A 144,179-nucleotide genomic window follows, 5' to 3' on the forward strand; every position below is an offset into this window, starting at 1 on the left:
AACAGCTGGGGTCCTAGGACCAATCCTTGTGGTACCCCACTAGTCACTGCCTGCCACTCGGAAAACGACCTGTTTATTCCAACTCTTTGCTTTCTGTCCGCCAACCAGTTCTCTATCCAAGTCAATACCTTGCCCCCAATCCCATGTGCCTTAATTTTGCACGCTAATCTCTTGTGTGGGACTTTATCGAAAGCCTTCTGAAAGTCCAAATACACCACATCCACTGGTTCTCCCTTATCTATTTTACCAGTTACATCCTCAAAAAATTCCAGTAGATTAGTCAAGCATGATTTACCTTTTGTAAATCCATGTTGACTTTGTCCGATCCTGTCACTGCTTTCCAAGTGCTCTGCTATTACATCTTTTACAATAGACTCTAGCATTTTCCCCACTACCGATGTCAGGCTTACCGGTCTATAATTCCCCGCTTTTTCTCTACCACCTTTTTTGAATAGTGGGGTAACATTAGCTACCCTCCAATCCATGGGTACCGTTCCAGAGTCTATCGAGTTCTGGAAGATGACCAGTAATGCATCTACTATCTCTAGGGCCACTTCCTTAAGTACCCTGGGATGTAGACCATCAGGCCCTGGGGATTTATCGGCCTTCAGTCCCATCAATTTTCCTAACACCATTTTCCTACAAATACTGATTTCTTTCAGTTCCTCTCTTTCATCAGACCCTATGTTCCCCGGCATCTCTGGGAGGTTATTTGTGTCCTCCTTTGTGAAGACAGAACCAAAGTATGAATTTAGTTGGTCTGCCATTTCTTTGTTCCCCATTATAAATTCCCCTGATTCTGACTGTAAGGGACCTACGCTTGACTTCACTAATCTTTTTCTCTTCACATATCTATAAAAGCTTTTACAGTCAGTTTTTATGTTACCTGCTAGCTTACTCTCATATTCTATTTCCCCTTTCTTAATTAATCCCTTTGTCCTCCTTTGTTGACTCCTAAACTGCTCCCAATCCTCAGGATTATTGCTTTTTCTAGCCAATTTATATGTCATCGGTGTGCGCAGCGCCCCATTCATGCCCCATTCGCGATATTTGGTAGCGAACGCCGCAGCTGCGCCGCTCGCTACCCGCGCCCGGTTCACGGGGCCTTACTGTGCCGGCAGCGGCGCAAGTTAAGGTGGAGGTGCGGGCGGCCGCTTTTTCGGCGGCCGCCTGCCAGCACCTCCGTCCCCGGCCTCCTAACCCCCCCCCCGCGGCATTGCCGGCTGTTTCCCGAGAGCCCGGCACTTCTCCTTGGTGCCGGGCTCATTTGCCGGCACTCGCGAGCGGGGATCGCGCTGTTGCAGGCACCTCCCCCTTAACAGTGGGAGGAAGGCCTGCAGTACCGCAGCGTGCCATGCCGCAGCATGTGGCGCTGCGGCACGTTGCGCTGCGATAATCAGTATCAGTGCCCTAAGAGGGAGGCAGAGCGCCTCGAGCCTCGCCCCGTCTCCCTCGAGGGGCACTGAAACTGAATTTCTGGCGATCGGTATCACACCGATCGCTGCGCTAAATCCTGCGCTCAGCCGACTTTTGCGCCACTTTGGCGCCCCAACCCAATTTCTAGGCCAGAGAGTCTGCAAAGGGCTATAGATCGGTTCAGTGAGTGGGCGAAAATTAGGCAGATGGAGTATAATGTGGGAAAATGTGAGGTTATCCACTTTGGTAGGAAGAATAGAAAAGCAAATATTATTTAAATGGAGATTCTACAGAATGCTGCAGTACAGAAGGATCTGGGTGTCCTCATACATGAAACACAAAAAGTTAGCATGCAGGCACAGCAAGTAATTAGAAAGGCAAATGGAATGTTGGCCTTTATTTCAAGGGGGATGGAGTATAAAAGTAGGGAAGTCTTGCTACAACTGTACAGGGCGTTGGTGAGACCACACCTGGAGTACTGCGTACAGTTTTGGTCTCCTTATTTAAGGAGGGATATACTTACATTGGAGGCAGTTCAGAGAAGGTTCACGAGGCTGATTCCTGGGATGAAAGGTTGACGTATGGCAAAAGGTTGAGCAGGTTGGGCCTATACTCATTGGAGTTTAGAAGAATGAGAGGTGATCTTATTGAAACATATAAGATTCTGAGGGGGGTTGACAGGGTGGATGCTGAGAGGATGTTTCCCCTCGTGGGGGTATCTAGAACGAGGGGGCATAGTTTCAGGATAAGGGGTCGCCCATTTAAGACGGAGATGAGGAGGAATTTCTTCTCTCTGAGGGTCGTGAATCTTTGGAATTCTCTACCCCGGAGAGCTGTGGAGGCGGAGTCAGTGAATATATTCAAGGTGGAGAGAGACAGATTTTTGAAAAACAGGGGAGTCGAGGGTTATGGGGAGCGGGCAGGGAAGTGGAGTTGAGGCCAAGATCAGATCTTATTGAATGGCGGAGCAGGCTCGAGGGGCCGAGTGGCGGAGCAGGCTCGAGGGGCCGAGTGGCGGAGCAGGCTCGAGGGGCCGAGCAGGCTCGAGGGGCCGAGTGGCGGAGCAGGCTCGAGGGGCCGAGTGGCGGAGCAGGCTCGAGGGGCCGAGCAGGCTCGAGGGGCCGAGTGGCGGAGCAGGCTCGAGGGGCCGAGTGGCGGAGCAGGCTCGAGGGCCCGAGTGGCGGAGCAGGCTCGAGGGGCCGAGTGGCGGAGCAGGCTCGAGGGGCCGAGTGGCGGAGCAGGCTCGAGGGGCCGAGTGGCGGAGCAGGCTCGAGGGGCCGAGTGGCGGAGCAGGCTCGAGGGGCCGAGTGGCGGAGCAGGCTCGAGGGGCCGAGTGGCGGAGCAGGCTCGAGGGGCCGAGTGGCGGAGCAGGCTCGAGGGGCCGAGTGGCGGAGCAGGCTCGAGGGGCCGAGTGGCGGAGCAGGCTCGAGGGGCCGAGTGGCGGAGCAGGCTCGAGGGGCCGAGTGGCGGAGCAGGCTCGAGGGGCCGAGTGGCGGAGCAGGCTCGAGGGGCCGAGTGGCGGAGCAGGCTCGAGGGGCCGAGTGGCGGAGCAGGCTCGAGGGGCCGAGTGGCGGAGCAGGCTCGAGGGGCCGAGTGGCGGAGCAGGCTCGAGGGGCCGAGTGGCGGAGCAGGCTCGAGGGGCCGAGTGGCGGAGCAGGCTCGAGGGGCCAAATGTCCCACTCCTGCTCCTATTCTTATGCATCAGCCTTGGAATGTTAATTTGTCATCTATTAAAGGTAAGCAGTTCTGACGAAGGCTCATCGACCTGAAAGATTAACCCAGTTTCTGTCTCCACAGATGCTGCCTGACCAGCTGAGTGTTTCCAGCATCTTCTGTTTTTATTTCAGTATTTTGCTTCTGTTTTAAATACATTACCTTTAGAGGAGGGGAGGGTGGGGTTTAGGGAGAGGGATCAGCATTATCCTCTTGCATGTTTCCTTGTGGGATTCTGTCTCTGTGATATCGCCCGTCTCCGCCCCTGCCTCAGCCCATCTGTTGCTGAGACCCTCACTGGTGCTTTTCTTACCCCTAGACTCTCCCGGCCAGCCTCCCATCTCCCACCGTCCGTAAACCTGAGCTCATCCAAAGCTCTGCTGCCCCGTGTCCTAACTCACACCGAGTCCCGTTCACCCATCACCCCCTGTGCTCACTGCCCCGTGTCCTAACTCACAGCCAGACCCGTCCACCCATCACCCCCTGTGCTCACTGCCCCGTGTCCTAACTCACACCCAGCCCCGTTAACCCATCACCCCCTGTGCTCACTGCCCCGTGTCCTAACTCACACCCAGTCCCGTTCACCCATCACCCGCTGTGCTCACTGCCCCGTGTCCTAACTCACACCCAGTCCCATTCACCCATCACCCCCTGTGCTCACTGCCCGTGTCCTAACTCTCACCCAGTCCCGTTCACCCATCACCCCCTGTGCTCACTGCCCCGTGTCCTAACTCACACCCAGTCCCGTTCACCCATCACCCCCTGTGCTCACAGCCCCGTGTCCTAACTCACACCCAGTCCCGTTCACCCATCACCCCCTGTGCTCACTGCCCCGTGTCCTAACTCACACCCGGTCCCGTTCACCCATCACCGCTGTGCTCGCTGCCCCGTGTCCTAACTCACACCCAGTCCCGTTCACCCATCACCCCCTGTGCTCACTGCCCCGTGTCCTAACTCACACCCAGTCCCGTTCACCCATCGCCCCCTGTGCTCACTGCCCCGTGTCCTAACTCACACCCAGTCCCGTTCACCCATCACCCGCTGTGCTCACTGCCCCGTGTCCTAACTCACACCCAGTCCCATTCACCCATCACCCCCTGTGCTCACTGCCCGTGTCCTAACTCACACCCAGTCCCGTTCACCCATCACCCCCTGTGCTCACTGCCCCGTGTCCAAACTCACACCCAGTCCCGTTCACCCATCACCCCCTGTGCTCACTGCTCCGTGTCCTAACTCGCATCAAGTCCCGTTTACCCATCACCCCCTGTGCTCACTGCCCCGTGTCCTAACTCACACCCAGTCCCGTTCACCCATCACCCCCTGTGCTCACTGCCCCGTGTCCTAACTCACACCCAGTCCCGTTCACCCATTACCCCCTGTGCTCACTGCCCCGTGTCCTAACTCACACCCAGTCCCGTTCTCCCATCACCCCCTGTGCTCACTGCCCCGTGTCCTAACTCACACCAAGTCCCGTTCACCCATCACCCACTGTGCTCACTGCCCCGTGTCCTAACTCACACCCAGTCCCGTTCACCCATCACCCCTTGTGCTCACTGCCCTATGTCCTAACTCGCACCCAGTCCCGTTCACCCATCACCCCCTGTGCTCACTGCCCCGTGTCCTAACTCACACCCAGTCCCGTTCACCCATCACCCCTTGTGCTCACTGCCCTATGTCCTAACTCACACCCAGTCCCGTTCACCCATCACCCCCGTGCTCACGGCCCCGTGTCCTAACTAACACCCAGTCCCGTTCACCCATCACCCCCTGTGCTCACTGCCCCGTGTCCTAACTCGCACCAAGTCCCGTTCACCCATCACCCCCTGTGCTCACTGCCCCGTGTCCGAACTCAGACCCAGTCCCGTTCACCCATCACCCCCTGTGCTCACTGCCCCGTGTCCTAACTCACACCCAGTCCCGTTCACCCATCACCCCCTGTGCTTACTGCCCCGTGTCCTAACTCACACCCAGTCCCGTTCACCCATCACCCCCTTTGCTCACTGCCCCGTGTCCTAACTCACACCCAGTCCCGTTCACCCATCACCCCCTGTGCTCACTGCCCCGTGTCCTAACTCACACCCAGTCCTGTTCACCCATCACCCCTGTGCTCACAGCCCCGTGTCCTAACTCGCACCCAGTCCCGTTCACCCATCACCCCCTGTGCTCACTGCCCCGTGTCCTAACTCACACCCAGTCCCGTTCACCCATCACCCCCTGTGCTTACTGCCCCGTGTCCTAACTCACACCCAGTCCCGTTCACCCATCACCCCCTGTGCTCACTGCCCCGTGTCCTAACTCACACCCAGTCCCGTTCACCCATCACCCCCTGTGCTCACTGCCCCGTGTCCTAACTCACACCCAGTCCCGTTCACCCATCACCCCCTGTGCTCACTGCCCCGTGTCCTAACTCACACCCAGTCCCGTTCACCCATCACCCCCTGTGCTCACTGCCCCGTGTCCTAACTCACACCCAGTCCCGTTCACCCCTCACCTCTGTGCTCACTGCCCCGTGTCCTAACTCGCACCCAGTCCCGTTCACCCATCACCCCTGTACTCACTGCCCCGTGTCCTAACTCACACCCAGTCCCGTTCACCCATCACCCCTGTGCTCACTGCCCCGTGTCCTAACTCACACCAAGTCCCGTTCACCCATCACCCCCTGTGCTCACTGCCCCGTGTCCTAACTCACACCCAGTCCCGGTCACCCATCACCCCCGGTGCTCACTGCCCCGTGTCCTAACTCGCACCCAGTCCCGTTCACCCATCACCCCCTGTGCTCACTGCCCCGTGTCCTAACTCACACCCAGTCCCGTTCACCCATCACCCCCTGTGCTCACTGCCCCGTGTCCTAACTCTCACCCAGTCCCGTTCACCCATCACCCCCTGTGCTCACTGCCCTGTGTCCTAACTCACACCCAGTCCCGTTCACCCATCACCCCCTGTGCTCACTGCCCCGTGTCCTAACTCGCACCAAGTCCCGTTCACCCATCACCCCCTGTGCTCACTGCCCCGTGTCCTAACTCACACCCAGTCCCGTTCACCCATCACCCCCTGTGCTCACTGCCCCGTGTCCTAACTCACACCCAGTCCCGTTCACCCATCACCCCCTGTGCTCACTGCCCCGTGTCCTAACTCACACCCAGTCCCGTTCACCCATCACCCCCTGTGCTCACTGCCCCGTGTCCTAACTCACACCCAGTCCCGTTCACCCATCACCCCCTGTGCTCACTGCCCGGTGTCCTAACTCGCACCTAGTCCTGTTCAACCATCACCCCTGTGCTCACTGCCCCGTGTCCTAACTCACACCCAGTCCCGTTCACCCATCACCCCCTGTGCTCACTGCCCCGTGTCCTAACTCACACCCAGTCCCGTTCACCCATCACCCCCTGTGCTCACTGCCCCGTGTCCTAACTCTCACCCAGTCCCGTTCACCCATCACCCCCTGTGCTCACTGCCCTGTGTCCTAACTCACACCCAGTCCCGTTCACCCATCACCCCCTGTGCTCACTGCCCCGTGTCCTAACTCGCACCAAGTCCCGTTCACCCATCACCCCGTGCTCACTGCCCCGTGTCCTAACTCACACCCAGTCCCGTTCACCCATCACCCCCTGTGCTCACTGCCCCGTGTCCTAACTCACACCCAGTCCCGTTCACCCATCACCCCCTGTGCTCACTGCCCCGTGTCCTAACTCACACCCAGTCCCGTTCATCCATCACCCCCTGTGCTCACTGCCCCGTGTCCTAACTCACACCCACTCCCGTTCACCCATCACCCCCTTTGCTCACTGCCCCGTTTCCTAACTCACACCCAGTCCCATTCACCCATCACCCCTGTGCTCACTGCCCCGTGTCCTAACTCACACCCAGTCCCGTTGACCCATCACCCCCTGTGCTCACTGCCCCGTGTCCTAACTCTCACCCAGTCCCGTTCACCCATCACCCCCGGTGCTCACTGCCCCGTGTCCTAACTCGCACCCAGTCCCGTTCATCCATCACCCCCTGTGCTCACTGCCCCGTGTCCTAACTCACACCCAGTCCCGTTCACCCATCACCCCCTGTGCTCACTGCCCCGTGTCCTAACTCACACCCAGTCCCGTTCACCCCTCACCTCTGTGCTCACTGCCCCGTGTCCTAACTCGCACCCAGTCCCGTTCACCCATCACCCCTGTACTCACTGCCCCGTGTCCTAACTCACACCAAGTCCCGTTCACCCATCACCCCCTGTGCTCACTGCCCCGTGTCCTAACTCACACCCAGTCCCGGTCACCCATCACCCCCTGTGCTCACTGCCCCGTGTCCTAACTCACACCAAGTCCCGTTCACCCATCACCCCCTGTGCTCCCTGCCCCGTATCCTAACTCACACCCAGTCCCGTTCACCCATCACCCCCCTGTGCTCACTGCCCCGTGTCCTAACTCTCACCCAGTCCCGTTCACCCATCACCCCCTGTGCTCACTGCCCCGTGTCCTAACTCACACCCAGTCCCGTTCACCCATCACCCCCTGTGCTCCCTGCCCCGTATCCTAACTCACACCCAGTCCCGTTCACCCATCACCCCCTGTGCTCGCTGCCCCGTGTCCTAACTCACACCCAGTCCCGTTCACCCATCACCCCCTGTGCTCACTGCCCCGTGTCCTAACTCACACCCAGTCCCGTTCACCCATCACCCCCTGTGCTCACTGCCCCGTGTCCTAACTCTCACCCAGTCCCGTTCACCCATCACCCCCTGTGCTCACTGCCCCGTGTCCTAACTCGCACCCAGTCCCGTTCACCCATCACCCCCTGTGCTCACTGCCCCGTGTCCTAACTTGCACCCGGTCCCGTTCACCCATCACCCCGTGCTCACTGCCCCGTGTCCTAACTCACACCCAGTCCCGTTCACCCATCACCCCCTGTGCTCACTGCCCCGTGTCCTAACTCACACCCAGTCCCGTTCACCCATCACCCCCTGTGCTCACTGCCCCGTGTCCTAACTCACACCCAGTCCCGTTCACCCATCGCCCCCTGTGCTCACTGCCCCATGTCCTAACTCACACCCAGTCCCATTCACCTATCACCCCCTGTGCTCACTGCCCCGTGTCCTAACTCACACCCAGTCCCGTTCACCCATCACCCCCTGTGCTCACTGCCCCGTGTCCTAACTCGCACCAAGTCCCGTTCACCCATCACCCCCTCTGCTCACTGCCCCGTGTCCTAACTCACACCCAGTCCCGTTCACCCATCACCCCCTGTGCTCACTGCCCCGTATCCTAACTCGCACCCAGTCCCGTTCACCCATCACCCACTGTGCTCACTGCCCCGTGTCCTAACTCACACCCAGTCCCGTTCACCCATCACCCCGTGCTCACTGCCCCGTGTCCTAATTCGCACCCAGTCCCGTTCACCCATCACCCCCTGTGCTCACTGCCCCGTGTCCTAACTCACACCCAGTCCTGTTCACCCATCACCCTGTGCTCACTGCCCCGTGTCCTAACTCGCACCAGTCCCGTTCACCCATCACCCTGTGCTCACTGCCCTATGTCCTAACTCACACCCAGTCCCGTTCACCCATCACCCCCTGTGCTCACTGCCCCGTGTCCTAACTCACACCCAGTCCCGGTCACCCATCACCCCCTGTGCTCACTGCCCCGTGTCCTAACTCACACCCAGTCCCGTTGACCCATCACCCCCTGTGCTCACTGCCCCGTGTCCTAACTCACACCCAGTCCCGTTCACCCATCACCCCCTGTGCTCACTGCCCCGTGTCCTAACTCACACCCAGTCCCGTTCACCCATCACCCCCTGTGCTCACTGCCCCGTGTCCTAACTCACACCCAGTCCCGTTCACCCATCACCCCCTGTGCTCACTGCCCCGTGTCCTAACTCACACCCATTCCCGTTCACCCATCACCCTCTGTGCTCACTGCCCCGTGTCCTAACTCACACCCAGTCCTGTTCACCCATCACCCCCTGTGCTCACTGCCCTGTGTCCTCACTCACACCAAGTCCCGTTCGCCCATCACCCCCTGTGCTCACTGCCCCGTGTCCTAACTCACACCCAGTCCCGTTCACCCATCACCCCTGTGCTCACTGCCCCGTGTCCTAACTCACACCCAGTCCCGTTCACCCATCACCCCCTGTGCTCACTGCCCCGTGTCCTAACTCACACCCAGTCCCGTTCACCCATCACCCCTGTGCTCACTGCCCCGTGTCCTAACTCACACCCAGTCCCGTTCACCCATCACCCCCTGTGCTCACTGCCCCATGTCCTAACTCGCACCCAGTCCCGTTCACCATCACCCCTGTGCTCACTGACCTACATTGGCTCCAGGTCTGGCAACACCCTGATTTTAAAATTCTCAACATTGTGTTCAAGTCTCTGCATGGCCTCGCCCCCTCCCTAGCTCTGTAACCTGCTTCAGCCCCACAACCTCCCCCCCTGCCCACCCGAGATCTCTGCGTTCCTCCAATTCTGGCCTGTTGCGTATCCCCGATTTCCTTCGCTCCACCATTGGCGGCCGTGCTTTTAGCTACCTGGTCCCTAAGCTCTGGAATTCCCTCCCTAATCCTCTCCGCCTCGCTACCTCTCTTTCCTCCTTTAAGATACCCCTTAAAACCCATCTTTTTGAGCAAGCTTTTGATCGCCTGCCCTAATATCTCCTTCTGTGGCTCGGTGGCAATGTCTTGTTTGATAATCGCTCCTGTGCAGCGCCTTGGGACGTTTTGCTACATTAAAGGCGCTATATCAATGAAACTTGGTGTTGCAGATTAGTTGGCGCTGATTTCCGCAGGCAGTTCTCCCGCTGGTTAGAAGAACACAAGGAATAGGAGCAGGAGTTGGCCACTCGGCTGTAACTTTACTGGAAGGGCTGCGGAAACCCCGGATAAACGGCAGAAGGGCGGGCAAACCCCCGTGAAATTCGCCGCCGTCAGGCCGCGCAGAGCCCACGGCCGTGTGAGTTGTAGGCAATGTTCCCTTTACGCTGTGCGGCCACACGGCGCTCTGCAGCTCCCGCGCAGCCGGCTCACAGGTAAGAAAAAACGAGTGTGCGCCGTATTTTGAATGGGCCGCGCACTGAAGGCAGCGTTGGTTGTAGGTGTCTATTTGGACGGGACAGTGAGGTGCATTCGACGGGAAAACAGTCCCTGGAGCGGGGAACTTGACCCACAACCTTCTGCCTCCGAGGCAAGAGCGCCACTCACTCAGCCCCGGCAGGCGGCTTCATCAGGACACGGCGGTCCTCAATCCTGGAGCGACGTGGTGAGCTGGGCGACCTTTAACAAGGGGGCTTAGGATTGGCAGCGGGGCAGTGGGCCTATTTAAAAAGTGAGAAACCTCAACTGATGGGCTACGATCTTCAGTGCCACGCAACAGCAAGATTGAAAAGGAAAGACAGAAACAAATCAGAAAGTCGAGATTAAAAGATGCTGCGCTCGAGCTTGACCTGCGGTTGTTGGAGGGAGGGGGGAGGGGGGGAGGGAGGAGGGGGGGAGGGAGGGGATAGGGGGAGGGAGGGATGGAGGGAGGGATGGAGGGAGGGAGGGATGGAGGGAGGGATTTAGGGAGGGAGGGAGGGATGGAGGGAGGGAGGGATGGAGGGAGGGATGGAGGGAGGGAGGGAGGGAGGGATGGAGGGATGGAGGGAGGGATAGAGGGAGTGATGGAGGGACAACCAGTAAACTAAGAAAAGTGTATATATAAATAATGCGAATGTATATTTATACACTCAGGGATATACCTGTTTATACACTGTATGAATAGAACTGCGTTTATGTGTTCAACCATAAATGTATTTTGATGCTTTGGCAACATAAGATGTACCTTATCATGCCAATAAAGCGATTTGAATTTGAATTTGAGAGAGGGATGGAGGGAGAGAGGGATGGAGGGAGGGAGAGAGGGATGGAGGGAGGGAGGGATGGAGGGAGGGAGAGAGGGATGGAGGGAGGGAGGGAGGGATGGAGGGATGGAGGGAGGGAGGGATGGAGGGAGGGATGGAGGGAGGGGGGAGGGATGGAGGGAGGGGGGAGGGATGGAGGGAGGGGGGTTGGGAGGGAGGGAAGGGGGAGGGATTTAGGGAGGGAGGGAGGGAAGGGGGAGGGATTTAGGGAGGGAGGGAGGGATGGAGGGAGGGATTTAGGGAGGGAGGGAGGGAGGGAGTGAGGGGGGGGGAGGGAGGGAAGGGGGAGGGAGTGAGGGAAGGGTGAGCGGAGCACAGACACCATCTGAAGGGCCTGGGATAAGGTAGTTGGATTAAGAAAGAAGACTCTCATTTCTCCAGCGCCTTTCACCACCTCAGGACGTCCCAAAGCGTTTTACAGCCAATGATGTACTTTTGAAGTGTAGTCACTGTTGTAATGTAGGAAACGTGGCAGCCAATTTGCGCACAGCAAGCTCTCACACACAGCAGTGTGAAAATGACCAGACAATCTGTTTTAGTGATGTTGGTTGAAGGATAAACATTAGCCCCAGGACACCGGGGAGAACTCCCCTGCTCTTCCAATAGTGCCATGGGATCTTTTACGTCCACCCGAGAGAGCAGACGGGGCCTCGGCTTACTTTTAAAAGGGAATTGGATAAATACTTGAAAAGGAAACATTCACAGGGCTGTGGGGAAAGAGCAGGGGGAGTGGGACTGATTGGAGAGCTCCTTCACAGAGCCGGCACAGGCACGCTGGGCCGAATGGCCTCCTGCTGTGCTGTGCGATTCGATACTGAATGAAAACAGTGCTTTGTGTAGCGATGCCCAGGTGTGGTCGCGATTCTTACCTTGATATCTTCGTACAGTGACACCGATCTGTGATCTTTAAGGTTGGAGTAGAACATTGGGACCATCAGCTGGGAGATTTCAGGTCTCATTCGGTGCTGGGAGGAAATGAAGAGAAATGAGTGCATGTTCTAACCGCTCATTTACGAGGTTTTCCAGTCAACATTCCAACCGGCACCAGGACGGAGATGAAGAGCTCGACACTATCCGGGGAAGAACAGACCGCCTGACTTGTGCCCCTGCCATAGGCTTTACAGCCAATGAAGTACTTTTGAGGTGTAGTCACTGTTGTAATGTGGGAAACACCGCAGCCAATTTGCGCACAGCGAGATCCCAAAAACAGGAATGAGATAATAACCAGATCATCTGTTTTTTTGTGATGTTAGTTGAGGGATAAATATTGGCCAGGACACCGGTGAGAACTCCCCCTGCTCTTCTTCGAAATAGGGTCCGTGGGATATTTTACATCCATCTGAGACGGCTGATGGGGCCTCAGTTTAACGTCTTATCCGAAATACGGCACCTCAGTACTGCCCCTCCGACAGTGCAGCGCTCCCTCAGTACTGCCCCTCCGACAGTGCAGCACTCCCTCAGTACTGACCCTCCGACAGTGCGGCGCTCCCTCAGTACTGCCCCTCCGACAGTGCAGCACTCCCTCGGAACTGCCCCTCCGACAGTGCAGCACTCCCTCAGTACTGCCCCTCCGACAGTGCAGCGCTCCCTCAGTACTGACCCTCCGACAGTGCGGCGCTCCCTCAGTACTGACCCTCCGACAGTGCAGGGCTCCCTCAGTACTGCCCCTCCGACAGTGTAGGGCTCCCTCAGTACTGACCCTCCGACAGTGCAGCTCTCCCTCAGTACTGCCCCTCCGACAGTAGAGCGCTCCCTCAGTACTGGCACCGGGAGAGTCAGCCTGGATTATATGGGTTAAATTTCTGCGGCTGTAACTTTGGCAGAAACAGTAAGGGACTCTCATCCCACCGCTGGAGTTGACCCCGGTCCTGGAAGTGGAAGGGCAAGGCCATTGCCTCACCCACTGATTCCCCGAGAACACAATGGGCCAAAATGGCCTCCTTCCGTGCTGTAACTGTCTATGATTCGAAGAACCTTTCCCGTCTGCAACCATGCTAGATCCGACAGATACCCTGGGAGTCTCCGTCTCCATCCAGGTCTCCGCCCCCCTCAGTCTCTGCCCACTCCCAGTCTCCGCCCCCCCCTCAGTCTCCGCCCACTCCCAGTCTCCGACCCCCTCAGTCTCCGCCCCTCCTCAGTCTCCGCCCCCCCCAGTCTCCGCCCCTCCCAGTCTCCGCCCACTCCGTCTCCGCCCCCTCAGTCTCTGCCCCTCTCAGTCTCCGCCCACTCCGTCTCCGCCCCCTCAGTCTCCGCCCCTCTCAGTCTCCGCCCACTCCCAGTCTCCGCCCCCTCAGTCTCCGCCCCTCCCAGTCTCCGCCCCTCTCAGTCTCCGCCCACTCCCAGTCTCCGCCCCCTCAGTCTCCGCCCCTCCCAGTCTCTGCCCCCTCAGTCTCCGCCCCTCCCAGTCTCCGCCCCCCCTCAGTCTCCGCCCATTCCCAGACTCCGCCCACTCCCAGTCTCCGCCCCCCTCAGTCTCCGCCCACTCCGTCTCCGCCCCCCCTCAGTCTCTGTCTCCGTCCCCCCTCAGTCTCCGTCCCCCTCCCGGTCTCCGCCCACCCCCAGGCTCGCTCTCCCCAAGTCTCCACCCGCCTACCTGATGAGTGAGCTGCACAAACGGGATCTTATTTGAAACCATCCGCTCAAACAGAGACACATCCAGGTGATACTTGGCCCCCATCTTATAATCTGCCGTCTTCGGCCTCAGCTGCAGGAAACAAGAAAACAACATGAGAGATACAGAGCGAGCTCAGTCCATGCACAGGATTACACCGGATTTCCATCTGTCTCTCTCTGTATTCTATCCCAGTATCTCTCTCTGTATTCTATCCCAGTATCTCTCTGTATTCTATCCCAGTATCTCTCTGTATTCTATCCCAGTATCTCTCTGTATTCTATCCCAGTATCTCTCTCTGTATTCTATCCCAGTATCTCTCTGTATTCTATCCCAGTATCTCTCTGTATTCTATCCCAGTATCTCTCTGTATTCTATCCCAGTATCTCTCTCTGTATTCTATCCCAGTATCTCTCTGTATTCTATCCCAGTATCTCTCTCCGTATTCTATCCCAGTATCTCTCTGTATTCTATCCCAGTATCTCTCTGTATTCTATCCCAGTATCTCTCTCTGTATTCTATCCCAGTATCTCTCTGTATTCTATCCCAGTATCTCTCTGTATTCTATCCCAGTATCTCTCTCTGTATTCTATCCCAGTATCTCTCTGTATTCTATCCCAGTATCTCTCTGTATTCTATCCCAGTATCTCTCTGTATTCTATCCCAGTATCTCTCTGTATTCTATCCCAGTATCTCTCTGTATTCTATCCCAGTATCTCTCTCTGTATTCTATCCCAGTATCTCTCTGTATTCTATCCCAGTATCTCTCTGTATTCTATCCCAGTATCTCTCTGTATTCTATCCCAGTATCTCTCTCTGTATTCTATCCCAGTATCTCTCTCTGTATTCTATCCCAGTATCTCTCTCTCTGTATTCTATCCCAGTATCTCTCTGTATTCTATCCCAGTATCTCTCTGTATTCTATCCCAGTATCTCTCTGTATTCTATCCCAGTATCTCTCTGTATTCTATCCCAGTATCTCTCTCTGTATTCTATCCCAGTATCTCTCTGTATTCTATCCCAGTATCTCTCTCTGTATTCTATCCCAGTATCTCTCTCTGTATTCTATCCCAGTATCTCTCTCTGTATTCTATCCCAGTATCTCTCTCTGTATTCTATCCCAGTATCTCTCTCTGTATTCTATCCCAGTATCTCTCTCTGTATTCTATCCCAGTATCTCTCTCTGTATTCTATCCCAGTATCTCTCTGTATTCTATCCCAGTATCTCTCTGTGTATTCTATCCCAGTATCTCTCTGTATTCTATCCCAGAATCTCTCTGTATTCTATCCCAGTATCTCTCTGTATTCCATCCCAGTATCTCTCTGTATTCTATCCCAGTATCTCTCTCTGTATTCTATCCCAGTATCTCTCTCTGTATTCTATCCCAGTATCTCTCTCTGTATTCTCATAGTCATAGAGTCATAGAGTCATACAGCACGGATAGAGGCCCTTTGGCCCATCGTGTCCGCGCCGGCCATCAAGCCCTGTCTAATCTAATCCCATATTCCAGCATTTGGTCCGTAGCTTTGTACGCTGTGGCATTTCAAGTGCTCATCCAAATGCTTCTTAAATGTTGTGAGGGTTCCTGCCTCCACAACCCTTTCAAGCAGTGAGTTCCAGACTCCAACCACCCTCTGGGTGAAAAAGTTCTTTCTCAAATCCCCTCTAAACCTCCCGCCCTTTACCTTGAATCTATGCCCCCTAGTTATTGACCCCTCTACTAAGGGAAAAAGCTCCTCAGCATCCATCCTATCTATGCCCCTCATAATTTTGTACACCTCAATCATGTCCCCCCTCAGCCTCCTCTGCTCCAAGGAAAACAAACCCAATCTGCCCAGTCTCTCTTCATAGCTGAAGCGCTCCAGCCCTGGTAACATCCTGGTGAACCTCCTCTGCACCCTCTCCAACGCGATCACATCCTTCCTGTAGTGTGGCGACCAGAACTGCACACAGTATTCCAGCTGTGGCCTAACCAGTGTTTTATACAGCTCCATCATAACCTCCTTGCTCTTATATTCAGTTCAGTTCAGTTCAGTTCAAATGCTTTATTGGCATGAAAGTTTACAGAGAACCATATTGCCAAAGCTTACATAGCAAAAAGGTACAGTTTTCCAACATTCTGTAGGTGTCAATCGATTTGACATTTGTTGGGTACATACAATATTACTTTTAAACAATATTAATTTTAAACAGTCTTTCTACTTCATTTGGTACGTTCAATATTAATTTTAAACAGTCTTACTTTTAAACAGTCCTCAGGTTGTGACATGTTGTTACATATTTAGCCCCAAGGTATGGTCTGTTTCCTTCTCCTAGGACTAATCTCAATTTTGACAGATCATCCAATTCCTTGAAATCTGGGGTTGTTTGGCTTAGCTTGTTGAATAATATGTTTCTTGATGTGTTGAATTTTTCGCATTTTAGGAGGAAATGCATTTCTGTTTCAACCTCGCCAGCCAGACATTGATCGCATATTCTATTCTCTCTAGGCTGCCAGGATTTCTTGTATCTGCCTTTTTCAATTTCCAGTTGGTGGTCGCTTAGTCTGTACCTGGTGAGGGTCTGTCTCTGTTTTGTGTCTCTGATGGTCGTGAGGTAGTCTGCCAGTTTATATTCTCTTTTTAGGGCCCGGTAACATTCTAATCTGCTTTGGCTTTCGGTTATTTTGTTCCAATGTTCCAGGTAGGTTTCTTTGCATTTTTTAATGATTTGGTTCACTCGGATTGGTGTTTGGACGGCTGTGTTGGTCTGGGGCTGGTCAGGGTCCGGCTGAGTACTTAGTTTCAGTAGCAGCTGACTCAGGGGACTCTTTTCTGGGTTTAGCTCTTGGGTCTGAAAGGCTTTGAAATGAAGGGTGTCTGGGGAGCTAGATTTGAGGTGATTTAGGAAGTTTAGTGCTCGTTTTTGGATGTTTATTATCAGTGGGTATCTGCCTAGTTCAGCTCTGCATGCATTTGTTGGCGTTTTTCTTTGGGTGCGAAGGATGCTTCGGCAGAATTCTGCATGTAGGGCTTCTATTGTGTGTTTTTCCCATTTAGTGTAGCTTTGGTGATTTAGCGGGCCCCATACTTCACTACCGTACAGTGCAATGGGCAGGATTATGCTGTCAAAAATTTTGAGCCAGATTTTGATTGGGATTTGGATGTTGTAGAATTTTCTTTTTATTGCATATAGGGCTCTTCGGGCTTTTTCTTTTAGTGCATTCACTGCTATGCTGAAGCTCCCTGATGCTGTAATAGTTAGACCAAGGTAGGTGTAGCTCATAGTGTGTCCTATAGTGGTATCACTGAGGGTAAACTGGTATTTGTTTTCCTGACATCTGGGTCTTTTCTGAAAAATCATGATGTTGGTTTTCTTTAGATTTACTGTTAGAGCCCAATTTTGGCAGTATTTGTCGAGTAGGTCTAGTTGTTGCTGTAATCCCTGTTCTGTGGGAGACAGCAGAACCAGGTCGTCCGCATAGAACAGGGACTTCACTTCTCCATCCAGGAGACGGAGACCTGGTGACTCGCTTTGCTCCAGCATGTCTGCTAATTCATTTATGTATATGTTGAACAGGGTCGGGCTCAAATTGCAGCCCTGCCGGACGCCTCTTCTCTGGGTGAAGAAATCGGTGCGTTTGTCTCCAATTTTGACCCCGCATTTGTTTTTCAGATACATTGATTTAATAAGGTCATAGACTTTGCCCCCTATTCCACACTGAAGAAGTTTATAATAGAGCCCTTCGTGCCATATAGAGTCAATGCCTCGGCTAATGAAGGCAAGTATCCCATATGCCTTTTTTACCACCTTATCCACCTGTTCTGCCGCCTTCAGGGATCTGTGTACTTGCATACCCAGATCCCTCTGACCCTCCGTCTTGCCTAGGGTCTTACCATTCATTGTGTATTCCCTTGCCTTGTTAGTCCCCCCAAAGTGCATCACCTCGCACTTTTCCGGGTTAAATTCCATTTGCCACTGTTCCGCCCATCTGACCAACCCATCTATATCGTCCTGCAGACTGAGGCTACCCTCCTCGCTATTTACCACCCTACCAATTTTTGTATCATCCGCGAACTTACTGATCATACCCTTTACATTCATATCCAAGTCATTAATGTAGGCCACAAACAGCAAGGGACCCAGCACCGATCCCTGTGGTACCCCACTGGCCACAGGCTTCCAGTCACAAAAACAAACTTCGACCATCACCCTCTGCCTTCTGCCACTAAGCCAGTTTTGTATCCAATGTGCCAAGGCACCCTGGATTCCATGGGCTCTTACCTTCTTGACCAGTCTCCTGTGCGGGACTTTATCGAAGGCCTTACTGAAATCCATGTATACCACATCCACTGCGTTACCCTCATCCACACACCTAGTCACCCCCTCAAAAAATTCAATCAAATTAGTCAGACATGATCTTCCCTTGACAAAGCCATGTTGACTATCCCTGATTAATCCTTGCCTCTCCAAGTGGAGACAAATTTTGTCCCTCAGAATTTTTTCCAATAATTTTCCTACCACTGATGTTAGGCTCACTGGCCTGTAGTTCCCCGGTTTTTCCCTACTTCCCTTCTTGAATAATGGTACTACATTAGCGGTTCTCCAGTCCTCTGGCACATCCCCTGTGGCCAGAGAGGTCCTGAATATATGTGTTAGAGCCACCGCAATCTCTTCCTTTGCCTCACACAGCAGCCTGGTGTAGTGTCCGTGTGTAGATAAAGACACTGAAGACAGGAGTTGGTTCATAGGTATTTACTAAGCAAGTCTGGGGGGGGGGTTTCTAAAGGATATACACAATACACAGGCTTATATAGCCTTGGAGAGGCTTTGGAGAGGGTGCAGAGAAGATTCACCAGGATGTTACCTGGGATGGAGCGCCTCAGCTATGAAGAGAGACTGGACAGGCTGGGGCTGTTTTCCTTGGAGCAAAGAAGGCTGAGGGGGGACCTGATTGAGGTGTACAAAATGATGAGGGGCATAGATAGGGTAGATAAAGAGGAACTTTTCCCCTTAGTAGGGGGGTCAATAACAAGGGGGCACAGATTCAGGGTAAGGGGCAGGAGATTTAGGGGGGATTTGAGGAGGAACTTTTTCACCCAGAGGGTGGTTGGAAGCTGGAACTCACTGCCTGAAAGGGTGGTAGAGGCAGGAACCCTCACAACATTCAAGAAGCATTTGGATGAGCACTTGAAATGCCATTGCATACAAGGCTATGGACCAAATGCTGGAAAATGGGATTAGACTGGACAGGGAGGGATGGGCAGCGCAGACACGATGGGCCGAAGGGCCTCTTTCTGTGCTGTAAAACTCTATGACTCTATGACTCTAAGTGGCAATTACCGGCATTACGCACACCTGGGGCTCTTAAAGGCACATACACCACACCTGGGATACATTTCATCCGGGCCTGGGGATTTATCCATTTTTAGGCCAGCTAAAACCGCCAATACCTCCTCCCTCTCAATGTTAATATGTTCGAGCATATCACAGTCCCCCCGCCCTATTTCTATGTCTACATCGTCCTTCTCCATAGTGAAAACAGATGCAAAAAATTCATTTAGAACCCCTCCTACATCTTCCGGCTCCACACGCAGATTGCCACTTTTGTCCCTAATGGGCCCTATTTTTTCCCTAGTTATCCTCTTACCCTTAATATACTTATAAAACATCTTAGGATTTTCCTTTATTTTGCTCGCCAGTGTTATTTCATGGCCCCTCCTTGATCTCCTAATTTCTTTTTTAAGTATCCCCCTGCACTTTTTGTACTCCTCTAGGGCTTCCTCCGTCTTTAACCTTTTGTATCTGCCAAAAGCCCTCCTTTTTTTCCTAATCCATTCTCGTATATCCCCTGACATCCAAGGTTCCCTGTGGTTTTTGGAACCACCCTTGACCTTTACGGGAACATGTTGCCATTGTATGATCTCAATCTCCCTTCTGAAAGCCTCCCATTGCTCCGATGCGGATTTTCCTACAAGTAGCTGATCCCAGTCCATTTTGGCCAGATCCTGCCTTATCCTATTAAAATCGGCCTTCCCCCAATTTAGAACCTTTATTTCCGGCCCATCCATGTCCTTTTCCATGACCACCTTAAATCTTACCAAATTATGGTCACTGTCACCAAAGTGCTCACCTACTAGCACTTTTATCACTTGGCCAGCCACATTCCCTAGAATTAGGTCCAGTACCGCCCCCTCTCTTGTAGGACTTTCTACATGCTGGCTCAAAAAGCTCTCCTGGATGCACTTTAAGAATTCTACACCCTCTGAGCCTTTCACACTTTGACTATCCCAGTTAATATTGGGGAAGTTGAAATCCCCCATTATTATTACCCTATTATTTGCACATTTCTCTGAGATTTGCCTACATATCTGTTCCTCTATCTCCCCCTGACTGTTTGGAGGCCTATAGTACACTCCCAGCAAAGTGCTTGCCCCCTTTTTGTTTTTAAGCTCCACCCATATGGCCTCATTAGAGGAACCTGCTAATATATCATCCCTCCTTACTGCAGTAATTGACTCCTTAAATAATATTGCGACACCCCCTCCTCTTATACCTCCCCCTCTGTCTCGTCTGAAGATTCTGTACCCCGGAATATTGAGCTGCCAGTCTTGCCCCTCCCTCAACCATGTCTCCGTGATAGCAACAATATCATACTCCCATGTGTTTATCAACACCTTCAGTTCATCCACCTTATTTGCAAGACTCCTTGCATTAAAATAGATGCCATCCAGCCTTGCCCTTATATGTTTGCCCTGTCTACCAAGCTGACTTGTTTTTTTCTCTATAATTGGTAGCACATCACCCACTATTTCAGCTCCCCTCTGTATCCCATCACCCTGCCAAGTTAGTTTAAACCCCCCCCCAACAGTGCTAGCAAACCTCCCCGCAAGGATATTTGTCCCGCTCTGGTTCAGGTGCAACCCATCCGACTTGTACAAGTCCCACCTTTCCCAGAAGCAGGCCCAGTGATCCAGGAAAGTAAAACCCTCCCCCCTACGCCAACTCCTTAGCCACGCATTCATCTGCTCTATCCTCCCATTCCTATACTCACTAGCACGTGGCACTGGGAGTAATCCAGAGATTACAACCTTTGAGGTCCTGCTCTTTAATCTGTTACCTAGCTCCCTAAATTCTTGATGCAGGACCTCATCTCCCTTCCTTCCTATGTCGTTGGTCCCAATGTGGACCACGACCTCTGCCTACTCACCCTCCCCCTTAAGAATGCCCTGCAGCCGCTCAGTGACATCCCTGACCCTGGCCCCAGGGAGGCAACAAACCATCCTGGAGTCACGTTTGCGGCCACAGAAACGCCTATCTGTTCCCCTTACGATAGAATCCCCTACCACTATTGCTCTCCCACTCTTTTTCCTCCCTTCCTGAGCACCAGTATCTCTCTCTGTATTCTATCCCAGTATCTCTCTGTATTCTATCCCAGTATCTCTCTCTGTATTCTATCCCTGTATCTCTCTCTGTATTCTATCCCAGTATCTCTCTCTGCATTCTATCCCAGTATCTCTCTGTATTCTATCCCAGTATCTCTCTCTGTATTCTATCCCAGTATCTCTCTGTATTCTATCCCAGTATCTCTCTGTATTCTATCCCAGTATCTCTCTCTGTATTCTATCCCAGTATCTCTCTGTATTCTATCCCAGTATCTCTCTCTGTATTCTATCCCAGTATCTCTCTGTATTCTATCCCAGTATCTCTCTGTATTCTATCCCAGTATCTCTCTCTGTATTCTATCCCAGTATCTCTCTCTGTATTCTATCCCAGTATCTCTCTCTGTATACTATCCCAGTATCTCTCTCTGTATTCTATCCCAGTATCTCTCTGTATTCTATCCCAGTATCTCTCTCTGTATTCTATCCCAGTATCTCTCTCTGTATTCTATCCCAGTATCTCTCTCTGTATTCTATCCCAGTATCTCTCTGTATTCTATCCCAGTATCTCTCTGTATTCTATCCCAGTATCTCTCTGTATTCTATCCCAGTATCTCTCTGTATTCTATCCCAGTATCTCTCTGTATTCTATCCCAGTATCTCTCTGTATTCTATCCCAGTATCTCTCTCTGTATTCTATCCCAGTATCTCTCTGTATTCTATCCCAGTATCTCTCTGTATTCTATCCCAGTATCTCTCTCTGTATTCTATCCCACTATCTCTCTGTATTCTATCCCAGTATCTCTCTCTGTATTCTATCCCAGTATCTCTCTGTATTCTATCCCAGTATCTCTCTCTGTATTCTATCCCAGTATCTCTCTCTGTATTCTATCCCAGTATCTCTCTGTATTCTATCCCAGTATCTCTCTGTATTCTATCCCAGTATCTCTCTCTGTATTCTATCCCAGTATCTCTCTGTATTCTATCCCAGTATCTCTCTCTGTATTCTATCCCAGTATCTCTCTGTATTCTATCCCAGTATCTCTCTGTATTCTATCCCAGTATCTCTCTCTGTATTCTATCCCAGTATCTCTCTGTATTCTATCCCAGTATCTCTCTCTGTATTCTATCCCAGTATCTCTCTGTATTCTATCCCAGTATCTCTCTCTGTATTCTATCCCAGTATCTCTCTGTATTCTATCCCAGTATCTCTCTGTATTCTATCCCAGTATCTCTCTCTGTATTCTATCCCAGTATCTCTCTGTATTCTATCCCAGTATCTCTCTGTATTCTATCCCAGTATCTCTCTCTGTATTCTATCCCAGTATCTCTCTCTGTATTCTATCCCAGTATCTCTCTGTATTCTATCCCAGTATCTCTGTGTATTCTATCCCAGTGTCTCTCTGTATTCTATCCCAGTATCTCTCTGTATTCTATCCCAGTATCTCTCTGTATTCTATCCCAGTAACTCTCTGTATTCTATCCCAGTATCTCTCTCTGTATTCTATCCCAGTATCACTCTCTGTATTCTATCCCAGTATCTCTCTCTGTATTCTATCCCAGTATCTCTCTCTGTATTCTATCCCAGTATCTCTCTGTATTCTATCCCAGTATCTCTCTCTGTATTCTATCCCAGTATCTCTCTCTGTATTCTATCCCAGTATCTCTGTATTCTATCCCAGTATCTCTCTCTGTATTCTATCCCAGTATCTCTCTGTATTCTATCCCAGTATCTCTCTGTATTCTATCCCAGTATCTCTCTCTCTATTCTATCCCAGTATCTCTCTCTGTATTCTATCCCAGTATCTCTCTCTGTATTCTATCCCAGTATCTCTCTCTGTATTCTATCCCAGTATCTCTCTCTGTATTCTATCCCAGTATCTCTCTCTGTATTCTATCCCAGTATCTCTCTGTATTCTATCCCAGTATCTCTCTCTGTATTCTATCCCAGTATCTCTCTGTATTCTATCCCAGTATCTCTCTGTATTCTATCCCAGTATCTCTCTGTATTCTATCCCAGTATCTCTCTCTGTATTCTATCCCAGTATCTCTCTGTATTCTATCCCAGTATCTCTCTGTATTCTATCCCAGTATCTCTCTCTGTATTCTATCCCAGTATCTCTCTGTATTCTATCCCAGTATCTCTCTCTGTATTCTATCCCAGTATCTCTCTGTATTCTATCCCAGTATCTCTCTGTATTCTATCCCAGTATCTCTCTGTATTCTATCCCAGTATCTCTCTCTGTATTCTATCCCAGTATCTCTCTGTATTCTACCCCAGTATCTCTCTGTATTCTATCCCAGTATCTCTCTCTGTATTCTATCCCAGTATCTCTCTGTATTCTATCCCAGTATCTCTCTCTGTATTCTATCCCAGTATCTCTCTGTATTCTATCCCATTATCTCTCTCTGTATTCTATCCCAGTATCTCTCTCTGTATTATATCCCAGTATCTCTCTGTATTCTATCCCAGTATCTCTCTGTATTCTATCCCAGTATCTCTCTCTGTATTCTATCCCAGTATCTCTCTCTGTATTCTATCCCAGTATCTCTCTCTCTGTATTCTATCCCAGTATCTCTCTGTATTCTATCCCAGTATCTCTCTGTATTCTATCCCAGTATCTCTCTGTATTCTATCCCAGTATCTCTCTCTGTATTCTATCCCAGTATCTCTCTGTATTCTATCCCAGTATCTCTCTGTATTCTATCCCAGTATCTCTCTCTGTATTCTATCCCAGTATCTCTCTCTGTATTCTATCCCAGTATCTCTCTCTCTGTATTCTATCCCAGTATCTCTCTGTATTCTATCCCAGTATCTCTCTGTATTCTATCCCAGTATCTCTCTGTATTCTATCCCAGTATCTCTCTCTGTATTCTATCCCAGTATCTCTCTGTATTCTATCCCAGTATCTCTCTGTATTCTATCCCAGTATCTCTCTCTGTATTCTATCCCAGTGTCTCTCTCTGTATTCTATCCCAGTATCTCTCTCTCTGTATTCTATCCCAGTATCTCTCTGTATTCTATCCCAGTATCTCTCTGTATTCTATCCCAGTATCTCTCTGTATTCTATCCCAGTATCTCTCTCTGTATTCTATCCCAGTATCTCTCTGTATTCTATCCCAGTATCTCTCTGTATTCTATCCCAGTATCTCTCTCTGTATTCTATCCCAGTATCTCTCTCTGTATTCTATCCCAGTATCTCTCTGTATTCTATCCCAGTATCTCTCTGTATTCTATCCCAGTATCTCTCTGTATTCTATCCCAGTATCTCTCTCTGTATTCTATCCCAGTATCTCTCTGTATTCTATCCCAGTATCTCTCTGTATTCTATCCCAGTATCTGTCTCTGTATTCTATCCCAGTATCTCTCTGTATTCTATCCCAGTATCTCTCTCTGTATTCTATCCCAGTATCTCTCTCTGTATTCTATCCCAGTATCTCTCTGTATTCTATCCCAGTATCGCTCTGTATTCTATCCCAGTATCTCTCTGTATTCTATCCCAGTATCTCTCTGTATTCTATCCCAGTATCTCTCTGTATTCTATCCCAGTATCTCTCTGTATTCTATCCCAGTATCTCTCTGTATTCTATCCCAGTATCTCTCTGTATTCTATCCCAGTATCTCTCTGTATTCTATCCCAGTATCTCTCTGTATTCTATCCCAGTATCTCTCTCTGTATTCTATCCCAGTATCTCTCTGTATTCTATCCCAGTATCTCTCTGTATTCTATCCCAGCATCTCTCTCTGTATTCTATCCCAGTATCTCTCTCTGTATTCTATCCCAGTATCTCTCTGTATTCTATCCCAGTATCTCTCTCTGTATTCTATCCCAGTATCTCTCTGTATTCTATCCCAGTATCTCTCTGTATTCTATCCCAGTATCTCTCTGTATTCTATCCCAGTATCTCTCTGTATTCTATCCCAGTAACTCTCTCTGTATTCTATCCCAGTATCTCTCTGTATTCTATCCCAGTATCTCTCTGTATTCTATCCCAGTATCTCTCTCTGTATTCTATCCCAGTATCTCTCTGTATTCTATCCCAGTATCTCTCTGTATTCTATCCCAGTATCTCTCTCTGTATTCTATCCCAGTATCTCTCTCTGTATTCTATCCCAGTATCTCTCTCTGTATTCTATCCCAGTATCTCTCTCTGTATTCTATCCCAGTATCTCTCTGTATTCTATCCCAGTATCTCTCTGTATTCTATCCCAGTATCTCTCTGTATTCTATCCCAGTATCTCTCTGTATTCTATCCCAGTAACTCTCTCTGTATTCTATCCCAGTATCTCTCTGTATTCTATCCCAGTATCTCTCTCTGTATTCTATCCCAGTATCTCTCTGTATTCTATCCCAGTATCTCTCTGTATTCTATCCCAGTATCTCTCTGTATTCTATCCCAGTATCTCTCTCTGTTTTCTATCCCAGTATCTCTCTGTATTCTATCCCAGTATCGCTCTGTATTCTATCCCAGTATCTCTCTGTATTCTATCCCAGTATCTCTCTCTGTATTCTATCCCAGTATCTCTCTCTGTATTCTATCCCAGTATCTCTCTCTGTATTCTATCCCAGTATCTCCCGGTATTCTATCCCAGTATCTCTCTCTGTATTCTATCCCAGTATCGCTCTGTATTCTATCCCAGTATCTCTCTCTGTATTCTATCCCAGTATCTCTCTCTGTATTCTATCCCAGTATCTCTCTGTATTCTATCCCAGTATCTCTCTGTATTCTATCCCAGTATCTCTCTGTATTCTATCCCAGTATCTCTCTGTATTCTATCCCAGTATCTCTCTGTATTCTATCCCAGTATCTCTCTCTGTATTCTATCCCAGTATCTCTCTCTGTATTCTATCCCAGTATCTCTCTCTGTATTCTATCCCAGTATCTCTCTGTATTCTATCCCAGTATCTCTCTGTATTCTATCCCAGTATCTCTCTCTGTATTCTATCCCAGTATCTCTCTCTGTATTCTATCCCAGTATCTCCCGGTATTCTATCCCAGTATTCTCTCTGTATTCTATCCCAGTATCTCTCTCTGTATTCTATCCCAGTATCTCTCTCTGTATTCTATCCCAGTATCTCCCGGTATTCTATCCCAGTATCTCTCTGTATTCTATCCCAGTATCGCTCTGTATTCTATCCCAGTATCTCTCTGTATTCTATCCCAGTATCGCTCTGTATTCTCTCCCAGTATCTCGCTCTGTATTCTATCCCAGTATCTCTCTGTATTCTATCCCAGTATCTCTCTCTGTATTCTATCCCAGTATCTCTCTCTGTATTCTATCCCAGTATCTCCCTGTATTCTATCCCAGTATCTCTCTCTGTATTCTATCCCAGTATCTCTCTGTATTCTATCCCAGTATCTCTCTGTATTCTATCCCAGTATCTCTCTGTATTCTATCCCAGTATCTCTCTCTGTATTCTATCCCAGTATCTCCCGGTATTCTATCCCAGTATCTCTCTGTATTCTATCCCAGTATCTCTCTGTATTCTATCCCAGTATCTCTCTCTGTATTCTATCCCAGTATCTATCTGTATTCTATCCCAGTATCTCTCTCTGTATTCTATCCCAGTATCTCTCTGTATTCTATCCCAGTACCTCTCTGTATTCTATCCCAGTATCTCTCTGCATTCTATCCCAGTATCTCTCTCTGTATTCTATCCCAGTATCTCTCTGTATTCTATCCCAGTATCTCTCTCTGTATTCTATCCCAGTATCTCTCTCTGTATTCTATCCCAGTATCTCTCTGTATTCTATCCCAGTATCTCTCTGTATTCTACCCCAGCATCTCTCTGTATTCTATCCCAGTATCTCTCTGTATTCTATCCCAGTATCTCTCTCTGTATTCTATCCCAGTATCTCTCTCTGTATTCTATCCCAGTATCTCTCTGTATTCTATCCCAGTATCTCTCTGTATTCTATCCCAGTATCTCTCTGTATTCTATCCCAGTATCTCTCTCTGTATTCTATCCCAGTATCTCTCTCTGTATTCTATCCCAGTATCTCTCTGTATTCTATCCCAGTATCTCTCTGTATTCTATCCCAGTATCTCTCTGTATTCTATCCCAGTATCTCTCTCTGTATTCTATCCCAGTATCTCTCTGTATTCTATCCCAGTATCGCTCTGTATTCTATCCCAGTATCTCTCTGTATTCTATCCCAGTATCTCTCTCTGTATTCTATCCCAGTATCTCTCTCTGTATTCTATCCCAGTATCTCTCTCTGTATTCTATCCCAGTATCTCCCGGTATTCTATCCCAGTATCTCTCTCTGTATTCTATCCCAGTATCGCTCTGTATTCTATCCCAGTATCTCTCTCTGTATTCTATCCCAGTATCTCTCTCTGTATTCTATCCCAGTATCTCTCTGTATTCTATCCCAGTATCTCTCTGTATTCTATCCCAGTATCTCTCTGTATTCTATCCCAGTATCTCTCTGTATTCTATCCCAGTATCTCTCTCTGTATTCTATCCCAGTATCTCTCTCTGTATTCTATCCCAGTATCTCTCTGTATTCTATCCCAGTATCTCTCTGTATTCTACCCCAGTATCTCTCTGTATTCTATCCCAGTATCTCTCTGTATTCTATCCCAGTATCTCACTCTGTATTCTATCCCAGTATCTCTCTCTGTATTCTATCCCAGTATCTCTCTGTATTCTATCCCAGTATCTCTCTGTATTCTATCCCAGTATCTCTCTGTATTCTATCCCAGTATCTCTCTCTGTATTCTATCCCAGTATCTCTCTGTATTCTATCCCAGTATCTCTCTCTGTATTCTATCCCAGTATCTCTCTCTGTATTCTATCCCAGTATCTCTCTCTGTATTCTATCCCAGTATCTCTCTGTATTCTATCCCAGTATCTCTCTCTGTATTCTATCCCAGTATCTCTCTGTATTCTATCCCTGTATCTCTCTCTGTATTCTATCCCTGTATCTCTCTCTGTATTCTATCCCAGTATCTCTCTCTGTATTCTATCCCAGTATCTCTCTGTGTATTCTATCCCAGTATCTCTCTGTATTCTATCCCAGTATCTCTCTCTGTATTCTATCCCAGTATCTCTCTCTGTATTCTATCCCAGTATCTCTCTCTGTATTCTATCCCAGTATCGCTCTGTATTCTATCCCAGTATCTCTCTCTGTATTCTATCCCAGTATCTCTCTTTGTATTCTATCCCAGTATCTCTCTCTGTATTCTATCCCAGTATCTCTCTCTGTATTCTATCCCAGTATCTCTCTCTGTATTCTATCCCAGTATCTCCCGGTATTCTATCCCAGTATCTCTCTCTGTATTCTATCCCAGTATCGCTCTGTATTCTATCCCAGTATCTCTCTCTGTATTCTATCCCAGTATCTCTCTGTATTCTATCCCAGTATCTCTCTGTATTCTATCCCAGTATCTCTCTCTGTATTCTATCCCAGTATCTCTCTGTATTCTATCCCAGTATCTCTCTGTATTCTATCCCAGTATCTCTCTGTATTCTATCCCAGTATCTCTCTCTGTATTCTATCCCAGTATCTCTCTCTGTATTCTATCCCAGTATCTCCCTGTATTCTATCCCAGTATCTCTCTGTATTCTATCCCAGTATCTCTCTGTATTCTATCCCAGTATCTCTCTGTATTCTATCCCAGTATCTCTCTGTATTCTATCGCAGTATCTCTCTGTATTCTATCCCAGTATCTCTCTGTATTCTATCCCAGTATCTCTCTCTGTATTCTATCCCAGTATCTCTCTCTGTATTCTATCCCAGTATCTCTCTGTATTCTATCCCAGTATCTCTCTGTATTCTATCCCAGTATCTCTCTCTGTATTCTATCCCAGTATCTCTCTGTATTCTATCCCAGTATCTCTCTCTGTATTCTATCCCAGTATCTCTCTGTATTCTATCCCAGTATCTCTCTGTATTCTATCCCAGTATCTCTCTCTGTATTCTATCCCAGTATCTCTCTCTGTATTCTATCCCAGTATCTCTCTCTGTATTCTATCCCAGTATCTCTCTGTATTCTATCCCAGTATCTCTCTGTATTCTATCCCAGTATCTCTCTCTGTATTCTATCCCAGTGTATCTCTCTGTATTCTATCCCAGTATCTCTCTGTATTCTATCCCAGTATCTCTCTGTATTCTATCCCAGTATCTCTCTGTATTCTATCCCACTATCTCTCTCTGTATTCTATCCCAGTATCTCCCTGTATTCTATCCCAGTATCTCTCTCTCTATTCTATCCCAGTATCTCTCTGTATTCTATCCCTGTATCTCTCTCTGTATTCTATCCCAGTATCTCTCTCCGTATTCTATCCCAGTATCTCTCTCTGTATTCTATCCCAGTATCTCCCGGTATTCTATCCCAGTATCTCTCTGTATTCTATCCCAGTATCGCTCTGTATTCTATCCCAGTATCTCTCTGTATTCTATCCCAGTATCGCTCTGTATTCTCTCCCAGTATCTCGCTCTGTATTCTATCCCAGTATCTCTCTGTATTCTATCCCAGTATCTCTCCCTGTATTCTATCCCAGTATCTCTCTCTGTATTCTATCCCAGTATCTCTCTGTATTCTATCCCAGTATCTCTCTGTATTCTATCCCAGTATCTCTCTGTATTCTATCCCAGTATCTCTCTCTGTATTCTATCCCAGTATCTCTCTGTATTCTATCCCAGTATCTCTCTCTGTATTCTATCCCAGTATCTATCTGTATTCTATCCCAGTATCTCTCTCTGTATTCTATCCCAGTATCTCTCTGTATTCTATCCCAGTACCTCTCTGTATTCTATCCCAGTATCTCTCTGCATTCTATCCCAGTATCTCTCTCTGTATTCTATCCCAGTATCTCTCTGTATTCTATCCCAGTATCTCTCTCTGTATTCTATCCCAGTATCTCTCTCTGTATTCTATCCCAGTATCTCTCTGTATTCTATCCCAGTATCTCTCTGTATTCTACCCCAGCATCTCTCTGTATTCTATCCCAGTATCTCTCTGTATTCTATCCCAGTATCTCTCTCTGTATTCTATCCCAGTATCTCTCTCTGTATTCTATCCCAGTATCTCTCTGTATTCTATCCCAGTATCTCTCTGTATTCTATCCCAGTATCTCTCTGTATTCTATCCCAGTATCTCTCTCTGTATTCTATCCCAGTATCTCTCTCTGTATTCTATCCCAGTATCTCTCTGTATTCTATCCCAGTATCTCTCTGTATTCTATCCCAGTATCTCTCTGTATTCTATCCCAGTATCTCTCTCTGTATTCTATCCCAGTATCTCTCTGTATTCTATCCCAGTATCGCTCTGTATTCTATCCCAGTATCTCTCTGTATTCTATCACAGTATCTCTCTCTGTATTCTATCCCAGTATCTCTCTCTGTATTCTATCCCAGTATCTCTCTCTGTATTCTATCCCAGTATCTCCCGGTATTCTATCCCAGTATCTCTCTCTGTATTCTATCCCAGTATCGCTCTGTATTCTATCCCAGTATCTCTCTCTGTATTCTATCCCAGTATCTCTCTCTGTATTCTATCCCAGTATCTCTCTGTATTCTATCCCAGTATCTCTCTGTATTCTATCCCAGTATCTCTCTGTATTCTATCCCAGTATCTCTCTGTATTCTATCCCAGTATCTCTCTCTGTATTCTATCCCAGTATCTCTCTCTGTATTCTATCCCAGTATCTCTCTGTATTCTATCCCAGTATCTCTCTGTATTCTATCCCAGTATCTCTCTGTATTCTATCCCAGTATCTCTCTGTATTCTATCCCAGTATCTCTCTGTATTCTATCCCAGTATCTCTCTGTATTCTATCCCAGTATCTCTCTCTGTATTCTATCCCAGTATCTCTCTCTGTATTCTATCCCAGTGTATCTCTCTGTATTCTATCCCAGTATCTCTCTGTATTCTATCCCAGTATCTCTCTGTATTCTATCCCAGTATCTCTCTGTATTCTATCCCACTATCTCTCTCTGTATTCTATCCCAGTATCTCCCTGTATTCTATCCCAGTATCTCTCTCTCTATTCTATCCCAGTATCTCTCTGTATTCTATCCCTGTATCTCTCTCTGTATTCTATCCCAGTATCTCTCTCCGTATTCTATCCCAGTATCTCTCTCTGTATTCTATCCCAGTATCTCCCGGTATTCTATCCCAGTATCTCTCTGTATTCTATCCCAGTATCGCTCTGTATTCTATCCCAGTATCTCTCTGTATTCTATCCCAGTATCGCTCTGTATTCTCTCCCAGTATCTCGCTCTGTATTCTATCCCAGTATCTCTCTGTATTCTATCCCTGTATCTCTCTCTGTATTCTATCCCAGTATCTCTCTGTATTCTATCCCAGTATCTCTCTCTGTATTCTATCCCAGTATCTCTCTCTGTATTCTATCCCAGTATCGCTCAGTATTCTATCCCAGTATCTCTCTGTATTCTATCCCAGTATCTCTCTCTGTATTCTATCCCAGTATCTCTCTCTGTATTCTATCCCAGTATCTCTCTCTGTATTCTATCCCAGTATCTCTCTCTGTATTCTATCCCAGTATCTCCCGGTATTCTATCCCAGTATCTCTCTCTCTATTCTATCCCAGTATCTCTCTGTATTCTATCCCAGTATCTCTCTCTGTATTCTATCCCATTATCTCTCTATATTCTATCCCAGTATCTCTCTGTATTCTATCCCAGTATCTCTCTGTATTCTATCCCAGTATCTCTCTCTCTGTATGCTATCCCAGTATCTCTCTGTATTCTATCCCAGTATCTCTCTCTGTATTCTATCCCAGTATCTCTCTGTATTCTATCCCAGTATCGCTCTGTATTCTATCCCAGTATCTCTCTCTGTATTCTATCCCAGTATCTCTCTGTATTCTATCCCAGTATCTCCCGGTATTCTATCCCAGTATCTCTCTGTATTCTATCCCAGTATCTCTCTCTGTATTCTATCCCACTATCTCTCTCTGTATTCTATCCCAGTATCTCCCTGTATTCTATCCCAGTATCTCTCTGTATTCTATCCCAGTATCTCTCTGTATTCTATCCCAGTATCTCCCTGTATTCTATCCCAGTATCTCTCTGTATTCTATCCCAGTATCTCTCTCTGTATTCTATCCCAGTATCTCTCTCTGTATTCTATCCCAGTATCTCTCTCTGTATTCTATCCCAGTATCTCTCTGTATTCTATCCCAGTATCTCTCTCTGTATTCTATCCCAGTATCTCTCTGTATTCTATCCCAGTATCTCTCTCTGTATTCTATCCCAGTATCTCTCTCTGTATTCTATCCCAGTATCTCTCTGTATTCTATCCCAGTATCTCTCTGTATTCTATCCCAGTATCTCTCTGTATTCTATCCTAGTATCTCTCTCTGTATTCTATCCCAGTATCTCTCTGTATTCTATCCCAGTATCTCTCTGTATTCTATCCCAGTATCTCTCTCTGTATTCTATCCCAGTATCTCTCTCTGTATTCTATCCCAGTATCTCTCTCTGTATTCTATCCCAGTATCTCTCTCTGTATTCTATCCCAGTATCTCTCTCTGTATTCTATCCCAGTATCTCTCTGTGTCCTATCCCAGTATCTCTCTCTGTATTCTATCCCAGTATCTCTCTCTGTATTCTATCCCAGTATCTCTCTCTGTATTCTATCCCAGTATCTCCCGGTATTCTATCCCAGTATCTCTCTCTGTATTATATCCCAGTATCTCTCTCTGTATTCTATCCCAGTATCTCTCTGTATTCTATCCCAGTATCTCCCGGTATTCTATCCCAGTTTAGCCCACATGTAACTCCAGTCCCAAGCCGTTGTATCAAAGCCGCTACAAAGAAGTGCAGCGGTTCAAGCAGGCGGCTCACCAGCACCATCTGCTCAAGGGCAACCAGGGACGGGCAATAAATCCCGGCCTTATGATGCCCACGTCCAGAGTATCAATTCATTATTAAAAAGCCCATGTTTCCTGTTCCTGATCCCTATCCAGAGTCTCCTTATGTAAAGTGTCTGTTGGCCGAGGACAGAACTGAACTGAAGCTTTGAGACTTCACAGCCTAGTTGACCGGTTCACACGGCAGGAATGGCCACTTGGATGAGATGCCTCCGCGGAGGGTTGATGGCACCAGTGGAACCCTACTGCACCCAGAGGTAGTGCCGCCAGGAAAGGAGTGGGGAGAAAAGCGATGAAAAAACTGACGGGAATGTGAGGCGTCTACCAACCTAGTGGTTAAGTAGGTTTGCCAAAGGCTAGCTGAACAGGTCATCTGGTCCCCCGCCCCCTCCAGACCTCTGCCTATCAGTAACAAACCACCAGCGTGTTTTTGAAATGAATCTCCATCCCGGTCTGGAAAAAGCCCGACAACAGCACAATCAAAACTGGACATTTGACCATAAGGAGTGCTTTGGACCTCCTCCAGGGGTTTCCAGAACCACTATCCCAGGGTCAGGTCCAAACCGTGGTGAGTTTGTTGCACATATCCTCGTACAGGACGCGATCAGAGTAATGCTGAAAGCATGGATCCATGGAAGGTCACTTAGCCCTTCAATTCCACTCCTTCCACAGGCCATGGATGGTCTACATTAGTATGGACTCCACTGGTAATTAATCTGCTGTTGGAAGGTGCTGTATAAATGCAGCTTGGGCCTCAAAGATGATCTGTTCAACTAGGCGTGTTTCTGAAGGAGGAGGGCATGGCGAGAAACATAGACATAGAAGATAGGAGCAGGAGTAGGCCATTCGGCCCCTCGAGCCTGCTCCGCCATTCAATGAGATCATGGCTGATCATCCAAATTCAGTACCCTGTCCCTGCCTTCTCCCCATATCCCTTGATCCCTTTAGCCTTAAGAAATATATCTAACTCCTTTTTGAATATATTTAATGAATTGGCCTCCACCGCCCTCTGTGGTAGAGAATTCCACAGGTTCACCACTCTCTGGGTGAAGAAATTCCTCCTCATCTCAGTCCTAAATGGCTTACCCCTTATCCTTAGACTATGACCCCTGGTTCTGGACTCCCCGGCCATCGGGAACATCTTTCCTGCATCTAGTCTGTCCAGGCCTGACAGAATTTTATAGGTTTCGATGAGATCCCCTCTCAATCTTCTAAGAAGATTGTAGGTGGAGAAGACAGTAGGTGGGATTGAGATCAATGATACTTGTTGAACCTGAGGAACGCAGGAGGAGGCCTTTCAGCCCCTTGAGCCTGCTATTAGATCATGGCTGATCTGTAGCTTAACTCCATTTACCCGCTTTAGCCCCATATCCCTCGATACCCTTACCCAACAAAAATCTATCCATCTCAAGTCTTGATCATTTCAACTGACCCCCAGCATCAACAACCTTGTGGCTCTTTCTTACTCACCAATAGCCTGCTCACGGATGCTCAGTTTGGGTTCCACTATTTGGGAGGCTTTTCAACCCTTTGAGCCTGTTCCGTCTTTCAATTAGAACATGGGTGATCCGTACCTCAACCCCATTTACCCGCCTTTGTTCCAGATCCCTTATTACCCCATATCCAACAAAACTCATCTTAGTCTTGAAAATTTCAATCGACCCCCGCCACCCACAGTCTTGTGGCGCTTTCCTGTCCCAAAAAGTTAATTTGGTATTTTTTTCTTTACGCATTACAGTACGTCAGATGAAGACTTTAGTGTAAAGCTCTCGGACCTGCTCTCGGTTGCCTGAGAGAGACAAGAAGCCCCATTGCTCCCGATCCTTCCCAGTGTGGGCCACCTTTACCTGCTTGTGATCGCCAATCATGATCAGGTGTTGGCAGGAGGGAGTCAGTGTGGTCAACACGTGGGCCTCCAGTACCTCGGCCGCCTCTTCGATGATCACAATGCGTGGCTGAATGTTCTGTAGCAGTGCCCTGTACTTGCCAGCTCCTGCAACAACAAAAAAAGGGGGCAAAATAGGAGTGAAAAGCCCCGGCGCAGAAAGAGAGAGATTCTCGGCAAGCTGTCCTCCTGATTTAACACTTTCAGCCCCAGGATCATTCTGGTGACTCTGCGCGTTACAAGGTCAGGACAGACTCTTGGATGGGCCTGTTGCGGGTGTCCTTGTACAGGGGACACGTTCAGGCTAGTGTGAAAAGCATCAGGCTGTGCTCATGGAACCTCCATAGAATCATACCGCACTGAAGGTGGCAATTCGGCCCATCGTGCCTGTGCCGGCTCTTGGAAGGAGCTGTCCAATTATTCCCATTCCCATGCCCTTTCCCCAGAGACCTGCACATTTCTCCCCTTCAAGTACTCGAAGGACCGAATGGCCTCCTTCAGTGCCGTAAATTTCTATGATTCTACAGCTATCCAATTCCCTTTTGAAAGTTACTATTGAATCTGCTTCCACCGCCCTTTCAGGCAGCGCATTCCAGATCACAACAACTCGCTGTGTGAAACAGAAACATAGAAGATAGGAGCAGGAGTCGGCCATTCGGCCCCTCGAGCCTGCTCCTCCATTCAATGAGATCATAGCTGATCATCCAAATTCAGTACCCTGTCCCTGCCTTCTCCCCATATCCCTTGATCCCTTTAGCCTTAAGAAATATATCTAACTCCTTCTTGAATATATTTAATGAATTGGCCTCAACTGCCTTCTGTGGTAGAGAATTCCACAGGTTCACCACTCTCTGGGTGAAGAAATTCCTCCTCATTTCTGTCCTAAATGGTCTACCCTTTATCCTTAGACTGTGACCCCTGGTTCTGGACTCCCCGCCATCAGGAACATCCTTCCTGCATCTAGTCTGTCCAGTCCTGTCAGAATTTTATAAGTTTCAATGAGATCCCCTCTCATTCTTCTAAACTCCAGCGAGTACAAGCCCAATCGACCCAATCTCTCCTCATACGTCATTCCTGCCATCCCAGGTATCAGCCTGGTGAATCTTCGCTGAACTCCCTCCATGGCAAGAACATCCTTCCTCAGATAAAGCGACCAAAACTGCACACAATACTCAAGGTGTGGTCTCACCAAGGCCCTGTACAACTGCAGCAAGACATCCTTGTTCCTGTACTCAAACCCTCTCGCTACGAAGGCCAACATACCATTTGCCTTCTTAATTTGGTTTTTTCTCATGTTGCCTGTTGCTCTTTTGCCAATTAACCTTCAATCTTGTCTTGATGTCCTAAGGCACTATACAAATGCCAGAGGACCAGAACACTGGGATACATTCAACGATAAACAGTGTAGAGAAGTCAGCTCGAGGCCGGGACACGGACTCTTGAATTCCGGATGATCTCAGAAATGACAGGAGAGAGGGTCGGCCAATCGAGAGCAAAGCCCGCCTGGCCCTCGGAAAACACAGCTTTTGTCAAAACAAACAGCTGCAGTTAAATCCAACCCTGATTATTACCGCAGCATCGCTTCCCAGCCACACCCAGTAACGCTGTTTTGGGAGACTGCGATGGACGTGCAAAGATTGTACATTTTGTTGGGATCGGGGCCAATACGAACTTGTATTGCCTGCCTCACTGCTCTGTTAGCATCCGGCGATGCGACTGCCAAGCACCATTGTAGGTCGGAAAAGGTCTCCCCTGGGGCCCCACCAAAAATAATCACAGCATTGCTTGATCCCCGCCCGGGACACTCCCCTCCCCCTCCCCGCCCGGGACACCCCCCATCCCCCGCCCGGGACACACCGCCCCTCCCCCACCCGGGACCCACACCGCCTCTCCCCCCCCCCCCCGGGACACACACACCCTCCCCCGCCCAGGACACACCGCCCCTCCCCCACCCGGGACCCACACCGCCTCTCCCCCCCCCCCCCGGGACACACACACCCTCCCCCGCCCAGGACACACCGCCCCTCCCCCCGCCCGGGACACACCGCCCCTCCCCCGCCCGGGACACACCGCCCCTTCCCCGCCCGGGACACACACACCCTCCCCCGCCCGGGTCACAGACCCCCCTCCCCCGCCCGGGTCACAGACCCCCCTCCCCCACCCGGGACTCACCGCCCCTCCCCCGCCCGGGACACACCGTCCCTCCCCCGCCCGGGACACACCGCCCCTCCCCCACCCGGGACACACCGCCCCTCCCCCGCCCGGGTCACAGACCCCCCTCCCACGCCCGGGTCACAGACCCCCCTCCCCCACCCGGGACTCACCGCCCCTCCCCCGCCCGGGACACACCGTCCCTCCCCCGCCCGGGACACACCGCCCCTCCCCCGCCCGGGACACACCGCCCCACACCCGCCCGGGTCACACTGCCCCTCCCCCGCCCGGGACACACCGCCCCTCCCCCGCCGGGGACACACCGCCCCTCCCCCGCCGGGGACACACCGCCCCTCCCCCGCCGGGGACACACCGCCCCTCCCCCACCGGGGACACACCGCCCCTCCCCCGCCCGGGACACACCGCCCCTCCCCCGCCCGGGACACACCGCCCCTCCCCCGCCCGGGACACACCGCCCCTCCCCCGCCAGGGACACACCGCCCCTCCCCCGCCCGGGACACACCGCCCCTCCCCCGCCCGGGACACACCGCCCCTCCCCCGCCAGGGACACACCGCCCCTCCCCCGCCCGGGACACACCGCCCCTCCCCCGCCCGGGACACACCGCCCCTCCCCCGCCCGGGACACACTGCCCCTCCCCCGCCAGGGACACACCGCCCCTCCCCCGCCAGGGACACACTGCCCCTCCCCCGCCCGGGACACACCGCCCCTCCCCCGCCGGGGACACAGGGAGCGCTGCACTGTCGGAGGGGCAGTACTGAGGGAGCGCTGCACTGTCAGAGGGGCAGTACTGAGGGAGTGCTGCACTGTCGGAGGGTCAGTACTGAGGGAGTGCTGCACTGTCGGAGGGGCAGTACTGAGGGAGCGCTGCACTGTCGGAGGGGCAGTACTGAGGGAGCGCTGCACTGTCGGAGGGGCAGTACTGAGGGAGCGCTGCACTGTTGGAGGGGCGTCTTTGAGATGAGACGTTAAACCGAGGCCCTGTCTATCCTCTCAGGTGGACGTAAAAGATCCCATGGTGTTATTTCAAAGAAGAGCAGGGGAAGATCTGTCCCCTGTCCTGGGCCAATATTTATCCTCCAACCTGCACCAGTAAAAACAGATTTCTTGGTCACTCATCTCATTGCTGTTTGTGGGAGCTTGCTGTGCGCAGATTGGCCGCCATAAAACAACAGTGACTACACTTCAAAAGTACTTTGTAAGCTATAAATCGCTTTGGGACATCCTGATGTAAGAAATAGTGGTCCTATAGAATCATAAGAAATAGGCTTCTCTAGTTAAGGGAAATTCTTCAGCAGTCTGCCTGAGCTGACACAGAACAATGCTAATCATGTTAGAGAAGGGTTTTCACAAGGGCTCGATTTGAGGCCAAGGACATAAGGTAGAAACAGGTCTTTATGTAGGCATGACTGGGCCTGATAAGAGGTTGGGGAAGGAGCCTGATGATCCACGTATCTAAAACAAACTATCTGGGAGAAGGTAACAAGCTGTCCATACAAGAGATAAGCGAAGGAATGATCTCATGGGACTGGAGCCTAGGTTAGGAGGGATCCGCCTATTCCCCTGTCATTGAACAATGAAATGGGTAAAGGTAACCAAACAAATGATTGACGTGAGGTATCCACCGGCCCCTGAAATAAGGTATATAAAACGGGAAGTCGAGAAGGGCAGACTGAAGAGAGCTCCCCCAGCTGGAACCATGCGAGCTTCGGCTCAACACCTCAGCCAGCTTGAGAGACGACCAAAGAAGAAATCGTTACCGCAGGCTGCAAAGATCAAGTCACCCTGCCTCGTCCGTCCATCCGATCCGGGCCCAGTAAACCATTCTCACCTGTTACGGGTCGAATGTCTCCTGTGTCGTATTTGAACCGTCGCTCCTCAATAAACCGCTTGTGACTCCTCGACCCTGTTGGGTAATCTGTGACCCCTGATCAAACCTTACACTGAGGATGTGGAAGTTGCGATATAAATACAGGAAACTCTTTTTTTATCCGGCACCGACGGGACCGCCGTGGTGCCGATTTATCAAAAAGTCCGGATTACAGAGAGGTATAGTTTAAAAGGTACGAGAGCTCCGTACAAAGCAACAAATCCAGGCTTCCCTGCTGCTTAGCAACATGTGCAGGAACTCCGGCCACAGACCAAGCATCCCTGTTGCTTAGCAACAGGTGCAGGAACCCCAGTTACACAGCCACAGATCCAGGAACTGCCACTAATATGAAGTAAAACTTAGCTGAACCTACTCCTGAATTTTGCCGGTTAACAGAGACTTCCGGTTATTTAGCTGCCGGTAAATCGAGAGTTTCCTGTACAAGCTTTCTCTCTCCTTATCGGCAAGCGGGTTGGTCTCGAGCTTGCCATGACCGCGCCGTTAGTATTAACCTCAATATGGCCCTGGGCCCGCATGTCTGGTATACTTGTACCTGTTGCCGTCATGCCAACCACAACAGCCGTTTTAAGGATCATTAGGTCTTCCTCTAGGGTCAGAGCGGACAGATCCTGCGCCATTTTCTCGTACAAGACCAGGTTTTTGTTTATAGAGGCTTTGAGTTTCTCTTCATAGGCCAGTTTCCATTTCCTAAATAAAACACAATTACAGCCGTCATCTTCAGGGAGCGTTCAGGTAACATCTTTTCACAGACAAGAGTATATTTTTTATGATTATTTTCATCTGCTGTTTGTGATTATCAAAGTGAGGGATGATAGTGCTGGAGTACCAACTGTCCCATCAAACACTCCAAGGGCAGGTACAGCACGGGTTAGATACAGAGTAAAGCTCCCTCTACACTGTCCCATCAAACTCTCCCAGGGCAGGTACAGCATGGGTTAGATACAGAGTAAAGCTCCCTCTACACTGTCCCATCCAACACTCCCAGGGCAGGTACAGCACGGGTTAGATACAGAGTAAAGCTCCCTCTACACTGTCCCATCAAACACTCCCAGGGCAGGTACAGCACGGGTTAGATACAGAGTAAAGCTCCCTCTACACTGTCCCATCAAACACTCCCAGGGCAGGTACAGCACGGGTTAGATACAGAGTTAAGTTCCCTCTACACTGTCCCATCAAACACTCCCAGGGCAGGTACAGCACGGGTTAGATACAGAGTAAAGCTCCCTCTACACTGCCCCATCAAACACTCCCAGGACAGGTACAGCACAGGTTAGATACAGAGTAAAGCTCCCTCTACACTGTCCCATCAAACACTCCCAGGGCAGGTACAGCACGGGTTAGATACAGAGTAAAGCTCCCTCTACACTGTCCCATCAAACACTCCCAGGGCAGGTACAGCACGGGTTAGATACAGAGTAAAGCTCCCTCTACACTGTCCCATCAAACACTCCCAGGGCAGGTACAGCACGGGTTAGATACAGAGTAAAGCTCCCTCTACACTGTCCCATCAAACACTCCCAGGACAGGTACAGCACGGGTTAGATACAGAGTAAAGCTCCCTCTACACTGTCCCATCCAACACTCCCAGGGCAGGTACAGCACGGGTTAGATACAGAGTAAAGCTCCCTCTACACTGTCCCATCAAACACTCCCAGGACAGGTACAGCACGGGTTAGATACAGAGTAAAGCTCCCTCTACACTGTCCCATCAAACACTCCCAGGGCAGGTACAGCACGGGTTAGATACAGAGTTAAGTTCCCTCTACACTGTCCCATCAAACACTCCCAGGGCAGGTACAGCACGGGTTAGATACAGAGTAAAGCTCCCTCTACACTGCCCCATCAAACACTCCCAGGACAGGTACAGCACAGGTTAGATACAGAGTAAAGCTCCCTCTACACTGTCCCATCAAACACTCCCAGGGCAGGTACAGCACGGGTTAGATACAGAGTAAAGCTCCCTCTACACTGTCCCATCAAACACTCCCAGGGCAGGTACAGAACGGGTTAGATACAGAGTAAAGCTCCCTCTACACTGTCCCATCAAACACTCCCAGGGCAGGTACAGCATGGGTTAGGTACAGAGTAAAGCTCCCTCTACACTGTCCCATCAAACACTCCCAGGGCAGATACAGCACGGGTTATATACAGAGTAAAGCTCCCTCTACACTGTCCCATCAAACACTCCCAGGGCAGGTACAGCATGGGTTAGATACAGAGTAAAGCTCCCTCTACACTGTCCCATCAAACACTCCCAGGGCAGGTACAGCACGGGTTAGATACAGAGTAAAGCTCCCTCTACACTGTCCCATCAAACACTCCCAGGGCAGGTACAGCATGGGTTAGATACAAAGTAAAGCTCCCTCTACACTGTCCCATCAAACACTCCCAGGGCAGATACAGCACGGGTTATATGCAGAGTAAAGCTCCCTCTACACTGTCCCATCAAACACTCCCAGGGCAGGTACAGCATGGGTTAGATACAGAGTAAAGCTCCCTCTACACTGTCCCATCAAACACTCCCAGGGCAGGTACAGCACGGGTTAGATGCAGAGTAAAGCTCCCTCTACACTGTCCCATCAAACACTCCCAGGGCAGGTACAGCACGGGTTAGATACAGAGTGAAGCTCCCTCTACACTGTCCCATCAAACACTCCCAGGGCAGGTACAGCACGGGTTAGATACAGAGTAAAGCTCCCTCTACACTGTCCGTCAAACACTCCCAGGACAGGTACAGTACGGGTTAGATACAGAATAAAGTGCCCTCTACACTGCCCGATCAAACACTCCCAGGGCAGATACAGCACGGTTTGATACAGAGTGAAGCTCCCTCTACACTGTCCCACCAAACACTCCCAGGGCAGGTACAGCACGGGTTAGATACAGAGTAAAGCTCCCTCTACACTGTCCCATCAAACACTCCCAGGGCAGGTACAGCACAGGTTAGATACAGAGTAAAGCTCCCTCTACACTGTCCCATTAAACACTCCCAGGGCAGGTACAGCACGGGTTAGATACAGAGTAAAGCTCCCTCTACACTGTCCCATCAAACACTCCCAGGGCAGGTACAGCACGGGTTAGATACACAGTAAAGCTCCCTCTACACTGTCCCATCAAACACTCCCAGGGCAGGTACAGCACGGGTTAGATGCAGAGTAAAGCTCTCTCTACACTGTCCCATCAAACACCCCCAGGGCAGGTACTGCACGGGTTAGATACAGGGTAAAGCTCCCTCTACACTGACCCGTCAAACACTCCCAGGGCAGGTACAGCACGGGTTAGATACAGAGTAAAGCTCCCTCTTCACTGTCCCATCAAACACCCACAGGGCAGGTACAGCACGGGTTAGATACAGAGTAAAGATCCCTCTACACTGTCCGTCAAACACTCCCATGGCAGGTACAGCACGGGTTAGATACAGAGTAAAGATCCCTCTGCACTGTCCATCAAACACTCCCAGGGCAGATACAGCACGGGTTAGATACAGAGTGAAGCTCCCTCTACACTGTCCCATCAAACACTCCCAGGGCAGGTACAGCACGGGTTAGATACAGAGTAAAGCTCCCTCTACACTGTCCCATCAAACACTCCCAGGGCAGATACAGCACGGGTTAGATACAGAGTAAAGCTCCCTCTACACTGTCCCATCAAACACTCCCAGGGCAGGTACAGCACGGGGTTAGATACAGAGTAAAGCTCCCTCTACATTGTCCCATCAAACACTCCCAGGGCAGGTACAGCAAGGGTTAGATACAGAGTAAAGCTCCCTCTATACTGTCCCATCAAACACTCCCAGGGCAGGTACAGCACAGGTTAGATACAGAGTAAAGCTCACCCTATACTGTCCCATCAAACACTCCCAGGGCAGGTACAGCACGGGGTTAGATACAGAGTAAAGCTCCCTCTATACTGTCCCATCAAACACTCCCAGGGCAGGTACAGCAAGGGTTAGATACAGAGTAAAGCTCCCTCTACACTGTCCCATCAAACACTCCCAGGGCAGGTACAGCACAGGTTAGATACAGAGTAAAGCTCCCTCTACACTGTCCCATCAAACACTCCCAGGGCAAATACAGCACGGGTTAGATACAGAGTAAAGCTCCCTCTACACTGTCCCATCAAACACTCCCAGGGCAGGTACAGCACGGGTTAGATACACAGTAAAGCTCCCTCTACACTGTCCCATCAAACACTCCCAGGGCAGGTACAGCACGGGTTAGATGCAGAGTAAAGCTCTCTCTGCACTGTCCCATCAAACACCCCCAGGGCAGGTACTGCACGGGTTAGATACAGGGTAAAGCTCCCTCTACACTGACCCATCAAACACTCCCAGGGCAGGTACAGCATGGGTTAGATACAGAGTAAAGCTCCCTCTATACTGTCCCATCAAACACTCCCAGGGCAGGTGCAGCACGGGTTAGATACAGAGTAAAGCTCCCTCTATACTGTCCCATCAAACACTCCCAGGGCAGGTACAGCACGGGGTTAGATACAGAGTAAAGCTCCCTCTACATTGTCCCATCAAACACTCCCAGGGCAGGTACAGCAAGGGTTAGATACAGAGTAAAGCTCCCTCTATACTGTCCCATCAAACACTCCCAGGGCAGGTACAGCACAGGTTAGATACAGAGTAAAGCTCACCCTATACTGTCCCATCAAACACTCCCAGGGCAGGTACAGCACGGGGTTAGATACAGAGTAAAGCTCCCTCTATACTGTCCCATCAAACACTCCCAGGGCAGGTACAGCAAGGGTTAGATACAGAGTAAAGCTCCCTCTACACTGTCCCATCACACACTCCCAGGACAGGTACAGCACGGGTTAGATACAGAGTAAAGCTCCCTCTACACTGTCCCATCAAACACTCCCAGGGCAGGTACAGCACGGGTTAGATACAGAGTAAAGCTCCCTCTACACTGTCCCATCAAACACTCCCAGGACTGGTACAGCACCGGTTAGATACAGAGTAAAGCTCCCTCTACACTGTCCCATCAAACACTCCAGGGCAGGTGCAGCACGGGTTAGATACAGAGTAAAGCTCCCTCCACACTGTCCCATCAAACACTCCCAGGGCAGGTACAGCACGGGTTAGACACAGAGTAAAGCTCCCTCCACACTGTCTCATCAAACACTCCCAGGGCAGGTACAGGAGAAAAAAAATCACAGCAACAGTAAAAAACTGTTTTTTTTTAATTTTCTTTGAACACTTTTGTTTACAAGTTATAAAAATATTGGACATGGGGAATAAATGCCGATTGACTGACAGCTGAGAATCATCCAATCAGGTATTGACTGGGCTCGGGCAGGCGGGGCACCGCGAGGATGGACATGTTGGGCGGCCAATGGCGGCGAGGTGGCTGACGGTCATGTGATGAGGCCTCCAGGAATATCCGCGGCTAGAGTTGGCTTCCATCACCCGGTCTGTCCTCTCAGGTGGACGTGAAAGATCCCGCGGCACTATTTCGAAGAGCAGGGGCGTTCTCCCCGGTGTCCTGGGCCAATATTTATCCCTCAACCAACATCACAGATTCTCTGGTCATTATCACATTGCTGTTTGTGGGAGCTTGCTGTGCACAAACTGGCTGCCGCGTTTCCTACATTACAACAGTGACTCCACTTGAAATAGTACTTCATTGGGTGTAAAGCGCTTTGGGACGTCCTGAGGTGGTGAAAGGAGCTATATAAATGTAATTCTTTCTTTTCTTTTTAACATCAGGTTATCTCCCTGGTGGTAAGAGGCACCTTCCTTACCATTACCGTAACTACAGCAGTTTTCCCAGTCAGGCTCGAGTTATGTTACCTGTACAAACGCCACCGATTGGTGGGACTTATTTCCCACACGTTTGGAATCTTCTGGACTTCCTCCTTCCCCATGATGCTTTGATCTGCCAAACATTTCTGAATGTCCAATGCCTCTTCATCTCTGACAACAACAAAAAAAGCGAGCTGTTTAACCATTTCCAGACCATATTCCTCTCCGGCCCACGCCGCCCTCTCCGGACCAGGCCGCCCTCTCCGGACCTCGCCGCCCTCTCCGGACCACGCCGCCCTCTCCGGACCACGTCGGCCTCCCAGACCCACGCCGCCCTCTCCGGCCCACGCCACCCTCTCCGGCCCATGAGACCCACGCCGCCCTCTTCGACCCACGCCGGCCTCTCAGACCCACGCCGGCCTCACCGGCCCAGGCCGCCCTCACCGGCCCACGCCGCCCTCACCGGCCCATGCCGCCCTCTCCGGCCCACGCCACGCAGGCTTCACAGGACTGCGAACCAGGTTAAAAAGACAGATTCAGAAAGCAGAGATTGTGTTTAACCTGCTGCAGTTTTTGTTTGAAGATGCAACTTACTAAACAATTGGCCCTTCAGAAAACTTTTGAGAAGGTTGCGCATCGGTGATTAAAGGCTGGGGAAGGAGGTAACTATTCTTGGCCCCCTCCTCTGCCTCACCTACACGTTGCCCCTTGACGATGCGGGGTCAGCTTCCACATGTACAACATCCAGCTCTATCGCTCCACCACCTCTCGACCTCTCCACTGCCTCGGTGTTGTCAGACTGTGTGTCCGACATCCAGCCTTGGATGAGCCACACTTTCCTCGGTTAAACGTTGGGAAGCCCGAGGCTATCGTCTTTGGCCCCCCACCAGAAAAACTCTGTTCCCTTGGATCCGAGACCAGCCACTATCTCCAGCCCTACAATGCCCCTGTCCTCAAACTCGCCGCACCTCTGCGCCCGGCCGTTTATACATCTTCCTCCTTCACTCCACCACTAGCGGCTGCGCCTTCAGCTGCCAAGGCCCTAAGCTCTAGTACATGAAACTTTCGATTTACCGGCACCTAAATAACCGGAAATCTTGGTTAACCGGCAAAATTCAGGAGTAGGTTCAGGTAACTTTTATTACTTGCCTTCCTCGATCTGTTGCTATGCAAGGGTGTGGCTGCAGCTGTTGCTAAGCTACAGAGGCGTTTGGAACTTGTGGCCATTGTTCTGAACCTGTTGCTCAGCAACAAGGTTTGTTGCTTTATACGGAGCTCTCAGCTCTCCGTATCTTTTACTATAGCTTTCGGTTATCCGGAATTTTTGATGAACCGGCACCACGTCGGTCCCGTCGGTGCCAGATAAAAAAAAGTTTCCTGTATCCCCTCCGCCACTCTACCCATCTTTCCTTCTTTAAGATCTTCATTAAAATCCACCTCTTTGGCCCAAGCTTTTGGTCGCCTCCTTCTAATATCCCCTCCTTTGTCTGACTGGTTTTTGATTAGGTCTCTTGTGAAGCCCCTTGGGCCCTTTGTAAGGTGCGGTGTAAATGCCAGCGATACCTCGGGTCAGTGTCGACGATGTATGCAAATTTTTCTCCCGCCCACTGCTCCGCGCTACACGGAGGATCACACGGGTCACCGCTGTCCAGATCACCCTCGTACTCGTCATCGTCATAGGGTCTGTACCTGGAGTTAACGTCTGAAAAAACAAGTCAGAGTGTTATAAATCTCATCATTCAAGAAACTACTCGTGAAATAACGCTGGATGGCCAGCTGGTGGCGCCGTCCAAGGAGTATAAATACTCGGGCGTCGGCCCCAGCTTGCCAGGGACATTTTGTAAGACAAGGAACTAGTGAAGTACAACTAGACCGCCATGTTCTGAAACAAGTTGATTAAAGCCTTGCTTTATACTCAAACCAAGTGCGGAGTGAGTTTTATTACATCACAGAGTAAAGACAAAAGGGAAACACAATAAGGAATTAGATACAATCCAAGGGTGCACCGAGTCCCATTCACCCATCACCCCTGTGCTCGCTGACCTACACTGGCTCCTGGTTAAGCAACACCTCCAATTTAAAATTCTCATCCTTCTTTTCAAATCCCTCCATGGCCTCGCCCCTCCCTATCTCTGTAACCTCCTCCAGCCCCACAAACCCCCCCGAGATATCTGCGCTCCTCTACGTATAAAATTCTGACAGGGCTAGACAGACTGGATGCAGGGAGGATGTTTCCCCTGGCTGGGGGGGGGGGGTCTAGAACGAGGGTTCACAGTCTCAGGATACGGGGTAGGACATTTAGAACTGAGATGAGGAGAAATTTCTTCACTCAGAGGGTGGTGAACCTGTGGAATTCTCTACCACAGAAGGCTGCGGAGGCCAAGTCACTGAATATATTTAAGAAGGAGATAGATAGATTTCTAGACACAAAAGGCATCAAGGGGTATGGGGAGAGAGCGGGAATATGGTATTGAGATAGAGGATCAGCCATGATCATATTGAATGGCGGAGCAGGCTCGAAGGGCCGAATGGACTACTCCTGCTCCTATTGTTCTATGTTTCTAATTCTGCCCTCTTGAGCATCCCTGATTATAATCAATCACTCAACCTTTAGTGGCCGTGCCTTCTGTTGCCTAGGCCCTAAGCTCTGGAATTCCCTTCCTAAACCTCTCTACCTCTCTTTCCTCCTTTAAGATGCTCCTTAAAACCGACCTCTTTGACCAAGCTCCTGCCCTAATTTCTCCTTATGTGGCTCGGTGTCAAATTTTGTTTTACAACACTCCTGTGCAGCGCCTTAGGACCTTTTACTACGTTAAAGGCGCTATACAAAAAAAGATGTTGTTGTTGTTGTTATGTTACTGGAATAATAATCCAGAGAATGTTTAATTTCAAATCCCTCCATGGGCACTTGGAGAATTTAATTTCAGTTTAATTGCCGGTCTCAGTAAAAGTGACGAGCAAGCTGTCAGATTGTCGTTAAAAACCCATCCGGTTCACTGATGTCCTTCAGGGAAGGAAACCTGCCGTCCTTACCCCGGTCTGGGCCTACAGGTGACTCCAGTCCCACACCAACGTGATTACGGGTAGATTTAATCGCGGTGTTCAAAATTAGGAGGGGTTTTGTTGGAGTAAATAAGGAAAAAACTGTTTTGGGGATCAGTAACCAGAGGACACACATTTAAGGTGATCAGCAAAAGAACCAGAGGGGAGATGAGGAGAATTTCTTTCTTACACGGCGAGTTGTTGTGATCTGGAATACACTGGCTGAAAGGGCGGTGGAAGCTGATTCAATAGTTACTTTCAATGGAAATTTTACACCAAGTTTTGTAATCTAGTGAAATCTGCTGTGCTTGTTTTTGCTTCTGCCAATCTTACATTTCATAATAAATCCAAGTCACAGTTTACAGCCGGAGGTACCCGCTGTAGTGTATGTGCCTTTAAGAGCCCCAGGTGTGCTATAATGCCGGTAATTGCCACTCGGGCTATATAAGCCTGTATATTGTGTATATCCGTTAGAACCCTCCCCAGACTTTGCTTAGTAAACACCTATGAACCAACTCCTGTCTTCAGTGTCTTTATCAACACACGGACACTACAGTGGCGACGAAGTGGAAACGGACTTACCTGCAATTCGGCAGCACCTCAAGGACATCGATTCCTCGGGCGTCCAGAAGACTCAAGAAAGTGAGAGAAGCTGTGGTTTCACCAGCTGGCCAAGCTGGTGGCAGGTACTGCGCTAATCCTTCCTGGGCGTCAGGCTGGGGCTCCAGCGGCTGGCTCTACAGCTGAGACAGGCAGCAAAATCGGAGGCAAGCAATAACGGACTGGGAGTGAGCACTCGGGAGACGACCGGCGCAGCAAGCAGGTCAGTGTTCAGACCTGGAGAGAAAGTCCGGCGGGAACGAGTCTCCAACAGTAAATAAATTTTGAAAAAAAGAACGGAAACCGCGGTAAACAGCGTTGTCATCGGCAGCAGCAGCGGGAAGCGCCATATCTTTGCTGCAGAAAAGAAAGAAAAGCGCGGGAAGCGCCATATCTTTTCTGAAATGCCTAAGTCTGGCAATATTGATGCTTTTGATAGCGAAATAGAGGATTGGACCACATACGTGGAAAGAGTAGAGGTATATTGCACTGCAAATGGAATAGAAGATGAAAAAAAAGCTTCAGTACTGCTGAACCTAATGGGCGCAAAGGCATACGGGCTGTTATGAAATATAATCACTCCAGCCAAACCAAAGGACAAGAATTTTAAAGAGATTGTTGATACCCTGCAGGAGCACTTAAACCCAACACCGCTGCTGATAGCAGAACGATTCAAATTCTTCAAGAGAAATCAACACAAGAATGAAAGTAACGCTGATTACCTAACCGAATTAAGAAAGCTATCAAAGTACTGCCAATTCGGGGCAGGACTATCAGATTATCTTCGAGACAAATTCGTTTGCAGTCTCTTAAGTGAAGGAACACAAAAATGGCTGCTTTCTGAAAAAGATTTAACATTGGACAAAGCTTTCAGTATGGCTGTATCATACGAAGCAGCAGCAAGAGGAGCTGCAGAGATACAGGACTTCGGCACCCATGAAATGACACAGGGTTTCGAAAGATATTATCGCTGCGGCAGATCCACCCATAACCAGAGGGACTGCTGGTTCAAGGACAAAGCATGCAGGCAATGCGGAAAGATTGGACACATTGCACGGGTATGCCGATCTGGACAAAATAAATCCACAGACAGAAAAAAAAAAATCAATAAAGAAAAGTACAGGAAGGTACAAATGATGACGGACAGTAGCTCCGAAGACCAGAAGAGCGATAGCGACTCCGAAAACAAGAGACTAAGCTGTCTCAAATTACATAATGTACTTGCCAAAGATGATTACCGAACCATTTGGGTTACCCTCACGATAGCAGGGTCCCCAGTTAAAATGGAGCTAGATACAGGATCAGCTCTAACTGTAATAAATCAACGGGATTACAAGAGGCTATTTTCGCATATACCTCTAAAAGACACATCCATTATCTTAAAAACATATACGGGTCAGAAAGTATACCCCAAAGGAAAAATAAGGGTGCCTGTTGTATACAACGGCAAAGAAATACAAAAGTTGTATTTATACATTCTACAAGATGGTGGTCCACCGTTGTTGGGACGTGAATGGATCAGAAAGATACGTTTAGACTGGCACTCCATTCAGGCACTGACGGTGACCAGTAAGAAAAAAAAAACAATGATGACATCATACCTGAACGATTAAAAGACATCTTGGCCAACGCCAAAGAAGTGTTTCAAGAGAAACTAGGAACCTTGAAAGGCATCACCGCCTCAATAAAAGTGGAAGATGCAGCAATTCTCAAAATTTTTAAGGCAAGACCGGTGCCATACGCAATTCGTCCAGCAGTCGAGGCAGAGCTGGAAAATTTGGAAAAAGCAGGCGTATTATCCAAAATAGATTGGAGCGAGTGGGCAACACCCATCGTTCCAGTCATGAAAAAAGCATTGAATAATGATAAATCTGAAGAACAGAGAAAAATTCGCATCTGTGGAGACTTCAAGGTGACTGTAAACCCGGTCCTTCACACAGTACAGTATCCTCTTCCGAGGATAGAAGATATTTTTGCCTCACTATCCGGAGGGAAACGTTTCACCAAAATTGACTTGGCACAGGCATATCTACAGATGGAGGTTGAGGAGGCCTCTAAAAAGTATCTCACGATAAACACACACAAAGGCCTGTACCAGTACAATTGACTGGTTTTTGGAGTAGCATCAGCTCCAGCTATCTGGCAAAGAGCTATGGAGCAAGTCCTGCAAGGGATTCCGGGGACTCAATGCTACCTAGACGACATCCTTGTAACAGGAGAAAACGACAACGAGCACCTTGCCAATTTGGAGCAGGTGCTCACTAGGCTGAAAGAACAGGGCCTACGAGCAAATCGCCCCAAGTGCGAATTTTTCCAAAATCAGATATCATATTGTGGCCACATAATTAATAATGAAGGGTTGCATAAGTCACCTGAAAAAAATTGAAGCGGTCATAAAAGCCCCAGCACCTGAAAATGTTTCACAATTAAGGTCGTTCCTGGGATTAATAAATTACTATCATAAATTTTTACCAAACTTATCAACTCTTCTACACCCTCTTAATAAACTTCTACAAACAGGAGTGATTTGGAAATGGAACGAAGACTGTAAACGTGCCTTCCATAAATGCAAAGACTTAATCACATCCGAAGAAGTTTTGGCTCATTACAACCCATCACTGCCAATCAGACTGGCGTGCGATGCATCCCCTTATGGCATAGGAGCAGTATTATCCCATAAATTCCCTGATGGCTCAGAACGGCCGACAGCTTTTGCGTCACGCTCATTAAACTCAGCTGAGCGTAACTATGCCCAAATCGACAGGGAAGCACTCAGCCTGGTATGGGGAGTGAAGAAATTCAACCATTACCTACACGGACAAAAATTTACCTTGTTGACTGACCATCAACCCCTCATCTCCATATTCAACCCTAAAAAGGGTGTTCCCATTATGACAGCGCAAAGGCTACAGAGGTGGTCCCTTTTTCTAGGGGCACACCAATACAACATAGAATACAAAGGATCAAAACAGCATGGGAATGCTGACGGTTTATCGCGCCTACCGTTGCCAACGGTAGAAGAGGCACCTACAGTAGACCCAGTAGAGATGTTCCACTCTACCATAGTGGAATGTCTACCAGTAACAAATTCTGCCATTGAAAGGGAGACGAGAAATGACCCGACTCTCTCACGGGTCTACGACTTAACAGTGAAGGGATGGCCAGCACATGGCGAACCACTGTTGCCAGCATTCTCGCAAAGAAGAGAACAGCTGTCAGTGTGCCGAGGAACATTGATGTGTGGATCCAGAGTGGTAATTCCACCCAAACTCCAGGATAAAGTGCTAAAGGAGCTTCACGAGGGGCATCTGGGTGGAGTGAAAATGAAGAACCTAGCTAGGGCGTTTGTATGGTGGCCAGGTATCGATGGAGACATCGAAGAAATGACCAAGAGCTGCCTAGGATGCCAGAAGGTCCAAAACGCTCCACCACAAGCCCCTCTACATCCATGGGAGTGGCCCTCATCTCCCTGGAAAAGGGTGCACATCGACTTTGCTGGTCCATTTATGGACTCAATGTTCTTAATCGCGGTTGATGCACACTCCAAGTGGCCGGAGGTAATAAAGATGTCCTCCACCACCACGGAAAAAACCCATCACAGTATTAAGGACCATATTTGCCAGGAATGGGCTGCCGGAACAGATATGTTCTGATAATGGACCGCAATTTGTGTCTGAAGAATTCAGAAAGTTCTTAAAAAACAATGGGGTTAAGCACTACACATCCGCCCCATACCATCCTGCCACCAATGGATTGGCTGAAAGGTTTGTCCAGACCTTCAAGAAGGCCATAAAGGCCATGGGTAATGAAGACATAAAACTTCAGCACAAGGTGGATAACTTCTTATTCGCATACAGGAATGCAACACATATGGTTACCAACCAAGCTCCCGCCATGATGTTCTTCAATAGAAACCTAAGATGCCGGCTGGATTTGGTCAAGCCCAACATCAGAAGGGACGTGGAGAACCGGCAGTTTCAAGGCATGAATGAAAGGCCAACTAGAACCTTCCAGATAGGTCAACAAGTTTTGGCCCGGGACTACCGTACCGAGAAATGGCAGCCTGGAACTATCTGCACACGACTAGGACCACTGATGTATACCGTGGACATCGGAGAAAGCATAATAAGGCGCCATGCTGACCAAATCATAAAGTCATCCGAAAAGGGACAACCTACACCACAACTCTATACGTCTAACGATGAAGTAGGGATACCCATATCTACCTCCGATCCGGTGATACTGGAACCCGATGAACCCGACACTGGCATTCAAGCCGAATCAGCTTTGCCAGAAGAACCTACTCCACCACCAGAAACTACTACACCCCCGAGGCGTTATCCGGACCAAGTCAGGAAGCCTCCTGAGAGGCTGACTTATAATTAATTAACTACAGCAATGTGTATATTATTTTTCTTATAACATGTAATTAATAATTACTTAAAATATGATGTACTGGTTAACTAAAAGGGGAGGAATTGTAGTGTATGTGCCTTTAAGAGCCCCAGGTGTGCTGTAATGCCAGTAATTGCCACTCGGGCTATATAAGCCTGTATATTGTGTATATCCGTTAGAACCCCCCCCCCCCAGACTTTGCTTAGTAAACACCTATGAACCAACTCCTGTCTTCAGTGTCTCTATCAACACACGGACACGACACCCGCTATGTCCTTGTGATGTGTCCGACACATCGATTAGGTCCAGATTAACACACCGATTATCGGCTACATAAAGGGGTACACATCACACAGAAGGTGGAGGAGAATTGCGGACTTGCCTCTGGAGGTGGACTTTCGCAGTGGACAGGATGAAAAGTATCTGCTGGATGCAGAATTCCCGACATCCTGGTCTGTCTCCGGCTCCCTGTGAGGCATTCTCCGTTCACTTCCTTTCTGTGGCCAAAGGCGAAGAGGAATCTTCAGCCACTTCAGTATGACTGGCCCTTCCGGTTTATTAAGTAGTAGCTGTGGGAGTGGAAAAGATATCCAAAAATAAAAGAAGTGGCAAATACTTTACATCATTTACATTAGCAACTCTGCAAAACCCACTCCCATCCTCGAAACCATGGATAGCCCTCTCCCCTCACCGTAACCATGGATACCCCACTCTCCTCCTCGTAACCATGGATACCCCACTCCCATAGAAACATAGAAGATAGGAGCAGGAGTAGGCCATTCGGCCCCTCGAGCCTGTTCCGCTATTCAATGAGATCATGGCTGATCATCCAAATTCAGTACCCTGTCCCTGCCTTCTCCCCATATCCCTTGATCCCTTGAGCCTTAAGAAATATATCTAACTCCTTCTTGAATATATTTAATGAATTGGCCTCCACTGCCCTCTGTGGTAGAGAATTCCACAGGTTCACCACTCTCTGGGTGAAGAAATTCCTCCTCATCTCAGTCCTAAATGGCCTACCCCTTATCCTTCGACTGTGACCCCTGGTTCTGGACTCCCCCGCCAGCGGGAACAGCCTTCCTGCATCTAGTCTGTCTAGTCCTGTTAGAATTTTATAAGTTTCAATGAGATCCCCTCTCATTCTTCTAAACTCTAGCGAATATAAGCCTAATCGACCCAATCTCTCTTCATACGTCATTCCTGCCATCCCAGGTATTAGTCTGGTGAATCTTCGCTGCACTCCCTCCATGGCAAGAACATCCTTCCTCAGATAAGGCGACCAAAACTGCACACAATACTCAAGGTGTGGTCTCACCAAGGCCCTGTACAACTGCAGCAAGATATCCTTGTTCCTGTACTCGAATCCTCTCGCTATGAAGGACAGCATACCATTTGCCTTCTTAACCGCCTGCTGCACCTGCATGCTTACCTTCAGTGACTGGTGCACAAGGACACCCAGGTCTCGTTGCACTTCCCCTTTTCCCAATCTATTGCCGTTCAGATAATAATCTGCCTTCCTGTTTTCGCCACCAAAGTGGATAACCTCACATTTATCCACATTATACTGCATCTGCCCAATCACCCAACCTGTCCAAATCATACTGGAGTTTCTCTGCATCCTCCTCACAGCACACACACCCACCCAGCTTTGTGTCATCTGCAAACTTGGAGATATTACATCTAGTTCCCTCGTCCAGATCATCAATATATATAGTGAATAACTGGGATCCTAGCACCGATCCCTGCAGTATCCCACTAGTCACTGCCTGCCACTCGGAAAAAGACCCATTTATTCCAACTCTCTGCTTCCTGTCTGCCAACCAGTTCTCTATCCAAGTCAGTACCTTACCCTCAATCCCATGTGCTTTAACTTTGCACGCTAATCTCTTATGTGGGCCCTTATCGAAAGCCTTCTGAAAGTCCAAATACACCATATCCACTAGTTCTCCCTTATCTAATCTACTAGTTACATCCTCAAAAAATTCCAGTAGATTAGTCAAGCACGATTTACCTTTTGTAAATCCATGTTGACTTTGTCCGATCCTGTCACTGTTTTCCAAGTGCTCTGCTATTACATCTTTTACAATGGACTCTAGCATTTTCCCCACTACCGATGTCAGGCTTACCGGTCTATAATTCCCCATTTTTTCTCTGCCACCTTTTTTGAATAGTGGGGTAACATTAGCTACCCTCCAATCCATGGGAACTGTTCCAGAGACTATAGAATTTTGGAAGATGACCAGCAATGCATCTACTATTTCTAGGGCCACTTCCTTAAGTACCCTAGGATGTAGATTATCAGGCCCCGGGGATTTATCGGCCTTCAATCCCGTCAATTTCCCTAACACCATTTCCCTACTGATTTCATTCAGTTCCTCTCTTTCATCAGACCCTATGTTCCCCGACATCTCTGGGAGGTGATTTGTGTCCCCCTTTGTGAAGACAGAACCAAAGTATGAATTTTATCGGTCTGTCATGTCTTTGTTCCCCATTATAAATTCCCCTGATTCTGATTGCAAGGGACCTACGCTTGACTTCACCAATCTTTTTCTCTTCACATATCTATAAAAGCTTTTACAGTCGGTTTTTATGTTCCCTGCAAGCTCCCCTCACCGTAACCATGGATACCCCACTCTCCTCATCATAACCCTGGATACCCCACACCCCTCATCGTAACCCTGGATACCCCACTGCCCTCATCGTAACCCTGGATACCCCACTCTCCTCACCGTAACCATGGATACCCCACTCTCCTCATCGTAACCATGGATACCCCACACCCCTCATCGTAACCCTGGATACCCCACTGCCCTCACCGTAACCATGGATACCCCACTCTCCTCATCGTAACCCTGGATACCCCACTGCCCTCATCGTAACCATGGATACCCCACTCCCCTCATCGTAACCCTGGATACCCCATTCCCCTCACCGTAACCATGGATACCCCACTCCCCTCATCGTAACCCTGGATACCCCATTCCCCTCACCGTAACCATGGATACCCCACTCCCCTCATCGTAACCCTGGATACCCCATTCCCCTCACCGTAACCATGGATACCCCACTCCCCTCATCGTAACCCTGGATACCCCACTCCCCTCACAGTAACACTCTGACACATCCTTTAACTAACAGCCTGGTAACTGGTAGCTGCTGATGTACAATTACCGATGTCAGCCCTAACTCAGCCATGTCTGTTTTCATTTCTGGTTCCAGCTCCTTCTCATGCAGGATTCCCATTGGGAGCATTTCCAGAATCTTGGAGCAGTACGAGATCTCTGCCTTGGTGAATTCAATTTTCTCTTTAATCTGAAACAGATCATATTGGTAAAATGCACACACGGTCCCTCGCGGTTCCCTCAGTACTGCCCCTCCGACAGTGCAGCGCTCCCTCAGTACTGCCCCTCCGACAGTGCGGCGCTCCCTCAGTACTGCCCCTCCGACAGTGCAGCGCTCCCTCAGTACTGCCCCTCCGACAGTGCGGCGCTCCCGCAGTACTGCCCCTCCGACAGTGCAGTGCTCCCTCAGTACTGCCCCTCTGACCGTGCAGCACTCCCTCAGGACTGCCCCTCCAACAGTGCAGTGCTCCCTCAGTACTGCCCCTCCGACAGTGCGGCGCTCCCTCAGTACTGCCTCTCCGACAGTGTGGCGCTCCCTCAGTACTGCCCCTCCGACACTGCAGCGCTCCCTCAGTACTGACCCTCCGACAGTGCGGCGCTCCCTCAGTACTGACCCTCCGACAGTGCAGCACTCCCTCAGTACTGCTGCTCCGACAGTGCAGCGCTCCCTCAGTACTGCCCCTCCGACAGTGCAGCACTCCCTCAGTACTGCCCCTCTGACAGTGCAGCACTCCCTTAGTACAGCACCGTAAAGTCGGGGGTGGGGGGGGGAGTTGTGGGGCTGAAGGAGATTACAGAGATAGGAAGGGGCGAGGCCACAGAGGGATTTGAAAACAAGGGTGAGAATTTTAAAGTCGAGGCGTTGCCGGACCGAGAGCCAATGTAGGTCAGCAAGCACAGGGGGCGATGGGTGAACGGGACTGGGTGCGAGTTAGGACACGGGGCAGTGAGCACAAGGGGTGATGGGTGAACGGGACTGGGTGTGAGTTAGGACACGGGGCAGTGAGCACAGGGGTGATGGGTGAACGGGACTGGGTGCGAGTTAGGACACGGGGCAGTGAGCACAGGGGGTGATGGGTGAACGGGACTGGGTGTGAGTTAGGACACGGGGCAGTGAGCACAGGGGGTGATGGGTGAACGGGACTGGGTGCGAGTTAGGACACGGGGCAGTGAGCACAGGGGGTGATGGGTGAACGGGACTGGGTGCGAGTTAGGACATGGGGCAGTGAGCACAGGGGGTGATGGGTGAACGGGACTGGGTGCGAGTTAGGACACGGGGCAGTGAGCACAGGGGGTGATGGGTGAACGGGACTGGGTGTGAGTTAGGACACGGGGCAGTGAGCACAGGGGGTGATGGGTGAACGGGACTGGGTGTGAGTTAGGAGACGGGCAGCCGAGCCTTGGATGAAACATCATTGCGTGTGAAAAAGTAAACCCTTGTCTGTGTGACTCTTTTGAGATCTTTCTGAGCGGCGCTACATAAATGCAAGTCATTCTATTTTTCGTTCTTTCACGAATCTACCGAAATCACAGAGATGTTGGATCACTCATCGGGCCCACCTCTTTGAATCTGCTCCTTTGTGTGGGAGTCAGGACCTTCTGCAGTGTGGCCTTGCGAATGGCCTCCAGGGAAAACCTTTGAAGCTTCTTGTTTTTGCAAAATCCTCCAATGCGCACGATCTTGGTGAGTTGAAACTCGAGTATCCCTGAAAAGAAGCGACAGTCAGTTACTGACTAGTGGTACCTGTAGTGACCACGTCCCCTATACATCAGTATGACCTTCGCACAGGAGCTGGATAAATACTGACTGGGACTGAGAATGGAACATGAGAAAGCATGAGCACCCGACCATGAACTAACTCCACATTAATCAATCAATCAATGTCCTTGCACAGATCCTGTACAATCTACCCCACCATGGACCTAAGGACATAAGAAATAGGAGCAGGAGTCGGCCATTTGGCCCCTCGAGCCAGCTCCGTCATTCAATAAGATCATGGCTGATCTTCTACCTCAACTCTACTTTCCCGCCCGATTTCCATATCCCTCGATTCCCTTAATATCCAAAAATCTATTGATCTCTGTCTTGAATATCCTCAATGACTGAGCTTCCACAGGCCTCGGGGTAGAGAATTCCAAAGATTCACAACCCTCCGAGTGAAGAAATTCCTCCTCATCTCAGTCCTAAACGGCCGACCCCTTATCCTGAGACTGTGACCCCTAGGGGGCGATTTTCTCAGCCCCGAGGAGGCGGGTATGGAGGCGGGGCTGCCGGGAAAATGGCAGAATTTGGGGGCGGGTGGCAAACCCGCCCCCCAACCCGCCTCCATGCCATCTTCCCAGGAGGCAGGTAGCCATCCCACGCCGGGTCCCGTCTCCTTCGAGGCGGGAAGGGATTTAAGCCCATTAACTGCCTGTTAACAGGCAGAAAATAGGATTATCCCGTTTTTGCCCTCACAGGTGCAGGCTTCTTGACGGCTCCAAAACCCGCCAGCTCAGCGAGGCGAGTGCTGGGTCCGAGGGGGTGCAAAAGTGTGGTGTGAAAGTTAGTGAGGGCTAACATTTAAGGAATGAATGCATGAATTGCAACAGTTATACGTTCCTTTCTGGCGCAAAACCACAAAAGGAAAAGCGTCCCAACCATGGCTAACAAAAGAAATTAAGGATAGTATTACATCCAAAGAGGAGTCATATAAAGTTGCCAGAAAAAGTAGCAAGCCTGAGGATTGGGAGCAGTTTAGAATTCAGCAAAAAAGGACCAAGAGATTGATTTAAGAGGGGAAAAATAGAGTATGAGAGTAAACTTGCAAGGAACATAAAAGTGGATTGTAAAAGCTTCTACAAGTATGTAAAAAGAAAAAGATTAGTGAAGACAAATGTAGGTCCCTTACAGTCATACACAGGAGAATTTATAATGGGGAACAAGGAAATGGCAGAGCAATTAAACAAATACTTTGGTTCTGCCTTCACGGAAGAGGACACAAATAACTTCCCAGAAATGTTAAGGAACCAAGGGTCTAGTGAGAAGGAGGAATTAAAGGAATTTAGTATTAGTAAAAAAATACTGCTGGAGAAATTAATGGGACTGAAAGCCGATAAATCCCCAGGGCCTGATAATCTGTATCCCAGAGTACTAAACATGGAAATAGTGGATGCATTGGTTGTCATCTTCCAAAATTCTATAGATTATGGAACAGTTCCTGCAGACTGGAGGGTGGCAAATGTAACCCCACTATTTAAAAAAAGGAGGGAGAAAGAAAACCGGGAACTACAGACCGGTTAGCCTAATATCAGTAGTAGGGAAAATGCTAGAGTCTATTATAAAGGATGTGATAACAGGACACTTAAAAATATCAACGGGATTAGACAAAGTCAGCATGGATTTATGAAAGGGAAATCGTGTTTGACAAACCGACTGCAGTTTTTTGAGGATGTAACTGGTAGAATAGATAAGGGAGAACCAGTGGATGTGGTGTATTTGGATTTTCAGAAGGCCTTTGATAAAGTCCCAATAAGAGGTTAGTGTGCAAAATTAAAGCACATGGGATTGGGGGTAATATACTGGCATGGATTGAAAATTGGTTAACAGACAGGAAACAGAGTGTAGGAATAAATGGGCCTTTTTCGGGGTGGCAGGCGGTGACTAGTGGGGTACCGCAGGGATCAGTGCTTGGGCCCCAGCTATTCACAATATATATCAATGATTTGGATGAGGGAACCAAATGTAATATTTCCAAGTTTGCTGACGACATGAAATTAGGTGGGGTTGTGAGGAGGATGCAAAGAGGCTTCAAGGCGATTTGGACAAGTTGAGTGAGTGGGCAAATACATGGCAGATGCAGTATAACATGGATAAATGTGAAGTTATCCACTTCGCTAGGAGAAACAGAAAGGTAGAGTATTATTTAAATGGTGATAGATTGGGAAATGCTGATGTACAAAGGGACCTGGGTGTCCTTGTACACCAGTCACTGAAAGCAAACATGCAGGTACAGCAAGCAGTTAGGAAGGCAAATGGTATGTTGGCCTCCATTGCAAGAGGATTTGAGTACAGGAGCAAGGATGTCTTACTACAGTTATATAGGGTCTTGGTGAGACCACACCTGGAGTACTGTGTGCAGTTTTGGTCTTACCTAAGAAAGGATATACTTGCCATAGAGGGAGTGCAGCGAAGGTTCACCAGACTGATTCCTGGGATGGCAGGACTGTCGTATGAGGAGAGATTGGGTCGACTAGGCCTGTATTCACTAGCGTTTAGAAGAATGAGAGGGGATCTCATTGAAACGTATAAAATTCTGACTGGGCTAGACAGACGGGATGCGGGGAGGATGTTTCCCCTGGCTGGGGTGTCTAGAACGAGGGGTCACAGTCTCAGGATACGGGGTAGGACATTTAGGACTGAGATGAGGAGAAATTTCTTCACTCAGAGGGTGGTGAACCTGTGGAATTCTCTACCACAGAAGGCTGTGGAGGCCAAGTCACTGAATATATTTAAGAAGGAGATCGATAGATTTCTAGATGCAAAAGGCATCAAGGGGTATGGGGAGAGAGCAGGAATATGGTATTGAGATAGCGGATCAGCCATGATCATATTGAATGGCGGAGCAGGCTCGAAGGGCCAAATGGCCTACGCCTGCTCCTATTTTTCTGTGTTTCTATGATGGGTCCAAGAGTGGAGAGGTGAGTATCTGAGGCAAGTCCTAAGTGTTTTTAAAGGTGTACTTACCTAAAAGATTACTGTATTACCCTTGTTACACGCCCATCTAATTTCCTGATTTATACTGTACAACTACTGTTAAGGGGCCTATAAACAACCCCCACCAGTGTTTTCTGCCCCTTGCTGTTTCTCAGTTCTACCCAAAGTGATTCTAGATCTGTATTTTTGTGTACAACCATGAATGTTTTTCGATGCTTTGGCAACATAAGATGTACCTTGTCATGCCAATAAAGCGATTTGAATTGAATTGAATTGAATTGAATTGATTCTACTTCTTGATTTTCGGAGCTAAGATCCTTTCTCTCTACTGTCTTTATCCCATTCTTTATTATCAGGGCTACCCCTCCTCCTTTTCCATTTTGCCTATCTCTTCTAAAAGTTAAGTATCCTGGAATATTTAGTTCCCAACCTTGGCCACTTTGCAACCACGTCTCCAGAATGACCATTAGAAACCCATTTATTTCTATCTGTGCTATTAATTCACTTATTTTGATGCGAATGCTTCGCACAGATATAGTGCCTTTAGCTTTAATTTTTATCTCTTTTTCCCTGATGTCACCTTAGTCACTGATGCCTTTGTTACTCTCCCTGTCCCTTCCTGACCCACTCTGCTTATTTTTAACCCAAAACTCTACTCTGCCCTAGAGCCTTAACATGTCTATCGCTGCTTTTAAATTTACTCTTTCTTGAATCCTCCCACCCCCACTTCATTAGTTTAAAGTCCTGTCTACTGCCCTAGTTATTCGATTCGCCAGGACACTGGTCCCAGCCTGGTTTAAGTGGAGCCCGTCCCGACGGAACAGCTCCCTCTTTCCCCATCACTGGTGCCAGTGCCCCATGAACCGAAACCCCTGCCTCCCACACCACTCTTTGAGCCACACCACTCTTTGAGCCACACATTTAATCCTCTAATCTGCTTGTCCCTATGCCAGTTTGCGCGTGGCTCAGGTAACAATCTAGAGATTATTACCTTTGAGGTTCTGCATTTTAATTTAGACCCTAACTGTTGAAACATGGAGAAGGAAGAGGCAGAGAGCTTGATGGGCTATTAAGGCTAGCTTGGCCTATAGTATAGGGAGCAAACACTACAAGATAGTGCGCATTTGTTCATCAACACGTACTTTCTTTATATATTCACAAAGGTAATTACAATTAACTTATGAAGCAAATGAACTAGCTTGGCAGAGAGCTTGATGGGAATTTAAAAGTTAACCTAGCAGACGAAATAGAAATCGCAGATAAGCTTGTGTGTGAGCTTGGTAACAACAGAAACTTCACTGAATTATTGTGCCTGGACCTTGAAAAACTTGCCAAAGAAGAGCTTTTCACGACAGTTGCCTGGGAAACCAGATTGGACATGCAGCTGCAGACAGTGTAATAAGTAAGACTCCATTGTTCACACAGAAAAGCAGACTGATTAAGGGTTGGGAACAGACGAGATAAGGGATGTTACATGAGAGACAGCTTAGGCCTCGGTTCAGCCTGGGCACCATGGGAAAGTACTGAAGGGGAGGTGTCATGTTAAGTCAGGTGACAGAAGGAATCCAATCAAAAGGAGAAGAGGCAGATTCAATTTTACACTAGGGTACAAGAATCATACAAAAACTGAGATTTTTGTGTTTGGAGGTTAGTGCAGCGAGGGAATAAAGAAATGCATGTCTACATTTCAGCGCTCGTATCTGTTTAATCTACTTTGCTTGTAAAGTGCTTTGCCTGCTGACTGAAGTAAAGAGACAACATGGGTCTCTTTACCTACATCACTAGCTCCTCAAACTCTCTCAACAGAACCTCATTCCTAGTTCTGTCTATGTCGTTGGTTCCTACATGGACCACAACAACTGGATCCTCCTCTTCCCACTCCAAGTTCTTCTCAAGCTGCGAGGAGATGTCTTTAACCCTGGCACCGGGCAGGCAACACAACCTTCGGAACTCCTGGTCGCGACTGCAGAGCCCAGTATCTATCCCCCTGACTATACTGTCCCCTCCCACAACGACATTCCCTTTCACTCCCCCAACTTGAATAGCCTCCTGCACCATGGTGCCGTGGTCAGTTTACTCATCCACCCTGCAGACTCTGCCCTCATCCGCACAGGCAGCAAGAACCTCGTACCTGTTGGATAAGGACAAAGGCCGGGCTCCTCCAGCACTGCACCTGGGGTCCCCTTACCTGCCTGAGTTGCAGTCACACCCTCCTGTCCCTGACCACTAACCAGACCTGTACCACTACCTTACCTAAGGAGCGTGACTGTCTCCTGGATCAAAGTGTCCAGGTAACTCTCCCCCTCCCTGATGCCCCGCAATGTCTGCACCTCAGACTCCAGCTCAAAAACTCTGAGCTGAAGTTCCTCAAGATGCAGGCACTTACTGCAAACGTGATTGTCAGGGATCACAATGCTCTCCACAAACTCCCACATGCTGCAGTTGAGGCACAGCACCTGCACTGTTTTATTTATTTAGTTAATGAATTAACATTTATGTATTAACTTAGCTTATAGTTTCATTTTTTAACTAATTACTTGATCTAGTTTAAGTTAGAGGTAGATTAAATTAAATATTTACCTATAACACAGAGCACTACAAGTATTGGAGGCAAAAAGGCAACAACTCTTTCCCCCTCTACACCGAATTGGGGGAATGGTAGCATAGTGGGTATGTTGTTGGACTAATAACCCAGAGGCCTGGACTAATGATCCAGAGACTCGAGTTCAAATCCCACCACGGCAGCTGGGGAATTTAAATTCAGTTAATTAAATAAATCTAAATAAAAAGCTAGTATCAGTAATGGTGACCATGAAACTATCGGACTGTCGTAAAAACCCATCAGGTTCACTAATGTCCTTTACGGAAGGAAATCTGCCGTCCTTACCCGGTCTGGCCTATATGTGACTCCAGACCCACAGCCATGTGGTTGACTCTTAACTGCCCTCTGAAATGGCCTAGCAAGCAGCACGGTGGCATAGTGGTTAGCACTGTTGCCTCACAGCGCCAGGGACCCGGGTTCAAATCCGGCCTCGGGTGACTGTCTGTGTGGAATTTGCACATTCTCCCCGTGTTTGCGTGGGTTTTCTCCAGGGGGCTCCGGTTTCCTCCCACAGTCCAAAGATGTGCGGGTTAGGTTGATTGGCCATGATTAAAATTGACCCTTAGTGTTAGGGGGATTAAATACGTGGGGTTACGGGGATAGGGCTTGGGTGGGATGGCTGTCGGTGTAGGGACCGGGTGCTAGGGTTTGGATGATCAGCCATGATCTCGTTGAATGGCGGGGCGGGCTCGAAGGGCCGAATGGCCTACTCCTGCTCCTATCTTCTATGTTTCTATGTAAGCCACTCAGAAGTATACTAAGAATAAAACTGGACAGACCACCCGGTATCGACCTCAGTACCGGCTACGGACACGGCAACGGCACAGCCAGCCCAGTCAACCCTGCAAAGTCCTCCTCACCAACATCTAGGGACTTGTGCCAAAATTGGGAGAGCTGTCCCACAGACTAGTCAAGCAACAACCTGACATAGTCATACTCACAGAATCATACCTTTCAGCCAATGTCCCAAACTCCTCCATCACCATCCCAGGGTATGTCCTGTCCCAACGGCAGGACAGACCCACCAGGGGTGGCGGCACAGTGGTATACAGTCGGGAAGGAGCGGCCCTGGGAGTCCTCAACATTGACTCCGGACCCCGTGAAGTCTCATGGCTTCAGGTCAAGCATGGGCAAGGAAACCTCCTGCTGATTACCACCTACCGCCCTCCCTCAGCTGATGAATCAGTACTCCTGCATGTTGAACACCACTTGGAAGAAGCACTGAGAGTAGCAAGGGCACAGAATGTACTCTGGGTGGGGGACTTCAATGTCCATCACCAAGAGTGGCTCGGTAGCACCACTACTGACCGAGCTGGCCGAGTCCTGAAGGACATAACTGCCAGATTGGGCCTGCGACAGGTGGTGAAAGAACCAACACGAGGGAAAAACCTACTTGACCTCGTCCTCACCAATCTACCTGTTGCAGATGCATCTGTCCATGACAGTATTGGTAGCAGTGACCACCGCACAGTCATTGTGGAGACGAAGTCCCGTCTTCACACTGAGGACACCCTCCATCGTGTTGTGTGGCACTACCACCGTGTTAAATGGGATAGATTCAGAACAGATCTAGCAGCTCAAAACTGGGCATCCATGAGGCGCTGTGGGCCAGCAGCAGCAGCAGAATTGTATTCCACCACAATCTGTAACCTCATGGCCCAGCATATCCCTCACTCTACCATTACCACCAAGCCAGGGGACCAACCCTGGTTCAATAAGGAGTGTAAAAGAGCATGCCAGGAGCAGCACCAGGCTTACCTAAAAATGAGTTGCCAACTTGGGGAAGCTGCAACACAGGACTACTTGCATGCTAAAAAGTGGAAGCAACATACTATAGACAGGGCTAAGCGATCCCACAATCAACGGATCAGATCAAAGCTCTGCAGTCCTGCCACATCCAGTCATGAATGGTGGTGGACCATTAAACAACTAACAGGAGGAGGCGGCTCCGTGAATATCCCCAGCCTCAATGATGGTGGAGCCAAAGCTGATGCGATTGCAACCATCTTCAGCCAGAAGTGCCGAGTGGATGATCCATATCGGCCTCCTCCTGAGGTCTTCACCATCACAGAAGCCAGGCTTCAACCAATTCAATTCACTCCACGTGATATCAAGAAACGGCTGAGCGCACTGGATACAGCAAAGGCTATGGGCCCCGACAACATCCCGGCTATCGTGCTGAAGACTTGTGCTCCAGAACTAGCCGCGCCTCTAGCCAAGCTGTTCCAGTACAGTTACAACACTGGCATCTATCCGACAATGTGGAAAACTGCCCAGGTATGTCCTGTCCACAAAAAGCAGGACAAATCCAATCCAGCCAATTACCGCCCCATCAGTCTACTCTCAATCATCAGCAAAGTGATGGAAGGTGTCGTCGACAGTGCTATCAAGCAGCACTTACTCACCAATAACCTGCTCATCGATGCTCAGTTTGGGTTCCATCAGGATTCTCAACTCCAGACCTCATTACAGCCTTGGTCCAAACATCGACAAAGGAGCTGAATTCCAGAGGTGAGGTGAGAGTGACTGCCCTTGACTTCAAGGCAGCATTTGACCGAGTGTGGCATGAAGGAGCCCTAGTAAAACTGAAGTCAATGGGAATCGGGGAAAACATCACTGGCTGGAGTCATACCTAGTGTAGTGTATGTGCCTTTAAGAGCCCCATGTGTACTGTAATGCCGGTAATGGCCACTCGGGCTATATAAGCCTGTATATTGTGTTGTATCAGTTAGTTCCCCTCCAGACTTTGTTTAGTAAACACCTGTGAAACCAACTCCTGTCTTCAGTGTCTCTATCAACACACGGACACAACAGTGGCGACGAATTGGAAACGGACTTACCTGCAATTCGGCAGCACCTCAAGGACATCGATTCCTCTGGCGTCCAAAGTTGAAGAAAAATCAAGAAAAAGAAAAAGCTGTGGTTTCACCAGCTAGCCAAGCTGGTGGCAGGTACTGCAATAATCCTTCCTGAGCGTCGGGCTGGGGCTCCAGCGGCTGGCTCTACAGCTAGGCCGAGCAGCGAAAGCAGAGGCAAGCAGTAACAGACGGGGAGGGAGCACTCGGGAGACGGCCGGCGCTGCAAGCAGGTCGGCGTTCAGACCTAGAGAGAGAGTCCGGCGGGAACGAGTCTCCAACTGTAAATAAATAAATAAAAAGAACGGAAACCGCGGGAAACATCGTTGTCATCGGCAGCAGCGGCGGGGAAGTGCGGGAAGCGACATATCTTTTCTGCAGAAAAGAAAGAAAAGCGCGGGAAGCGCCATTTTTTTTCTAGGATGCCTAAGTCTGGCAATATTGATGCTTGTGATAACGAGATAGAGGATTGGACCACATATGTGGAAAGAGTGGAGGTATATTGCACCGCAAATGGAATAGAAGATGAAAAAAAAGCTTCAGTACTGCTAAATCTAATGGGCGCAAAGACATACGGGCTGTTACGAAATTTAATCACTCCAGCCAAACCAAAGGACAAGAATTTTAAAGAAATTGTTGATACCCTACAGGAGCACTTAAACCCAACACCGCTGCTGATAGCGGAACGATTCAAATTCTTCAAGAGAAATCAACACAAGAATGAAAGTAACGCTGGTTACCTCACCGAATTAAGAAAGCTATCAAAACACTGCCAATTCGGGGCAGGACTAGCAGATTATCTTCGAGACAAATTCGTCTGCGGTCTCCTAAGTGAAGGAACACAGAAAAGGCTGCTTTCTGAAAAAGATTTAACACTGGACAAGGCTTTCAGTATGGCTGTATCATACGAAGCAGCCGCAAGAGGAGCTGCAGAGATACAACAAAAGACACAGGACTTCGGCACCCATGAAATGACACAGGGTTTTGAGAGATGTTATCGCTGCGGCAGATCCACCCATGACCAGAGGGACTGCTGGTTCAAGGACAAAGCATGCAGGCAATGCGGAAAGATTGGACACATTGCACGGGTATGCCGATCTGGACAAAAAAATCCACAGACAGGAAAAAAAAAATCAATAAAGGAAAGTACAGAAAGGTACAAATGATGACGAACAGTAGCTCCGAAGACCAGAAGAGCGATAGCGACTCCGAAAACAAGAGACTAAGCTGTCTCAAATTACATAATGTAATTGCCAAAGATGATTACCAGACCATATGGGTTACCCTCACGATAGCAGGGTCCCCAGTTAAAATGGAGCTAGATACAGGATCAGCTCTGACCGTCATAAATCGACGGGATTACGAGCGGCTATTTCCGCATATACCTTTAAAAGACACATCCATTATATTGAAAACATATACGGGGCAGAAAGTATACCCCAAAGGAAAAATAAGGTATACAACGGCAAGGAAATACAAAGATTGTATTTATACATTCTACAAGATGGTGGTCCACCGCTGTTGGGATGTGAATGGATCAGGAAAATACGTTTAGACTGGCACTCCATTCAGGCACTGACAGTGACCAGTAAGAAAAAAAACGATGATGACGTCATACCTGAACGATTAAAAGACATCTTGGCCAACGCCAAAGAAGTGTTTCAAGAGAAACTAGGAACCTTGAAAGGCATCACCGCCTCAATAAAAGTGGAAGATGCAGCAATTCCCAAGTTTTTTAAGGCAAGATCGGTGCCATACGCAATTCGTCCAGCAGTCGAGGCAGAGCTGGAGAATTTGGAAAAGGCAGGCGTATTATCCAAAATAGATTGGAGCGAATGGGCAACACCCATCGTCATGAAGAAAGCATTGAATAATGATAAATCTGAAGAACAGAGAAAAATTCGCATCTGTGGAGACTTCAAGGTGACTGTAAACCCGGTCCTTCACACGGTACAGTATCCTCTTCCGAGGATAGAAGATATTTTCGCTTCACTATCCGGAGGGAAACGTTTCACCAAAATTGACTTGGCACAGGCATATCTACAGATGGAGGTTGAAGAGGCCTCTAAAAAATATCTCACGATAAATACACACAAAGGTCTGTACCAGTACAATCGACTGGTTTTCGGAGTAGCATCCGCTCCAGCTATCTGGCAAAGAGCTATGGAGCAAGTCCTCCAAGGGATTCCGGGGACTCAATGCTACCTAAACGACATCCTTGTAACAGGAGAAAACGACAACAAGCACCTTGCCAATTTGGAGCAGGTGCTCACTAGGCTGAGAGAACGGGGCCTACGAGCAAATCGCCCCAAGTGCGAATTTTTCCAAAATCAAATATCATATTGTGGCCACATAATTAATAAGGAAGGGTTGCATAAGTCACCTGAAAAAATTGAAGCGGTCATAAAAGCCCCAGCACCTGAAAGTGTTTCACAATTAAGGTCGTTCCTGGGATTAATAAATTACTATCATAAATTTTTACCGAACTTATCAACTCTTCTACACCCTCTTAATGAACTTCTACAAACAGGAGTAATTTGGAAATGGAGCGAAGACTGTAAACGTGCCTTCCATAAATGCAAAGACTTAATCACGCCCAAAGAAGTTTTGGCTCATTACAACCCATCACTGCCAATCAGACTGGCGTGCGATGCATCCCCTTACGGCGTAGGAGCAGTATTATCGCATAAATTCCCTGATGGCTCGGAACGGCCGATAGCGTTTGCGTCACGCTCATTCAACTCAGCTGAGCACTGTTGCCTCACAGCGCCAGGGACCCGGGTTCGAATCCGGCCTCGGGTGACTGTCTGTGTGGAGTTTGCACATTCTCCCCGTGTTTGTGTGGGTTTTCTCCGGGTGCTCCGGTTTCCTCCCACAGTCCAAAGATGTGCGGGTTAGGTTGATTGGCTATGATAAAAATTGACCCTTAGTGTTAGGGGGATTAAATACATGGGGTTACGGGGATAGGGTGGGATATGTGTTGGTGTAGGGGTTATGGGGATCGGGTGGGATATGTGTCGGTGCAGGCTCGATGGGCCGAAATGGCCTCTATCTGCACTGTGGGGTTTCTATGATTCTGTGAAATCGACAGGGAAGCACTCAGCCTGGTATGGGGAGTGAAGAAATTCAACCATTACCTACACGGACAAAAATTTACATTGTTGACTGACCATCAACCCCTCATCTCCATATTCAACCCTAAAAAGGGTGTTCCCATTATGACAGCGCAAAGGCTACAGAGGTGGTCCCTTTTTCTAGGGGCACACCAATACAACATAGAATACAAAGGATCAAAACAGCATGGGAATGCTGACGGGTTATCGCGCCTACCGTTGCCAACGGTAGAAGAAGCACCTACCGTAGACCCAGTGGAGATTTTCCACTCTACCATAGTCGAATGTCTACCAGTAACAAATTCTGCCATTGAAAGGGAAACTAGAAATGACCCGACTCTCTCACGAGTCTACGATTTAACAGTGAAGGGATGGCCAGCACATGGCGAACCACTGTTGCCAGCATTCTCGCAAAGAAGAGAACAGCTGTCAGTGTGCCGAGGAACCTTGATGTGTGGATCCAGAGTGGTGATTCCACCCAAACTCCAGGATAAAGTTCTAAAGGAGCTTCACGAGGGGCATCTGGGTGGAGTGAAAATGAAGAACCTAGCCAGGGCGTTTGTATGGTGGCCAGGTATCGATGGAGACATCGAAGAAATGACCAAGAGCTGCCTAGGATGCCAGAAGGTCCAAAACACTCCACCACAAGCCCCTCTACATCCATGGGAGTGGCCCTCATCTCCCTGGCAAAGGGTACACATCGACTTTGCTGGTCCATTTATGGACTCAATGTTCTTAATCGCGGTTGATGCACACTCCAAGTGGCCGGAGGTAATAAAGATGTCCTCCACCACCACGGAAAAAACCATCACAGTATTAAGGCCAATATTTGCCAGGAATGGGCTGCCGGAACAGATCTGTTCTGATAATGGACCGCAATTTGTGTCCGAAGAATTCAGGAAGTTCTTAAAAAACAATGGGGTTAAGCACTACACGTCCGCCCCATACCATCCCGCCACCAATGGATTGGCTGAAAGGTTTGTCCAGACCTTCAAGTAGGCCATAAAGGCTATGGGCAATGAAGACATAAAACTTCAGCACAAGGTGGATAACTTCTTGTTCGCATACAGGAATGCAACGCATATGGTTACCAACCAAACTCCCGCCATGATGTTTTTCAATAGAAGCCTAAGATGCCGGCTGGATTTAATCAAGCCCAACATCAGAAGGGACATGGAGAACCGGCAATTTCAAGGCATGAATGAAAGGCCAACTAGAACCTTCCAGATAGGTCAACAAGTTTTGGCCCGGGACTACCGTACCGAGAAATGGCAGCCTGGAACTATCTGCACACGACTAGGACCGCCGATGTATACCGTGGACATCGGAGAAAGCATAATAAGGCGCCATGCTGACCAAATCATAGAGTCATCCGAAAAGGGACAACCTACACCACAACTCTATACGCCTAACGATGAAGTAGAGATACCCATATCTACCTCCGATCCGGTGATACTGGAACCTGATGAACCCGACACTGGCATTCAAGCTGAATCAGCCTTGCCAAAAGAACCTACTACACCACCAGAAACGACTACACCACCGAGGCGTTATCCGGACCGAGTCAGGAAGCCTCCAGAGAGACTGACTTATAATTAATTAACTGCAGCAATCTGTAGATTATTTTTCTTGTAACATGTAATTAATAATTACTTAAAATATTATGTACTGGTTGGCTAAAAGGGGAGGAATTGTAGTGTATGTGCCTTTAAGAGCCCCATGTGTACTGTAATGCCGGTAATGGCCACTCGGGCTATATAAGCCTGTATATTGTGTTGTGTCAGTTAGTTCCCCTCCAGACTTTGTTTAGTAAACACCTGTGAAACCAACTCCTGTCTTCAGTGTCTCTATCAACACACGGACACAACACCTAGCACAAAGGAAGATGGTTGTGGTGGTTGAAGGCCAATCATCTCAGCCCCAGGACATCGCTGTAGGAGTTCCTCAGGGCAGTGCCCTAGGCCCAACCATCTTCAGCTGCTTCATCAATGACCTTCCCTCCAACATAAGGTCAGAAATGGGGATGTTCGCTGATGACTGCACAGTGTTCAGTGCCATTTGAAACTCCACAGATAATGAAGCAGTCCATGCCCACGTGCAACAAGACCTGGACGACATTCAGACTTGGGCCGATAAGTGGAAGTAACATTTGTGCCACACAAGTGCCAGGCAATGACTATCTCCAACAAGAGAGAGTCTAACCACCTCCCCTTGACATTCAACAGCATTACCATCGCCGAATACCCCACCATCAATTCCTGGGGGTCACCACTGACCAGAAACTTAATTGGACCAGCCACATAAATACTGTGGCAGCAAGAGCAGGTCAGAGACTGGGTATTCTGCGGCGAGTGTCTCACCTCCTGACTCCCCAAAGCCTTCCCACCATCTACAAGGCACAAGTAAGGAGTGTGATGGAATACTCTCCACTTGCCTGGATGAGTGCAGCTCCAACACCACTCAAGAAGCTCGACATCATCCAGGACAAAGCAGCCCGCTTGATTGGCACCCCATCCACCACCTTAAACATTCACTCCCTCCACCACTGGCGTACCGTGGCTGCAGTGTGTACCATCTACAAGATGCATTGCAGCAACTCGCCAAGGCTTTTTCGGCAGCACCTCCCAAACCTGTGACCTCTACCACCTAGAAGGACAAGGGCAGCTGGCGCATGGGAACACCACCACCTCCAAGTTCCCCTCCAAGTCACACACCATCCTGACTTGGAAGTATATCGCCGGTCCTTCATCGTGGCTGGGTCAAAATCCTGGAACTCCCTCCCTAACAGCACTGTGGGAGCACCTTCGCCACACGGACTGCAGCGGTTCAAGAAGGCGGCTCACCACCACCTTCTCGAGGGCAACTAGGGATGGGCAATAAATGCTGGCTTTGCCAGCGATGCCCACATCACAGGAACGGATTTTTTTTTAATTCCCACTCTCCAAATTCCCAACTTTTACACTCTCTTTAAATGCATCCCGTTTAATACCACTCGGTGCGTCAGCAGATACTTCTGTGACCTTACCGCAGCCATCATTCTCCTTACACAAACCATGTACTATCCACCCTACCATGGACTCTGCCCCACTCTGGGGAATTGGATATATAGAATCACACAGCACAGGAGGCCATTTGGCCCATCGTACCTATGCCGGCTCTTTGAAAGAGCGATCCAATTAGTCCCACACCCCCTGCTCTTTCCCCAGAGCCCTGCAAATTTTCCCCTTCAAGTATTTATCCAATTCCCTTTTGAAAGTTGCTATTGAATCTGCTTCTTGGCAGCGCATTCTAGATCACAACAACTCGCGGCATTAAAATAAAATCCCCATCATCCCCAGTCTGGCTCTTTTGCCAATCACTTTAAATCAGTCTCCTCTGTCCCTTCTGGCACCGGAAGTAGTTTCTCCATATTTACTCCATCAAAACCCCTCCTCACCTTGAACACCTCTATTAAATCTCCCTTTAACCTTCTCTGACCTTTACATTATTTGAAAAAGTAACATTTGCAGGGCTCTGTGGAAAAGAGCTGTGGGGGGGGGGGTGGGACTAATTGGAGAGCTCATTCAGAGAGCCGGCACAGGCACGATGGGCCGAATGGCCTCCTTCTGTGCTGTACCATTCTATGATTTATTGCCTATCCCTAGTTACCCTTGAGAAGGTGGCGGTGGGCCTTCCCCTTCAACCACTGTGTGTGTTGAAGCTCCTCCCACGATGCTAGCGGTTTCTGTCAGGCCTGGACAGACTAGATGCAGGAAGGATGTTTCTGATGGTCGGGAAGTCCAGAACCAGGGGTCACAGTCTAAAGATAAGGGGTAAGCCATTTAGGACTGAAATGAGGAGGGATTTCTTCACCCAGAGAGTGGTGAACCTGTGGAATTCTCTGCCACAGAGGGCGGTGGAGGCCAGTTCATTAAATATATTCAAGAAGGAGTTAGATATATTTCTTAAGGCTAAAGGGATCAAGGGATATGGGGAGAAGGCAGGGACAGGGTACTGAATTTGGATGATCAGCCATGATCTCATTGAATGGCGGAGCAGGCTCGAGGGGCCGAATGGCCGACTCCTGCTCCTATCTTCTATGTTTCTATGTTTCTATGATACAACGGAGGGGCAGTTAAGAGTCAACCATGTTGGTGTGGGACTGGAGTCACGTATAGGCCCGGACCGAGTAAGGATGTTTCCTTCCCTAAGGCACATCAGTGAGCCGGCTGGGGGTTTTTTTAAACGACAATCCCACTGCTTCATGGTCACTTACACTGACGCCAATCTTTTTATTTCCAGATTTGTTTTAAAACTATTCGCAACTTTTGTTGTGGCGACGTTACCTTTACAAGAAACAGCTCACCTTCCAGGAACTGATCCAAGGCGTGGTTTGTGTTGCAGACGATCAGAATGGGGCTGTGTTTCACATTCCCGTCGTTCTTCTGCCACAGGCTCCGATTGTGTAGCAGCAGGTGCACCAGCTTTAGCCCAAGGAAGGTCTTTCCTGTTGTAACACAGGCAACCACACCGCAGGTTACATACACACCCAGCACCTGGTCCGACAATTGACTTCTAATAACCTCTCCGTTAGTGCCTAGAACAAGCCGCGGCTCGGTGGGCAGCACCCTCGCCCGCGAGGCCGAAGGTGGTGGGTTCACAGTCCCACTCCAGGGACTTGAGCACAGAATCTATAAGGCTGACCCTTCATGTGCAGTACCGAGGGAGCGCTGCACTGTTGGAGGTGCTGTCTTTCGTCTGAGACTTTAAACCGTCTGCCCTCTCGGGTGGACGTAAAAGATCCCACGGCCCTAGTCGAAGAGCAGTAGGGGAGTTCACCCCGGTGTCCTGACTAATATTTATCCTGCAACCAACATCACAAACAGATTGATGTAAAAGACGACTTGGTTTGAGTCTAAAACAAGGCTTTAATCAACTGTTTCAAAACCATGAGATTTCTAGTTACAATCACTAGTTCCTGGTTACAGAAACATCCTGAGCAAGCTGGGCCCACGCCCGAGTATTTATACTCCTTGGACGGCGCCACCAGCTGGCCGCCCAGTGTTACTTCATGAGTCATGATAAGATTCATGATGTGGAGATGCCGGTGGTGGACTGGGGTGGACAAATGTGAGAAGTCACACAACACCAGGTTATAGCCCAACAGCTTTATTTGAAATCACAAGCTTTCGGAGCGCTGCTCCTTCGTCAGATGAAGTGAAGAGATGCATATAGGCACAGCATATATAGTCAGAGAACACTGCCAGATGATTACAGGTAATCTTTCTAACTGCCCTTTATCCCACCTCGGCAGAGAGATAATCACAGCAATAATTATCTCTGTGATTATCTCTCTGCCGAGGTGGGATAAAGGGCAGTTAGAAAGATTACCTGTAATCATCTGGCCGTGTTCTCTGACTATATAAGCTGTGCCTATATGCATCTCTTCACTTCACCTGACGAAGGAGCAGCGCTCCGAAAGCTTGTGATTTCGGATAAGATTCATGACACAGATTATCTGGTTATTTATCTCATTGCTGTTTGTGGGAGTTTGCTGTGCACAAATTGGCAGCTACATCACAACAGTTGTCGGCGGACGATAGCAGACCCGGGCCGAGCAGATCTTTTCTCTTGGTCCATTCAAACTATTATGGCTGTTGACTTTAATGACCTTCTCTCCCTCCTAAAATCCACTGGCTTTGAAAACCCAAGCCTGGCACTACCGCATCAATACTTCCCAATTTACCAGGACCCTGCCTGCTACTCTGTCCTACCATGCTCCCTGCACTATGAACCTTCACCTTCTCAATAAAATGAATTAATATCCACAGCCGCTCACTTTGGCCCTGTCATTCATCGCCAATGTCCAGTGCCTTCTGTATCAGCTGTGGCTCAGTGGGGCAGCACACTCGCCTCCGAGTCAGAAGGTTGTGGGTTCCAGTCCCACTCCAGGGACTTGAGCACATAATCCAGGCTGACACTCCCAGTGCAGTGCTGAGGGAGTGCTGCACTGTCGGAGGTGCCGTCTTTCGGATGAGACGTTAAACCGAGGCCCCGTCTGCTCTCTCAAGTGGACGTAAAAGATCCCATGGCACTATTTCAAAGAAGAGCAGGGGAGTTCTCCCCGGTGTCCTGGCCAATATTTATCCTTCAATCAACTTCACTATAAAACAGATTATCTGGGTCATTATCACACTGCTGTTTGTGGGAGCTTGCTGTGCGCAAATTGGCTGCCCCGTTTCCTACATTACAACAGTGACTACACTTCAAAAAGTACTTCATTGGCTGTAAAGCGCTTTGGGATTTCCAGAGGTCGCGAAAGGCGCTACAGAAATGCAAGTCTTTCTTTTTTCCCGGTACATTCCAAGCAGCAATGTATAACTGCGTCCACATACCTGTGCCAGGAGGACCCTGGATTAGTGCAAACTCGCGTGTCAGGGCCTTCTGAAGAGCCTTCAGCTGAGATCTGTCAAAATGCTTCAACCATCGCAGGGACCGGAAGTCTTGTTTAAACGGATTGATCTCGTACTTGTTCTTCTCTGTGAGGTTGCCGCCTTGCACCAGGGGGTTGCCCCTCTGCTGACTGGGATTCATGCTCTTCTCCGCTGGGCTGGTGCCCCTCCCTGTGAGGCTGACCCTCTCCACTGCTAGGCCAGGCCGCTCCTCCGCTGGGCTGGTGCCCCTCCCTCTGAGGCTGACCCTCTCCACTGCTGGGCCAGGTCGCTTCTCCACTGGGCGGGTGCCCCTCCCTGTGAGGCTGACCCTCTCCACTGCTGGGCCAGGCCGCTCCTCCACTGGGCGGGTGCCCCTCCCTGTGAGGCTGACCCTCTCCACTGCTAGGCCAGGCCGCTCCTCCACTGGGCTGGTGCCCCTCCCTGTGAGGCTGACCCTCTCCACTGCTGGGCCAGGTCGCTCCTCTGCTGGGCTGGTGCCCCTCCCTGGGAGGCTGACCCTCTCCACTGCTGGGCCAGGTCGCTCCCCCGCTGGGCGGAGCTGTTCCTCTGTGATGGTAATAGGCTCGTCTGCTGGGCTGAAGCTTTTCTCCGCTGCTGGCTGTTGCTCCTCTTCCATGTTACTGTCACTCTCAACCGCAAGGTGAATATACTCCTCTACAGGCCCCATTCTCTCTTCCGATGGGTGGACCTCATCTGCTGCGGCTTCCATGGTCTCCTCTGCTGGGCTAACACTGCCCTCAGGTGAGCCAAAGGAATCCTCTGTTTGGTGGTCCTGCTCCTCGATCGTGTTGACATGATCCACTGCTGCAAGGGGCTGCTCCAGTGCCGACTCCTCCAATGGGTGGACCTCCTCCTCTGTACCACTCTCCATCTATTAACAAAGGCAGAAAGTGTCCAGTCAAAACGTAAAAAAAGATATACAAGAACTGTTAGATATAAACAAAGCCGAAAATACTCACATATAGAGATATACACATACACACACCCGTACAGACACACACACACATACAGACACACACATACACACACCCGTACAGACACAGACACACATACAGACACACACACACAGACACACATACACACACATACAGACACACACATAGACACACACAGATACAGACACACACACCCGTACAGACACATACACACAGACACACATACACACACACACACACAGATACAGACACACACATACAGACACACATACAGAGACACAGAGACACACACACAGACACAGACATACAGACACACACACACAGACACACACACACACACACACACACACACACACACACACAGACACACATACAGACACACACATAGACACACACAGATACAGACACACACACCCGTACAGACACATACACACAGACACACATACACACACACACACAGATACAGACACACACATACAGACACACATACAGAGACAGAGACACACACACACAGACACAGACATACAGACACACACACACAGACAGACACACACACATACAAACACATACAGACACACACACACACAAACACATACAGACACACACACACACAAACACATAGACACACACACATACAAACACATACAGACACACACACACATACATACAGACACACACACAGACACACACATATAGACACACACATACAGACACACACACATACAGACACACAGACACACACACACATACAGGCACACACACACATACACACACACAGGCACATATACACACACACACACATATACAGACACACACATATACACAGACACACACACACATACAGACACACACACAGACACACACACACACAGACACACACAGACACACACACACATACAGACACACACACACACAGACAATCACACATACAGACACACAGACACATACAGGCACACACACACATACACACACACAGGCACATATACACAGACACACACATATACACAGACACACACACACATACAGACACACACACACACACACAGACACACACACAGACACACACACAGACACACACAGACACACACACACATACAGACACACACACACAGACACACATACATACAGACACACACACACACACAGATACAGACACACACACATACATACAGACACACACACATACAGACACATAGACACACACACAGACACACACACGTCCAATCACACATATTACAACAGTGACTACACTTCAAAACTATTTCACTGTAAAGCGCTTTGGAACGTCCGGAGGATGTGAAAGGCGCTATAGAAATGCAAGTCCTTTCTTTCTCAGTTGGTTTTTGCACCCTGCTCAATATTCTATTGATCCAGCCATGTATTTGACATTATTTTCCCCACAGTTGTCAGTGGATAATTTAAGCAGCAATGTAAAGAATATTACACATTGAAGGCCAGAGGGGGCTAGTTTCCAGACAGGATCACTATTCAGGGACCACGGATGGAAAGTGTGTACATCAGGTGGGAATGGGATCGAGGGGTCTGTATGATAGCCCAGGTAGAGCAGAGAAGGTTAAGGGGAGATTTAATAGAGGTGTTCAAATTCATGAATGATTTTGTTGGAGTAAATAAGGAGAAAGTGTTCCCAGTGACAGAAGGGTCAGTAACCAGAGGATACAGATTTAATGTAATTGGCAAAAGAACCAGAGGGGAGATGAGGAAAAAAAAGGGGAGAAAGAGCAGGGAGACTAATTGGAGAGCATTTTCAAAGAGCCGGCATAGGCACAATGGGCCGAATGGCCTCCTTCTGTCCCAATATCTCTTTACATGGCTCAGTGTCAAATTTTGTCTGATAATCGCTCCTGTGAAGCGCTTTGGGACGGTTTTACTATGTTAAAGGCGCTGTATAAATACAAGTTGTTGTAGTTATTTGGCGCAGGACAATTTCTACCTCAGCTTCACCCACAGGTCCATCAGCTTTGCCTCCTTTGCCATTTCTGAGCAAGGGCCACAGATCTAGGCTGGCGTTCCTTTGCTGGAGATAGGCAGGGGGGTGGACCGTGGCTTTACACTTCACAATGTATCTCTGGAAAGGCATGCGCTTGACGTCCATTTCTTGAAGGCCCCGAAGGACGTGGCGATAGGCTTCAAAGAAAGCCGGCGACTCCACCATGATGAACCGGTGCTTTTGGACGTGCTTAGACAGTTCCGTGTGGCTGGTGGCGAACTTGAGGAAAATCAAGCCTTGACTGAGCAATGTGGTGTTCCACTTGGCGACTGTGGCAAAGAATATCTCGTCGCAATCCGTCGCTGTGAGGCAAACGAGGGATCCTTTCATCAATCTTTTAGATCCCAGCCAGGCGCTGCGGCGAAATACGTGCGCGTCAAAATGGACCTTGTACGTGACTCCTTCCCACTGGCAAACTGGGTGGAGAACCTGGACGTCTCTGTAAATCCTCAGCTCGCCGGTCTGTGTGGAAGCCTCATCAAGATGGCTCTTCGGCGCGAGGCAGGCTGCAATTCCCTCTCTCAGAGGCTTCACAAAGTCTTCCCGCAAGAGACGGAAGTGGGTGTCCAGGTACGCCAAATTGCTTTCATACGGTCCCTTGATTTTGTTGGGGCGCACCGCGGGGTTCGCAGGGCCGACCATGTCCTCGGACTTGGGAAAGATGGAGAGGTCCCGGAAGTCTTTGGCCTGCTCGTCGCTGGAGATCCCGGGCGGCGCTGCGCTCTGATCGCCAGTGAAAGCCTCGTCGGCGGCGCGCTTAAGGTCAAGCAGCTGCTTCCTCATCGGCCAGGGAAGTCGAAAGCCCAAGCTCTGAAGCCTCTGGAGCCTGGCGTGCAGCATGTCCACCGGGACACAGAGGACGGTTTGAATGCTGTCGGGAAACGCCAGGCTCAGGTGCCAAAGGAGCGCGATGACGTTGCCGGTCACGTCTCTGTCGGCGCAGCCGTCACGATTGTCGAGAACGGCTATGGAACAAACCAAGCTCCTCACCAGGAACGAAGATTGGATCACCAACCGAAGAACGGACAGGATCTCCCCTTTGTTGGAGGCGTTTTCCACTGCCGTCTTCAGACCCTTGATCAGGCGGTGGACTTCGGGGTTCCTCAAGTCCGTTCCATTGAGCTTTTGTGCCAGTTCTTCCTGGTTTTCCATAAGGAACGGTAAAACCAACTTCTGCCGATTGTTCACACAGTTTTCCAGCGTGTCAAGAAACGGCAGCGGGGCTGGAGAGAACCTGGGACCTTGCCTGGGATATCCACCTCGGACTTCAGCCACATTTACTCTGTGAGATTCCCGAGGAACTTTATTTGAGCGGTGCCCAAAGGCATTGTGAAAAGTATCTGGTCTGCTTCGCTTCCTGCTGTCCATGTTTGGAAACCGGGAGGAATTTCCGACCCTGCGAGAGCCAACAAGTGAAACTTTAGTGTTATAAATCTCATCTACTCATGAAATAACACTGGACGGCCAGCTGGTGGCGCCGTCCAAGGAGTATAAATACTCGGGCGTGGGCCCAGCTTGCCCAGCGACATTTTGTAAGACAGGAACTAGTGAAGTACAACTAGACCTCCATGTTCTGAGACAAGTTGATTAACGCCTTGCTTTATACTCAAACCAAGTGCGTAGTGAGTTTTATTACATCATTTAGTATAGTTAGATATTTTTTGTGCCATTTATTACTCACTCTTTTACAGTTCCACCCTTTGTTTTTTGGAGGGCGCCTCTGGGTCAGAAAGTGAAGGGTTTCGAACCCCACTCCAGACGGTCCCGGTGAGTGGAGACCGGAGTTCCAGCTCGGAATTCGCGTCTGGTTGGTGTGGGTGAACCCACCCCCTTAAATCATAGAATCACACCGCACAGAGAGGCCATTCGGCCCATCGTGCTCTGTGAAAGAGCTCTCCAATTAGTCCCACTCCCCCGCCTCTTTCCCCACAGCCCTGCAAATATTTCCTTTACAGCTATAATAAGTGCAGGGAGGTTATGCTAGAACTGTATAACACGCTAGTTAGGCCTCAGCTAGAGTACTGCGTGCAGTTCTGGTCACCACATTACAGGAAAGATGTGATTGCACTAGAGAGGGTACAGAGGAGATTTACCAGGATGTTGCCTGGGCTGGGGAATTTTAGCTATGAGGAAAGATTGGAGAGGCTGGGATAACAACAGAAAATGCTGGAAATACTCAGCAGGCCAGGCAGCATCCGTGGAGAGAGAAACAGAGTTAACGTTTCAGGTCTGGGACCCTTCATCAGAACTGGAAAAAGCTGGAGATGTAACAGATAATAAGCAGGTGCAGAGACGGGGGCGGGGGGGGTGGGGTTTGGAGGGGAGGAAGGAATTGAAAGAACATCCTGTACTTTTGTAAGAGGCAGGAAAGATAAAATGTTGCAAATGGGAATGGCAAAAATCATACTGCATGAAAAATGTGGGCAGGGATAATTATCTGAAATTGTTGAACTCAATGAGTCCAGAAGGCTGTAAAGTGCCCAATCGAAAGATGAGGTGCTGTTCCTCGCGCTTACGTTCAGCTTCATTGGAACAATGTAATAGGCCGAGGACAGAGAGATCTGGGTGGGAGTGAAGCGGTGAATTAAAGTGAGATTAGGCACTTTACAGCCTGCCGGGCTCAACATTGAGTTCAACAATTTCATGTTTTCATGCAGTATGATTTTTGCCATTCCCATTTGCAACATTTTATCTTTCCTGCCTTTTACAAAAGTACAGGATGTTCTTTCAATTCCTTCCTCCCCTCCTAACCACCCCCCCCTCCCCACCCCTGTCTCTGCACCTGCTTATTATCTGTTACATCTCCAGCTTTATCCAGTTCTGATGAAGGGTCCCAGACCTGAAACATTAACCCTGTTTCTCTCTCCACAGATGCTGCCTGGCCTGCTGAGTATTTCCAGCATTTTCTGTTGTTATTTCAGATTTCCAGCATCCGCAGTATTTTGCTATTATATTGGACAGGCTGGGGTTGTTTTCTTTGGAACAGAGGAGGCTGAGGGGAGACCTGATTGAGGTGTATAAAATTATGAGGGGCCCAGATAGAGTGGACAGGAAGGACCTATTTCCCTTAGCAGAGAGGTCAATAACCAGGGGGCATAGATTGAAAGTACAGGTAGACTATCCTGTATCCGAACTTCCGAAAACCGAAAACCTCTAAAAACCGAAATTTTTTCGTTCAGCATAAGTCGTGCGCACGACATGACCAGAGTGGCGCACGGCTTACGCTGAGCAGGGCAGAGGGTCACAGAGTTCCCTCCTGGGTAGGAGATTGCAGGCCAAGCCGGGCAGTGTGAAGGAGGTACCGGGAGAGTGAACCCAACAATACAGCGGCCCGTCCGATAGCTGCAGCGGCCCATCCGATATTCTTTTCTCCCCCCCCCCACCAGACCCGACCCGACCCGACCTGACCCCCGACCTGTCCGATATTCTTTTCTCCCGACCCGACCCGAACCGCGGCCCGTCCGATATTCTTTTCTCCCCTCTGACCACCCCCCCCCCCGGACACCCCCCCCGACCTCGACCCCCCCCCCCCCGGACCCCCCCCCGACCCCAGACCCCCCCCGACCCGACCCCGACCCCCCCTGGACCCCCCCCGACCCCGACTTGAACCGCAGCCCGTCCGATATTCTTTTCTCCCCCCCCCCCACCTGACCTGATTTGCGGGCCAGCTTAGTAGGAGTCAGCCGATATCCGGCTTTCCAGAGAAGCAGGAAGGGGAATGAGACACGGAACAGTCGCAAGAGGTAGCCTGAACTTTTAAAATTTATATTAAATACAAATTTCCCAGTCTTATAATAATACCTTCTGAAATCCGAAAAATTCCGAAAACCAAAACTCAGCTGGTCCCAAGGCTTTCGGATAAGGGATAGTGTACCTGTAATTGGTAGGATTAGAGGGGAGTTGAGGAGAAATGTTTTCACCCAGAGGATGGTGGGGGTCTGGAACTCACTGCCTGGAAGGGTGGTAGAGGCAGAAACCCTCATCACATTTAAAAAGTACTTGGATACGCGCTTGAAGTGCCGTAACCTCCAGGGCTCTGGACCAAGAGCTGGAAAGTGGGATTAGGTTGGAGAGCTCTTTGTCGGCCGGCACGGACACAATGGGCCGAATGGCCTCCATCTGTGCTGTAAATTTCGATGATTCTATTTATCCAATTCCCTTCATCGTTCCCATCCCTGAGTTAGAAGGTGCAGAGTTTCGAATCGTTAATCATTCCACCAATTCACATTATTCTACACTTCACATTATTCTACATGGATGAGGAAAAGAAAAACAAGACAGCCAAAGAATCATCCAATCGGAGAACGACAAGTCTGTTCGCTTTCCCATTGGTGTAGGAAGGCGGTGCATCGGGAGGATGGACATGTCGGGCATCCAATGGTGAGAGTGTGGGGGCGGGGCAGCTGGAGGCGGGAGGTCAGGTGGTGAAACCTACGGGAATCATAGAATCACACCGCACCGGAGGAGGCCATTCGGCCCATCCTGCCTGTGCCAGCTCTGTGAAAGGGCTCTCCAATTAGTCCCGCTCCCCCCTGCTCTTTCCCCGTAACCATGCAAAATTTTCCACTTTCAGTATTTATCCAATTCTTTTTAAGAACATAAGAAGTAGGAGCAGGAGTAGGCCATACGGCCCCTCGGGCCTGCTCCGCCATTCAATAGGATCATGGCTGATCCGAATCTAGACTCACGTCCACTTCCCTGCCCTCTCCCCGTAACCCCTAATTCCCTTATCAGTTAGGAAACTGTCTGTCTCCGTTTTAAATTTATTTAATGTCGCAGCTTCCACAGCTCTCTGAGGTAGCAAATTCCATAGATTTACTACCCTCTGAGTGAAGAGGTTTCTCCTCATCTCAGTTTTGAAAGGGCAGCCCCTTATTCTTAGGTTATGAAAGTTATTATTGAATCTCATCCCACCGCCCTTTCAGGCAGCGCGTTCCAGATCACAACAACTCGCTGCGTAAATTTTTTTCCCTCATCTCCCCTCTGGTTCTTTTGACCAATCGCCTTAACTCTGTCTCCTCTGGTTACTGACCCCTCTTGCCACTGGAAACAGTTTCCCCTTATTTACTCTGTCAAAGCCCCTCATGATTTTGAACACCTCTGTTACATATTCCGCTGCCACCTTTTCACATCCCATTTGCTCTCCTAACTTTCTCTCTTTACAGCTGAAGCTTTCTTTCCCAACCACGCAGACACTCTACTCTCTTCCTCCACCGCTCTCCCGGCCATTTTAGTTTAAACTCTTCCCCCGCAGCTCTACGCCCACCTGCCTGGATGTAGAACGGACGCGGCTGTTACAGGTGTGGGCCGCGCCAGTATCGCTCATTCCTGCCCCAGAACCTGCGGCCAACCCCTTTCTCACCAGATTCTCTTGGCCATCACGAGAGGCCCCTTCCTGAAGAGGTTTCACACGTCCGTGCTCACTCTGCTCATTCCACTGTTGGCTAAAGATGAAAGAAATAGAAGAGATTACTGTGGTAAACCACTGTTTGTATTCCTGTTTGTCCTGTTTGTATTCCACTGTGCACATGCCTGGACATGCCTCGGCTGACTCCTCCCACAGGTCCTAGTATAAAGGTGACTGCTCCCCAGCCCTTAGTATCATGGACCGGTCGACCACGCGAGGCAGACCTCCATTCTGTTGTTAATAAAAGCCTTTAGTTACTCTTCTAACTCTCGGTCTTTTATGAGTAATTGATAGCGCATCAATTTTATTAACAACATTTTTATAATGGAGAAGATCCTCACACCAGCATGCCTGGACTTAGATCATCGGGAGGCGGACTCATCCACCAAGTTTACTCACTGGCTTAAGTGTTTCGAAAAATTCCTGACCGCCTCCGAAGCAATCAAATCGGACGAGGACAAACTGGATGTCCTGACCTCCAAAGTGAACCACCGAGTGTACTCGGTCATCCAAGACGCGACCTCGTACGCGGACGCTATCAAGCTCCTCAAGGACCAGTACACGCGCCCAGTGAACGAAGTGTACGCCAGGCACCTCCTGGGGAGTCGTAAACAACAACCTGGGGAATCGACCGTGGAATACCTTCAGGCACTGTCTGTGCTTGGCCGGGCCTGTGGTTGTAAGGATGTAAAGGCCGCCGTGTACACAGAGGAACTTATCCGGGACGCTTTTGTAGCAGGCCACAGATCCAATTACACCCGACAGCGACTGTTGGAGCAGAGTAACCTCGACCTCAACAAGGCCTCTGAACTCGCACTATCGTTGGATGCAGCCTACCAGGGCATGGATGCTTACTCCTCTGCACCGTGGACGCCGCGGGGAATGACAGCCTGGGACACGGTAGGACCGCCTCATAGCGCCGTGCCACCCCAGCCACACCCCAACAACGGCCCAACTACCGCAGCAGTGTCCCAAGGCCAGACAGCAGTGCCCCAAGGCCAGAAATGCTACTTCTGTGGCCAGGCAAAACACCCCAGAGCGCGCTGCCCGGCGAAAAACGCGATCTGCTCGGGCTGCGGGAAGAAGGGACACTACGCTAGCGTCTGCAGGGCCAAAGCCACCCCGAACCCCAACAGCGCCGCGTGTGGGCCATGCGGGCCGCCATCTTGGACCTCCCCGGCCATGTGCGAATCACCGGTACAGCAGCCATTTTGGACGCCTCCAGCCACATGGGGATCATGGACGCCGCCATCTTGGACGACAGCCGGGACGCAGCAGGCCCCCGACACCGCCTCATCTGATACCCGCAGCGACACACCGACCCCTACGCTGGCATCCGTTACACTGGACCAAGCGAGACCGCACCAACTGGCCAGTTCCACAATGGACATTAAGGTAAATGGTCACGATACAATCTGCCTTTTTGACTCTGGGAGCACGGAGAGCTTCATCCACCCCGACACGGTGCGGCGTTGCTCTCTCCCAGTCCTGCCTGCGCAACAGCGGATTTCTATGGCCTCCGAGTCCCAGTCGGCGGACATCGGCGGCTACTGCGTGGTGACACTCGTAGTAGACGGGACCGTGTACGATCATTTTAAACTTCTGGTCCTGCCTGACCTCTGCGCTGTCGTCCTGCTGGGGTTAGATTTTCAGTGCCACCTTAAAAGTGTTACGATGGCGTACGGTGGACCCCTACCCCCACTCACAGTCCGCAGCCAGCAGCTTCCAAACTGCCCGCCGCGCACCAGGTGCAACCTCTCCACACTCAGAGTCACCCCCCCCCCCCCCCAACTGTTTGCTAACCTCACCCCCGACTGTAAGCCCATCGCCACAAAGAGCAGGCGATACAGTGCCGGGGACAGGGTTTTCATTAAAACCGAAGTGGTGCGGCTCCTGAAAGAAGGGATTATTGAGGGCAGCACCAGCCCCTGGCGAGCCCAGGTTGTGGTCGTTAAGACCGGCGAGAAGCAGCGCCTGGTCATCGACTACAGCCAGACAATAAATCGCTACACCCTGCTGGACGCCTACCCACTCCCCCGTATAGCTGATATGGTCAACCAGATCGCGCAGTACCGCGTCTTCTCGACCATTGACCTGAAATCAGCGTACCACCAGCTCCCCATCCGCCCTGAGGACCGCCAGTACACTGCCTTTGAGGCAAACGGCCGCCTCTATCACTTCCTTAGGGTTCCCTTTGGCGTCACCAACGGGGTCTCCGTCTTCCAAAGGGAGATGGACCGGATGGTAGATCAAAATGCGTTGCAGGCCACTTTCCCATATCTGGACAATGTGACCATCTGCGGCCGTGACTTGCAGGACCATGACGCAAACCTCGAAAAATTCCTCCGCACCGCCCAACTCCTAAACCTGACATATAACAAGGAGAAGTGCATATTCCGCACAAACCGCCTCGCCATCCTTGGCTGTGTTGTGGAACACGGAGTCATCGGCCCCGACCCCGACCGGATGCGTCCCCTTATGGAACTTCCACTGCCCCACTGCCTCAAGGCCCTGAAGAGGTGCCTAGGGTTTTTCTCCTATTACGCCCAGTGGGTCCCCTACTATGCGGACAAGGCCCGTCCGCTGATCAAGTCCACCTCTTTTCCCTTGACGGCAGAGGCCCGCTTAGCCTTCCACCGTATCAAGGAGGACATTGCCAAAGCCACCATGCACGCAGTGGACGAATCCATCCCCTTCCAGGTGGAAAGCGACGCGTCTGACTTTGCCCTGGCCGCTACCCTCAATCAGGCGGGGAGACCCGTGGCCTTCTTTTCACGAACCCTCCAAGGCCCGGAGACCAGACACTCCGCTGTTGAGAAGGAGGCCCAGGCGATTGTGGAGGCTGTGCGTCATTGGAGGCACTACCTGGCCGGAAAACGATTTACCCTGCTCACTGACCAGCGTTCAGTTGCTTTTATGTTTAACAACAAGCAGAGGGGCAAAATCAAAAATGACAAGATCTTGAGCTGGAGAATCGAACTTTCCACCTACAACTACGAGATCTTGTACCGGCCCGGGAAGTTAAATGAACCCCCGGATGCGCTATCGCGTGGCACCTGCGCCAGCGCGCAGATCGATAGACTGCGGGCCCTCCACAATGACCTCTGCCACCCGGGGGTCACCAGGTTCTTCCACTTCATCAAGGCCCGCAACCTGCCTTACTCTATTGAGGAGGTCAGGACCATGACCAGGAACTGCCAAGTCTGCGCTGAGTGCAAACCACACTTTTATAGACCAGACAGGGCCCACCTGATAAAAGCCACTCGCCCCTTCGAGCGCCTGAGCGTCGATTTTAAAGGGCCTCTCCCCTCCTCCGACCGCAATGTGTACTTACTCAATATTATTGATGAGTACTCCCGTTTGCCTTCCCCTGCCCGGACATGACCAGTGCCACGGTCATTAAATGTCTGAACAACCTCTTCACCCTGTTCGGCTTCCCCAGCTATATCCATAGCGACCGGGGCTCATCGTTTATGAGCGACGAACTCCGTCAGTACCTGCTAACTAGGGGTATTGCCACAAGCAGGACCACCAGTTACAACCCCCGGGGGAACGGACAGGTGGAAAGAGAAAATGCGACAGTTTGGAAGGCCGTCCTGCTAGCCTTAAAGTCTAGGGGCCTTCCAACCTCCCGCTGGCAGGATGTGCTCCCCGATGCGCTCCACTCTATTCGGTCACTGCTCTGCACTGCCACTAACGCCACCCCTCATGAGAAAATGTTTGTCTTCCCAAGGAAGTCCACATCGGGGACATCGCTACCGCCATGGCTGACGTCCCCAGGGCCGGTCCTACTGAGAAGACACGTGAGGACCCATAAAACGGACCCCCTGGTCGAGAGGGTCGACCTCCTCCACGCCAACCCCCAGTATGCTTACATCGCATACCCGGACGGGCGGGAGGACACAGTCTCCATAAGAGACCTTGCACCCTCGGGGGCCGCAGTAACCCACTACCCACTACCACCCCACCCACGATCCGATATCCAGCCCCAGCAGACGGCAGGCCTGGGCCCCGCGACCCGCTCGACATCTACGAGGACGACACGCCTGTGCCACAGCCTACGCTGGACTCGACGCCGGAAACTTCACTACCCCTGCCGTCGCCATGCAGATCACAGCGGCAGACAAGACCTCCGGAGAGACTCCAATACACTAACTTTTAATACACTTCACCCCGCCGGACTCAATTTTAAACAAGGGGTGAATGTGGTAAACCACTGTTTGTATTCCTGTTTGTCCTGTTTGTATTCCACTGTGCACATGCCTGGACATGCCTCGGCTGACTCCTCCCACAGGTCCTAGTATAAAGGTGACTGCTCCCCAGCCCTTAGTATCATGGACCGGTCGACCACGCGAGGCAGACCTCCATTCTGTTGTTAATAAAAGCCTTTAGTTACTCTTCTAACTCTCAGTCTTTTATGAGTAATTGATAGCGCATCAATTACCAGCGGAGAAAAGTTTTTTAAAAAAAGAAATTAAAATGTGGCAACGTGAATTTTTTTTTTAAACTCCAGGAAACTCCCGGCCCAATCCCTCCCCGGGGCGAAGTTAGTCTTGTATCCCTTGCTCCTCTGTGAGGCCCAGGTACCTGATCCAGTTATTGTCAGAGTCTGTGGCCTTGGGTGGTTGGTACAGCATTCTGTAATTCTCAGTTGCTCGCTCCTCTTTCTACATTAGCCAAAGCCCGCCTATTCCTCCAATCCTCCAACACCCCCCCCCCCAACCGTGTGGGTCAATGTGCACAAAACCTGCGCAGAGAATGAAAGAAAAAGATGACAAGAACGCGAGAGGGAGAGAAAGGGGGTGGGGGGGGGGGGGGTGGGTGGAATTTCACTCCCTTCCCCTGGCAGTAACAGGGTGGTAACAGCCTCACGATGGGGGTCGGTAGCCTCACCGCCCCGTTAACACCCACCATGAGGCCGGCGCCATTTAGGAACGGGCCTACCGCCAGGTGTCTAAAGAGCTCGCATGTTTCAAGTGACAGGCCCCTGTTAATATAGGAACCAGGGTGTTATGACAACAACAACTTGCGCCTTTAATGTAGTAAAACGTCCCAGGGCGCTTCACCGGAGCGATTATCAAACAAAATTTGACACCGAGCCACATAAGGAGAGATTAGGACAGATGACCAAAGGCTTGGTCAAAGAGGTAAGTTTTAAGGAGTGTCTTAAAGGAGGATAGAGAGGCGGAGAGGTTTAGGCAGGGAATTCCAGAGATCAGGACCCAGACAGCCGAAGGCACGGCCACTGATGACTGAGCGATTATAATCAGGGATGCTCAAGAGGGCAGAATTAGAGGAGCGCAGAGATCTCGGAAGGTTGCAGGGCTACAGGAGGTTACAGATACAGGGAGCGGCGAGGCCATGGAGCAATTTGAAAACAAGGATTACTACAGTATCTGTTCTACAGCAGGAGAGAGGGATTTCCAATCTTACTGATGCACTTACGAAATCCTAGCTGAAGTTCTGAGGGTAAGCAAATTGCAGTGGTTGCTATAGTGATGTAGTTAACCTTTGCAGACTGAGACACGTCCATTGGAATCTTCTGTCTAGTCCATAAACAAACTTGCAACGATAATAAGCCATCCAACAGCTGGGCTTGCCAACCCACCAGGATTGCCCTGGGGTCTCCAGGAATTGAATCAAGATTAATCCAATTGGTCCACAAAGAGTCTGTTCCCTTTCCAGTTGGCCCTGGGAAGGCAGCACACCTGGAGGATGGGCCAATGGCTGAAGAGCAGGGGGCAAGGTCATAGAGTCATAGAGTTTTACAGCACAGAAAGAGGCCCTTCGGCCCATCGTGTCTGCGCCGCCCATCCATCCCTGTCCAGTCTAATCCCATTTTCCAGCATTTGGTCCATAGCCATGGTCACATGGTAAAACTTCCAGGAATACACCCAATCAGAGTTGGCAACCCTACTGAACACTGGCCTGAACCCATGTCCCCTACCACCCACAAAGGAGATATAACCAATCCCCTTCTCTCCCCCACCCCGCCACACCACACCCTCCTCCTATGAGGTGATTCTTCAAAAGGTTTCATTAGATATTTTAAAAGTGCTGCGTGAAGAATCTTCGCCTCTGCTCAACACCACAAGCATCATTGAGAGAAGCTTCAGTATGTCGCAGTGAGCAACAACTTGGAACCTCCTTCTCTCCTCACTGCCCTGGTTAGACCACACCTCGAGCACTGTGAGCAGGTCTGGGCATCACACCTTAGGAAGGATATGTTGACTTTGGAGGGAGTGCAGCGTAGGTTTACCAGAATTACACAAATTAGGGTTGTATTCCCTGTAATTTAGAAGGTTAAGGGGTGATTTGATCGAAGTTTAAGATATTAAGGGGAGCAGATAGGGTGGGTAGAGAGAAACTATTTCCGCTGGTTGGGGATTCTAGGACTAGGGGGCATAGTCTAAAAATTAGAGCCAGACCTTTCAAGAGTGAAACTAGGAAACACTTCTACACACAAAGGGTGATAGAAGTTTGGAACTCTCTTCCGCAAACAGCAATTTATGCTGGAACAAATTGTTAATTTTAAATCTGAGATTGATAGCTTTTTGTTAACCAAAGGTATTAAGGGATATGGGACAAAAGTGGAAGGAAGGGAAGAGTCAGAGATGGACCATGTGAAGGTGAGGGAAGGGTGGAAATTGGAAGCAAAGTTGATGAAATTTTCCAGTTCGGGGCGAGAGCAGGAAACGGCACCGATACAGTCATCAATGTACCAGAAAAAGAGACGAGGGAGGGGACCCGAGTAGGACTGGAACAAAGAGCGTTCCACATATCCCACGAAAAGGCAGGCATAGCTAGGACCCATGCGGATTCCCATAGCAACACCTTTTATTTGGAGGAAGTGAGTGGAGTCAAAGGAGAAGTTGTTCAATGTTGTCTCACATTGCTATCAAATTTGGAATTCTCTATCCCTGGGGGCTGTGGATGCTGAATCGTTGAGTATATTCAAGACAGAGATCGATAGATTTTTGGACTCATGGGGAATCAAGGGTTTGGGGAATGGGCGGGAAAGTGGAGTTGAGGTCGATGATCAGCCATGATCTTATTGAATGGCGGAGCGGGGCCGTGTGGCCGACTCCTGCTCCTTATTTCTTACGATATTGTGTACAACGCTATGGGAAATTGGCTGGTATAATTAGAATCACACAGCACAGAAGGAGGCCATTCGGCCCCTCGTGTCTGTGCCGGCTCTGTGATAGAGCTCTCCAAATAGTCCCACTCTCCTGCTCTTTCCCCAGAGCCCTGCAAATGTATTCCCCCCTTCAAGTATTTATCCAAATACCTTCTGAAAGTTACTATTGAATCTGCTTCCACCTGCTTCAGGCAGCGCATTCCAGATCACAACAACAAATCGCTGCGTTACCGACCCTCCTGCCACTGGAAATAGATTCTCCTTATTTACTCTGAATTATATATCGGACAGCACGGGCCCACTCCTGAACATAAGACACTTGCACCAATTAGAGGGGTGAGCTGCATCACTGTAGCTGAGAGAATATCTGTGGCAGATCCCGAAATTTGTAACAGATATAGTAGCAAAATACTGCGGATGCTGGAAATCTGAAATAACAACAGAAAATGCTAGAAACACTCAGCCGGTCAGGCAGCATCCGTGGAGAGAGAAACAGAGTTAACGTTCCAGGTCGAAGATCCTTCAGAACTGACGAAGGGTTTCGACCTGAAACATTAACTCTTGTTTCTCTCTCCACGGATGCTGCCTGGCCTGCTGAGTATTTCCAGCATTTTCTGTTGTTATTTGTAACAGATAGTTGTGCAGAGAGAGAGAGAGAGAGAGAGGAAGAAATGGAAAAAAGAGAAAGAAAGACAGAGAGTGTGAGAAAGAATGAAGAAAGGCTGCATTTCTGCAGCGCCTTTCACAACCTCAGGCCCTCTCAAAGCCAAAGAAGTCCTTCTGAAGTGCAGTTGGAATAGAAAGAAGGGAAAGGGAGAGAGACAGATAAAACAGTAAGAACACACTCAAGGAAGCAGAGTGAAAGAAAGTTGAAAAGAAATGACAAAATGAGACAAAGAAATAACTGACTTTAAATAAAGCTGCAAACTTGCTGCACTCACCTGCAGATGAGCTGGAGCTGACTAATTCTGAGATTGGTTGTCTATCTGTGCTGGTGAAGAGAGTGCATCCAAGTAGGCTTCCTGCCCTCTTCCTGACAGGCTGCCCACTGGGTCCTAGAGCCTGCTCTGTGTGCAATGTTCCTTTCAGCTGGGAGGCGCAGCCAGACTGTGTTGTAAAAGATGCACCTCAAGCCAAACGTTACGTTTGCGAGGGACAGAGTTCATGTTTTATGTTCTGTTACTCGGAAGGCAACCTCTCTCCGCTGGCCTTCCCTAACCCGCCTGTCTCGATGCTTCCCGTTATCGCAGCGCGCCCCTTGTAATCTAGGTGGCGGGAGGCTCGGTGACAGGAAGACACAGCTTTGAAGGTGATTGGCGAAAGAACCAGAGGCGAGAGGAGGAGAACGCTTTTTTACGCAGCGAGTTGTTGTGATCTGGAATGCGCTGCCTGAAAGGGCGGTGGAAGCAGATTCAATAGTAACTTTCAAAAGAGAATCGGACAAATACTTGAAGGGGAAAAATTTGCAGAGCTACGGGGATAGAGCAGGGAATGGGACTCATTGGATAGCACTATCAAAGGGCCAGCACAGGCACGATGGGCCAAATGGCCTCCTTCTGTGCAGTATCATTCTATATTCCTACAATAGGTGTAACGAGATGTGTGTTTCAGAGCTGTCTCAGAGTGTTTGATGGGACAGTGTAGAGGGAGCTTTACTCTGTATCTAACCCGTGCTGTACCTGCCCTGGGAGTGTTTGATGGGTCAGTGTAGAGGGAGCTTTACTCTGTATCTAACGCGTGCTGTACCTGCCCTGGGAGTGTTTGATGGGACAGTGTAGAGGGAGCTTTACTCTGTATCTAACGCGTGCTGTACCTGCCCTGGGAGTGTTTGATGGGACAGTGTAGAGGGAGCTTTACTCTGTATCTAACCCATGCTGTACCTGCCCTGGGAGTGTTTGATGGGACAGTGTAGAGGGAGCTTTACTCTGTATCTAACCCAATGGGGTGCTGCAGACAGAAGAGCTTCAGGCAAGTGTTAACCTGCTGCTAAAGAGAAACAGATTCAGCCTCCTTCCCCCACCCGCCCCGAGCAGCATGCCCTGAAATATGATGGTCTCACAAACTGCAGAGAGTGGAGAGCACATGTTGTGTAAAACTCACCTGGCAGGCACTAGGACCCAGCCGGAGCAGGATGTGACCTAGGACACGTGTCAGTGTTTACAGGAAATGACGTGACCTGGAACTAACGCTTTCACAGGACGGAGAAACAGAAACTATTGAGTAAAACAGAAACTGTCAGGACAGGGTGATTAATGTCAGCTGTTGCTCCCCTGCATCTCCAGCTCTCCCTGTAGCTCAGACACTTTGGCAGAGGGAGTGTCACCTTAACCAACCCTTTAATAAGGGTCCCTTACCATCAGAGTCCCCATTAAAGAGAGTCTCACCATCAGAATCCCCATTAAAGGGAGTCTCACCATCAGAATCCCCATTAAAGGGAGTCTCACCATCAGAATCCCCATTAAAGGGAGTCTCACCATCAGAATCTCCATTAAAGAGAGTCTCACCATCAGAATCCCCATTAAAGAGACCATCAGAGTCCCCATTAAAGGGAGTCTCACCATCAGAGTCCCCATTAAAGGGAGTCTCACCATCAGAATCCCCATTAAAGGGAGTCTCACCATCAGAATCACCATTAAAGAGAGTCTCACCATCAGAATGCCCATTAAAGAGAGTCTCACCATCAGAATCCCCATTAAAGGGAGTCTCACCATCTGAATCCCCATTAAAGGGAGTCTCACCATCAGAATCCCCATTAAAGAGAGTCTCACCATCAGAATCCCCATTAAAGGGAGTCTCACCATCAGAATCCCCATTAAAGAGAGTCTCACCATCAGAATCACCATTAAAGAGAGTCTCACCATCAGAATCCCCATTAAAGGGAGTCTCACCATCAGAATCCCCATTAAAGGGAGTCCTGTAGTGTCCGAGTATAAATAATACACGGACTGCAGGAGAACAATAATAACAGGTATTTACTGAACAGAGGGTACTCTTTTTGTTTGGACCCAAAAAAAAACCAATTGGACTGTAAATAAACAAAAGTTCAACTAAAACTTAACAAATCAAATTAAAATTTGGTTTTCCGGGTTGATAATGCACTCCAGTCCCCGCGGCGCCCACCGGTTGCGGAAATACTCAAGCGCGCCAGCGGACACCGCGTGCTCCATCTCCAGGGCCACCCGGGCGCGAACATGGCCGCGGAAGAGAGGCAGGCAATCCGGCTGGACGACCCTCTCGACCGCACGCTGCCTGGACCAATTGATGGCTCTTTTAGCCAGGCCCAGGAGCAGGTCCACAAGGAGGTCCTCCAACTCGTCCGCTCCCCTCCGCACCGGTTGACCGTAGAGCATGGGACTGAAGTGCAACCAAAAATCGAGGAGCAGCCCCTTCAAGTAATGAAAGAGGGGCTGCAACCTCTCACATTCCATATAAACGTGAAACACGGACTCCTCCAGGCTGCAAAAAATGCAGGCGGCCTGGGAGTCCGTGAAGCTACTTAAAACCTTATTGCACGGGACCGCTCCGTGCAACACCCTCCAGGCCAAGTCCCCGATGGAACAAGGGAGGACTCCCGCGTAGAGAGCCCTCCATTGGGGACCTCCGCCACTGCCAGTCGGCAAGACGCCATGCCAAGGCATATCCGGACGGTAGACGAAGTTGGCAAAGTGGAGAGTGTGCAGGAGCAGCCCGTACAGGAAACCCCTCCGCGCGGAATGAAAAGGCACGGAGGGTATTTCCTCGAGATGGCTCAAGTTGTGAGGCGCCAGTTCCCGAGGGGAGTTTCGGGGCCGGGCGCCGATGAGGAATTCCGTCCGAACGGGGGTAAGCTCGGACGGGATCGCCCCACGTGCTTGAGCCGCCTCAATACACCTAGTGGAGTCGGGGCCCAGTGCCGCTTTCACCGATTCGATGGCTTCGACCGCAAGCCGGTCGTTGGCCCAGGACAGGCGCCGCGCCAGCTCCTCCGGCGCCATCCAGCCCGCTCCTCCGCCATCGAGCAGGTCCCCGACTCTGGTCACTTTGCCAGGCACAGCCCTGCCCTCCGCCAGCCGCCCGAACCCGCGGTCGTGGAGGTGCGGATTCCTGAGCAGCGGCTCCCGAAGGAGAGCCGCCACTCTTGACGGGGGAGAGCTCCGCCTGGAAGCAATGTAGTTCCAAACCCATAGTAGTTCCTGGTAGAAGACAGGTAGCTCCCGCAGGCCGGCACGCCTGCCACCCACTTTCGCAAACAGGAGCTGCGTGTCGTAATTGAGGCCGTGCAGCTGGCGGAAGAAAAACGTCGCCAGCGCACACCATCTCGGAGGATTCTCGACGTACAGGTATCTCTGCAGCGTCTGAAGACGGAAAGTCGCAGCCTGGGTGCGAAGGCACACCAGCGCCTGACCGCCCTCCCGAAGCGGGAGACACAGAACCGCGGCAGAGACCCAGTGCTTCCTTTTGTCCCAGAAGAAGTCGATGAGCTTCTTCTGCATCTTGGGGACAAACGCAGGGGGAGGGATCAAAGTGACCAACCGGTACCACAACATGGCGGCCACCAGCTGGTTTAGGACCAGCGCTCGACCCCTGTAGGACAACACTCGGAGCAGTCCTGTCCAGCGTCCTAGGCGAGCGGTGACTTTGGCCTCCAGCTCTTGCCAGTTCGCCGGCCAGGCGTCCTCGGCAGGGCTAAGGTAGACTCCCAAATAGAGGAGGTGCGTGGTGCTCCAGGCGAAAGGCCTGAACTCCTCCGGCAGGGAGTCCACACGCCACTGACCCACCAGGAGTCCGGAACATTTCTCCCAGTTGATCTTGGCGGAGGATGCGTCCGAGTAAATCTGCTGGCATTCACGCATCCTCCGCAAGTCAGCGGGATCCGTGACCGTGAGGAGCACGTCATCGGCGTAAGCCGAGAGGACCACCTCCACGCCCGGCCCTTGCAGAGCCAGTCCCGTCAACCTCTTCCGCAAGAGGCGCAGGAGTGGCTCCATGCAAACGGCGTATAACTGACCGGACATGGGGCATCCCTGACGCACCCCCCTCCCGAAGCAAAGGGGCGCAGTCAAGGACCCGTTAACTTTAATCAGACACTCCGCGGCGGCGTACAGAAGTCGGATCCAGGCGACGAAATGCGTCCCGAACCCGAATGCGCGCAGAGTCCCGAAGAGGTACTCGCCCGAATGCGCGCAGAGTCCCGAAGAGATACTCGCCCGAATGCGCGCAGAGTCCCGAAGAGATACTCGTGATCCACCCTGTCGAACGCCTTCTCCTGATCCAGGGAAAGGAAGGCGACCGACAGACCAGCCCTCTGGGAGTGGTGGACCAGGTCCCGGACCAGATGGATGTTATCGTGGATGGTCCGGGCCGGGACCGTGTATGACTGGTCGGGGTGGATCATGTGGGCCAGCACGGCGCCAAGGCGAGCAGACATGGCCCTGGCAAAGATTTTATAGTCCGTGCTGAGGAGGGAGACCGGGCGCCAGTTCTTAAGGAGGTGGAGATCGCCCTTCTTAGGCAGCAGGACAATGACCGCCCTGCGCCAAGAGAGGGGCATCTCCCTGGTCGCCAAACTTTCCCCCACGACCCGCGCGTAGTCGCCCCCCAAGACGTCCCAGAACGCCCTGTGGAACTCCACGGTCACCAACAACAACACCTCCAACAACACCTCCAACAACAACACCACCTCCAACAACACCTCCAACAACAACTCCAACAACAACACCTCCAACAACACCTCCAACAACAACAACACCACCAACACCACCTCCAACAACAACACCTCCAACAACAACACCTCCAACAACAACAACACCTCCAACAACAACACCTCCAACAACACCTCCAACAACAACACCTCCAACAACACCTCCAACAACATCTCCAACACCTCCAACAACACCTCCAACAACAACACCTCCAACAACAACACCTCCAACAACATCTCCAACAACACCTCCAACAACATCTCCAACAACAACACCTCCAACAACACCTCCAACAACAACACCTCCAACAACAACACCTCCAACAACACCTCCAACAACACCTCCAACACCTCCAACAACACCTCCAACAACAACAACACCTCCAACAACAACACCTCCAACACCTCCAACAACAACAACACCTCCAACAACAACACCTCCAACAACAACACCTCCAACAACAACAACAACACCTCCAACAACAACACCTCCAACAACAACAACAACACCTCCAACAACAACACCAACTCCAACAACACCTCCAACACCACCTCCAACAACACCTCCAACACCTCCAACAACATCTCCAACAACAACAACACCTCCAACAACACCTCCAACAACACCTCCAACAACACCTCCAACAACAACACCTCCAACAACACCTCCAACAACACCAACACCACCTCCAACACCTCCAACAACACCATCTCCAACACCACCAGCACCTCCAACAACACCTCCAACAACACCACCTCCAACAACAACACCAACTCCAACAACACCTCCAACAAAAACACCAACACCTCCAACAACACCAACACCTCCAACAACACCTCCAACAATACCACCTCCAACATCAACACACCTCCAACATCAACACCTCCAACAACACCAACACCTCCAACAACACCTCCAACAACAACACCTCCAACAACAACACCTCCAACAACACCTCCAACAACAACACCTCCAACAACAACACCTCCAACAACACCTCCAACAACAACAACACCTCCAACAACAACACCTCCAACAACACCTCCAACAACACCTCCAACAACAACACCTCCAACAACAACACCTCCAACAACACCTCCAACAACACCTCCAACAACAACACCTCCAACAACATCAACACCTCCAACAACACCTCCAACAACAACAACACCTCCAACAACAACACCTCCAACAACAACACCTCCAACAACAACAACACCTCCAACAACAACAACTCCAACAACAACACCTCCAACACCCCGAACAACCAGAACAGATGCGACGGAGACAGAGAAACTGGGAGAATGGAATAGAGTCCTTACAGGAAACGGGGTGGGAGGAAGTGTAGTCCAGGTAGCTGTGGGAGTCAGTGGGCTTACAGTGGATGTTTGTCGATAGCCTATCCCCAGAAATGCAGATAGAGAAGTTGAGGAAAGGAAGGGAAGAGTCAGAGATGGACCATGTGAAGGTGAGGGATGGGTGGAAATTGGAAGCAAAGTTGATGAAATTTTCCAGTTCGGGGCGAGAGCAGGAAACGGCACCGATACAGTCATCAATGTACCAGAAAAAGAGACGAGGGAGGGGACCCGAGTAGGACTGGAACAAAGAGCGTTCCACATATCCCACGAAAAGGCAGGCATAGCTAGGACCCATGCGGATTCCCATAGCAACACCTTTTATTTGGAGGAAGTGAGTGGAGTCAAAGGAGAAGTTGTTCAATGTTGTCTCACATTGCTATCAAATTTGGAATTCTCTATCCCTGGGGGCTGTGGATGCTGAATCGTTGAGTATATTCAAGACAGAGATCGATAGATTTTTGGACTCATGGGGAATCAAGGGTTTGGGGAATGGGCGGGAAAGTGGAGTTGAGGTCGATGATCAGCCATGATCTTATTGAATGGCGGAGCAGGCTCGAGGGGCCGTGTGGCCGACTCCTGCTCCTTATTTCTTACGATATTGTGTACAACGCTATGGGAAATTGGCTGGTATAATTAGAATCACACAGCACAGAAGGAGGCCATTCGGCCCATCGTGTCTGTGCCGGCTCTGTGATAGAGCTCTCCAAATAGTCCCACTCTCCTGCTCTTTCCCCAGAGCCCTGCAAATGTATTCCCCCCTTCAAGTATTTATCCAAATACCTTCTGAAAGTTACTATTGAATCTGCTTCCACCTGCTTCAGGCAGCGCATTCCAGATCACAACAACAAATCGCTGCGTTACCGACCCTCCTGCCACTGGAAATAGATTCTCCTTATTTACTCTGAATTATATATCAGACAGCACGGGCCCACTCCTGAACATAAGACACTTGCACCAATTAGAGGGGTGAGCTGCATCACTGTAGCTGAGAGAATATCTGTGGCAGATCCCGAAATTTGTAACAGATATAGTAGCAAAATACTGCGGATGCTGGAAATCTGAAATAACAACAGAAAATGCTAGAAACACTCAGCCGGTCAGGCAGCATCCGTGGAGAGAGAAACAGAGTTAACGTTCCAGGTCGAAGATCCTTCAGAACTGACGAAGGGTTTCGACCTGAAACATTAACTCTTGTTTCTCTCTCCACGGATGCTGCCTGGCCTGCTGAGTATTTCCAGCATTTTCTGTTGTTATTTGTAACAGATAGTTGTGCAGAGAGAGAGAGAGAGAGAGAGGAAGAAATGGAAAAAAGAGAAAGAAAGACAGAGGAGAGTGTGAGAAAGAATGAAGAAAGGCTGCATTTCTGCAGCGCCTTTCACAACCTCAGGCCCTCTCAAAGCCAAAGAAGTCCTTCTGAAGTGCAGTTGGAATAGAAAGAAGGGAAAGGGAGAGAGACAGATAAAACAGTAAGAACACACTCAAGGAAGCAGAGTGAAAGAAAGTTGAAAAGAAATGACAAAATGAGACAAAGAAATAACTGATTTTAAATAAAGCTGCAAACTTGCTGCACTCACCTGCAGATGAGCTGGAGCTGACTAATTCTGAGATTGGTTGTCTATCTGTGCTGGTGAAGAGAGTGCATCCAAGTAGGCTTCCTGCCCTCTTCCTGACAGGCTGCCCACTGGGTCCTAGAGCCTGCCCTGTGTGCAATATTCCTTTCAGCTGGGAGGCGCAGCCAGACTGTGTTGTAAAAGATCTTTCTCTGCGTTCAGTTGCACCTCAAGCCGAACGTTACGTTTGCGAGGGACAGAATTCATCTTTTATGTTCTGTTACTCGGAAGGCAACCTCTCTCCGCTGGCCTTCCCTAACCCGCCTGTCTCGATGCTTCCCGTTATCGCAGCGCGCCCCTTGTAATCTAGGTGGCGGGAGGCTCGGTGACAGGAAGACACAGCTTTGAAGGTGATTGGCGAAAGAACCAGAGGCGAGAGGAGGAGAACGCTTTTTTACGCAGCGAGTTGTTGTGATCTGGAATGCGCTGCCTGAAAGGGCGGTGGAAGCAGATTCAATAGTAACTTTCAAAAGAGAATCGGACAAATACTTGAAGGGGAAAAATTTGCAGAGCTACGGGGATAGAGCACGGAATGGGACTCATTGGATAGCACTATCAAAGGGCCAGCACAGGCACGATGGGCCAAATGGCCTCCTTCTGTGCAGTATCATTCTATATTCCTACAATAGGTGTAACGAGATGTGTGTTTCAGAGCTGTCTCAGAGTGTTTGATGGGACAGTGTAGAGGGAGCTTTACTCTGTATCTAACCCGTGCTGTACCTGCCCTGGGAGTGTTTGATGGGTCAGTGTAGAGGGAGCTTTACTCTGTATCTAACGCGTGCTGTACCTGCCCTGGGAGTGTTTGATGGGACAGTGTAGAGGGAGCTTTACTCTGTATCTAACCCATGCTGTACCTGCCCTGGGAGTGTTTGATGGGACAGTGTAGAGGGAGGTTTACTCTGTATCTAACCCGTGCTGTACCTGCCCTGGGAGTGTTTGATGGGACAGTGTAGAGGGAGCTTTACTCTGTATCTAACCCGTGCTGTACCTGCCCTGGGAGTGTTTGATGGGACAGTGTAGAGGGAGCTTTACTCTGTATCTAACGCGTGCTGTACCTGCCCTGGGAGTGTTTGATGGGACAGTGTAGAGGGAGCTTTACTCTGTATCTAACCTGTGCTGTATCTGCCCTGGGAGTGTTTGATGGGACAGTGTAGAGGGAGCTTTACTCTGTATCTAACCTGTGCTGTACCTGCCCTGGGAGTGTTTGACGGGACAGTGTAGAGGGAGCTTTACTCTATATCTAACCCGTGCTGTACCTGCCCTGGGAGTGTTTGATGGGACAGTGTAGAGGGAGCTTTACTCTATATCTAACCTGTGCTGTACCAGCTCGGGGAGTGTTTGATGGGACAGTGTAGAGGGAGCTTTACTCTGTATCTAACCCGTGCTGTACCTGCCCTGGGAGTGTTTGATGGGACAGTGTAGAGGGAGCTTCACTATGTTTCTGACCTGTGCTGTACCTGCCCTGGGAGTGTTTGATGGGACAGTGTAGAGGGAGCTTTACTCTGTATCTAACCTGTGCTGTACCTGCCCTGGGAGTGTTTGATGGGACAGTGTAGAGGGAGCTTTACTCTGTATCTAACCCGTGCTGTACCTGCCCTGGGAGTGTTTGATGGGACAGTGTAGAGGGAGCTTTACTCTGTATCTAACCTGTGCTGTACCTGCCCTGGGAGTGTTTGATGGGACAGTGTAGAGGGAGCTTTACTCTGTATCTAACCCAATGGGGTGCTACAGACAGAAGAGCTTCAGGCAAGTGTTAACCTGCTGCTAAAGAGAAACAGATTCAGCCTCCTTCCCCCACCCGCCCCGAGCAGCATGCCCTGAAATATGATGGTCTCACAAACTGCAGAGAGTGGAGAGCACATGTTGTGTAAAACTCACCTGGCAGGCACTAGGACCCAGCCGGAGCAGGATGTGATCTAGGACACGTGTCAGTGTTTACAGGAAATGACGTGACCTGGAACTAAAGCTTTCACAGGACGGAGAAACAGAAACTATTGAGTAAAACAGAAACTGTCAGGACAGGGTGATTAATGTCAGCTGTTGCTCCACTGCATCTCCAGCTCTCCCTGTAGCTCAGACACTTTGGCAGAGGGAGTGTCACCTTAACCAACCCTTTAATAAGGGTCCCTTACCATCAGAGTCCCCATTAAAGAGAGTCTCACCATCAGAATCCCCATTAAAGGGAGTCTCACCATCAGAATCCCCATTAAAGGGAGTCTCACCATCAGAATCCCCATTAAAGAGAGTCTCACCATCAGAATCCCCATTAAAGAGACCATCAGAGTCCCCATTAAAGGGAGTCTCACCATCAGAGTCCCCATTAAAGGGAGTCTCACCATCAGAATCTCCATTAAAGAGACCATCAGAGTCCCCATTAAAGGGAGTCTCACCATCAGAATCCCCATTAAAGGGAGTCTCACCATCAGAATCCCCATTAAAGGGAGTCTCACCATCAGAATCCCCATTAAAGGGAGTCTCACCATCAGAATCCCCATTAAAGGGAGTCTCACCATCAGAATCTCCATTAAAGAGACCATCAGAGTCCCCATTAAAGGGAGTCTCACCATCAGAGTCCCCATTAAAGGGAGTCTCACCATCAGAATCCCCATTAAAGGGAGTCTCACCATCAGAATCACCATTAAAGAGAGTCTCACCATCAGAATGCCCATTAAAGAGTCTCACCATCAGAATCCCCATTAAAGGGAGTCTCACCATCTGAATCCCCATTAAAGGGAGTCTCACCATCAGAATCCCCATTAAAGAGAGTCTCACCATCAGAATCCCCATTAAAGGGAGTCTCACCATCAGAATCCCCATTAAAGAGAGTCTCACCATCAGAATCACCATTAAAGAGAGTCTCACCATCAGAATCCCCATTAAAGGGAGTCTCACCATCAGAATCCCCATTAAAGGGAGTCCTGTAGTGTCCGAGTATAAATAATACACGGACTGCAGGAGAACAATAATAACAGGTATTTACTGAACAGAGGGTACTCTTTTTGTTTGGACCCAAAAAAAAACCAATTGGACTGTAAATAAACAAAAGTTCAACTAAAACTTAACAAATCAAATTAAAATTTGGTTTTCCGGGTTGATAATGCACTCCAGTCCCCGCGGCGCCCACCGGTTGCGGAAATACTCAAGCGCGCCGGCGGACACCGCGTGCTCCATCTCCAGGGCCACCCGGGCGCGAACATGGCCGCGGAAGAGAGGCAGGCAATCCGGCTGGACGACCCTCTCGACCGCACGCTGCCTGGACCAATTGATGGCTCTTTTAGCCAGGCCCAGGAGCAGGCCCACAAGGAGGTCCTCCAACTCGTCCGCTCCCCTCCGCACCGGTTGACCGTAGAGCATGGGACTAAAGTGCAACCAAAAATCGAGGAGCAGCCCCTTCAAGTAATGAAAGAGGGGCTGCAACCTCTCACATTCCATATAAACGTGAAACACGGACTCCTCCAGGCTGCAAAAAATGCAGGCGGCCTGGGAGTCCGTGAAGCTACTTAAAACCTTATTGCACGGGACCGCTCCGTGCAACACCCTCCAGGCCAAGTCCCCGATGGAACAAGGGAGGACTCCCGCGTAGAGAGCCCTCCATTGGGGACCTCCGCCACTGCCAGTCGGCAAGACGCCATGCCAAGGCATATCCGGACGGTAGACGAAGTTGGCAAAGTGGAGAGTGTGCAGGAGCAGCCCGTACAGGAAACCCCTCCGCGCGGAATGAAAAGGCACGGAGGGTATTTCCTCGAGATGGCTCAAGTTGTGAGGCGCCAGTTCCCGAGGGGAGTTTCGGGGCCGGGCGCCGATGAGGAATTCCGTCCGAACGGGGGTAAGCTCGGACGGGATCGCCCCACGTGCTTGAGCCGCCTCAATACACCTAGTGGAGTCGGGGCCCAGTGCCGCTTTCACCGATTCGATGGCTTCGACCGCAAGCCGGTCGTTGGCCCAGGACAGGCGCCGCGCCAGCTCCTCCGGCGCCATCCAGCCCGCTCCTCCGCCATCGAGCAGGTCCCCGACTCTGGTCACTTTGCCAGGCACAGCCCTGCCCTCCGCCAGCCGCCCGAACCCGCGGTCGTGGAGGTGCGGATTCCTGAGCAGCGGCTCCCGAAGGAGAGCCGCCACTCTTGACGGGGGAGAGCTCCGCCTGGAAGCAACGTAGTTCCAAACCCATAGTAGTTCCTGGTAGAAGACAGGTAGCTCCCGCAGGCCGGCACGCCTGCCACCCACTTTCGCAAACAGGAGCTGCGTGTCGTAATTGAGGCCGTGCAGCTGGCGGAAGAAAAACGTCGCCAGCGCACACCATCTCGGAGGATTCTCGACGTACAGGTATCTCTGCAGCGTCTGAAGACGGAAAGTCGCAGCCTGGGTGCGAAGGCACACCAGCGCCTGACCGCCCTCCCGAAGCGGGAGACACAGAACCGCGGCAGAGACCCAGTGCTTCCTTTTGTCCCAGAAGAAGTCGATGAGCTTCTTCTGCATCTTGGGGACAAACGCAGGGGGAGGGATCAAAGTGACCAACCGGTACCACAACATGGCGGCCACCAGCTGGTTTAGGACCAGCGCTCGACCCCTGTAGGACAACACTCGGAGCAGTCCTGTCCAGCGTCCTAGGCGAGCGGTGACTTTGGCCTCCAGCTCTTGCCAGTTCGCCGGCCAGGCGTCCTCGGCAGGGCTAAGGTAGACTCCCAAATAGAGGAGGTGCGTGGTGCTCCAGGCGAAAGGCCTGAACTCCTCCGGCAGGGAGTCCACACGCCACTGACCCACCAGGAGTCCGGAACATTTCTCCCAGTTGATCTTGGCGGAGGATGCGTCCGAGTAAATCTGCTGGCATTCACGCATCCTCCGCAAGTCAGCGGGATCCGTGACCGTGAGGAGCACGTCATCGGCGTAAGCCGAGAGGACCACCTCCACGCCCAGCCCTTGCAGAGCCAGTCCCGTCAACCTCTTCCGCAAGAGGTGCAGGAGTGGCTCCATGCAAACGGCGTATAACTGACCGGACATGGGGCATCCCTGACGCACCCCCCTCCCGAAGCAAAGGGGCGCAGTCAAGGACCCGTTAACTTTAATCAGACACTCCGCGGCGGCGTACAGAAGTCGGATCCAGGCGACGAAATGCGTCCCGAACCCGAATGCGCGCAGAGTCCCGAAGAGGTACTCGCCCGAATGCGCGCAGAGTCCCGAAGAGATACTCGCCCGAATGCGCGCAGAGTCCCGAAGAGATACTCGTGATCCACCCTGTCGAACGCCTTCTCCTGATCCAGGGAAAGGAAGGCGACCGACAGACCAGCCCTCTGGGAGTGGTGGACCAGGTCCCGGACCAGATGGATGTTATCGTGGATGGTCCGGGCCGGGACCGTGTATGACTGGTCGGGGTGGATCATGTGGGCCAGCACGGCGCCAAGGCGAGCAGACATGGCCCTGGCAAAGATTTTATAGTCCGTGCTGAGGAGGGAGACCGGGCGCCAGTTCTTAAGGAGGCGGAGATCGCCCTTCTTAGGCAGCAGGACAATGACCGCCCTGCGCCAAGAGAGGGGCATCTCCCTGGTCGCCAAACTTTCCCCCACGACCCGCGCGTAGTCGCCCCCCAAGACGTCCCAGAACGCCCTGTGGAACTCCACGGTCACCAACAACAACACCTCCAACAACACCTCCAACAACAACACCACCTCCAACAACACCTCCAACAACAACTCCAACAACAACTCCAACAACAACACCTCCAACAACACCTCCAACAACAACAACACCACCAACACCACCTCCAACAACAACACCTCCAACAACAACACCTCCAACAACAACAACACCTCCAACAACAACACCTCCAACAACACCTCCAACAACATCTCCAACACCTCCAACAACACCTCCAACAACAACACCTCCAACAACAACACCTCCAACAACACCTCCAACAACATCTCCAACACCTCCAACAACACCTCCAACAACAACACCTCCAACAACAACACCTCCAACAACACCTCCAACAACAACACCTCCAACAACAACACCTCCAACAACATCTCCAACAACAACACCTCCAACAACATCTCCAACAACAACACCTCCAACAACACCTCCAACAACAACACCTCCAACAACAACACCTCCAACAACACCTCCAACAACACCTCCAACACCTCCAACAACACCTCCAACAACAACAACACCTCCAACAACAACACCTCCAACACCTCCAACAACAACAACACCTCCAACAACAACACCTCCAACAACAACACCTCCAACAACAACAACAACACCTCCAACAACAACAACAACACCTCCAACAACAACACCAACTCCAACAACACCTCCAACACCACCTCCAACAACACCTCCAACACCTCCAACAACATCTCCAACAACAACAACACCTCCAACAACACCTCCAACAACACCTCCAACAACAACACCTCCAACAACACCTCCAACAACACCAACACCACCTCCAACACCTCCAACAACACCATCTCCAACACCACCAGCACCTCCAACAACACCTCCAACAACACCACCTCCAACAACAACACCAACTCCAACAACACCTCCAACAAAAACACCAACACCTCCAACAACACCAACACCTCCAACAACACCTCCAACAATACCACCTCCAACATCAACACACCTCCAACAACATCAACACCTCCAACAACACCAACACCTCCAACAACACCTCCAACAACAACACCTCCAACAACACCTCCAACAACAACACCTCCAACAACACCTCCAACAACAACAACACCTCCAACAACAACACCTCCAACAACACCTCCAACAACACCTCCAACAACAACACCTCCAACAACAACACCTCCAACAACACCTCCAACAACAACACCTCCAACAACATCAACACCTCCAACAACACCTCCAACAACAACAACACCTCCAACAACAACACCTCCAACAACAACACCTCCAACAACAACAACACCTCCAACAACAACAACTCCAACAACAACACCTCCAACACCCCGAACAACCAGAACAGATGCGACGGAGACGGAGAAACTGGGAGAATGGAATAGAGTCCTTACAGGAAACGGGGTGGGAGGAAGTGTAGTCCAGGTAGCTGTGGGAGTCAGTGGGCTTACAGTGGATGTTTGTCGATAGCCTATCCCCAGAAATGCAGATAGAGAAGTTGAGGAAAGGAAGGGAAGAGTCAGAGATGGACCATGTGAAGGTGAGGGATGGGTGGAAATTGGAAGCAAAGTTGATGAAATTTTCCAGTTCGGGGCGAGAGCAGGAAACGGCACCGATACAGTCATCAATGTACCAGAAAAAGAGACGAGGGAGGGGACCCGAGTAGGACTGGAACAAAGAGCGTTCCACATATCCCACGAAAAGGCAGGCATAGCTAGGACCCATGCGGATTCCCATAGCAACACCTTTTATTTGGAGGAAGTGAGTGGAGTCAAAGGAGAAGTTGTTCAATGTTGTCTCACATTGCTATCAAATTTGGAATTCTCTATCCCTGGGGGCTGTGGATGCTGAATCGTTGAGTATATTCAAGACAGAGATCGATAGATTTTTGGACTCATGGGGAATCAAGGGTTTGGGGAATGGGCGGGAAAGTGGAGTTGAGGTCGATGATCAGCCATGATCTTACATAGATACATAGATACATAGAAGATAGGAGCAGGAGTAGGCCATTCGGCCCTTCGTGCCTGCTCCGCCATTCGATGAGATCATGGCTGATCCTTTAATTCAGTATCCCGTCCCCGCCTTCTCTCCGTAACCCTTAACCCCTTTTGCCCGTAGAAATATATCTAATTCCCTCTTAAATATATTTAATGAGCTGGCGTACACTGCCCTCTGTGGCAATGAGTTCCACAGGTTCACCACTCTCTGAGTGAAGAAATTCCCCCTCATCTCTGTCCTAAATGGTTTAGCCCTTATCCTTAAATTATGTCCTCTAGTTCTGTTCTCACCCGCCAAGGGAAACATTCCTTCTGCATCCAGTCTGTCTAGACCTGTCAGAATTTTATACACTTCTATGAGGTCCCCTCTCAATCTTCTAAACTCCAGTGTGTACATCCCTAAACTACATAGTCTCTCCTCATAGGTCATTCCCGCCATTCCTGGTATCAGCCTGGTGAATCGCCGCTGCACCCCCTCCATGGCAAGAACATCCTTCCTCAGATGAGGCGACCAAAACTGTACACAGTACTCGAGGTGTGGTCTCACCAGTGCCCTGTACAGCTGCAGCAAGGTATCCCTGTTCCTGTATTCTAACCCTTTTGCTATGAAGGCCAGCATACCGTTTGCCTTCTTGACCGCCTGTTGCACCTGCATGCTCGCCTTCAGTGACTGGTGTACAAGAACACCCAGGTCTCTCTGTACTTCCCCCTCTCCCAATCTATTGCCATTTAAATAATAATTTGCCCTCCCGTTCCTGCACCCAAGGTGGATAACTTCGCACTTGTCCACATTATAGTGCATCTGCCATTTATCCGCCCAATCGCCCAGTCTGTCCAAATCGCTCTGGAGCTTCCTGGTCTCTTCCTCTGAGCCCACCCCCCCTCCTAGTTTAGTGTCGTCTGCAAATTTGGAAATGCTGCATCCGACTCCCTGATCCAGGTCATTAATGTAAATTGTGAACAGCTGGGGGCCCAGGACAGATCCCTGTGGTACCCCACTTGTTACTGCCTGCCATTCAGAAAATGAGCCGTTTATTCCAACTCTCTGTTTTCTATCTGACAGCCAGTTCCCTATCCACGCCAAAACTTTCCCCTTTATCCCATGAGCCTCAATTTTCCATGCTAATCTTTTATGTGGGACCTTATCGAAGGCCTTTTGGAAGTCCAGGTACACCACATCTACTGGCTCTCCCCCATCTATTCTACCAGTTACTCCCTCAAAAAATTCCAATAGATTAGTCAAGCAGGCTCGAGGGGCCGTGTGGCCGACTCCTGCTCCTTATTTCTTACGATATTGTGTACAACGCTATGGGAAATTGGCTGGTATAATTAGAATCACACAGCACAGAAGGAGGCCATTCGGCCCATCGTGTCTGTGCCGGCTCTGTGATAGAGCTCTCCAAATAGTCCCACTCTCCTGCTCTTTCCCCAGAGCCCTGCAAATGTATTCCCCCCTTCAAGTATTTATCCAAATACCTTCTGAAAGTTACTATTGAATCTGCTTCCACCTGCTTCAGGCAGCGCATTCCAGATCACAACAACAAATCGCTGCGTTACCGACCCTCCTGCCACTGGAAATAGATTCTCCTTATTTACTCTGAATTATATATCAGACAGCACGGGCCCACTCCTGAACATAAGACACTTGCACCAATTAGAGGGGTGAGCTGCATCACTGTAGCTGAGAGAATATCTGTGGCAGATCCCGAAATTTGTAACAGATATAGTAGCAAAATACTGCGGATGCTGGAAATCTGAAATAACAACAGAAAATGCTAGAAACACTCAGCCGGTCAGGCAGCATCCGTGGAGAGAGAAACAGAGTTAACGTTCCAGGTCGAAGATCCTTCAGAACTGACGAAGGGTTTCGACCTGAAACATTAACTCTTGTTTCTCTCTCCACGGATGCTGCCTGGCCTGCTGAGTATTTCCAGCATTTTCTGTTGTTATTTGTAACAGATAGTTGTGCAGAGAGAGAGAGAGGAAGAAATGGAAAAAAGAGAAAGAAAGACAGGAGGAGAGTGTGAGAAAGAATGAAGAAAGGCTGCATTTCTGCAGCGCCTTTCACAACCTCAGGCCCTCTCAAAGCCAAAGAAGTCCTTCTGAAGTGCAGTTGGAATAGAAAGAAGGGAAAGGGAGAGAGACAGATAAAACAGTAAGAACACACTCAAGGAAGCAGAGTGAAAGAAAGTTGAAAAGAAATGACAAAATGAGACAAAGAAATAACTGACTTTAAATAAAGCTGCAAACTTGCTGCACTCACCTGCAGATGAGCTGGAGCTGACTAATTCTGAGATTGGTTGTCTATCTGTGCTGGTGAAGAGAGTGCATCCAAGTAGGCTTCCTGCCCTCTTCCTGACAGGCTGCCCACTGGGTCCTAGAGCCTGCTCTGTGTGCAATGTTCCTTTCAGCTGGGAGGCGCAGCCAGACTGTGTTGTAAAAGATCTTTCTCTGCGTTCAGTTGCACCTCAAGCCGAACGTTACGTTTGCGAGGGACAGAATTCATCTTTTATGTTCTGTTACTCGGAAGGCAACCTCTCTCCGCTGGCCTTCCCTAACCCGCCTGTCTCGATGCTTCCCGTTATCGCAGCGCGCCCATTGTAATCTAGGTGGCGGGAGGCTCGGTGACAGGAAGACACAGCTTTGAAGGTGATTGGCGAAAGAACCAGAGGCGAGAGGAGGAGAACGCTTTTTTACGCAGCGAGTTGTTGTGATCTGGAATGCGCTGCCTGAAAGGGCGGTGGAAGCAGATTCAATAGTAACTTTCAAAAGAGAATCGGACAAATACTTGAAGGGGAAAAATTTGCAGAGCTACGGGGATAGAGCAGGGAATGGGACTCATTGGATAGCACTATCAAAGGGCCAGCACAGGCACGATGGGCCAAATGGCCTCCTTCTGTGCAGTATCATTCTATATTCCTACAATAGGTGTAACGAGATGTGTGTTTCAGAGCTGTCTCAGAGTGTTTGATGGGACAGTGTAGAGGGAGCTTTACTCTGTATCTAACCCGTGCTGTACCTGCCCTGGGAGTGTTTGATGGGTCAGTGTAGAGGGAGCTTTACTCTGTATCTAACGCGTGCTGTACCTGCCCTGGGAGTGTTTGATGGGACAGTGTAGAGGGAGCTTTACTCTGTATCTAACCCATGCTGTACCTGCCCTGGGAGTGTTTGATGGGACAGTGTAGAGGGAGGTTTACTCTGTATCTAACCCGTGCTGTACCTGCCCTGGGAGTGTTTGATGGGACAGTGTAGAGGGAGCTTTACTCTGTATCTAACCCGTGCTGTACCTGCCCTGGGAGTGTTTGATGGGACAGTGTAGAGGGAGCTTTACTCTGTATCTAACGCGTGCTGTACCTGCCCTGGGAGTGTTTGATGGGACAGTGTAGAGGGAGCTTTACTCTGTATCTAACCTGTGCTGTATCTGCCCTGGGAGTGTTTGATGGGACAGTGTAGAGGGAGCTTTACTCTGTATCTAACCTGTGCTGTACCTGCCCTGGGAGTGTTTGACGGGACAGTGTAGAGGGAGCTTTACTCTATATCTAACCCGTGCTGTACCTGCCCTGGGAGTGTTTGATGGGACAGTGTAGAGGGAGCTTTACTCTATATCTAACCTGTGCTGTACCAGCTCGGGGAGTGTTTGATGGGACAGTGTAGAGGGAGCTTTACTCTGTATCTAACCCGTGCTGTACCTGCCCTGGGAGTGTTTGATGGGACAGTGTAGAGGGAGCTTCACTATGTTTCTGACCCGTGCTGTACCTGCCCTGGGAGTGTTTGATGGGACAGTGTAGAGGGAGCTTTACTCTGTATCTAACCTGTGCTGTACCTGCCCTGGGAGTGTTTGATGGGACAGTGTAGAGGGAGCTTTACTCTGTATCTAACCCGTGCTGTACCTGCCCTGGGAGTGTTTGATGGGACAGTGTAGAGGGAGCTTTACTCTGTATCTAACCCAATGGGGTGCTACAGACAGAAGAGCTTCAGGCAAGTGTTAACCTGCTGCTAAAGAGAAACAGATTCAGCCTCCTTCCCCCACCCGCCCCGAGCAGCATGCCCTGAAATATGATGGTCTCACAAACTGCAGAGAGTGGAGAGCACATGTTGTGTAAAACTCACTTGGCAGGCACTAGGACCCAGCCGGAGCAGGATGTGATCTAGGACACGTGTCAGTGTTTACAGGAAATGACGTGACCTGGAACTAAAGCTTTCACAGGACGGAGAAACAGAAACTATTGAGTAAAACAGAAACTGTCAGGACAGGGTGATTAATGTCAGCTGCTGCTCCACTGCATCTCCAGCTCTCCCTGTAGCTCAGACACTTTGGCAGAGGGAGTGTCACCTTAACCAACCCTTTAATAAGGGTCCCTTACCATCAGAGTCCCCATTAAAGAGAGTCTCACCATCAGAATCCCCATTAAAGGGAGTCTCACCATCAGAATCCCCATTAAAGGGAGTCTCACCATCAGAATCCCCATTAAAGAGAGTCTCACCATCAGAATCCCCATTAAAGAGACCATCAGAGTCCCCATTAAAGGGAGTCTCACCATCAGAGTCCCCATTAAAGGGAGTCTCACCATCAGAATCCCCATTAAAGGGAGTCTCACCATCAGAATCACCATTAAAGAGAGTCTCACCATCAGAATGCCCATTAAAGAGAGTCTCACCATCAGAATCCCCATTAAAGGGAGTCTCACCATCTGAATCCCCATTAAAGGGAGTCTCACCATCAGAATCCCCATTAAAGAGAGTCTCACCATCAGAATCCCCATTAAAGGGAGTCTCACCATCAGAATCCCCATTAAAGAGAGTCTCACCATCAGAATCACCATTAAAGAGAGTCTCACCATCAGAATCCCCATTAAAGGGAGTCTCACCATCAGAATCCCCATTAAAGGGAGTCCTGTAGTGTCCGAGTATAAATAATACACGGACTGCAGGAGAACAATAATAACAGGTATTTACTGAACAGAGGGTACTCTTTTTGTTTGGACCCAAAAAAAAAACAATTGGACTGTAAATAAACAAAAGTTCAACTAAAACTTAACAAATCAAATTAAAATTTGCTTTTCCGGGTTGATAATGCACTCCAGTCCCCGCGGCGCCCACCGGTTGCGGAAATACTCAAGCGCGCCGGCGGACACCGCGTGCTCCATCTCCAGGGCCACCCGGGCGCGAACATGGCCGCGGAAGAGAGGCAGGCAATCCGGCTGGACGACCCTCTCGACCGCACGCTGCCTGGACCAATTGATGGCTCTTTTAGCCAGGCCCAGGAGCAGGCCCACAAGGAGGTCCTCCAACTCGTCCGCTCCCCTCCGCACCGGTTGACCGTAGAGCATGGGACTGAAGTGCAACCAAAAATCGAGGAGCAGCCCCTTCAAGTAATGAAAGAGGGGCTGCAACCTCTCACATTCCATATAAACGTGAAACACGGACTCCTCCAGGCTGCAAAAAATGCAGGCGGCCTGGGAGTCCGTGAAGCTACTTAAAACCTTATTGCACGGGACCGCTCCGTGCAACACCCTCCAGGCCAAGTCCCCGATGGAACAAGGGAGGACTCCCGCGTAGAGAGCCCTCCATTGGGGACCTCCGCCACTGCCAGTCGGCAAGACGCCATGCCAAGGCATGTCCGGACGGTAGACGAAGTTGGCAAAGTGGAGAGTGTGCAGGAGCAGCCCGTACAGGAAACCCCTCCGCGCGGAATGAAAAGGCACGGAGGGTATTTCCTCGAGATGGCTCAAGTTGTGAGGCGCCAGTTCCCGAGGGGAGTTTCGGGGCCGGGCGCCGATGAGGAATTCCGTCCGAACGGGGGTAAGCTCGGACGGGATCGCCCCACGTGCTTGAGCCGCCTCAATACACCTAGTGGAGTCGGGGCCCAGTGCCGCTTTCACCGATTCGATGGCTTCGACCGCGAGCCAGACGTTGGCCCAGGACAGGCGCCGCGCCAGCTCCTCCGGCGCCATCCAGCCCGCTCCTCCGCCATCGAGCAGGTCCCCGACTCTGGTCACTTTGCCAGGCACAGCCCTGCCCTCCGCCAGCCGCCCGAACCCGCGGTCGTGGAGGTGCGGATTCCTGAGCAGCGGCTCCCGAAGGAGAGCCGCCACTCCTGATGGGGGAGAGCTCCGCCTGGAAGCAACGTAGTTCCAAACCCATAGTAGTTCCTGGTAGAAGACAGGCAGCTCCCGCAGGCCAGCACGCCTGCAGCCTACTTTCACAAACAGGAGCTGCGTGTCGTAATTGAGGTCGTGCAGCTGGCGGAAGAAATACGTCACCAGCGCACACCATCTCGGAGGATTCTCGACGTACAGGTATCTCTGCAGCGTCTGAAGACGGAAAGTCGCAGCCTGGGTGCGAAGGCACACCAGCGCCTGACCGCTCTCCCTAGGCGGGAGAAACAGAACCGCGGCAGAGACCCAGTGCTTCCTTTTGTCCCAGAAGAAGTCGATGAGCTTCTTCTGCATCTTGGCGACAAACGCAGGGGGAGGGATCAAAGTGACCAACCGGTACCACAACATGGCGGCCACCAGCTGGTTTATGACCAGCGCGCGACCCCTGTAGGACAACACTCGGAGCAGTCCTGTCCAGCGTCCTAGGCGAGCGGTGACTTTGGCCTCCAGCTCTTGCCAGTTCGCCGGCCAGGCGTCCTCGGCAGGGCTAAGGTAGACTCCCAAATAGAGGAGGTGCGTGGTGCTCCAGGCGAAAGGCCTGAACTCCTCCGGCAGGGAGTCCACACGCCACTGACCCACCAGGAGTCCGGAACATTTCTCCCAGTTGATCTTGGCGGAGGATGCGTCCGAGTAAATCTGCTGGCATTCCCGCATCCTCCGCAAGTCAGCGGGATCCGTGACCGTGAGGAGCACGTCATCGGCGTAAGCCGAGAGGACCACCTCCACGCCCGGCCCTTGCAGAGCCAGTCCCGTCAACCTCTTCCGCAAGAGGCGCAGGAGTGGCTCCATGCAAACGGCGTATAACTGACCGGACATGGGGCATCCCTGACGCACCCCCCTCCCGAAGCAAAGGGGCGCAGTCAAGGACCCGTTAACTTTAATCAGACACTCCGCGGCGGCGTACAGAAGTCGGATCCAGGCGACGAAATGCGTCCCGAACCCGAATGCGCGCAGAGTCCCGAAGAGGTACTCGCCCGAATGCGCGCAGAGTCCCGAAGAGATACTCGTGATCCACCCTGTCGAACGCCTTCTCCTGATCCAGGGAAAGGAAGGCGACCGACAGACCAGCCCTCTGGGAGTGGTGGACCAGTTCCCGGACCAGATGGATGTTATCGTGGATGGTCCGGGCCGGGACCATGTATGACTGGTCGGGGTGGATCATGTGGGCCAGCACGGGGTGCCAAGGCGAGCAGACATGGCCCTGGCAAAGATTTTATAGTCCGTGCTGAGGAGGGAGACCGGGCGCCAGTTCTTAAGGAGGTGGAGATCGCCCTTCTTAGGCAGCAGGACAATGACCGCCCTGCGGCAAGAGAGGGGCATCTCCCTGGTCGCCAAACTTTCCCCCACGACCCGCGCGTAGTCGCCCCCCAAGACGTCCCAGAACGCCCTGTGGAACTCCACGGTCAGCCCGTCCAGCCCCGGGGACTTTCCCCCAGAGAGCTGGCGGAGGGCGCCGGTCAGCTCCGCCAGGTTTAGCGGAGCGTCCAATTTTTCGGCGCCCTCCGGGCTGACCTTCCGCAGGTCCTCCCACAAAACTCTGCGCGCATCCTCGCTGGACGGATCCGGAGAGAACAGAGCCCCGTAGTAGGCGCGGGTCTCCGCGCTGATTCCCTCCGGATCCGAGACCAGATATCCATCGTCGGCCAGCAGCCCCAAGAGCTGCTTACGGATCCCCCGTCTTTTTTCCAGCGAGTAGAAGAAGGGGGAGCCGCGGTCCAGGTCCCGCAGGAGCTGGATCCGCGACCTCACGTACGCGCCTCGGGACCCGACGAGCTGCAGGTCCTTCAGCGCGCCCTTCTTCTCTTCGTACACCTTCCGCAGGGCCGGGTCCTCGACGACCTGACCGAGACGGGACTCCAGGTCGAGCACCTCCTTCTCCAACCGCATGACCCCGGCCTCCCGCCTCTTGGTCGACCCCTTCGCGTACTCCTGACAGAAGAGACGGATGTGAGCCTTGCCCACATCCCCCCCGCTTCCTTCTCCAGTCGGCCCAGAACCGACGAAATGAATCCCGGAACCGCGCGTCCTCCAGCAGCAGGTTGTTAAAATGCTACTACGCTAGTGAAGGCGCTGGAGTCGGGGTGGAGATTTCGCCAGACGTCCACCAAGTCGAAGGACCCGACCAGGTCCCTCAACCTCTCCATCACCGCTGGGCTTCGCGGGGGACCCGAACGGTCCCTCGCCTCGAGGGTGCAGTTAAAATCCCCCCCGAGGATGATGCACTCGCCCACATCGACGGAGCCCAAAAATGCGGACACTTCTTCGAAGAAGCGCACTTGCTGCGCACCGGTCTGAGGGGCGTACACGTTCACTAGATGGAGCGGCATGCCCCCCAGGCGAACAGTGACCTGGAGCAAGCAGCCCGGCACGTGCTCCTTGACCCCCAAGATCTCCGGCTGAAAATGCAGGGCCAGCAAGATAGCCACCCCACTGGAATTGTTGGAGAGGTGGCGCATGCTGACCCCTCCTTGCCACTCCAGGAGCCATGTGGCTTCGTCTCCCGGAACAGTGTGGGTTTCTTGCAGGAAACACACCGCATACTTCCCGTCCCGAAGGACCGAGAAGTTATTGAATCTGCGGCGCGCCTCCCTGCTGCCGTTGATGTTGAGGCTGGCTATGGTTATCTTCATGTCAGAAGCATAGTGCAACCTCTACCTACACCTAACGGGGGGAGGAAGCGCAGCCGCTGGTCAGCCGGCACCTCCTCAGCAGCCCAGTGAGGAACGTTCTGAGCCGACGCAGCTCAAGTGGGTTAATGCCCTCGTCCGCGCCCATGATCTTAACGGCGGCGCGGACAGACACGATGAGCAGCGACAGCTCCAACCACCTGTCGAGGGCCAGCCGGACCTTATTGCACCGACCCAGGCACGTGGCCATAAAATCCCGGAGTTCCCTTACGGGAATGAGGGGAGACTCGGCAAGGGGCACAAGGTCATCCATCGCCTCATCGGCGCTGGAGTCCGAATCGTCCTCCGTGCCCATCACCGAGTCCCCATCCTCCTCCAGGGGGTCGTCACCAGCGGCCGACCCATCCGCCGCGCAGTGCGCAGCGAACAGCTCGGCCGCACCAGCCAGCCCCGCCTCCGCCCGGATCCCACCCCCAGGATCGGCAGCAGGAGATGGCGGCGGTTCAGAGCTCCCCTCCGCCCCAGACGCCGGAACGACCGGAGAAACCGGGGAGAGAACAATTCCCAGCTCCTCCAGTAAGTCCGGCACCAGAGACGCAGCCAGGGGGCCATCCTCCTCCCCGCCACCCGAATGCGCGCAGAGTCCCGAAGAGATACTCGTGATCCACCCTGTCGAACGCCTTCTCCTGACCCAGGGAAAGGAAGGCGACCGACAGACCAGCCCTCTGGGAGTGGTGGACCAGGTCCCGGACCAGATGGATGTTATCGTGGATGGTCCGGCCCGGGACCGTGTAGGACTGGTCGGGGTGGATCATGTGGGCCAGCACGGTGCCAAGGCGAGCAGACATGGCCCTGGCAAAGATTTTATAGTCCGTGCTAAGGAGGGAGACCGGGCGCCAGTTCTTAAGGAGGTGGAGATCGCCCTTCTTAGGCAGCAGGACAATGACCGCCCTGCGCCAAGAGAGGGGCATCTCCCCGGTCGCCAAACTTTCCCCCAGGACCCGCGCGTAGTCGCCCCCCAAGACGTCCCAGAACGCCCTGTGGAACTCCACGGTCAGCCCGTCCAGCCCCGGGGACTTTCCCCTAGAGAGCTGACGGAGGGCGCCGGTCAGCTCCGCCAGGCTTAGCGGAGCGTGCAATTTATCGGCGCCCTCCGGGCTGACCTTCGGCAGGTCCTCCCACAAAACTCTGCGCGCATCCTCGCTGGACGGATCCGGAGAGAACAGAGCCCCGTAGTAGGCGCGGGTCTCCGCGCTGATTCCCTCCGGATCTGAGACCAGAGATCCGTCGTCGGCCAGCAGCCCCAAGAGCTGCTTACGGACCCCCCGTCTTTTTTCCAGCGAGTATAAAAAGGGGGAGCCGCGGTCCAGGTCCCGCAGGAGCTGGATCCGCGAACTCACGTACGCGCCTCGGGACCCGACGAGCTGCAGGTCCTTCAGCGCGCCCTTCTTCTCTTCGTACACCTTCCGCAGGGCCGGGTCCTCGACGACCTGACCGAGACGGGACTCCAGGTCGAGCACCTCCTTCTCCAACCGCCCGACCCGGGCCTCCCGTCTCTTGGTCGACCCCTTCGCGTACTCCTGACAGAAGAGACGGATGTGAGCCTTGCCCACGTCCCACCATAGCCTCGAGGAGGGGAAGCCCCCCCCGCTTCCTACTCCAGTCAGCCCAGAACCGACGAAACGAATCCCGGAAACACGCGTCCTCCAGCAGCAGGTTGTTAAAATGCCAGTTTGCGGACCCCCCCGCCCCCCGCGCGCGCAGCGGAGTGAGCTCCGCCCACACCAGGTGGTGGTCCGTGCACGGCACCGGCCGCATGGAAGCCGCTGGAACACAGGAGATGTACGCCCGGGAAATGTAGAGGCGGTCGATTCTGGACCTTCCTCCCCCAGACCTCACGCTAGTGAAGGCGCTGGAGTCGGGTTGGAGATTTCGCCAGATATCCACCAAGTCGAAGGACCCAACCAGGTCCCTCAACTTCTCCATCGCCGTCGGGCTTCGCGGGGGACCCGAACGGTCCCTCGCCTCGAGGGTGCAGTTAAAATCCCCCCCGAGGATGATGCACTCGCCCACGTCGATGGAGCCCAAAAGAGCGGACACTTCTTCGAAGAAGCGCACTTGCTGCGCACCGGTCTGAGGGGCGTACACGTTCACTAGATGGAGCGGCACGCCCCCCAGGCGAACAGTGACCTGGAGCAAGCAGCCCGGCACGTGCTCCTTGACCCCCAAGATCTCCGGCTGAAAATGCGGGGCCAGCAAGATAGCCACCCCGCTGGAATTGTTGGAGAGGTGACTCACGCTGACCCCTCCTTGCCACTCCAGGAGCCACGTGGCTTCGTCTCCCAGAACGGTGTGGGTTTCTTGCAGGAAGCACACCGCATACTTCCCGTCCCGAAGGACCGAGAAGTTATTGAATCTGCGGCGCGCCTCCCTGCTGCCGTTGATGTTGAGGCTGGCTATGGTTATCTTCATGTCAGAAGCATAGTGCAACCTCGACCTACACCTAACGGGGGGAGGAAGCGCAGCCGCTGGTCAGCCGCCACCTCCTCAGCAGCCCAGTGAGGAACATTCTGAGCCGACGCAGCTCGAGCGGGTTCACGCCCTCGTCCGCGCCCATGATCTTAACGGCAGCGCGGACGGACACGATGAGAAGCGCCAGCTCCGACCACCTGTCGAGGGCCAGCCGGACATTATTGCGCCGACCCAGGCACGTGGCCATAAAATCCCGGAGTTCCCTTACGGGAATGAGGGGAGACTCGGCAAGGGGCACGAGGTCATCCATCGCCTCGTCGGCGCTGGAGTCCGAATCGTCCTCCGTGCCCATCACCGAGTCCCCATCCTCCTCCAGGGGGTCGTCACCAGCGGCCGACCCGCCAGCCCCGCCTCCGCCCGGATCCCACCCCCAGGATCGGCGGCAGAGGATTCCTCCCTGGGCTGCTCTGGGGGTGCTGGGCCAGAAGACGGCGGCGGTTCAGAGCTCCCCTCCGCCCCAGACGCCGGAACGACCAGAGAAACCGGGGAGAGAACAATTCCCAGCTCCTCCAGTACGTCCGGCACCAGAGACGCAGCCAGGGGGCCATCCTCCTCCCCACCACCAACCTCCGACCCAGCGGATGGGGTGTTTTGAATTAAAACCTCTACCAGGTCGAGCAGCCTCTGGGAGATGTCCGGGTCGCATTGGGCGAGCTCATTTTCCTCGAGCTCGCCCGACCCAGACCCCAGGCCGCCCGACCCGGCAAGGGGTAACGGCACCGATAAAATGTCAATTTCTGCCGTGGGTTGTTCCGCGACCCCCGCCACGGGTAGGGTCTCGTCCCCATCCCCAGGAGGCACGCGCCGGACAGACACATCTGCCTCAGCCTCCCGAGGGACAGGCGACCCCTGCCGATCGCTGGTGATGACGACAGCGGCGGGGGGGGGGGGGCTGGCGCAGTACCCGCGGCGGCAACGACTCCCCCTGCCCGGAGGGACCTTCCTCCTCCCGGTCCTCCTCCTCTACCAGGGGGTCGCGCCTTCTTTTTAGCATGGAGGGAGCGAGGGAGACCTCCATGTCTGCAGAGGCCTCCTCCTCAGCTCCCTCCGGTGGAGCAGGTTTGTCGGGTTCCTCGAGCCCGAGCCCGGCCGCAGGTATTGGCGTTTCCGCTACAGCGGTTGCGGCCACAGGCTCAGGCACGAGGCCCCTCCCACTCGCGTCTGCCCCGATTAACTCCGCGCGGAGCGCGGGTGTAAGGGGCTTAAGGGGCAAGGGCTGGCCCCCCACGGGGGGACCCGCCCTAAGGTGTTTAGATTTATTACGCGCCTTCTTTCCAGACGGACGCGCTCCCTCCCCTCCGCCGGAGGCCTTGGTGGCATCGGCCTCCGACGTCGACCGCGCAACAGCGGTTCCCGACGCGTGGGCAGATCCAGGGGGAGAAGCAGCGGCGACGCCAGCCTCGGCCGCACTAGATGATCTGGCGGCCTTGGAGGCAGGGCAGTTTTTCAGAATGTGCCCCACCTCCTTGCAGGCGTGGCACCGCACACCGTCCGACGTCCAGAAGACGCGATAGGCGGTCCCCTCGTGGAGGACGACGAACGCCCCGTCGGTGTCCTCCTCCCGCGCCAGCTGGATAAACAGCTGGCGCCGGAAGGAGAAGACGTGGCGAAGGCTGGCCTCCCGGAAGCCGAGCGGGATGGGTGTAATCCCCGACCTCACCTCCCCAAGTTGGCGTAAATGGGGAAGGAGGAGCTCACCAGGAACATAGGGCGGGACGTTAGAGATGACAATCCTCTGCGCGGTGGCCTCGAGAGGATCCACCGGCAGGAAGGTCCCGCCCACGGTGAGCCCCTTGGCGATGGCCAGGGACACCGCCCGCTCCGACCCCAGGAAGAACACAGCCTTCCCATACATTTTTGAGGCCGCGACGATGGCTGAGGGGCTGACAACCCCAGCCATGGCTTTAACGCAGGCCTCAATGGTCATAGTGGGGTGAGTGTAGCTCTTCACCCCAAGTTTTTTGTTATCAATCTGAAAGGTGACGGGGCAGCAGAAGCAGCGGGAGCAGCTGTGGCTGTGGCTGCCACTCCCGCATAAGTCCTGGCTGGCCCCGCCACCGGCGAAGATGCAGTCGCCATTCTGGGGTGTTTTCTAAAAAGGGCTACGCTCACCCCAAGTCACAGGACTGAAGGTGTTAATTGTGGCCTCAGGTATTTTTTGGTCCTCAATTGAGCAGAGGGAGCTGTTTAAATTGAAGGCACACCTCTCCCCCTTATTGATTGAAACTGGGAGAGGGGCCTTCTCCCCTCTGCTCAATAGGCAATTAATAAATAAAGATGAAATGAGGTGCCTCAGAGAGAAAGGCAGAGAGAGAGAGAGAGAGAGAGGGAGGGGGGGTGGGAAGGAGGGAGGCCGCAAAGGCAGGGTCGCCACTCAGGATGGTGGGTGGGTGGGTGTCGGCAGGGGTGCACTCTCCGATGAAAAATTAAAGTCTTTGAAGGTGGTCTTCTCGCAGGGGGAGAAGATGTCTTCACCTGGGAAAGCTGGAGATGCCCCAGGCTCAGTCCCACACCAGGTCTTAACGATGTATTAATTGGGCTGTTCACCTAGGCAGCTCCAGCTATCCCAGGTCAGGCAATAGGAAGGACTGCTTATTAGTGGTGTGTGTGGCCTAGTGTTTTACAAGAGACACACACACACACACACACCCCTTGATGATCCGGCCCTTTTTTCTTCTTTTCTCCCCCCACCTAAAATACAAAGTCTTTGGCAGAGTGCACCAAATAACACCCACCTGAAAGATGATGTTGTTCTTCCCTCCTTCCAAACAGTTGGTGGTTGTTGGTTGTTTCTCTCCCCTCTCTCCTGGAATGGAGGCCAATTTGGGGAGGCAGTAATGGGAAAGGCCCCTCCCCTGGTTGGTGTTGTTGCTGGCCTCCTCTCTCCTTCTCCTCCTCCGTCCTCTCTCTCCAGGCACCTCAGTTGATATTATGATGATGGTGGAGTTGGTGGTGGTGGTGGTCCAGCGTTCTCCTCCTCTTCCTGGTCAGGGGCCCACCACTTTAGTCCACTCTCCACTCTCCTAGTCTGGCTGCTCCTTCTCCTTCTGCTTGCTGCTGCAAAGCCAGCAATGCTGTGAATGAGGTACTGAACAGAGGGTAACTTAAGACTGAAATACAGAAGCCTGCTATGGCTTTATATACAGGGGTGGTCACTGCCGGTACTGCAGTATAGAATCAGTTCTTCTCTTAAAGGTACATACACAACAATTCCTCCCCTTTTAGATAAACAGTACATAACATTCATTTAACAACTAAATAATAACTAATTACAATTACAATTTTCTCTGTACTATATACATCAACTGAAATAATCATTTATAAGTTCAGTCTTTGAGGAGGCTTCCTGATCCTGACTGGATAGCGCCTTTCTCGAATATCCTGTTCTTGCGGCGGAGTTGATTCTGGCTCATTGTCATCGGTTGGTTCGTCAGCTTCCAATACCACTGCTTCTGAGGTAGACGCAATCTGTACTTTGGGTTGATTACCAGGTGCACCTGCTCGTGGTATGGGTTTGGCTTGTTCCTGTGACTCTAGAATCTGGTCAGCATGGCGTCTCACGATGCTCTCTCCAACGTCCACTGTGTACATTAGTGGTCCCTGCTGTGTGCATATCGTTCCTGGCTGCCATTTTTCTGTTCAGTAGTCGCGGGCCAAGACTGGTTGCCCTATCTTGAAGCTCCTGGTTGGCTTCTCATTTATGTGCTGGAATTGCTTATCCTCAACATCTCGTCTTATGTTTGGTTTGAGCAAATCCAGGCGACATCTTGGCCTTCGGTTGAAGAACATCATGGCTGGAGCTTGGTTGGTGACTGCATGTGTTGCATTCCGGTAAGCAAACAAGAAATTATCCACCTTGTGTTGTAGTGGTATGTCATCATTATGCATTGCCTTTATGGCCTTTTTAAAGGTCTGAACAAACCTCTCAGCCAATCCATTTGTGGCTGGATGATATGGGGCAGAGGTGTAATGCTTCACCCATTATTCCTCAGAAACCTCCGGAAATCCTCTGACACAAACTGTGGCCCATTGTCGGAGCAAATCTGTTCTGGCAAGCCATTCCTGGCGAAGATGGTCCATAGGACTGCAATAGTTTTCTCCGTGGTGGTGGAGGACATTTTGATGACCTCTGGCCATTTCGAATGGGCGTCCACAGCGATTAGGAACATTGAGTCCATAAATGGACCAGCAAAATCAATGTGTACCCGTTGCCATGGAGATGAGGGCCACTCCCATGGATGTAGCGGGGCCTGTGGTGGAGCGTTTTGGACCTTCTGGCATCCTGTGCATCTCTTGGTCATATCCTCGATTTCTTTACCGATTCCCGGCCACCACACAAATGCCCTGGCTAGGCTCTTCATTTTTACCCCTCCCAGATGACCCTCATGAAGCTCATTGAGCACTCTATCTCTCAACTTGGGTGGAATTACCACTCGGGATCCACACATCAAGGTCCCCCGGCACACTGACAGCTGTTCTCTCCTTGGCGAGAATGCTGGCAACAGTGAGTCGCCATGTGCTAGCCATCCCTTCACCGTCAAATCATAGACCCGAGAGAGTGTCGGGTCATTTCGGGTTTCCTTCTCTATACTTGAGTTTGTAACAGGTAGACATTCGACTATGGTCGCATGGAATATCTCAACAGGGTCCACTGCAGGTGCTTCCTCTACCATAGGCAACGGTAGGCGCGACAGCCCATCAGCGTTTCCATGCTGTTTCGTACCCTTGTACTCTATGTCGTACTGATGTGCCCCTAGAAAAAGTGACCATCTTTGCAGCCGTTGCGCCGTCATCACCAGAATGCCCTTCTTTGGGTTAAAAATGGAGACCAGGGGCTGATGATCAGTCAGTAGGGTGAATTTCTGCCCGTGCAGATAGTGATTGAACTTCTTCACCCCCCACACCAGGCTGAGGGCCTCCCTGTCAATCTGGGCGTAGTTACGCTCGGCTGAGGTTAACGAGCGCGACGCAAAGGCTATTGGCCTCTCTGAACCGTCAGGGAATTTGTGTGACAGCACCGCTCCGATGCCATAGGGAGACGCATCACATGCTAACCGAATCGGTAGTGTTGGATTGTAGTGGGCCAATACTTCTTTTGAAGTGATTAGGCATTTACATTTCTGAAAGGCACGCTTACACTCATCACTCCATTTCCATGTTACTCCAATTTGCAGTAGGGCGTTCAGTGGGTGCAGAATTGCAGATAAATTCGGCAAGAACTTATGGTAGTAGTTCACCAACCCGAGGAACGACCTCAGTTGCGACACATTTTCCGGTGCTGGAGCCTTGACTACAGCCTTAATCTTGTCCGGCGACTTATGCAACCCTTCCTCATCAATCATGTGGCCACAATACGAGATTTGTCTCCTGAAGAACTCGCATTTGGGGCAGTTGGCTCGTAGCCCATATTCCTGTAATCTCGTGAGCACCTGCTCCAGGTTGGCAAGGTGTTCACTGTCATTTTCGCCCGTAACCAGGATGTCGTCCAAATAACACTGGGTCCCCGGGATCCCTTGCAGGACTTGTTCCATCACCCTCTGCCAAATAGCCGGGGCTGATGCTACCCCGAATGCCAGTCGATTGTACTGGTAAAGGCCTTTGTGAGTGTTTATTGTGAGGTATTTCCTAGACGCTTCTTCCACCTCCATTTGTAGATACGCTTGGGCCAGATCAATCTTTGTAATGCATTTCCCTCCAGATAGTGAGGCGAAAATATCTTCTATCCGTGGAAGTGGATATTGTACTGTGTGCAGGACTGGGTTCACAGTTACCTTGAAGTCCCCACAGATGCGAACCTTCTTCGGTTCCCCAGGCGTGCTGCTCAATGATTTCTTCATTACAGGAACGATGGGTGTGGCCCACTCACTCCAGTCCACCTTGGACAGCACACCCGAACGCTTCAGACTCTCCAGCTCTGCTTCAACGGCTGGGCCGATCGCGTAAGGTACCAGTCTGGCCTTAAAAAATTTTGGGTTTGCGTTATCTTCAATTTTTATCGTTGCCATTACTCCTTTTAGAGTCCCAAGTCCTTGTTGGAACACCTCTTTCGCGTCAGTTAGAATTTTTGACAGTCGTCCAGGTGTGACGTCATCATCCTTTTTATCAGTCACAGTTAGCGCCTGAATGGAATGCCAATCCAATTGTATTTTTCGGATCCATTCACATCCCAATAATGGTGGTCCTCCATCTGGTAGTATATATAGATACAGTTTCTGTGTTTCCTTGCCGTTGTATTCAACTGGCACCCTTATTTTTCCTCTGGGGTAGACTTTTTGCCCCGTGTATGTCTTCAATACAATGGACGTGTCCTTCAAGGGTATGTGTGAGAATAGCTGCTCATAGTCTCATCGATTCATGACAGTTAGGGCTGATCCTGTGTCCAATTCCATCTTTACTGGGGGCCCTGCTATCATGAGGGTGACCCAAATGGTTCGGTGATCCTCCTTTGCGATCACGTTGTGTAACTTTAGACAACTTAGTCTCCTGCTCCCGGAGTCCTTATCACTCTCCTGATCTTCCAAACTACTGTCTGTCAATTTCTTTACTTTCTTGTACTTTTCCTTAGTAGTTCTTGTAGTGTTGGTTTTCTTTCCCGACCTGCAGACTCTTGTTATGTGTCCCATTTTCCCACATTGCCTGCATACTTTGTCCTTAAACCAACAGTCCTTCTGATCATGGGTTGTTCTGCCGCAGCGATAGCACTTTTCTGCTCCATATGCCATTTCGTTAGCGCTGTATTCTTGTGGTTTATGTTGTATTTCCACAGCTCCCCGTGCTGCTGCTTTGTAGGATACTGCCACGCTGAAAGCCTGTTCTAGCGTCAGGTCCTTTTCCGAAAGTAGTAGTTTCTGGGTTCCTTCACTCTGGAGCCCGCAGACAAACTTATCCCGTAAGGTGTCTGCCAGTCCTGCACCGAACTGGCAGTGCTTCGATAACTTGCGTAGTTCCGTAAGATAGTCAGCATTGCTCTCATCTTTGTGCTGGTTTCTTTTATGGAACTTGAATCTTTCTGCTATCAGCAGTGGTGTAGGGTTTAGGTGTTCCTGTAAGATAGTAACAATCTCTTCAAAACTTTTCTCCATTGGTTTAGCTGGGGTAATTAAATTCCGCAATAGGCCGTACGTTCTCGCGCCCATCAAATTTAATAATACTGACACCTTCTTTCCATCGGCCACCTCATTTGCCTTGCAGTACACTTCAATTCTTTCCACATACGTGGTCCAGTCTTCTACCTCGTTGTCGAAAGCAGTGATACTGCCACTTTTCGGCATCTTGGGTGATTTAAAATGACGCCTCCCGCGCTTTTTCTTCTTCACCAATGGATTAAAATGGCGCCTCCCGCGCTTTTCCTTCTTCCCCAATGGAATAAAATGGCGCCTCCCGCGCTTTTCCTTCTTCCCCTTGCTGCCACGCTGCTCCTAGGGTTCTGCAGGGTAATGGCGGCGACCCGCGGCTTCGGCGCGTCTCACTTTTCCTTCCCCTTGTTTTATTTTCGCTACGCTGCCCGGTTCTTGAGCACCGACCACGCCCTGTGCGCTCCACCCTCTCTCTCTCTCTCTCTTTTCCTCCCGACAACGTTGCACGGCCCCTTTGCAGAGCCGCTCGATCGAGCTCGAGCCCGCCGCAGTCCGGAAGGGTCAGCGCACTACCTGCTACCAGCACGATTTGCTGGAACACCTTGACTGGGGAGCCAAGCCGAGCTCTCCACAGCCTCTCCTGCAACTCTCCGAACTCCGATGGATCCTTGGGCGGTTGCCCGCGGTCGACGCCCGTTGTTCTGACTTCGACCTCCAAGAAGCTTCTTCGCAGGGAAAGATCCCCGTGAGGTGATGCAGTACTGCAGGTGAGTTCGAACCTGTTCATCGCCAATGTAGTGTCTGAGTATAAATAATACACAGACTGCAGGAGAACAATAATAACAGGTATTTACTGAACAGAGGGTAACTTAAGACTGAAATACAGAAGCCTGCTATGGCTTTATATACAGGGGTGGTCACTGCCGGTACTGCAGTATAGAATCAGTTCTTCTCTTAAAGGTACATACACAACAAGTCCCACCATTAGAGTCCCCATTAAAGGGAGTCTCACCATCAGAATCCCCATTAAAGGGAGTCTCACAATCAAAATCCCCATTAAAGAGAGTCTCGCCATCAGAATCCCCATTAAAGGGAGTCTCACCATAATCAGAATCCCCATTAAACAGAGTTTCACCATCAGAATCCCCATTAAAGATAATCTCACCATCAGAATCCCCATTAAACAGAGTCTCACCATCAGAATCCCCATTAAAGGGAGTCTCACCACCAGAATCCCCATTAAATGGAGTCTCGCCATCAGAATCCCCATTAAAGGGAGTCTCATCATCAGAATCCCCATTAAAGGGAGTCTCCCCATCAGAATCCCCATTAAAGGGAGTCTCACCATCAGAATCTCCATTAAAGAGAGTCTCACCATCAGAAACCCCATTAAAGGGAATTTCACCATCAGAATCCCCATTAAAGGGAGTCTCACCATCAGAACCCCCATTAAAGAAAGTCTCACCATCAGAATCCCCATTAAAGGGAGTCACCATAATCAGAATCCCCATTACAGAGAGTCTCACCATCAGAACCCCCATTAAAGGGAGTCCCACCATCAGAAACCCCATTAAAGGAAATTTCACCATCAGAATCCCCATTAAAGAGAGTCTCACCATCAGAATCCCCATTAAACAGAGTTTCACCATCAGAATCCCCATTAAAGATAATCTCACCATCAGAATCCCCATTAAACAGAGTCTCACCATCAGAATCCCCATTAAAGGGAGTCTCACCACCAGAATCCCCATTAAATGGAGTCTCACCATCAGAATCCCCATTAAAGGGAGTCTCATCATCAGAATCCCCATTAAAGGGAGTCTCCCCATCAGAATCCCCATTAAATGGAGTCTCGCCATCAGAATCCCCATTAAAGGGAGTCTCATCATCAGAATCCCCATTAAAGGGAGTCACCATAATCAGAATCCCCATTAAAGAGAGTCTCACCATCAGAACCCCCATTAAAGGGAGTCCCACCATCAGAAACCCCATTAAAGGAAATTTCACCATCAGAATCCCCATTAAAGAGAGTCTCACCATCAGAGTCCCCATTAAACAGAGTTTCACCATCAGAATCCCCATTAAAGATAATCTCACCATCAGAATCCCCATTAAACAGAGTCTCACCATCAGAATCCCCATTAAAGGGAGTCTCACCACCAGAATCCCCATTAAATGGAGTCTCACCATCAGAATCCCCATTAAAGGGAGTCTCATCATCAGAATCCCCATTAAAGGGAGTCTCCCCATCAGAATCCCCATTAAATGGAGTCTCGCCATCAGAATCCCCATTAAAGGGAGTCTCACCATCAGAATCCCCATTAAAGGGAGTCTCACCATCAGAATCCCCATTAAAGGGAGTCTCACCATCAGAATCCCCATTAAAGGGATTCTCACCATCAGAAACCCCATTAAATAAGGTGCCACATCAAAGGTTATTGCGGAAAATAAAAGCTCATGGTGTAGGGGGTAACATATTGGCATGGATAGAAGATTGGCTAGCTAACAGGAAACAGAGAGTGGGCATAAATAGGTCACTTTCTGATTGGCAAGAGGTAACGAGTGGTGTGCCACAGGGATCAGTGCTGGGGCCTCAACTTTTTACAATTTATATAAATAACTTGGATGAAGGGACCGAAGGTATGGCTGCTAAATTTGCTGATGACACAAAGATAGGTAGGAAAGTAAATTGTGAAGAGGACATAAGGAGGCTCACCATCAGAAACCCCATTAAAGGGAGTCACCGTAATCAGCTGTAGACTGCAGAAAGATATCAATAAATTGGTCAGGTGGGCAGAACAGTGGCAAATGGAATTCAATCCGGAGAATTGTGAGGTAATGCATTTGGGGAGGGCTAACAAGGAAAGGGAATACACATTAAATGGTAGGACACTGAGTAGTGTAGAGGAACAAAGGGACCTTAGAGTGCATGTCCACAGATCCCTGAAGGTAGCAGGCCAGGTAGATAAGGTGGTTAAGAAGGTATACAGAATGCTTGCCTTTATTAGCCATGGCATAGAATACAAGAGCAGAGAGGTTATGCTCCAACTGTATAAAACACTGGTTAGGCCACAGCTAGAGTACTGCGTGCAGGACTGGTCACCACATTACAGGAAAGATGTGATTGCACTGTTGTGGAGTATTTTAAACCAACACTCGACACAAGGTTTTAGATCGATAGTCAAGTTGTCTTTATTACACCGGTGGGGAGACAGTCTGCTCGGTCTTAGCCAGACTTCTCCAAATTGTTGCAGCAAACACTACAATTTATACATTACAATAAGCATGGCCGCCTCATGCTAAATTCATTCCTGCAACCTGATTGGATCTTGGCCCGCATGCACCTTCACAGATTGGTTACAAATCTTAATATAAACATGTGAAAGCTGCCTCCTCAATCAATCACTCAAACTGCTGAATGCTAATTAAAAGATACCTTGGAATGTGACCTCGGTAATAAAGCTGTTAAAGGCAGTTGAAATGCTGGACATCCTGTCTCCATTTAATTGTTTTGTTTCTCTTCAAAGGTCAGCTATCTTGACTGCCTTTCATGTTAACACCTGTCTTTCTTACACCATTCAGTGAAACTGCCAGCGATATCATTTTAACTCTTTCCCCACTGCAATCCCCCCTTTTGGTACTTGGCCCCTGCCCAAGTTAAACCACATGTATAAGCATCGCTGTGCCTCCTGCCCCATGCGGTGATCAGGCGCTGGTTCGGGAGGCCCTGCATACCCATCATGTCTAGAGCAATCTTGTGCTTTCCAACTCTTTCCGACTCGCTTTAGCTCTTTGTTTGGTCCGTTTCTTTTTACAAGCGGTGCATGCTGCTATTCCCCATCCTATAGCCATGACTAACTGTACTATCACTAATATATGAGAAATGATGCGGATCCATGGGTGTATGTTGACATTCATTCCCCAATCCCACAGCTCCTCATACCACGGGACTTCCTGTAGCTCTACCTCTATGTCCCTTTCTAATTCCCCAAGATTCCTTTGCAACACTATGTATTGTTTCACCATCTTACTTAAATCGTCTTTCATTTCTTGCAAACCTTCTTGCAGGCGGGGTATTGGGGCCCCTACCGGATCTTCATAATTGACCAACTCATCCCTTAAATTATCTGGCACATTTAGTTTTATCTCCTCCCTTGAATGTACATACACCAATCTGGTGTGTCCAATTGTCACAGGGATCTTTGGCGTAAAGCAGAAGTTAGGCATTGTGATTGCACATACAAGGTTACTATATTGGTACTCAGTCTCTGTGGTGGCTATACAATGCTCCCCTTCGCCTCTATATCCCGAGCGGGTGTGATGGTGGTCAACATGTGATAATTCCAACACACACCCCTCTGTCTTATTGTAGCCGCACTCATCCTTAGGGCCTTCTCCTACCGGATGTTGGCATATCATAAGCGTGCCTTTCCCGTGGCATCCATTTAGGGAGACTCCTCTCATAGTACCATTCTTTCTGATGGCATAGGTATTAATTGGATAGTATTGGAGGTATGTCTCACCCCTCACTATGCCTATGTTTATTACCTGGTACTGTGGGTATGGAGTCGTGTCTAGTCCCACCACTGGTATCAGGAGTACCATGCCTATCATTGCTGTCACTTCTGCTTTACATTTTTGTATCACCAGATATACTCTGGTCATCCTTTTGAGGGTACAAGCACTCAGGGGGCCTGGGTTCTGGCTCAGGCCATGGAGCTGTGTGCTGCTAATCCAGTCTGGTGCCTCGCCTTGCTGTATCTGTGCCAGATTATGTTTTAACTGTCCGGTGATCCATTGGCCATAGGCATGACACAAGCCTCGCCCTACCCCATCTTTTGTCTGTTCCTCATCTCTATGGTTTAGTTTGTTGATAACGCTAGTAATGTAAGAAAACTACTAGGCACTTGGTCTAAGCGTTAAACAAAGCTTTAATCAACTGTTTTACAACATGGCGGTCTAGTTGTGTCCTTCACTAGTTCCTGTTAAGAATGTCCTGCGCAAGCTGGGCCCGTGCCTGAGTATTTATACTCTCCCTGGACAGCGCCACCCACAGGCTGCTCAGTATTATTTCATAAGTCTTTCTTTCATGAATGACTGATTCATGTCAGCTAGCATGGTCCCCTATAACCTTGATTCCCTTGAGTAATTCCCTTATCGTGTGTCCTCCTAACGCTGATCCTTGTCGAACCAAACCCGTTTCCTTCTCTAAAATCTGCTGTATTAACCTTTGTAGTTGTTCCACGCTACTCTGGACTCCTTGTATATCTAGGGCATTAATGAATGATGTCCCCATGTTTATTCCCATGAGTATATCAATTCCTAAGCTCCTCTTAATGCTTTGGTGGAACGCAGCATGTCCCCTGAAACTAGTGGCCCCTGTCACATCAGTAGCTTGAATAATTACATTCTTTATCATATATGCATACAATTCTCTAGTTTTAGTAAACCTTTCACAATATCCTGGCCATTGTAACATAGCTAAGTTCATTAGTACCGGTACAATTTTGTGTCTCACGTTACCATACAATTGTTCTCCCTCGGTAAATAATACTAGTCCATTCATGGGTCTAGGTTTCATATCTGGACATTGTAGCATCTTCGGTTCGCTTGTCTCTTCTTTCTGTGTATTGGGAGCTGTGGATGAGACTCCGAATGTGATTGTTCCATTAAAACATGGTGCTTCTTCATCATGTATTTGTCGTGTAATGTGGGATGTCCCTTCGCTTATTTCGTGATGCATACGATTCCCAGCAGTAATCCCACCTTCATGGTGAAGTTTCCCTGTAAATTAAGCAGAGGCCTGGTCGTCACCAGAGGTTCATTTATCTCCGGTGTTTATTCCATTGTTCCTGTGGGATTTAAGATCAGATGGGTTATTGCTTTATCGGTTTAATTGGGTCCACTGTTTCCATCTCCCTTTCCCCTCATATCTATACATGCGCACGTATCGCTGGTCATGATAACCTCAAATGGTCCGGTCCATCTAGGTGAGAATCCCGATCTCTCTGGCAATATTTTAACAAATACCTGCTCGCCCACCTTGGGTAGGGGCTCCGAGGCCCCCTGCTTTTGTGTATTTTTATCTCTGATGTCTTGTTGTTCTTTAACTTCTTGTTTGAGCTCCTTCAATTGATTATCCAATGTTTGTACATACTTCCTAATTTTATCTTTTAAGGGTCCTAGTTCCTCGCTACCAGATGTTACTCCTTCCGGCAGACACATTGCTCGTCCAGTCACGAGTTCTTATGGTGTCAGTCTGGTCACCCTGTTTGGGATGGCTCTCAGCCTCATCAGGATACACGGAAGGACATCCACTCATCCCTGTCCGGTTTCGGCTATGGCCTTGCTTAAGGCTGTTTTCAGGGTTCTATTCATTCGCTCTACCATGCCTGAGCTTTGCGGATGATCGGGGATGTGGAACTTCTGTCTTACTCCCAGTAACTTACAAACTTCTTTCATTACCTTTCCCGTAAAGTGGGTACCTTGATCTGAATCTATTTGCAACGGGACCCCCCATCTCAGTATCACGTCGTATGCAAATATTCGGGCCACAGTCTGAGCACTACAGTCTCTGGTGGGGAATGCTTCCACCCACCTTGTAAACTGGCCTATGATCACTAGGCAGTATTTCTTCCCTCTACTGGTAGGTAGGGGTCTAGTAAAGTCTATCTGGAGGTTTTCCCAGGGGCCTTTGGGTCGTGGCTTGTGGGCCATTCTAACCTTTATGGGCCTACCTGGGTTGTGTTGTCCACAGATGATGCAGCGCCTGCAGTATCTTGCCACATCTTGTCCCATCTATACTTAGCCTACCTGTCATGCCATTCCACCCACCATGGTCTGGCTCATAGTATATTTTCAACAAATTCTCCTGAATACAGCGAGGGGCTACCACCCTGTGATCCTTTTTCCATATTCCATCTCTACCTTTGGCTGCGCCTCTCTTTGTCCACTGCTCCCGCTCCTCCATTTCAGTCTCCTCTTGGATTCTTTTAATGTTCACTTCCTCTGCTGTTATTCTATCTGCTGCTATTGGTGTAGGCATCTCTGTGTCCGCTGCTGCTCTTGCTGCCTGATCAGCTAGCATATTTCCTTTTTGTTGCTCGCTCACTATCTTGCGGTGTGCCTTTATTTTAATCACTGCTACCTCTTCTGCTCCTTTTACCGCTTCTACTAGGTCTCTCACTACTTCCTCATGCTGTATTTGTCCTCCTCCGGAGGTTACATATCCACTCCTATTCCACGCTATCATATAGCAATATATATATAACATATATAACAATGACAATAAAGTTGATTATTATAATCATGTACTACCCCAAATGCATATCTACTGTCTGTGTATATATTTACTCGTTTTCCTTTTGCCAATTTCAATGCTTCCGTGAGAGCCACTAGTTCTGCTACCTGCGCTGAGGTTCCTCCTTCAAGCCCTCCCTTTGCGACTGTTTCTCTGTTCTCGGATACTACTGCCCAACCGGTGTGTGGCTCCCCATTTATATATCGGCGAGATCCGTCTACATAAAAGGTGTTTTCGGGATTTTCAAGGAGCGATTCTGATACGGTTCCTCTGACCTCTTCTTCGATTACTAACTGACACTCGTGTGCCTCACCCTCTGATAGCATTCCCTCTGCGGGGTTGACTCTATGTTCCCTTATAATCTGGACTGATCCGTCCTTGGGTATCAATACTGCTTCCCAAGCCGCCCTCCTTCATTTTACCTGTGTTTAGCAGGTCCACCACTGTGTTTTGCGTGTGTAATATCAGCTGTCCTGACATAGTGACGGGCTCGCATATCCGCACCACCCATGCGGCGCAGTCGAGGGCCGCCACACATCTCGCCATTCCTTTAGCCACGGGGGTTTGTTGGGTGGAGTAATAGGCAATTGGCCTTGACATAAATCGTGCCATTCATGTAGAAAGGACTTATGAAATATACTGGGCAGCCTCCTGGTGGCGCTGTCCAGGGAGAGTATAAATACTCGGCATGGGCCCAGCTTGCTCAGGGACATTTTGTAAACAGGAACTAGTGAAGGATAACTAGACTTCCATGTTGTGAAAGTCAATTAAAGCCTTGTTTAATACACTGACAAAGTGCGTAGTAGTTTTCTTACGTCAGGTCTCATATCTCCCCCGTACTCTTGGGTGACTACAGCATTATAGAAACTCCAGTCTATACTTAAAGTATATATGGAATGGTTTGACTATATTTGGCAATCCTAGTGCGGGTGCGGACATCAGGGCTGCTTTTAATTTTGTATAAGCCTCGTCCTGCTCCGATTCCCAGTGGCCACAATAAAAGTCTCATAACTCCAATTCAATCCAGCTCAATTTTTTTTTAAACTAACCAGTATCACTTGGAAAAGAAAGAAACCATAGCCACATTAACAAAGAAACAATCACCCATGCCTTATAAACATTCAAATTTATTTTCTTCCAGGCACACTGGCAACTGTGACTTCAAGGCTGAAGCTTATCTTTTGTAAAACAATTAACAAACTTAAAACAGCACACACTTGTCCATCATTCAAGACAAGTCTTCAAAGGGTTAAACAGCTTTTAGCTCTCTGTACAAAAGAGTAGGTGGAGCTAAAACAAACACAACAGACCTTTTGTGCTGTCTCTCGGTAGCAATTTATGTTAGTTTTCCAGTTAATTCAGGGGTTTGAGTAAGTTGGGTCGATTCCCATTGTGTGCTGCCACCTAGTGGCTATTTGGTACCTAGCAACTGCAGTAAAAGTGCAGTAAAGTGCTGTAAAGCACAGTAAGTGCAGTAAAGTAAACTACAGACCTACAGCGGCACATGCTCTGGGAAGTTGTATTGTTCCCATGCCTGAGCCTTGGATATTATTTGTCTGTAATTACTTGAGAATGTTATAGATGATTAGTGTACACTGTATGTTGCAGAAAATGTTTAGTTTGTAACTTTTCTCTGTAAGCAAACTTACACAGCTAGCCGTGAAGTGCTCGCTCTCTGTCTAGCTGGTTAACTAGTAGCTGTATTTTGATGCACTATGTACAGGGCTAATTTAAAGAGAATGCCTTCCAGTTTGCTAAATGTATATTCACAGTAAGCTGTGTTTCCACGTGTTTGGTAATTTACATGCCAAATGTACTGTGTTGCTCAGGCGTACCTAAATTTGTGTATGCATATCAGTTATGTACTTGTATACTAATGTGTGCTTCCATTTCTGTGTTGTATTTCAGTTTTACAATAAGAATCTTTCAGTAAAGCGTTACAAGAAAAGTCAAGCCTTGTGATTTTTATGGGAAGATATCAAGTTGTTAGCTACCTGTCGAGCTCTGCATAGGAACGCGCTGCGAGGGCAGAAAAGTAAAAAGACAACAGCACAGCGGGCTCAAGCACAAGAAGATACCACTCAGCTACCATGTGTCTACGCTCAGGAAGACAATATACCATAGAGGACGTCGACCAGCCAATCGAGAAGCATGAGCCTCTCCGAGCAAACGATGCCAAGTCACAGTCCTCTAAAGCATCCTCTAGATCATCTCGGCGGTCCAGCAGACCGTCGTCATCGACAGCTTCTGCAGCCGCCAAAGCACGTGCCAAGGCAAAAGCTGCCCAGGCTCAATTGTCCTTTGCTGAAAACGAAGCTAGTGTGATGAAGCAGAGAGCTGACCTCGACGCCAGTCTCCACATTCTCCAAAGCCAGAGAGCTGCCGCTGCCGCTAAAGCTGAAGCCGCAGCTTATGAAGAAGCTGAGGAGAACGAAGACGGGGAGCCCAGCCATGAAGCATATGTTCTAGAACAGCCCCTCAGTCCAGTGCAACGTACAAGTGAGTATGTCCAACAACACTCCAAATTGTTCTCCAAGGAAACATCCAGCTATCTCGACGCAGAACCAGCTACTCACCACAGTAGCAAACAGCCTGTTTTTGGAGACACTGAGCTTAAAGGAGAAGAAACAAGTAAGACTTACCTGCAGAGACCTCCACAGCACTCGGCCAATCCAGCCAAGCAGTCCTCACCTGAGCCACAAGGTGCACAAGACCTCGCTAGGTACCTTATCCGCCGAGAATTGTTAAGTTCAGGCCTTCTAGAATTTGATGACCGTCCTGAAAATTATTGGTCATGGAAAGCGTCCTTCCTGAGTACCACCAAGGACTTGAATCTGTCAGCCAGAGAAGAACTAGACTTGATGACAAAGTGGCTCGGAGCTGAGTCGTCAGAACAGGCGAAGAGAATTCGCTCAGCGCACGTCCGCAATCCCACAGCAGGCCTCAACCTGGTTTGGCAACGTCTCGAAGACTGTTATGGGACACCAGAAGTCATTGAACACGCACTGCTCAAGAAGATTGAGGACTTTCCGAAGCTAACCAACAAAGATAATGTCGAGCTCCGAGAACTGGGCGACATTCTCCTTGAACTGGAGTGTGCCAAGGGAGAAGGTTACCTGACCGGCCTCTCGTATTTGGATACAGCTCGTGGGGTAAACCCAATAGTGGAAAAGCTCCCCTACAACCTTCAAGAGAAATGGATAGCTAAGGGATCCAAGTACAAGGAGGACAATGGAGTGGCATTTCCCCCCTTCTCTCTCTTCTCCAGGTTCGTCCAACAACAGGCAAAGGTGAGGAATGATCCAAGTTTCACTTTCTCCACCTCCAGCAGTTACGCTCCTTCGAGAACAGAGAAACCCACAAAGTACAGCAATAAAGCCTCTGTGAGCGTGCACAAAACAGATGTTCCAGCCGAACCCTCAGTCAACCAATCCAGTTCTGCTGGGAATAAAGTGGATGACCCAGATCGTCAGTGTCCAATACACAAGAAGCCCCACCCACTCAAAAAGTGTCGAAGCTTTAGAGACAAGCCTATTGATGAGCGCAAATCATACCTGAAAGAGAATCGCATCTGCTTCAGGTGTTGTGGGTCGACTATGCACATGGCAAAAGACTGCAAGGCGACAATCAAGTGCTTCGAGTGCAACAGTGAAAAACACATCGCAGCCCTGCATCCAGGTCCTCCTCCTTCAGCCACCGAGAGTGCTGCGGTTGACAAAGAGGATAGCGGGGAGCAAAGCGAAAGCACATCTTCTTCAGTCACCTCCAAGTGTACAGAGGTTTGTGGAAATGCAAGCAGCCCACGCTCATGCTCCAAAATCTGCTTGGTTAAAGCATATCCTGCAGGGAGAAAGGAGAAGGCAATCAAAATGTACGCAGTGCTTGATGAGCAAAGTAGTAAGTCTCTAGCGAAGACAGAATTCTTCAATCTCTTTGAAGTCAAGGCCAGCGCAGCTCCGTACACGCTAAAAACCTGTTCAGGGACAACAGAGACTACGGGTAGGAGAGTTGGGAACTTCATGATCGAGTCCATGGATGGGAAACTACAGCTTCCCCTCCCCACCTTAATTGAGTGTGACATGATGCCAGACGATAGGACGGAAATTCCCTCCCCAGAGGTCGCACGCCATCAGCCCCACCTACAGCCAGTTGCCAACAAGATTCCAGCTGTGGACCCGGACGCTCCAATCCTCCTGCTCTTGGGAAGAGACATCTTAAGGGTGCACAAGGTGCGTGAGCAAATCAACGGGCCCCACAATGCTCCTTATGCGCAGCGGCTTGACCTGGGATGGGTCCTCGTGGGTGGAGTTTGCCTGGGAACAGTCCACAAACCAGCGGATATCAACGTCTATAAAGCAAACGTGTTGCACAACGGTCGCACATCCTGTCTCAGCCCATGCCCAAACAGGATCCAGGTAAAGGAAGACTACGATGGCATGACGCAGCATCATAGGTCAACCTCCTCTGCCTGTGAGGAAGAGGCAGGCCTCACTGTGAGCATAGACAGCCTAGGATGCTCAGTGTTTGAAAGGTCCAAGGATGATGACAAGCCAGCACTATCCATGGACGACAAAGCTTTCCTAACCATCATGGATGAGGAGGTTTACCAGGACGATGGACACAGCTGGGTGGCACCCTTACCATTTCACTCTCCCAGACGCCGTCTTCCGAGTAACAGGGAACAAGCTATGAAGCGCTTCTGCTCACTCAGGAGAACACTGGAGAAAAGGCTAGAAATGAAGGGCCATTACATAGAGTTCATGCAGAAGATGCTGGACAGCGACCAAGCCGAGCCTGCTCCACCTCTGGAAGAAGGTAAAGAACACTGGTACCTGCCAACATTCGGTGTGTATCACCCACAAAAGCCAGACCAGTTACGAGTTGTGTTTGATTCAAGTGCTGAATGTAAAGGAGTGTCTTTGAACGATGTACTCCTCAGCGGCCCAGACTTGAACAACACCTTGTTGGGAGTTCTTCTGCGGTTCAGGAAAGAACCTGTAGCCCTGACAGCAGATGTGCAGCAAATGTTTTATTGCTTCGTCGTCCGAGAAGACCACAGGGACTATCTCCGCTACCTGTGGCATGAGGACAACGACATCAACAAGAATGTGGTGGAGTACAGGATGAAGGTCCACGTGTTTGGAAACAGCCCTTCACCTGCTGTGGCTATCTACTGCATGAGGCGAGCCGCTCAGAAAGGTGAGCAAGAATATGGCTCCGATGCGAAGCATTTTGTTGAGAGACAGTTCTATGTTGACGATGGTCTTACCTCGGTTACCACACCTGAAGAAGCAATAGATCTCCTGACAAGAACCAGAGCGATGTTGGCAGAGTCCAACCTGAGACTACACAAGGTAGCATCGAACAGTGGACAGGTGATGGAAGCCTTCCCTGCAGAGGACCGTGCCAAGGATCTGAAGGATTTGCACCTTGGAGTGGATCCTCTCCCCCTTCAATGGAGCCTGGGGCTCTCCTGGAACCTGGAAACAGACAGCTTCACATTCCTGGTGTCCCGTGAAGAAAGGCCATTCACACGGAGAGGCGTCCTGTCCACAGTCAACAGTTTGTACGACCCTTTGGGGTTCGTAGCTCCCATAACAATGCAAGGAAAAGCATTAGTACGGGAACTCTCATCGGATCAGAGTGAGTGGGATGCTCCACTCCTCCCAGAAAAAGAAGCAAAATGGAACCTATGGAAGGAGTCCTTGAAGGCTCTCGAAGACCTGCACATAGAGAGGTGCTACATTCCAGGCTCGCTGTCTTCAACACAGAGAAGAGAGCTGTGCATCTTCTCAGATGCGTCCACAGTAGCAATAGGAGCTGTGGCCTACTTGAGAGCAGCTGACACCGATGGGAAATACCATGTGGGATTCGTTATGGGGAAGTCCAAGTTGGCCCCTCGGCCTGCCTACACCATTCCACGTCTCGAGCTTTGTGCAGCTGTGTTGGCTGTTCAACTGTACGAGTTGATCAGAGACGAGATTGACATCGATGTGGGCACCGGCAAGTTCTTCACGGACAGCAAGATTGTACTTGGTTACATCCACAACTCCACAAGAAGGTTTTATGTGTATGTTTCCAACCGGGTGACTCGTATCAGACGATCCACTCACCCTGACCAGTGGTGCTATGTCTCCACAGACCTGAACCCTGCAGACCATGCTACCAGGTCTATACCAGCAGCACACCTACAGCAAAGCAGTTGGTTCTCGGGCCCCTCTTTCCTGTCTAATGTCAACACAGAGGAGACTCCTGAGCCCAATCCCTTCACCCTTGTGGAGCCTGAAGCTGATACTGAGATTCGGCCTGAAGTTACGACCCTGGTCACCAAAGCCTCAGAATCTCAGTTGGGCTCACAACGCTTCGAGTGATTCTCAAGCTGGAGAACACTCTGCCGAACCACAGCCCGACTCATTCATGTAGCAGCATCCTTCAAGGGGAATTTGGACAACATAGAACGCAAAGGATGGAAATGTTCTAAAGAAGTATCCAGCACAAGTGAGCTTTCACAAGCCAAAGGTGTGATCATTCGCTCTGTCCAGCATGATGTCTTCAAGGAGGAATTCAAATGTCTTGAAGAGGGACAGACATTCCCCAAGCAAAGCCCACTTAAAAAGCTCAACCCAGTTACAGATGAAGATGGTTTGCTCCGGGTCGGAGGGCGCATATCATCCGCAGACTTGTCAAGAGAAGAAAAGCACCCTCTGATCATCCCGCGCACCCATCACATTGCCACACTACTCATGAGATACTATCATGAGCAAGTGGCTCACCAAGGACGACACATAACAGAAGGAGCTATCCGAGCAGCCGGATACTGGATAATCGGGAGCAAGCGTCTGGTTTCTTCCGTTATCCACAAGTGTGTTACCTGCTGCAAGCTACGAGGGAGGTTAGAGGACCAAAAGATGGCAGACTTGCCCGCCGACAGACTCACTCCAGAGCCTCCATTCACCAGCATGGGCCTTGACGTCTTTGGGCCATGGACCATCATGACGCGTCGCACAAGAGGAGGTAGTGCAGGCAGCAAGCGCTGGGCGGTGCTCTTTACGTGCATGTCTACCAGAGCTGTGCACATTGAGCTGATCGAATCCATGTCAACAGACAGCTTTATCAATGCACTGAGGAGGTTTTTCTCAATCCGTGGTCCAGCCAAACTTCTCTGCTCTGACAGAGGGACTAACTTCGTGGGTGCCTGTAAGGAGTTGGACATCCACACGGACGATGCAGCGGTAGGAAGCTACCTCCAAAAGAAAGGATGCACGTGGGTGTTTAACCCCCCGCATTCATCCCACATGGGTGGTTCATGGGAGAGGCTCATCGGTGTTGCCAGGCGTATTCTGGATGCTATGCTGCTTCGGACGGGACCTACTCATCTCACACATGACGTCTTAAGCACTCTCATGGCTGAAGTCATGGCGATCATGAATGCAAGACCCCTGGTGCCGGTGTCCACCGACCCAGACATGCCTGCAGTCCTCACCCCAACGATGCTCCTGGCTCAAAAGATGAGTGCTATTTCAGCCCCCTCTGGAAACTTTGACATGGCTGAGCTGCACAGGAAGCAGTGGAAGCAAGTCCAGTGTCTTGCAGACACTTTTTGGAAGAGATGGAGAGGAGAGTATTTGTCCACCCTACAGAGCCGTAGGAAATGGACAGAAGACAAGCCAAATGTCAAAGTGAGAGATGTTGTCTTGCTGAAAGACAGCCAAGCACACAGAAATGAATGGCCAGTGGAACTGGTTGTCAAAACTCTGCCGAGCAGGGACAAGAGGGTCCGCAAGGTGGAGGTGAAGATTGTCAAGGAGGGGCCTGTCAAAGTGTTTCTGAGGCCAGTCTCAGAGATCGTAATCCTCCTTTCTGAAGAAACCTAGAGAATGGATTCTGAGTATGTTTGCAGCCAAAGGACGTTTTCTTTAGGTTTATTTTGTATCTGTAGTGGTACAATGGAATTGTACCAAGCGGGGAGTGTGCTGTCTCTCTGTAGCAATTTATGTTAGTTTTCCAGTTAATTCAGGGGTTTGAGTAAGTTGGGTCGATTCCCATTGTGTGCTGCCACCTAGTGGCTATTTGGTACCTAGCAACTGCGGTAAAAGTGCAGTAAAGTGCAGTAAAGCACAGTAAGTGCAGTAAAGTAAACTACAGACCTACAGCGGCACATGCTCTGGGAAGTTGTATTGTTCCCATGCCTGAGTCTTGGATATTATTTGTCTGTAATTACTTGAGAATGTTATAGATGATTAGTGTACACTGTATGTTGCAGAAAATGTTTAGTTTGTAACTTTTCTCTGTAAGCAAACTTACACAGCTAGCCGTGAAGTGCTCGCTCTCTGTCTAGCTGGTTAACTAGTAGCTGTATTTTGATGCACTGTCTCCAGGGCTAATTTAAAGAGAATGCCTTCCAGTTTGCTAAATGTATATTCACAGTAAGCTGTGTTTCCACGTGTTTGGTAATTTACATGCCAAATGTACTGTGTTGCTCAGGCGTACCTAAATTTGTGTATGCATATCAGTTATGCGCTTGTATACTAATGTGTGCTTCCATTTCTGTGTTGTATTTCAGTTTTACAATAAGAATCTTTCAGTAAAGCTTTACAAGAAAAGTCAAGCCTTGTGATTTTTATGGGAAGATATCAAGTTGTTAGCTATCTGTCTAGCTCTGCATAGGAACGCGCTGCAAGGGCAGAAAACCTTTTCTTTCAAAGACAGAAAACTTCCACACTTTTAACACACACTTTCACACAAACTGAGATTCCTTTCACTCAGCAAATCCTGGATTTTACTTGTTTTGGACAGAAACTGATAGCATCTGTGTCGATAAAACTTTAATTTTTTCCTTATTCCCTTTCTTAAATTACTGGTACTCGGGTACAATTTTGGCACCCGTGTTTGGTCCAAATTCAAGTACGTCTACTCAACTCATAATATGCGCGAGCCACTAAAATGATGGCCTTTTCTTCCTTTAATTTTGTTTCCTTAGCCCACCATTCTCTTTGTTTTACCGGTGGGTCATTCAGTTGCCAATCGTTTTTAACCATTTTGTCAATTAATCTTTTATTTTTGTCCGCTAAATAGCATGTCAGAGACCCCACCGGTCCCCACTCGAGTTTTTCACTTTCCATGGTTAATTGTTGTCAGCGGTACATCCCTTACTTTACTCTCGCAGAGTGAGATGGTACTTGCAACAATTTTGTTCGGGTAATTTGTTGTCAGAGGTATGCTTAGCACTACTTGCAACTGGAGTTGTTAGAGGTATGCTTTAAACTTTTACTCCAAAGTTAACGCACTACTTGCAACTCATACCACGGCTATACTTCCGCACGTTTCACCCTAACCCCAAGACCGTTTGACTTATCGATTCAAACCTTTTAGTTCTTTGATCCCAAAGGAGGCAGTGGACACGAGATGGTGTTCCCTTACCCTAACTGTATGTGGTATTTAAAAGCACTCACATTTTTGGCTCAGCTTCACTCGCCCGTGCCTCCCGTCCGTGTGGATCCTGTTCGTGACGCCAATTGTTGTGGATTATTTTAAACCAACGCTCGACACAAGGTTTTAGATCGATAGTCAAGTTGTCTTTATTGCACCGGTGGGGAGACAGTCTGCTCTGTCTTAGCCAGACTTCTCCAAATTGTTACAGCAAACACTACATTTTATACATTAAAATAAGCATGGCCGGCTTATGATAAATTCATTCCTGCAACCTGATTGGATCTTGGCCCGCATGCACCTTCACGGATTGGTTACGAATTTTAATATAAACATGTGTAAACTGCCTCCTCAATCAATCACTCAAACTGCTGAATGCTAATTAAAAGATACCTTGGAATGCGACCTCGGTAATAAAGCTGTTAAAGGCAGTTGAAATGCTGGACATCCTGTCTCCATTTAATTGTTTTGTTTCTCTTCAAAGGTCAGCTATTTTGACCGCATCTTTATAGATGTGGCCTTTCATGTTAGCACCTGTCTTTCTTACACCATTCAGTGAAACTGCCAGCGATGTCATTTTAACTCTTTCCCCACTGCAGCACTAGAGAGGGTGCAGAGGAGATTTACAAGGATGTTGCCGGGAGTAGAGAATCTTAGCTATGAGGAAAGACTGGATAGGCTGGGTCTGTTTTCCTTGTAACAGAGGAGGTTGAGGGGAGACCTTATTGAGGTGTATAAAATTATAAGGGGCATGGATAAAGTGGATAGAAAGGACCTATTTCCCTTAGCAGAGGGGTCAAAAACCAGGGGGCACAGATTTAAAATAATTGGTGGAATGTTTAGAGGAGATTTGAGGGGAAATTTCTTCACCCAGAGGGTTGTGTGGCTCTGGAACTCATTGTCTGAAAGGGTGGTAGAGGCAGGAACCCTAACCACATTTAAAAAGTACTTGGATGTGCACTTGGGATGCTCTAACCTGCAGGGCTACGGACCAAGAGCTGGGAAGTGGGATTAGGCTGGATAGCTCTTTGTTGGCCGGCGCGGACACGATGGGCCGAAATGGCCTCCTTCCGTGCTGTAACTTTCTATGATTCTATGATGATGATGATGTTGGTGATGATGAGAATCCCCATTAAAGGGAGTCTTACCATTAGAAACCCCATTAAAAGGAGTCTCACCATCAGAATCCCCATTAAAGAGAGTCTCACCATCAGAAACCCCATTAAAGGGAGTCATAGAAACATAGAAGATAGGAGCAGGAGTAGGCCATTCGGCCCCTCGAGCCTGCTCCGCCATTCAATGAGATCATGGCTGATCATCCAAATTCAGTACCCTGTCCCTGCCTTCTCCCCATACCCCTTGATCCCTTTAGCCTCAAGAAATATATCCAACTCTTTCTTGAATATATTTAATGAATTGGCCTCCACCGCCCTCTGTGGCAGAGAATTCCACAGGTTCACCACTCTCTGGGTGAAGAAACCCAGTCTAAAGAAACCTTTAATGGGGTTTCTGATGGTGAGACTCTCTTTAAAGGGGATTCTGATGGTGAGACTCTCTTTAACAGGATTCTGATGGTGAGGCTCCCTTTAATGGGGTTTCTGATGGTGAGACTCTCTTTAACAGGATTCTGATGGTGAGACTCCCTTTAATGGGGTTTCTGATGGTGAGACTCTCTTTAATGGGGATTCTGATGGTGAGACTCCTTTTAATGGAGTTTCTAATGGTAAGACTCCCTTTAATGGGGATTCTCATCATCATCATCATAGAAAGTTACAGCACAGAAGTCTCACCATCATTATCCCCATTAAAGGGAGTCTCACCATCAGAAACCCCATTAAAGGGAGTTTCACCATCAGAAACCCCATTAAAGCTGGTCTCAC

At 50.1% G+C, this 144,179-nt stretch overlaps 1 protein-coding gene across 1 annotated transcript; it reads right to left on the reverse strand.

Annotated features, from left to right (window-relative positions):
• Positions 1-11,761: 11,761 nt before the first annotated feature.
• Positions 11,762-92,559, reverse strand: LOC147116878 (NFX1-type zinc finger-containing protein 1-like). Its single transcript, XM_085987184.1, has 14 exons — positions 91,821-92,559; positions 83,694-83,775; positions 78,275-79,727; positions 75,329-76,259; positions 73,300-73,440; positions 57,249-57,394; positions 55,738-55,878; positions 52,949-53,135; positions 46,093-46,231; positions 44,578-44,700; positions 39,310-39,464; positions 34,679-34,824; positions 13,603-13,713; positions 11,762-11,974 (listed from the first exon to the last, which is right to left on the reverse strand). Exons 2-14 carry the CDS (start codon positions 83,708-83,710, stop codon positions 11,762-11,764), a joined length of 3,903 nt encoding a protein of 1,300 aa, XP_085843310.1. The 5' UTR covers positions 83,711-83,775; positions 91,821-92,559.
• Positions 92,560-144,179: the final 51,620 nt, after the last annotated feature.

Source organism: Somniosus microcephalus, chromosome 5 (assembly GCF_052327205.1).
Source record: "Somniosus microcephalus isolate GS21.2 chromosome 5, FLI_Smic_1.0, whole genome shotgun sequence".
NCBI classification, from domain to species: domain Eukaryota; kingdom Metazoa; phylum Chordata; class Chondrichthyes; order Squaliformes; family Somniosidae; genus Somniosus; species Somniosus microcephalus.

Bases quoted from the DNA above. Each gene is read 5' to 3' on its own strand.
- LOC147116878 (XM_085987184.1), bottom strand. The intron at 46,232-52,948 runs GCAAGTCCGCAA...TTGTTTTTTCAG, and splicing joins GCGAAAGTCCACCTCCAGAG to ACGTTAACTCCAGGTACAGA. The intron at 44,701-46,092 runs GTATCGCTGGCA...TGTTGTTGTCAG, and splicing joins ATCGTCGACACTGACCCGAG to AGATGAAGAGGCATTGGACA.